The sequence below is a fragment of the Eublepharis macularius genome, chromosome 3 (genome assembly GCF_028583425.1).
Source record: "Eublepharis macularius isolate TG4126 chromosome 3, MPM_Emac_v1.0, whole genome shotgun sequence".
NCBI lineage: Eukaryota > Metazoa > Chordata > Lepidosauria > Squamata > Eublepharidae > Eublepharis > Eublepharis macularius.
The window spans coordinates 162,317,448-162,461,626 of record NC_072792.1 but is presented as its reverse complement, the minus strand read 5'-3'; positions in this window follow the sequence as shown (position 1 = coordinate 162,461,626).

Here is a 144,179-nt window from a genome sequence, read left to right as displayed (position 1 = left end):
GACCAAAATACACACACATAATAAAAAAGAGGCTTGTGTGTGATGAGTCATGTAAGGTTTTAATGGCATGGAGGTAAATAATGTCTTATTAAACCTATTAAGATATTTTTCTCCAGGCAGCTGGCAACTCTAGCCTAGTCTGGCCTGCTTAGCACTACTATACCACACACACACACACACACACACACACACACACACACACACACACACACACACACACACACACACACACCATTTAAAACACAAACATACAGGGATTTCTGGTTTTAAAATAGTTGCACAGCCAGTAGAATTTCAACAGACAAAGCTTTCAGTTTAAGTTTTCTTTATACTGCTGTTTTATAGCTTCTATAGCATATATAGAAATGGCTAGCATGCCAGGCAAAAGACGAAGCTGCAGCCCTTCTCCCTGATATCTAGTTTTCTATCTGCAGAAAGGTTTATTTGTTTTATTTATTTCATTCTATCCCACCTTTCTCTCCAATCGGGGCCCACAATGGCTTATTTCATTCTTCTGTCCTCCATTTTATCCTCACAACAACCCTGTCAGGTAGGTTAGGATAAGAGTGTGTGGCTGGCCCAAGGTAGCCCAGCAAACATTCATGGCAGAGTGCGGATTTGAACCTGGGTCTCTCAGATCCTAGTCCTACACTCTAACCACTACACCACACTGGCTCTCTCTATTTGTTGTTTCTTTTTGAATATGAGTGTTCCATTTTGAATCTGAAAGTGGTATAGTCCAGGCCCAGGTTTACCCTGTGAGAACTTGGCCAGAGAGTCCTGTGGCACCTTAAAGACAAACACATCTATTGTCGCTTTGTAGTTACATTTTTAAAATTTAAAATTTAAAATTTAAAAATGTAACATTTCTAAAATCATGATTATATTTAACATAATATACAGTGTAATTCTATGCAGTTACTGCAGTCTATTGAAATCAATGAAGTAATTAGAAAGGAATAAATCCCCATAGGATTACACAGTCTAGCAAATTATATTTTATACAGTATAAAAGGAGCACAATAAGAGATACAATCCATCCAAAGAGAAGGATTTTAAAAACCCTGTTGTCCTGAATGGAAAACAGCATATGCTTAACTCACCCACTGAAATCATTGGGAGAATTACCACAGGATCCTAACCATGTTTACTCGGAAAGAAACAAAGAGCATACGCATGGAGCTTTGCTGTGGCAGTTGCTGGTTTACTTAATTAGAAAATACTGGACATTTATATGTCTGATATTTTCTCAGTTTATTTACCGGACAGAAAAGGCAAATTCTGGACTGTTCAGTTCAAAACAGGACACCTGACAACTCTGATTGTACAGCGTCTATTTGATCTTGTTCCTACATACGTTGAGTAATTCTCATGTTACATTCAGCGCATGTACAGCTGAACAGGGGGGTTCGTTTGTAAAGTAAATGTTTGTAGACTGTAGTCTCTCTCTTGCAAACAGATGTACATGCATCCATGCAAGGGGAGAGCAGGATTAAAAGCCTAATAAAGTAATTAATAAAATAATAAATGTACACATCCATTCACTATGTGAAATGTGAACACAGCTACACAAGGCAAATGCATGTGTTCACAAGGAGCATGGGGAAGGAGAGAAACACTGTTTTATGTGCAAATAATCCCAGGCTCAAGACAAGCAAGAAGCACGAATGAGACACTGAGGGGTGGAGCGGCCTGATAAGGCCTCCTACTCCACCCCCTCCAGCATTTCCAGATGGCCGGGAAAGCGCCACTGACTCCTCCTCCTTCGGGGAGGCAAACTGCAGCCCCCAGTCGAAGCAGCTGTTGCTGCCGGCTGGGAGTGCCATATTGCATGCAGATAATCCTAGGTTCAAGGCCTGAAATCTCCAGTGAAAAGGATCAAATAGTAAGTGAAAGATCTCTGCCTTAGACTTGGGAGAGCTGCTGCCAGTCAGAGTACACAGTACTGACTTTGACTTTGTATAAGGCAGTTTCATATGCTCGTGTAGGTTCATATTGGAGGATGCTGCCATAGTCTTGCTTTTTTCACTCACCTTTTGCTTGTGGAAAGGAAAGAGATTTGACCCAATTCAGAGATGGAAAGTGTGGTGGACTTCAAAGCTGAAACTTCATACCATTTCCACGTGCAACTTGAATGGGGGTGGTTTTGAGGCAAACTAATGGTAAATGCTGGTGCATTTGCCATGTGGTTCTGAGAATTTTCACCATATCAAAGTTTCTGTTTTGCAGGTTGTAATGGAAGGAACCCATAGAATGTTCTTTCAGAAGTGGGGATCCTATTTTGATTTAGCCTACAATAGGGATGACTAGGGGTGGAAATACATGTTACTAAGTACCTAGGGATGCTCAAGGGAACCTTATTTCATGTGTCTCTCTTCCAACTTTCCATGCACTTGCTTGCACAGTCACACTTCAGTTTGCTCCACATGAGTACATTCATGTGTTCAATGTCAGTTCCTCCTCAACTGCTAAAAGTATCCCAGTTTCCCCCAACTCCCACATCCATTTATTGAAATGCAGATCTTGACACTTGCTCACACCTTAAAGAAATGCAAATTGATGAGTCAAAGGAGCCTACAGTACTTGTTCTTGCAGCAAAAACAGCTGAATTGGCACTCTGCCCTCTGGACTCACTCACAGATGCAATCATACAATCCTATGAAAGCAGCATGCATGAGCACCAAGCAAGAACAGCCTGCATGTGAATTGAAGACCGCACATAAAACCCTGTATTTGAGCATCCCCAGGTAAGCCACTTAGTTTCTAAGTTCTGATAAGATTAGGCTTGCCTGGGCTATCCAGGTCAGGGTAAGCTACTTTTACACTAGGATAAAAGCTGAACTGTGCTACATGCAGAGCCCAAGATGCCTCAGTAAATCTGGAAAAGAGGTATTTGTAAGTCCAGTAGAACTCAAAGTGAAACCCAAATGCTTAAGGTACTTCCAGGACATCTAAAAAGTTGATATTTGGCACACAGTGATTACTAAAAAAGACTTTAAAAATTCATTCATTCATTCATTCATTCATTCATTCATTCATTCATTCATGCCGTTTTCCCACAATATGCCCCCAAAGCAACTTACAATACAAAAATAAAAGCAAATAAAAAAGAGAAAAGTGGGGGGCGATTCAGTCTTCTTTTTTCCCAACAGGTCAAGGATGTGACCCTCAGGCTAAATATCTGTGAGCAGAAGAACAAACTCAGATAGATGTTACTGAGCTGCTGCTAAATAGTTAGCAGGCTCTTCCCCATGTCCTCCCATGCCAAGGCAGGCATCTTTTGCAATAAACATTTCCCAGTAGGGACAAGAAATAGGGTTGCCAGCTCCAAGTTGAGAAGTTCCTGGAGATGTTAGGGCTGGAGCCTAGAAAGACTGGAGTTTGGGAAGGAGGAGGACCTCAGCAGGGTATAATGCCATAGAGTCCACCCTCCAAAGCAGCCATTTTCTCCAAGAGAACTGATCCTTTTGCTCTTGAGATCAGTTTTAATTTCAGGAAATCTCCACCTACCACCTGGAGGTCAGCAACCCTAGACTAGCATTCCACAATACAGCAAAAGGGGATTGAATATCTGTGGGATTGAATATCTGTTTTCTTTTAGTGTTTGGGGAAGGAGGCACTATATGGAATAAAATCCATATAGATTAAGACCATTTATAGTGGGAATCTGGCATGCAGAGACAAATCTAGTGGAACAAGGTTGTAGGAAAAGGTTTAATTTGTGATACATCTTCTCCCACCACCAGCACCAGGGTTTCTGGCACCTGTGGCCACTCTTTCATGCATGTGTGTGCAGCGCATGCACGCACCCCCGGACTGCATGATGACATCATCACGTGATGACATCATTGCACAGCAAAGCCGGGCCCATTGGCCAGCGGGTGGCTGGGGTGGCGCGAGGAGGCCGCCTGCTGTTCCTGGCCCACGGCTGCTGTGCTCGGCTGGGGGCATGTGGCGGCGGTGGTGGTGCGGGGCTGGCTGGCTGCAGCAGCAGCTGCGGGCCTGCCATGCCAGCTCAGTGGTGTGCGCCTCTGCCCCCGGCACCCCCTCTGGTGCCCCCTCCAGTCCTGTGGCACCTGCGGCACCCGCCTCATCGCCTCAATGGTGGCGCTGGCCCTGTCTTCTCCACTGCCATCATATTTTCAGCAAAGAAAGTATTTGTCAGCTTGTCCTAAGAACAGAAACATTACAGGCCATATGCACAATCTCCCTTCATATCACCCAGTTCTGGGTAATGGAATAAGTAATCATGCCAGTGGAAAGGAAATGAATTTTGCAAGTTGCATGATACTTACCCACATCCATAATTTTAATAGAATGTTGAGGTCCTGCCCAATGTGGCAAATCTCAGTTTTCATCAGCTGAGGCCCATTCTGAAAAAATGTCAATATGTGAAAATGGTAGCCAATAATCAAACTCTGGAGTATTTAAATGAACATTAACATTTTAAAATGGATTAAAATCTTGAAATTAAAAGGAATGTGAGAATCTTTTAGCATTGTGCCTCTTAGCCTAGTAATGATAGTAATGATATATACAGAAATCAAGCTGAGAGAGAATCTAACTTCTCCTTCTGCTAACAAGCACAGAAATTGCCCCTGCTTACAGTAATAGGGGCCTAATATATGTTGTATTTCATCAAGCATAAACTGAGAGATTTTCCTCCCTCACTTTTCCAATGTTTACAATGTCCATGGAACTCACTAACCTGAGGCACCATGACTAGACTTGTCACATTATATTAAGGTAAACGCTGTTTACTAAACAGTGGCCTAAAATCCCGAGAAATGAAAATAGACAAAGCTTACACAGTTTTATTCTTTGTGTTCCATTGAGTCTGACAAGGTTTCTCTCCCTTTCATCCCTTCCCTCCAAATTGGATAGTTATGTCCATACAGCACACAAGATTTCTTGATGGGCACCTTTTTTCACCAGTTGTGTCCCATTCAAGCTCTAGTCCTCTCTTTCTGGTGGAACAAAGTTCTTCAGGATTCTCTCTTCCACAGCTGCTTATAGGAGAAATCTAGCAAAGAAAAGAAATCACCTGAGCATGCATTCCATGGCATTCCTAATATACACTATTTTAATCCTTTCTGCATGATATATTTGTGTACAAGGCCAATGTGTATAGAGGGAGAGAAATTCCAAAATACAGACAAGCAATAATGTTTGCGAGATGGGTAAGTGCACTGCCTTCTGCAGTCTCTGAAGGCTGCATTTTGGGTATACCTTTCTCAAATAGATACTGGTGTTTTCCGCATGGTCACTTTACAGCATTTCAGAATTTATTCTGCTTCCCATGTTCTCCTGAGTTCTCTACCTGCAAGGGAGTCATGGGAAGCAGAAACGGTTTCTGTCCATCTTCTCCCCATTTTTTCCCATGGGCACATTTTGCAATTTGTTAAAAAATTATTAATTTATTTTATTTATATTCGATTTATATTCCACCCTCCCCACATCAGCAGGCTCAGGGTGGATTACAATTAAAAATTTAAAATTACATTACACAGTTTATACGATTTAAAACCATAAAGCATTTAAATACCATAATTAAAATACATACATACAAATATATATATATGTTATGACCATGAAGAATCAAAAACTCCCATTCTGCTTCTCATGCCCCCCTCTTCCTTTCCCTCAGGAAATGATTGGTCTGTCGGCCAGTAACCACTCCCACCTTCCTCAGCTCTCTAAACTCCCTTCCCACCATTTTTATCAATAAAGTGAGGTAAGGATCATAAGACTGCTTCTCTGTTTGCTTCCTTCTGCCCGGGCATGCACACACACACTCTTTTTTTCCAAAATCAGAAACAAGTCCTAATATTGCTGCTTATTCCCTGCTGGCTTTAAAAGCCAGGAAAGGGTTAAAGGGCTGCTTTTCCCTCCCTCCGTTGATGGTATGAGCACACTCTTTTTATTCAAAGCTAGGAATGAGTTGTAACATTGCTGCTCATTCCTGCTGGCTTTAAAAGCCAGGAAAGGGTTGAAGGGCTGCTTTTCCCCCCCTCCCGACATGTTTCAGGTTTCATGTTTCTGCTAATGTCAAAAAGGAAAAAAACCCACAAGAGTTTTGCACTGTCATTTGTGAAAAAAGTGGCAGGAAGCTTCTGGAAGGGAATGAAGCAGCAGCATTTTAACTCTTCCCTGGCTTGGCTTTTTTTTTTTAAAAAAAGAGAGTGAAACAAGCATGAAAAGTACATATCTCCCCCCAGAACTCCGCCACCAATTGCCTCTCCAGTGGGCAAAGGACAGGCTGATCAGCAAATACAGGAAGGGATGAGTTCCAACATTGCTACGTTACCATGCATGCGATTTTTTTTTTAAAAAAATGACATCGGCTCCAGCCTCCACAAAATGTGGCTCCAAACAGACACAGCTCAACTTGTCAGCAGACACCAAATTGCCTTGAGGTTGTGCAGTGCAGAACACTACTTAAGACTTATGGGTTAGAAGAGTAGAAAGAAAGAAAGAAAGAAAGAAAGAAAGAAAGAAAGAAAGAAAGAAAGAAAGAAAGAAAGAAAGAAAGAAAGAAAGAAAGAAAGAAAGAAAGAAAGAAAGAAAGAAAAAGAAGGATGCTGGCCTTACTCCCCTGAGCATCAGTGCCTGTATGTTCATAGGGACAGTTTAAGTTTCTGTGCATAGGTATTTTATGTTGTTAATTATGCTTTGGGTTTTTTGTGTGCTGCTTTTATGATTTTGGTTTGTTTTGCTGTTTTATGCTTATGAGTTCTTAATTCATGGTTTTTACAATTTTGAATTTTAATTATTTATGTTTTATGATTTTTGTCCTGTTTTATTCTGTGAACCATGTCAAGCAGAACTTTGGAGGCAGCATATAAATGTTTGAAACAAACAAAGAAAGCACCTAGTTGAGGGGAAGGGCAAGTGTACGCATGCACTGACCCTAGACATGTGCACAGAACTTTCATTGCGCAGGGGACGAGCAACTATGAGCTGGAAGAGGGAGAAATCAAGATCCTCTGGAGTCAGCTTATACTTGCTTTCATTTGGTTGAATTGCTAAAATTTTGGACCTTGAACCCACAACGCTTTGAGGCAATGGACTCACTCCAGATATGCGCTCAGGTGTGGCCACCTATAGCCCTGACATGATTACATACGATCCATAATTGAGGACCGTGTGTAATCAACGTTCTCTTCAGCTGAAGTAGCCACACAAATGCTGTTCTGAATTAAAAATGATCATTTTATTTTGTCTATTGGGAAAATTAAGTGTTTCAGAAAATAAGGGAAATTCCCCTAATACATTAACTATTCCTTCTAATGATCTGTTTAAATAATCATTACATCATTTAGACATGCCTAATTTCCACACTTGTTTTTTGCATTGTCTAAGTGATAAATCTTTCAAGGTTACATTTCATTTATCAAGAAATGAAATTCCTTTTAATCTATGCTCACAAAAAGGATAATGGCAATTTGTATGCAAAGCACAATTAGTCGCATACCGCAAAGTTGCAAGGATGGCACTTTCATGTGATATTAATTTTTATTTAATCTGCTTCTATTTCATTTTCAGATTGACCACTTTTTTTTGTTTGCTTTCTTTTTTGCTTGCCACTGGAATGTGACTTTGATTCTTACTGTTTCTAAAGGGTTTTCAATTCTGTTCTGTGTTGGGACATGAATATGTCATTCATTCTTCTCTTGATAGCAAATCATTCAAGGGAGGATACGCTGCCAAAATTCTGAGCCATTGGAATGCAAATTTAATCAATGTGATAACTTGGAAGAATTCTGACCTTGGGGAGCTTACAAGTGGTCAGCTGTCCAGAAACACTTTATTAAATAAAACTGCTCTGACAATACTTCCTTTGAAAATTCTTGGGGAGGGGCTGTAGTTCCATGGTAGAACATCTACTTGGCATGCAGGTCCCAGGTTCCTCCAATTCCCAGAGAGCTGTGCCACTCTGAATAAATAATACTGACCTTGACAAATGAATGGTCAGATTCAGTTCGTCCTGTTCACAAGTCACAGTGCATGCATGTGCTATCCACGTACAGTGTACAACTGATTTTTTAACATATGTGCGTAGAGGAATTCTCATTTTAAATTTAATGCTCATACAGCTGAACATGCGCTACTGATCTCATGTTTATCCAGGTTCTGGTCCCTGGCTTTAATTCCAAAGAGAATACCTGTTGTCTCTTGACTACAAAAAGATATAAGCACGTGCATGCAGGAGGTGCATACATTCACTGCAATATGTGAACAGGACTATACATAAGGCAACTTCACCTGTTCATACGGTCTGCCTTCCTCACAGGGACTTAACGTGGATCAAGGCATTTTGCCTTCAGCTGGCTCTTCTCCCAGCCACTCTGCCTGTTGCTTCCTGTCCTGTCCCCAACTGGCTTCATGTCACTCTCCTGTTCCAGTGTGGAACTTGTCTCCACTTTGCACTGCTGCCCTCTCACTTGCTGCTTCTCTGCCTCTGCTGCCTGCTTTGCTATGTGAGATGAGAGCCACACAGCCCTCACTTCACAGAGAAAGGCAGGCAGCCACGCAGAGGCAGAGCAGCAGTGAGCAAGAGGGCAGTGGCACAAAGTGGAGCAAGCTCTGTGCCACAGCAGGAGAACGGCATGAGTCCAGTGGGCAACAGGAGGCAGCAGCCAGAGTAGATTCTCATCCTGCCCCTCCGCCCATGCCCAAGCTCCAAAAGAGTTCTTCAAGCTGCCACCAGCCAGCTTCTGAACTCCACACTTCTTGCAAGCCCCCCCCCCCTTCAGTTTGAGATTCTCTGGTTTGACATTGAGGTTCTTTAGTTTGATATTTGGGTTCTCTGGTTTGACATTGGTTCCCTAGCTGAAGTTCGGTTCTGTTTGGCTTTGCTGGTTCAGCTTGCATTGGGAATGGAACTAACATTGGGATTGGCTTTTCCAGGGGTTGCCTTTGCTTAAGATGAAATTGGCTGCCTAGGGATGTGGTGGGTTCCCCCTCATTGACAGGCTTCAAGGAGCAGCTGGACGAATACTTGTTGGGGATGCTTTAGGCTGTTCTGCATTGAGCAGGGGATTGGACTAGATTGTCTGTAACTCCACTTCCAATGCTATGATTCTATGATCTATTATTCTTTTTGCCTGGAAAGCCTTGGAAATATTTCCACCATAGGAAATAATGAAGAGTGGCTGGGGGCACCTTGTTCAGGGGCCCATAGAATTGGACCCCAGAGATCAATCTTCCTGAAACTTGGGAGGTCATTAGTGGGAGTACATTCCCAGCAAATTTGGCTGCATTTACTTGAAAAATGCCCCCCCCACACACACACACTACATGGAGCTTTTCCCCTATAGTGTAAAATGACTGGATAAATCTGGGATTCTCTAATCTTGCTGAAATATATTACAGAATCTTATCTGGATTTCACAGATAGCAAATTATTTTGGTATCCCTGAAACCCAGATCTTGGTCAACCAAAAAAAACCCTGTATCTCTCTTCTCCTCCTAAAATACTGCCTCCTACAACTTCCTTTAAGAATTTAGCAATGACGGGATAAGAAGTTGCTGGAACTCTGGAGGAAAGGACACGGCAACATTTAGAAGGAAATGCTTAAAAAAAAATTACACAGCACAATGCTGATTAAGTTTTACAACAATCATCACATGTGGAAAGTACTCACCCAAGCCTCATTTCAGAGGCAGATGTGATACATTCATTACATGTGCAACACCATTTCATTATGCAGCTGGGCTGCAGAAATCTGGCATGATAACTTTTCACACATAGTGGCTAAGATTCCAGTTTCAATGAGACACTGCACATGTGCAGTTTTGCCTAGGTAAGATCTTCTTGCCCATCGGTGCTGTGTTAAAGCTGGAGGTAGTAGAATAGACTGTAACTACAGTTTTGGGAGATAGGGGAGGCAGGGAATTATGTGTGTGTGTGAGGGGGTGCAATTAGTACGTTCTCAGTGTGGTGACACCACTTCTGAAGTGACCCGAAAGTGACATCATCATACCAGGGGTGGTGCTCCAGCATTTGCCCCAAACCCTGTAGTTTAACCATAGAGTTTGGAGGCAAATGCTAGAGTATTGACTGATGTGTTGATGTCATTTCCAGGTTGCTCTATCAACATGATGTTATCATGCTGGGGATGTCACTAGCACCCCCATCATTTCACTGGCCATTTTCCTCCTGCTGCCCAGCTGAATGGTGGTGGGCAGAGTCAGGGGGCAGGGGAGATCTGCTGTCACCAGCTGGTAAGTGGCAACTGGCAACCTTAACCATACCATTTTAGATTGCAGATGGAGGATCACATTTTGTCATGTCTCCTCCCTACACAAAAGACCTGTTACGACTATGAAAGTAGCACAATGGGGATTTTCTTCCTGATGAGCTTTTTTTTCTTGACTTGAAGCAGTTTTATTGTTTTAAATACAGTGGCATTCCAAAATAGTATAGTTAACAGGCAGCTATGGGTGCTGTTCACTCAGGAATTTCTCACCTAATTCTGCTGCACATGTAGTCTAAAGGCTTGCCATCAGAAAGAGCAAAGCAGCCAAGTGTGCTTCCATCATACCTAGATTCAGTGCAGAACCCCTCTTCCTCCAGCTACCACCTGCCACTGATGAGGCCAGACAGAAAAGAGACAGATGCCCAGCCACCACGTGGGAACCAGTGTGGTGTAATGATTAAAGTGTTGTACTAGGACTAGGAGACCCAGGTTTGAATCCTGGCTTTGCCACAGAAGATTGCTGGGTGATCTTGGGCCAGTCACAGTCTCTCAGCCTAACCTACCTCACAGGGTTGTTGTGAGGATAAAATGGAGGGAAGAAGAATGGCTGGCTACTGGGGAGAAAAGTGGGGTATAAATAAATACATCCCCTGCCAAGACATACAAAAATGATGTGATATTTGCATGTATATTTAATTATCAGAAGCTGCTTTGAAAGCCCGTTTCTTTTTCGTTCAAAAGTGAGACTATAAACATAAAAAAATTCACCTTTTAAAACCAAAGACCAAATGGAACATGGGCAGTGTGCCTAGGAGGTCACAAAGAAGCAAATAATAATAATATTTGATTTACATACCGCCCTGCAGGACAACTTAATGCCCACTCAGAATGGTTTACAAAGTATGTTATTATTATCCCCACAACAAACACCCTGTGAGGTGAGTGGGGCCGAGAGAGCTCTTTTTTATTTTTTTTTATTTTTATTTTACATATATAATAAATTTATTCCACATTAACTTAAAACATAACCATACAAAACCCAAAATATAACAATTCCTAAGGGGTTCCATACATCGAGAAATTCAATAGTTCTGAGAGCTCTGAGAGAGCTGTGACTAGCCCAAGGTCACCCAGCTGCCTTCAAGCAGAGGAGTGGGGAATCAAACTCAGTTCTCCAGATTAGAGTCCCGCCGCTCTTAAAAACTACCCCCAATTTCTACCTGGACTTTGACTACAAGACAGAAGTAACCAAGACAGTATGTTAATTGTATGTTTAGCCCACTCTTTCTCCAAGGAGCTCAAGGCAGCTCCACTTTATCTTCACTATCTTCAGTACATAATGAAGTAGGTTCATCAGAGATGAGTGATTGGCCTAAGATCACCCTGTGACTTCATCATGGGGTCTTTTCAATCTCAGACGAATATTCTAACCACTACACATCCCGGTCTCTTGCCTTTGTAGCCAAGCCTGGCCTTTCCCGGGTTTCTTTCATACATGGGTCATTAGCAGCGCCCCTGCAGGTGAGGGTTGAAAGGTTGTACACGAACCATGCTGGCATGTGGAAATTGTTCTCTGTGAGTCACTCAGGTTAGGGAAGATAATGCATGAATGGGCTGGTGGGCGGGGGGCAGACATTGCTTTTTCTAGATGACGTGGGCTCTGAATAAGACCAGAAAGCAGCATGGTAACCCAACCGAATGAAAGCAGCTCTAATGCCTCCTTTCCATGAACGTATGAATTGAGCCTAACTCTCCTTAGTTGAAAGACCAACTGGAAGGCAAAATTGCTATGATGATTCATAATTAATCGAGGCAGCCAACGTCACTTGTCAGATGAAGATTTTATGTGTTGAGATTCGATTTTGCCCCTGGAAACAATGTTTAAAATTTGATTCCAAACTATGCAACAACTGTTCCAATTAAGAAAACAGATATCTCATTGATTTATTTGTCTGCTTTCAGTTCAATTAATTATATTCTGCCACATAACAACAACCTTCAGTTAACCCTAGTGCATCCTCAGCTTCCAGTTTTGTACTGGGCTTCATTATTTAAAACAATCTGTCTGGCTGATACGTTACCTTTAGTCTGGGATAGTGACCACTGTGCCTAATGCTCCGCTCTGCTGTGGTTCTGTTGGTCAGAATGAATTTTATAGATATGCATAATACTGACTGCCTACATTCCAATGAGGGTAATTTCCACACAGGTGATTTGTCCCAGGTTCAATGCTGAAGTGTTTTTTCCTGCTACTTCCTCATATTATTGTGGTGCTTCTGTGCACTCCCTGGTTTTCCTTGACTTTTCTGGACTCTTTCCCGAACTTGCTTTGCTTTGATGTTTTGGGAAAGATCACAGAAAATCCATATTGGCAGCCACCTATGCAGGGAAATCTGGATTTTCCTGGTTTAATCCACCAGGCAGCCATTTTTACTGCCACTGTTCCCATGGAAAGCATCCCCACCCTCACATACTACCAGAAGGCTTGAAAAGTTATGTTTTTTAATCAGTAATTGACATATCGATATAATGCTAATGCTCATTGTTAGTTAAAAATAATTTTGGAAAAAGCCTCTCACTGGAGCATGGGGAAGGAAACAGATACAACAGGGATTAGGGCAGGCAAAATGCCACAAGAGCTGCCCCCGTGAAGCCCAATTGCCATGGCACTGCATTAGCAGTTGCAGTGACAGCCAGGCTTCCATAGGGAAATGTTGCCATGTGGAAAAGTCCAAGGTGGGAAACCCTAGCGTGGCAGGGCCAATTATCCAACCAAGCCACTCAAGCAACTGATGGAAGAGCTATGGTTCAGTAGTAGAGCATCTGCTTTGCACACAGAACTTCTCAAGTTCAATCCTCAGCATCTCCAGTTACGAGGATATAGTAGGTGATCTCTCCCCGAGACCTAGGAGAGCCCCTACCATTTAGAGGACACAATAATGACCTCAACAAGCCCATGGGCTACCTCAACTAACCAATTTGCTGACTCAGTATATGACTGCTTCATGAGTAAATATGTTGGAGTATTAAAATAAGGAGGTGGCTCAACACATGGCAGGGGTTCCCCTCCATCTTGACCATCTTGACATGAAGTAATAAGTATTGGGGGCATTAGTTAGTGGTTGCAGCAAAGTTATACAATTAAGAAAGTGTGGAATCATATCTGATGAAAAACTCTCCAAACCAGTATATTGCAACAGGTAAAATTTTTATTGAAGCTGATTCATATTCACTTGCATTCTTGTAGCAGCAGAAGAAAACGTATAAACCTAATCTAAATAACATGATTCCTTATCACAAGTGGCTAGCTAATCTAGCTGCCTGTGAGAGGGAGGATGGTTGTACCTCTTGACACACTTGCACAAAAGAGATTTGCAGAAAGTGTCTTGCTTCTTGCAAGACCAGGAGGAGAGAGAGAACAAAAAGAGAAGGGGGAGTCAGATAGAGGCTTCTAGCACAGAAAAGAAGAGGCATCACACAAATATATAATCTGTTTCAAATGTAAAGGGAAATATAGAACCCCCCAGTGTCCACGCATATTCAGTCGCTTCTATTCCACCAATGGGTATCCTGAATCTGACTAGCGGTGGCATAGGGGCACCTTGGTTAAGGTAGCAAAATACTGTCAACTGGCTCTGCAGCATAGTAAACAGTCTAACACATTGTCTGGAACAGCATAAGATCAGAAAACAGCAACACTGACAGTGCGGAAAGTACCACGTAAACCAGATGTACTACAGGTTCACAAAACCAAACATTACAGATAATTGAAAGTCAATTAATGGTGCCTCCCTGTAATCTCTATGAGAAATATGAGGCAAAGAATATGGGAAAATCAAAGCAACATCCCTCCTTTGCCAGGATGCTTGGAAGTCTATTGGAAATTATATTTTTGCAGTCATTTATGACCACTAAGCAACCTTGGGAATTCAAGTAGAAAATCAATTTCAGGCGTTTTGCAGATGAATGCGTAAAACTTTCCGCTGGCCACGTTGAATAGCCCCAGTATACTAAAAGAAAATAACTTCTGGAGAGGCCAGAGCCTTCAATTGTAGGGGAAATTATTCATGTGGTTAATGCAAGATTTCACCACTGACCTTTTAATGTGCAAGCCAGAAGTGCACTAAACACCTGATGGGAAAGAACAATGGGGTGCAATACACTCCCATCGCACCATATTTAAATGTCTGCATTATCTGCTTGTGGTAAATCAAGTGCACAGAAAACAACATGTAGTCCAAAAATGAAGCAATTCTTTTCAAGGTTGGTCCTTTATTCCTTTATACTTTTGCATGAGAACAGCATATCTGTTGAACTGGGGCAAAGCTAACATGTGTTCAGGAGAGAGTGAAATTGTGACTGTGAGCTCTGCTTCTCTGAACATATTAGACTCAAAATATGCATATAATTCTGCTTCTTGTAGGTTCCCAATTGGATAGACAGACCTACACATACACAGGTTGTACAACTGAATGCTCTGGGCAAATTTAGAAGGTCTCTTCATATATTACAACCACAAGTACAGGGATCACACCAACAGCAGCAAATGCTACCAACAATGCTCCTAACACACACAGTTGCCATCATGTGAATGGCAATGTGTGGACAAAGGGGAAATGCTGGTGGGTGCGAAAGGTATTTTAGATTGGTCTTTAATGTTTTTATGTCTGTTCTTTTAATGTACTTGTACATTAAAGTAAATTCAATTAAGTTGTTTTGATATTGCTTTTACATGCCCTTAGTTCTAAGGTGCTTCGAAGAAAGGTAGATATACCTACTATATAAAAGGCTAACTGTGTTCCAGACAACTCACTTCCTACCTTTCTGCGCCTCCAAACAGCACTGCTGTGGAGGGAAGCCCAGAAGAGGCAACCTGTTCCTCTGAGAGTGCGCCGCGGTGGGAAGCCCACTCCAGGATCGGGTGCAGAGTAGGTGGCAATGCCTTCCCCCCACCTTCACCCAGCTGGGATCAGGAGCGGAGCAGGTGGCAATGCCTGCCCCCTGCCTTCACCCAGCTGGGATTAAGAGTGGAGAAGGTGGCAATGCCTGCCCCCTGCCTTCACCCAGCTGGGATCAGGCACAGAGCAGGTGGCAATGTCCACCCCCTGCCTTCACTCAGCTGGGATCAGGAGCAGAGCAGGTGGCAATGCCTTCCCCCTGCCTTCACCCAGCTGGGATCAAGAGTGGAGAAGGTGGCAATGCGTGCCCCCTGCCTTCACTCAGCTGGGATCAGGAGCGGAGCAGGTGGCAATGCCTGCCCCCTGCCTTCACTCAGCTGGGATCAGGAACAGAGCAGGTGGCAATGTCTGCCCCCTGCCTTCACCCGGTCCAGATCAGTCATGGAAGAGGAGGTAATGCCTGCCTGCCCGCCCTCCCCTTTCTAGAGGCCATTGTATTTCCCCCCACAGTGGGCTTTGTTACTAGTTGTAAATAAATGCATATTTTTAATGCATGTACAGCTTCAGTACATGCTACAATGAACCTAGGGTATGCATGCATCAAAGGTGTTTGTGCACAGAATATCTATGTGTTGTCCTATTCATATGAAATGGTGGCAGTATACAGTAGAAGCATTGTTGGGTAATGCATGCTGCTGTTAGTGACTGGTAGGATTTCAGTATGCATGGTTATGATACCTGAAAGGGCAAGTGTCAAATATGCTGGGGGAGGGGGTTCCATATTTATTTATTTTATTTTACATAATTTATACCTTGCCTTTCTACTCTCATATGGGCCACCAAGGCAGCTATCAAGTTAAAAGTTACATAATAAAATCACACCTTAAAAACAATTAAAACCAACAAAACACACCATTATAAAAAAATCAGAGCAAATACATACAAAAACCATAAAAAGAACAATTAAAACATTGGGCTGTAAGGAGAATCACTGAGGGAATGCTAAACAGGAGAAGGCCCTCTTCTAGGTAGCCACCCACCTAATCTCAGAAGATGGTCCTTCAAGTATGTTGGTACCAAACCGTAAGGGTTTTAAGGTTAGTATGAACACCTTGAATTGTGCCTGAAAACAGATTGGGAGCCAGTGTAGACAGGCCCAGACTGGAGATTGTCCCTATGACCAACTCCAGTCAACATTCTGGATACAGTGTTCTGTATATGTATGTTGCCTGTACTCTGATATAATATGCACACTGTCATATGGATAGACAATACTGCAAATAAATCAATAGAAGAAGATACTAGCTTACCAAAAAGAGTAACTAAGCTGCTTCCCATGCAACATTGATGCTAGTCATTTATGTTATAGCATTTTTTTAAAAAAAAATATCTTCCAGATTTCCATAATTTATCTTCCTGTCCACTTGGAGGCAATTGTTACTTATATACTTACATATTTATCAATAGAAAAGTTATGTTCCAGAATTCCAAAAACTAACAAAGGAATCCAGTTTGGAACTATATTCTTGCTGCTATGAAGCAATCCATTATATTTTTGCATTTTGTCCATTAACATGTCCATTTCAACAAAATCCAAAATTTTAATCAACCAATCTGTGATTGTTGAAGTCATAGCCTTCTTCCAGTATCATGCCCTTATCATTTTGGCTATGACCAACAAATTCTGGAAAAACAATTTAACATTACCCAACAAGACACTGTCAAACATATTCAGCATGAATGTACCCATATCAAATAACTGAATTTGGGTAATTTGCCATCAATTTGAGTCCAATATATCTGAACATAATTGTTATTTAATATTTATGGTATTAAATACCAGTGCTACATGAACATAAATTACTATTAGGAGTAAATTCTTGTACAGACTTATAAATAATTCCCTGTTCCTGACTGAAATTTTATAATCTACATCTCTAGCCAATAAGAATTTACATGAGTCTTTCTGATTATTATGCCATTATTCTATACCAACAGGATAGAAGATTCTTACACTGACTTTAGATTCTTTATCAGTGGCTCACTTAGGGCTAACTTGAATATATTTGTTTATTTTTATAGATTGGTGTGTATGTGTGTGTAGAGTGCCCTCAAGTCAGAGTTAATTTATGCCTCCCCTGGTGGGGTTTTCATGGGAAGAGGCTAATAGAGGTGGTCTGCTACTGTCTGCCTCCACAATCCTTGCCGTCGTTGGAGTTCTCCCATCCAATTACTAACCAAGGCCAACCCTACTTAGCTTCTGAGATCTGATGAGATCAGGCTCACCTGGGCTATCCAGGTCAGAGCATCCATCTATCTATCTCTTGAGATATGTGTGTGTGTGTGCGCACGCACACACACACACGCACACACACACACACACAGAGAGAGATTAAGACATATCTGTTACAGTCTACTTTGAAGCATACCAGTGAGTCAGAAAGGTAGCATTTACTTTTTAAAAAGCAAACACAATTTCAAAACATTGATTATTTCTGCTTTTGATTTTTCTTGCAATATAGTTTTTCATAATAAAGCAGGAGGCCAACTATTTCTTCCTGCTCTGTTGGCATAAAGCATTACCAGTGTCTTTTGGTATTATTCCCCCTCCACCACGTCTCTCTCATCTGAGTAAAGGATTATGGGAGGGCAATAGAGCCAAACCAACACCCGCTATGTCAAAGCATCAACTAAAGAATTCTGATTTTTAGCACATTTCATCAGAATTTGATCTTGTCCGCAGTTATCAGAAATGAAGGGGCCTGATCTGGAGAAAGGGAGTCACGCTTATGCTTGAGCCTCACTGAAAGCCATTGGATGCATTAGTCGTGACTTAGCTGCCCCATTGATTTCAGGACATTATGGCAGGTCTCTAAGTCCATTGCATTTTCTTTGCGACACAACACCACCAGGAAATGAACTGGAAAGCCTTGGCTTTTGTCAGTAGATGTTTGTAAGTTTCTTTAGAAAGCACTTGCATTTATGAATGCGTACATTTAGTCTGTTTGACCTGATAAAGCTTTTAAGCTGACTTTGCATTCTTTTTTTTAATGCTCTCAGGTCCTGGGTACACAATGGCAAACAGACTTTTCTGAACTGGGGCTGGGGGCAGGTCGATGAATTGAAGAGCACATATACTATTTAGATAAGCATTTTTCATTATCCTGTAGATATTCTCACATGAATGATGCATAAGAATTTTTTTTAGTGAATTGGGACACTTTCAATATCCAATATTTATAACCCAAACTGTGAAATTTTCCTTTTGCTCATCTGCTAGCGGAGGGACCAAATTACACATTTTGGAGAACATTTATCAGGAGACATGGCAGGCTTCCCTTTAGCTTAGCCGATCGCTTAAGAGGACAGATATGCACAGAAAAAGATTCCATGAATTTGGCATCTGCAGTGAAGTTCTTGGTCTATTCATTTTCTCCACACCTACTTTACATAATTATATTACATGCTGAACGCAATTGCAGGTTCATATGCTGCCATGCGTCTTGCTCTATATTGCAATACATTGAGCCTAACTTCTATTTATGTACTGTGTAGTCATATTTTTTTTTTACACCAAGCATAATAACGTTATAACCTTATGATGTTATAACATTATAATGCTGTTATGCTTGGTTTAAAAAAAAATCCCCAATATACGACAGCCATGCTCTGAGAAGACAATCTTGTTTAGGATTTATGACCCCCCTGGTCCCAACCAGAAAGCCCGCCCAGGCTGACTCAGAGCTGGGAAACAGAGGCTGGCACCAGGAGGACAAAACGACACAATGCAATAATGACTTTACAATTTTATAATATCATTACATTTTATTTCAAAAAATAATGTGTCTTGGGAAAAGAGGGGCACAAGAGGAAGGAAAATGGAGGGGGGACTGAGAGGAGGATGGAGAGACCAATCAGCAAGATGTGCCCTACATGATGGGGGGGAACAGAGGGCAGAGGGGGAAATAAAGAAAGGACAACTGCGCAATTGAAAAAGCCAACTCAAAACTACATTGAGAAAAACATCAGGGAATCAGTGCATGCAGAAAATTCCAAGAGAAACCTTGGAAAAGCCACATTGAAATCTGACAAAGTGGTATGGGGTGAGAGCAAGGCTCATTTCGAAGGGGAACGCGCAAGAACGCAGATCTGGCAGTTCCCCAAAGAGGTCACATGTCAGGTGGCCCTGCCCACCTGACTCTTGGCCATTTTGGGCCCGTTTCAGCCTGGATTGGGGACGAAACAGCCTGAATCGGGCCTCTGATGGGTGGTGGATCACTCTCCCTCTCAGAAGCGGCCCGATCCTGGCCATTTTGGGCCCCTTTTCAGCCATTTTCAGCCCTTTTTTTGCTCTTTTGGGCCCAATTTCGGCCCTGAATGGCCAGGATTGGGTCCAAAACAGCCAGGACAGGTGATGACAGGGGGCATGGTATATGCTAATGAGTTATGCTAATGAGTTCTTCCAGCTTTTTTTTCCTACGAAATGACCCCTGGGTGAGAGTCAGTGAAAATCATCTGTGAGGAAAAGGCCTGAGTTTCTTGGAGGGAGGATGGGGTAAAAGGAAGACAGTAAGTAAATAAATAATTTCTTCTGATCTATGATGTTAGCCTTGTCAGAGTTTATTCCACTATTTACTCCTTGACGACTTTAGCGCCTCAGCCACCACCTCATCTGCATCCATCCAAGGACGACTGAAGGAAGGGCTGGAGAAAATTATTTTCAAGGTAATTAGCTTCTCTCTGCTCAGAGAACCTTATATGATTGTGTACTCTTTAGGATTATTAAAGATGTTTGCAGAATCTGTTGAGCAAATTACTTGGCTAATTCATTTGGGTCCCCCCCCCTTCATGCTCTATAAAGTGGAAAAAACAAATAATGGGGGAGAAAAATGATTATATTATTTATATGATAAATAATCATGAAATTGGATGAATAAATTATTCAGATATTATTATTCATAACCCTTCTGTTCTGGGTCAGTCAATAGCACACATGTGCAGAGGAATTCTCTGGGGGAGCTGGAGGCAAGTACATGTGAGACAGACATTTTCTCCCATTTATCAACTCGGAACAAAAGAACTTGTGATGAGGAAAGTACTACCTAAGGGGTCGTTTAAGGATTACCTCCAGATTGTTTATGTTTCTTTTCACGATTTTGCATGAGAACAGCAGTTCTCACGCAAAATCGTGCCAGGAAGATGCTGCCATTCCAGGAGCTTGGCGCAAAGTTCTGTGGCCGGTAAGCAGTGTGAAAACAACCAAGTTTATACATGGTAGATTGCATGTGCACATCGCAATATGTTAGGCCATTTATTTATTTATTTACACTCCACTTTTCTCCGCAATGGGCACCCAAAGCCCACTCACAACCTTCTCATCTCCTACATTTTACCTTCTCAACAACCCTGTGAGGTAGGTTAGGCAGAGAGAGAGTTACTGGCACAAGGAAACCTGCAGCAAAGTGCACAGCACTATATATAATTCAGAAATATGGAAGAGTACAATGGAGAGTGTGTAGTGCAGCTACTGTAGTTTGGAAACAAGGCCAAGTCATAGGGTTGCCAGCCAATTGCTAGTAACCAACCGGAGGAGAGGCAGGAATGGGGGGAAATGGAACCACACTGGCAGTGTGACATCATTTGCAGCAAACACCAAACATAATGTCATGTCACCAACGTGATATCAAGGCAACATTAGGATTCGGGCAAACCATAGAGATTTTGCCGAAATACCAAAATGGTTCTAGTGTGGTGATGTCACTCCTGGAAGTGACAGCATCACATTGGCCAGCACACATGCATGCTGCCATGTATACAAAGGAAAGACTTCCCTCACTGCTTGCTGTCTCCCCCACCCTCACCAGTTACCAGGGGCAACCCCACACCAAGCCTTTGTCTCTGCTGCCACTGAGTGATGTTCTCCACAAACAACAGCGTTTCCTTTCTGCTTCTTGGTTGCCAGTCGTGGCCAAATAAGGCTTTCATCATCCGCACTGCATCCAAGTTACAGCATTCCCACCTCCCTCTGCTTCTGCAAAAGATGCCCATATTCAGAATCGATGAATGCCACAGCAAAAAAAAACCCTCAAAACAAAAACCTGCTCAGATCCAATCTTCATTTTCTTGAACACATAGGCCGGCCAGCCTACAGGTGGGGCCCGGAGATCTTCTGGAATTACAACTGATCTTCAGACAATAGAGATCAGTTCCTCTGGAGAAAGTGGATGCTTTGGAGGGTAGACACTATATGCATTATACCCCACTGAGCTCCCTTCCTCCCCACAAAAGATCTTTTTGTGTTGGGCTGTGCTGCCCCCGCCCCCCCATTACACACCCAGAGACATTAGATAAGGGGAAACTCTTATCTTCAGTAAGATAGAACAATGAATGGAGACCATTCTTACAACTATAGGGTATCCCTGTTAATATTGCCTCCCATCTCCTTACCCAACAATTTGCTTGTTCTATCAAGGTTCAGATTTAGGACTGGTCTTCTTGATCAATGGCGATGCTTCTGGGATTCCTATGCAACCCTAAGCAGAGTTATGCTTTCTAAACCCACTGACTTCAAGGGATGTCAAAGGATACAACTCTGCTTAGGACTGCACTGCTGATCTATTTCTAGAATGTTTTACAAAGGATAGGAAGGAGGCCAATCTACCCATTCCTATAGGGAATATTAACGCTACTGGGAAAGGAAAAGCTGCAGGAAACCATGGCTGAGGGTGACCTTGATGGTGCAAGAGGATCGTGGCCATCTGCACAACTACACATTGGGTATGGCTGTGACTCAGTGATAAGAGTACATTGCTTAGCATGCATAAAATCCTAGGCTTGATCTCCAACATGAAAGAACCTTGAGTGACTAGTGCTGAGAATGTTAGAAGATCTCTTGCCAGTCAGAGTGGACTACACCAAACAAGATGGGCCAGTGGCCCATCTTATTCATCGAAGACGTCTACAGACAACTCCTTGTATAATGCTAGATGGATCGACTCTGTACATATTTGAAAAAACACCAGTTTGATTCAGTGTGCAGGGCTGCAATACAAAGAGATTAATGGGACTTCCAAGTAAACCTTTTTAAGATGAAGCTATAGGCCTTCCATTTTTTATTAAGAACCAATATATTTTCTATACCCATGGGGCAAAGACAAACTTTATTACCAGTGATCCTAGAAAGATGGTGAGAGGCAATGGCGTTATCTTTCGGATCGCAAAGGCCAAATGACCTTTCTGCCATTTTTATCCCAGTCTGCTGAAGCCAGTTACATCATTTGCACATTAACTGCTGCACGCCTGTTTTGCAAGTCAGTGCTTTCCGTGTAATTCAATTTCCCCTCATGCCGAGGACAGACATAAAAAATGGGAGTGCACTAAAGTAAAAAGAAAAGGATGTAAAACTTTAGCACAGTGTACTTTGGAGGAAGGATGGTCTCTACAATTCAAACTGAGAAGCCCAATAAACCAAGTGAGCATCTACTGGGGACTATATCCTGGTGGGCCAGAGATATAGGTTAGACTGTCCATCTGTCCCCTTCTTTCATTAACAACTGTACGCTTTTCACATTCAGTATGTGCTAAGCCATGTGAGTTTTATGTATGCATTTTATTGATGGGGTGCTGCCTTTGATATATCTGTATCACTGAGGAAGGCCTTTGGGCTGAAACACATCTAGAATTATTGGCTTTGTATCAAGATGGGTAGCTGTGTGAAAGCCGAACTACACAATACGAATGACATGCAAACGACACACGAGTGGACTTACACGTCTCCCCATTGCTTTCCTATACACTAGCCAGTGTGGTCAAACTGCGCTTGATCCCGTGTCTGTGCTAGCACAGGTTTCTTCTGCGCTCCTCCAAGACACAGGAATGGTATTGATATAAGTGAATTTATGCACTGCCAGTTTGCACATGCTTAAACCATCTCCTGTAATTGTCCCCCTGTAACTGTTCCCTGTAACCTTTCTGTGCGGGAAGAGGGAAGCGGAAGCAAAACAGAATCACCACTTTGCAATAGTGACTCGATGATTTGGTCTGTGGACACGCGCCAATGTAAACCGCTTTTTTGCTGACACATGCACAGAGCAGAGCCACGGACACGAGTTCATCAGGGCTAAAAGAGACACGGGAAGGTGAGGGAAAAAACAAATCCGACCACTCACATAGACTCATATAATTCATCTCATCTAGTTCGGCTCTTAGTCTGTCTGTAGCTGTAGAAAAGAGCAAGAGTCCAGTAGCACCTATAAGACTAACAAAAATTGTGGTAGGGTATGAGCTTTCGTGAGTCATAGCTCACTTCTTCAGACACCAGCTGAAGAAGTGAGCTGTGATTCACGAAAGCTCATACCCTACCACAAATTTTGTTAGTCTTATAGGTGCTACTGGCTCCTTTTTTTTTTTTTTTGGTTTTGTATGTATGGCTATTAGTTATACCAGAATATTAATTATTTTATTTTGTAGCTATACAAGGTTTTAATATGTATCATTACAGCCATATGATGCTTTTAATCTAAACTGTATATTCCTATTAAACTTTATACCTGTGTTTTTAATTTACATTTTTAGTTATTTTCAACTATTTGATATATATTTATTTCTGTTGTGCCAATCTTCTTGGTTAGCCTGGGTTTGCAGGGTTGTTGTTTTTCAATCTCCTTTTTTGCTGTCTTTATCATTCATCCCATCAGTTCCTTCTTATTATTCCCTCTCATAGGGAGACATGGATGATAGCAGCCCGCTCCAGCGCTTTGGAACATGGCCTCCAGTTGAATTACAACTCCTTCCACCCTAGCAGTCTTTTGCAAAGCTTGTCAGGCAGTTATATTCATACAGCTATGGCGAAATAAGTTTATACTGTCAGATTTAGAATTTCTGTCTTGAAGAAGGTATTTATATTTTTTGCAATATTGTGGATAGCTTTGGATATAGTTCTATCTGATTTTATCAGAGGAAATATTTATACCAGCTGTATGCATGTAAGATGCCTTGAGCTCATCTGGGGAAATGGGGCCTAGAAATTTTTAAATAAATACGTGAGCTGAGATATGAGAAGTCACCAATTCAGATTGACTGGCTGGCCCTGGGCATGCCCCATTCTCTCTGTCTTAGTTCCCCCGTCTGCAACTTGGAGGAAATAGCATTGACCTACATTTCAGGAATGGTGTAAAGATTACACGAGCCCTATCCAGCTGTTCAAAGTTCATCCATTTCTGCGCAGGTAGAAAGAAGGAGGATCATAATCTACTGGCCCTGCCTCCCAGCATCCATCCATTCAGACAAATGTCTTCAGGGCACGCACATGTGCAGGCTTCATTTGTACCACAAACTGTGCAATCCTATGAAAAGTTATTGCAGCCAAAGCCCATTGAAATCAAGGGGCTTAGAGTGGAGTAACTCTGTACAGGATTACATTGCAAGAATGCTGCTAAAACCAGGGTGCCAAACATATGTGCAAAGTCTATAGTTCTTTAGGGTTTCATACACGTTTTCATTTGCAAGCACGGATGTTTAGGATATGGACAGCAGATGTGATTCTGATCTCCTCAATACACGTGGAACGACTCAACAGGGATATTTATAACATGTTTGAAGTTCTCTGAACCCTGACAGGCTGCTGCTGCTGTTGGCATCGAACCATTTCAAATGGCATTTTTTAAAAAAAACTTGTAAGGATTTTATTATAGAAGGAATTATTTGGTTGCAATGGGCATATTTAACCAACTAAATCCAAGCTGCGGCATGACTCATTCTAAAGCTACAACATGCAGAGGGCCAAAGTATATCTACACATTATACAGTCGTTGTTCACAGAAAGCCAGAGCAGGAAGACAGCAGTAGGCGCCTGTACCGGATTCCTAATCCTTATAGCTTGGCAGAAACAGCCTCGGGTCTTTAATTCCTATGTCATCTTCTGATTAAAGGATATAGCTGATTCGCTGCCGTATGTATCTGATAAAAACAAGAAAAGTTGATTTCAAAAAGATCTGGGAATGCTTTTGATTCAATGGACTCTGATTCACAGTCTCTGAACAGATGACATCATTGAAGTATTCTCTTCTTTAGATGATTTCAAAGATTCTATGCATCACTGCTCTATCCATTAATATGAGGGTCCGGTGGGCAGATTTGTACCCAGAGCCCTGCAAACCTACAGCCAACTTGGTCCGTCTTTATGTTAGACATTTTGGTGTTTCTTGAGACCTGTGTCTTTTCATGAAAGTTCTTTGCCATGTGGTATCACTTTCCAGTTGTATGACATGTTCTGCAGCTCTGAGCATGCAATGCATCAGGCCACTGTTAGCATATATCTGATGAAGCAACAGAAAAAAGATCATCTGTTCCTGTGAACTGTACCAAAATTAGATTTGTAAAAAATGTCACGCTCCATCGTTCAACTCAATGAGAGTTCCCAAAGTGGCTTTCATGGTTCTCCTCTCCTTTGTTTTATCCTCACTACAATCCTTTGACATAGGGCCAAGCTACACATGACGAATGACACTTGAACAGCAAGTGTATTTCTCCCTGTTCACTTGCCCTCCACTCAATCCACTTGCCGTTCAAGTGTCATTCGTCATGTGTAGCTTGGCCCATAGATTAGGCTCAGAATGTGTGTGTGATCCAAGGTCACTCAGCAAGCTTCCATGGCAGACTGAGGATTTGAACCTGGGTCTATGAGCTCCTAGACAGGCCATTGTAATCCTACATGGTTTATTTGATGCCCTGTATGGTCCAAGTGAATTGTTTCTCTATTTATATTTTCTAATCTGCCTGGAGTCTCAGGGCCAAGCTACACATGATGAATGACACTTGAATGGCAAGTGTATTTCTCCCTGTTCACTTGCCCTCCACTCAATCCACTTGCCGTTCAAGTGTCATTCGTCATGTGTAGCTTGGCCCTCAGTGAGAAAGGCGGGTAAATAAATAACTGCACTTCTATGCTGTTTTTCAAGACAAATTAGTGCCCCACTCAAAGCAGTGAACAAAGTCAGTGTTATTATTATCCTCAGAAGAGGAACGGCTTACCCAAGGCTGCTTACTGAGCTCACAGCAGTAGTGGGATAATAGATATGCGGACTCTAGGCCGTAATGGGTTTTAAAGATAAAAACTATCACCTTGAACTCAAATACAAACTGGCAGCCAACCTAGTTGTTTTAAAATAGGCAAGATATATTCTCTCATCAGCTAACACCTGACAATAATAAGACCCATGCAATCTGAAGCAGCCGCTGTTTGCATGTGTTTGCTAGAGGATGGCAGATAGAATTAGGCCATTTTCACACTTATATGATATCACAGACTAAGGCCGTTTTCACACTGCTTACCTTCCCTCGCAACGACCCGGAACATCGCGCAAAAAATGCGGAAGATCGCGTTTTCTTGTGCGAGATTTGCACGATGTCGCGACAAACTCACATGAGAAAACACAATCTTCCATGTTTTTTGCGCGATGTTCTGGGTCGTTGCGAGGGAAGGTAAGCAGTGTGAAAACGGCCTTAGTCTGTGATATCATATAAATGCAGTATATGTCACTGGAGGCAACTTTACCACATGATGTTTTCACATGAAAACACCTTACTTCACTTCATGGTGCAATTTGCCGTATGTTAGAACAACGTTACAATGGTTTCACTGTTCGAGTTATATGAAGATTTAAATCCCCATTTTTTAATAAAAAAAATCTCATCTACTCTGCGCTATCCCTGAGTCTTTTAAGATGTTATAAAAGGAATCAGAGACAAGGTTGAAAGTTAACATTTCCCCCTAAATATAAGAGTGATCAAAATGATGCACAGGCCTATTTTGAAAAGTGAAGCGATAAAATAAAAATTGCATTCCTATTGCACACTTTCCCATTATGGCTGTAGAGGGAATTCATGGCAGCACGGAGTGATATAACATTATACGCCAGGAAATTTCACACTATTTCTCACTGTCATTTATTTGGCATATGTCATACATCTTGCAGAAAAGGACTTTTGAAACTGTGTCATATTACCAATACACAAGCACATTTTAACCACTTTCCATAAATCTAAGCACTGTTATTTGTACTTCAAAGAATTAAGAGGAAGGCAGAATGTCTGCTTCAAAGGATTAATTCCCATATTAGACTATTGAATACGGAAGTCCAAATTAGTATGAAAAAGAGTATGCAGGTGACCATTTAATGTGGTAACTTATCAGGATGGGCATGTAAGCTGTTTGTCTAGAAAAGATATAGATAACCCTCTTACAACACATCTGCAGCTGTTGTGAAATACAATTCTTATTAGTGGATGAGATGAGATAGATGACTAAAGTACGCTGTAGACCTTGGCCTGTGGCAGCTTGATTGTCTTTCTCAGATCCTACCAAGTGGTAAGGATCATTTAGTTTCTGATCAAGAGATTTCTCATCAGGAAAGAAAAATCTCTTGGCCGCTTAATGGTGTTACAGAAATTCCATTCTACCACACATCAGCAAATCCCCTCAAGCTTCATCTTGTCTCCAACGCAGAATTACCACAGAGCTCCATTGACTGGGGTGGGAGGGTCTGTGGTTGGCAGTTGAACCCAGATCAGCACCCAAAGGATCTGTCAGCTATTGAACAGAAAGCAAGCAGATCAGCAGCAGGGTGGTTCAGAGAAAGATACAGAGCAGGTATGAAGGAAAAGTCATAGCAAAACTCTGGCTCCAGCCAAGGAGTTTTTATTTGTTGGGTTCCGCTAGTCTTCCTGCTGACTTGAGAGGAGCCCTGATTCTGGCTTTGCTTATTTGCTTAACTAGGACTATGGAACAGGAAGGTCCATGATACCAGTGGCATATTTCATTTTCTGGTCTGGGCTTTTTCTCAAACACGCTTCCTTCTCTGTTCTTGTGATCCTCATGGGCTAGTAATGACTTGGTACTTGCACCTTTACCTTACCTACTAGACAATAAGAAATACTACAACTTGCAACCCCAGAAAGTTGATGCCAGTCAGAGCAGACAATAATAACTTTGATAGTCCACAGATGAGCACCAGTGTCCATGTCAGTGACAGGAAAAGGTATAAGTGGATCAGGAGAGGAGCAGGTGGCAATGCCCGCCCCCGCCTCAACCCAGCTGGTATTAGGAGCAGGGCAGATGGAAATGCCCACCCCTCGCCTTAACCCAGCTGGTATTAGGAGCAGAGCAGGTGGCAATGTCCTCCCTTGCCTTAACCCAGCTGGTATTAGGAGCAGAGCAGATGGAAATGCCCTCCCCCTGCCTTTACCCAGTTGGTATCAGGAGCAGAGCAGGTGGCAATGCACCCCCTTCACCCAGCTGGGATCAGGAGTGGAGCAGGTAGCAAAGCCCGCCTCCTGCTTTTGCCTGTCGTGATCAGGCAAGGAGCAGGAGGCTATGCCTGCTCCTCCCTTCACCCAGGGTGGAGCAGGTGGCAATGCCCACCCTCCTTCACCCAGCTGGGATCATGCTCAGAGCAGGCGGTAATGCTTTCCCCCCTTCACCCAGCCAGAATCAGGCATGGAGCAGGAGGCAATGCCCATTTCTCCTTTATCTGGCTGGGAGTGGAGCAGGTGGCAATGCTCACCCCCTTTTACCCAGCCTGTATCAAGCATGGAGCAGGTAGCAAAGCCCACCACCCTTCATGTGGCCTCCCCTTTCTAGAGCCCATCTACATCTGAGTGTGCATGGCCCTAAGGAGCCCCAAAGCATCTTCCCTAGCCGGGGGTGGGGGGAGTAAGGGCATGGGGTAATATGTCACATCACATGCTGACTTTATGGGTATGGTAGAATTAACAGCTGGCTAAGTGTATGATACAGTCCTTAGGTCTGTTCTTGAAAGCAAAAGCTCGCTCAGTCAATTCCCACTCCTTTCCTGAAAGTGATTTTAGGACATAAAGATCCAATGTCTTCTAGCTAAAGTATTTCCAAAGAGGGAGAAAAGTGATCCGACTGGTGGAAAGAGGTAAATCTGGACTGAGCATGGCACATGCTGAAATAGTTAAGTGACTGTTTCACAATACAGCCCATTACCCAGATTGCAATTTGGCCCACCCTGGGAAATCTACAAAAAGATGTAGGGGTAAATATGAATCGACCTGATTGCCTTGCCTGTCAAAAGTCAAAACAAAAACTTCAGCACAATTCATTGGATAATTTTGAACAATAAAATGCTAGGAAAAAGGAAAAAAACATCCCTCCAGGCTTGGTTTATATGAAAAGAAATTGCTACATGTTGGCTTTGAAGGATAAGAAACAGCTTGGAGGCAAATGGTTATTTTTTAAATAATGCAGCTGTTACCCTTCTCTCTTAGAAACACATGATTTAGACACTTTGCTGAAGCAAAAGTATATTTATCTATCATCTGTGTACCCAGAAAAATATACGTCTTAGAGACATTGAAATATGCTCCTGTGGCTGGGTCACCTTTTGGCAAGGGAGGGAGAAAGATATTGGGGAAAAAATAACAACTACAGAAAAGCTCTTGAAGTAACAGATAATATGTAAACATGGAGTTACTTCAGTCCCTTGGTCAAAATGGAAAACAGATGATACAACATTTGTGCTCTTTTAGACTAAAGGAACCATTCAGAGAGGATTGAAGAACTTAAGCTGCTGATCCCCACGGAAGCAAGAAACATCTGCCCGCGTCCTGCTAGTGAAATAGGATATAAAGTAATTAGTGATAATATATTCCCCCAGGACTGAGGGCCAAGCTAGAAGTGACAAGTTACACTTGAATGGCAAGTGAACAGGCTCACATGTATTCCTCCCTGTTTACTTGCGCTCCACTTGCACTCCACTCGAGTGCAAGTGGAGCGCAAGTGAACAGGGAGGAATACGTGTGAGTCTGTTCACTTGCCATTCAAGTGTAACTCGTCACTTCTAGCTTCGCCCTGAGGTAAATCTCTTGAGGCGATACTTCTGAGTTCCCAGACAGCTGATAAAAGAAAGGTACAGAGTGATCCAAGGACAAAGAGTGGACCTAATCATTACAGTGAGAGTGCAGCAACCACTGAAAATGTCAACCGACATTCCTTCCTTCCCCTTAACATCTAGTTCAGCTTAATTTGATGCCTGAAATCATTGCAATGTGTGTGTTTTTCATAAAGAGTCCAGTAGCACCTTTAAGACTAACCAATTTTATTGCAGCATAATCTTTCGAGAATCACAGCTCTCTTCATCAGATGCATGAAGGGCAAAAAGAAACTGGTCAGATATAGAGGAGGAGAGGGGAGGGCGGAGTAGATGCAAACAGTTCCTTCTGATATGGAGATGCAAACAGCTCCTTCTGATATGGAGATCAGTTTGCTTCTGTAGAGGAAATCAGTTACTTTTGATAATGTGATAACCATTCATAGTCCCTATTCAGTCCCAGCTTGACAGAGTCAAATTTACATATGAATTCCAATTCAGCAGCTTTCCTTTTGTTTTTGAAAGGTTTCTGTTGAACTACAGTGACCTTTAAGTCTTTGATGGAATGTCCTGGTAGATTGAAGTGTTCTCCCACTGGTTTCTGGACGTTGCCACTTCTAATGTCAGATTTGTGTCCATTTATTCTTTTGTGTAGAGGTTGGCTGGTTGGTCCAATGTACAGAGCAGATGGACATTGTTGGCACATGAGGGCATATATCACATTGGAGGATGAGCAGTTGTAAGAGCCAGAGACAGTGTAGTTGACGCCATTGGGTCCTGTAATTGTATTTCCTGGGTAGATATAAGGGCAGAGCTGGCATCTGGGTCTGTTGCAGGGCCTGGTACCTGTGCTGGTGACTCTGCTGGCCGATTCATGATTGTAAGTGAGAACTTGTTTAAGGCTGGGGAGCTGTCTGTAGGCAAGGAGAGGTCTTCCACCCAGGGCTTCTGAGAGAGAGGTATCATTTTCCAGGATGGGTTGTAGCTCACTGATGATACGTTGGATGGGTTTGAGCTGGGAACTATAGATGACAACCAGTGGTGTTCTGTTGTTAGTTCCTTTAGGTTTGTCCTGGAGCAGACTGTTTCTGGGTACTAGTCTGGCCCTGTTGATTTGTTTCCTCACTTCATTTGGTGGGTACTGTAGCTCCAAAAATGCTTGTTGTAAATCTCTTAAGTGGGAGTCCCGATCAAGAGCATTGGAGCAGATACGGTTGTAATGTAAGGCTTGGCTGTAGACAATTGACCGAGTGGTGTGTTTAGGGTGGTAGCTGGAGGCATGTATATATTAGTATCGGTCTGTGGGTTTCCAGTATAAGGTGGTATTTATCCGTCCATTATGTAGTTGTACAGTCGTGTCCAGGAAGTGTACCTGTTGTGTAGAGTGGTCCAGGCTCAGGTTGATAGTAGGGTGAAAGTTGTTGAAGTCCTGATGAAATCTCTCAAGGGCTTCCTTCCCATGGGTCCAAATGATGAAAATGTCATCCAAGAATCTTAAGTATAGTAGTGGTTCCAGTGGATGGGAGCTGAGGAAGCGTTGCTCCAAGTCCACCATGAATATGTTAGCATATTGTGGTGCCATGCGTGTGCCCATGGCTGTGCCATTAATCTGTAGATATAAGCTGTCACCAAATTTGAAGTAATTGTGAGTGAGTACGAAGTGACAAAGTTCAGTGGCGAGGTGTGCTGTGGTTTTGTCCGGGATAATATTCCTTATGGCTTGTAGTCCATCTGCATGTGGGATATTGGTGTCTAAAGCCTCCACATCCATGGTTGCTAGGATGGTGTCATCTGGTAGGTTGTCAATGGACTGTATTTTCCTGAGGAAGTCAGTGGTGTCCCGTAAATATCTTTTTGATTTTGCTACTACAGACTAACAAGGCTAACTCCTCTGGATCTGTGTTTTTCATGTGTCTCTCCTCATCACCGGCTACCAATGGATGTGGAGAAATAGACATCCAAATTGCATCAGGCCATGGAATAAGTTAAACTAGATGTTACAATGAGGAAGGAAGGAACACGGCACTTCCATTTTGGGCAGCAAACCATAGTGCAGGGGTAGTCGTGAGCAGCAGGATTTGAGTCCAGTGGCATTTTAGAGACCAAGGTTTTTAGAGAAGTAAGCTTTTGAGAGTCAGAGCTCCCTTCTTCAGACACGAGTAGGTATGGAGATGCCTGAACCTTTATATCCCAGCCAATGCTCACTACAGATATGAATTTCTTCTCTAATCAAGCAGCATTGTACCAATGTACCTTTACATCCAGACATCTTCCTTTGTGAAGCTCAGGGCCATAGCTAGACTTCCTTACTCACTCCCTTAGGATATTTATTGCCTGTTTTTCTCCCCATAGGAACCCAAAGTGGCTTACAACATTCAGGAAAGACAATAGAAAAAAACAATACAGTTTAAATGAGATTGAAAGCAGCCAACTAGGGCTGACCTTGAATGCAACTGATCAGCTCATTCAAGGGCATGAACCATGGGTCAAGAACCCTTTGCTGTCACCCTTCAGCTCTCACTTAAGAGCTTCTGCCTGGAGGCAGGAACAGCAGGGGAAAAAGCTCAGTTGTCAGCACTGATGCTCCTTCAATTCTGCCCTCCCTGCTTGCAGAGCCTCTGGCCCTCTTCTGACTCCAATAGCAAGGGCTTAAAACACTCAAAGGATTCCTCAGAAGCGAGGAGTTCACCTAGCAGATGGAGAACAGTTCCACTCTTCTGAAGAGCGCTGAAATCAGGGTAGCAGTCTGAGAGCTGCATCGGAGACAGCCGCCACATCGGTGAAGCTCCAGCCAAGGGATTTGCTGCTGCTGCTGCTGCTGCTGCTGCTCTGACATGCCCTGCTGGCTTCCTCTGGCTCTACAGCTCTTCAGCAAGCAAGGGGAGCCTCACAGAGAGGGGAAGGAGTCTCCTACACTTCCCAGGTAAACTTGCGCTGACCCACCACATGAAACTCATCTCTTGTGATTCGGCTCTAAGTAGCTGGGCTGAGCTCACAGGAAGCACACAAGCAAGCTAGCTGTATAAAATGCCTGAGCCAGTGACGTTCTCTGTTCCTGGGCTTCCTCTGGCCAGCACTTGATTGAGCCACAATCCTTCGAAGAATTATATGTGCTTAGGCATTAATCTGGCTCAGGAGCTGGAATGTGGGCTGCCAACCCAGCAGGGACCGCCTCCCTCCCTGTGCTCCACCATGGCAGCTTTGCTCTTCCAAACAAGGTCTCCTCCAGGTGTCACCCAGCGCATTGGTGAAATCAAAAGCAGCCTGTAGATGGGCTTTCTCTGTAGTGGCCCCCACCCTGTGGAATGGCCTGCCTGAGGAGGTCAGGAGAGCCCCCAGTCTCCTGGCTTTCTGCAAATAATGCAACACCGAATTATTCAAAAAGGTTTTTTACTCAGAGAAAAGGGCTGTGTTGCAGGGAGGGGGTCTCAGGGCCAAGCTACACATGACGAACGACACTTGAATGGCAAGTGGATTGAGTGGAGGGCAAGTGAACAGGGAGAAATACACTTGCTGTTCAAGTGTTATTCGTCATGTGTAGCTTGGCCCTCAGATGATCTGCTAATGAGTTAGGAACCAGAGACCTCACCACTATGTTGTATTGGATTCCTACTAATGCTGGCTGAATCTACACATCCTGGCATTGCACTAAACTTTCGCTAAACTTCCGGAAGTATAGCATCTTTCTAGCACAATTTCTGACTTGTGGCACGATAAGTCAGAAATCACACTAGAAAGATGCTATACTTCCGGAAGTTTAGAGCAAACTTCTGGAAGTTTAGCGCAACGCCGGGACGCGCTGGGATGTGTGGATTCAGCTGCTATGTCTTTGTGAACTTCTATCTATTTACCCTATGGCATTGTTTATGGAAATATTCCTGATCTTGACTGCATTAATCTCACACTGTGTAATCCACCTTGAGTCTCAGAGAGAAAGGCAGAGTATAAATAACGTAAATAAAATAAACTTCCATAGCAGAGTGGGGATTTGAATCTGGGTCTCGTAATCCAACACTAACCATTATGCAAGGTGGGGTCAGAATAATTAAAACTAGATAAAGTGCCTTCAAATTCTTTGGCAAGACATACCACCTTGCCCAAAGGGACTGATAGGCAATGTTTCCAGGATCTCACTTTGATTACTTTTTGCAACATGATGATAATTTTTTATCAAAATCACCCCCCTCTCCATGTCTCTAGTGAGTTCCTTTCTAAACTGATTGTTTAGATGGCTTTTGAGCAAATGCTAATGTCTGGTTGCTATTTCAGGAGCATGAGAAGGCTCAAGCTGTAAAGAATTATAGCTAGAAGCACACTCGTCCAAGGAGTTGCCACTAGCTACATTTCAACTTTGTCAAGACACAGAACAGCAGGGACATTGTCAAATGTCCTCATTTAACTCAGCTGGAAGTGAGATCCAAGCCCGACAGCTTCAAAGTATTCCACTGCGGAAAGAAAAAGAAGTTATCATGTTGTATAAGCAACCTTTTCCATTTTTAGGAGGTTATAATTTCCTTGTATAAGAGTGGAACTAAACATCCAACGGATTGTGGGACTGCCGTTGAAAATGGAAAACCTGAGTCCAGCTACCTCTTCTCTCCCTGTAATGTTTTGTAATTGAAGGGGATGAGGGTGTCCCATTTTCCTCTTACTTGATGTTATCTGGAGAGAAGTGAGAAATGAACATAATTTGCAGTTTGGGGCATCAGTTCCATGTTCAGCATCACATCTAATTCCTATAATGCTCAGTTCTGATGAAGATAGGCCCTTTTCACACTACTTACCTTCTCCTGTAATGTAGCAAAACATCGCGCAAAAACCATGGAAGATAGCGTCTTCTTGCGAGAGTTTTGTGTGACATTGCGCAAAACTCTCGTGAGAAGACGCTATCTTCTGTGTTTTTTACGTGATGTTTCGCTACATTCCGGGAGCAGGTAAGTAGTGTGAAAAGGGCTATATTGAAACCCTTGCTCCCTTTCAAAAGGAAGAAAAATCCACATATGCTGTCACATCATAAGCATTGCAGAAGTCAGTGTGGTGTAGTAGTCAGAGCTAGACATGGGCATGAACCAAAAAAAATTAATGAACCAGCAGTTTGCAGTTTGGTGCCGTCAACGATCCCGAGATCGCGAACCACAATGAACATTTTCTGTTGCCGAACCAGTTCGTGGTTCGTTGGGCGCAGAATGCCCCCTGTGGCACTTAGAGAGCCCATATTCCCGGGGAGTGTTTTGCAAGCTCTCCTACAGCCATCACCCAAGTTTGGACAAGATCGCAAAAGGGATCTTGGAGTTATACCCTCTCCAATCCTAGGCCCCCAGACAACTCCCACAAAAATCCAAGCTGAATTATACTCTCAGTCTCTCTCCCCAAAGGCTAGCAAGTGGCAAGCAAGAGCTCTGTCCCACTCCACTGCTCGCTGAAAGTGAAACCCAGCCTGGGAGCCCACAGCTGTTTATAAGCACAGGTCCCATTGAGCAACGCAGGAGGTCTGTGTTTGGCCGTCAGAGCTGCCTGTCAGGGTTTGCAGGGATGAGATTGGAGTGTCCATGGCTACAGAACACCCCCTTCCCCCTCCCTCCCCTGGGTGTCTTCTCCCCACTTGTAACCGCTTTGCAGCTCTGTGGTTGGAAAGAAGACCTGCCGATCAAGGTAAGCTGGGCTTCCATTCGGGTTTCCAGGGCGACAGAAGGAGCGCAGTCAGAGTTCAGGCATTCCCCTGGCTCCGTTGCCAGGGGAATTGATTGCTGGCACCTGACTGTCTGGCTTCCCGAACCATGGCCGAACACACCGAACCAGGCTTTTACCGACTGCTGGTTCATTTGCTGTGGACAATCACGAACCGCCGGATCGCGATTGCGCGATCGCCAATTTTGTGAGTTTTTGAAGTTTGTAATGTGGTCCGTGCCCATCTCTAGTCAGAGCACTGCACTGTGACCTGAGAGATTTGGTCGCAGATCCAATAATGGCATACATTGTAAACCACTCTGAGTGGGCATTAAGTTGTCCTGAAGGGCGGTATATAAATCAAACATTATTATTATTATCCCCACTCAGCCATAAAGCTCATTGCAGAACCTTGGGCCTTTTGCACTTCCCCAGGCTAACTTACCCATCAGGATGTAATATGATAAAAGTGGGGGGGTGTATGTGAAGGATAGGAAATCATGTTATAAAGTCTCAAATGCTCTAGTGCAGCTGCTACTTTGTACAACTGACTTTGCATGAAGTACACATTTCTGGTTTGATTTAGTGACAAATGCTTATAATTGTGAACCATCACGTATCTGACTGACCTATAGTGCAATCCTAACCATGGGCTGAGAAGGGTGTAAGGACTGCAATGAAAGGCTACCACATATTTGCCTAACTTAGCAAGAATCTAGCAAGAAAGGGGGTTCCTTTTTCATATACAGACAAAGCTACAATCTCACTGCCACAATGAAATAATACTTCTTATTTCTGAGCTTGGTACAATGTTATAAAATAGGGCCTTCCATGCACATAATCCCATTCTATGTGTACAATCTCACGCGGGTCATGAAAGAAAAAAATTACATATATTTCTGAAATAATATCTATAGACTGATAACACACTTGCAGCCCGAGACAGACCCCCCTGAACTACCATGCACTAGTAAAGTGGTCTTATGCCCTCCACCCATGTTTGGGTCCTTCCTACCCCAATTGCATCAAAACAATTCAAAGCAATGAGAAACTGTACAGCTGCAGATTAGGGAGACTGAGGAAAAGCAGATTGGGGAGCCTACTCAATTTCTATTATCCTAGAATATAAAAAACAATAAATGTATGTATTTATTTAAATAATTATACTCTTGTCCGACTCCAGGTAGCTTACAATCCCATACATTAAAAACATACAACATACAGTAAAACTCCATTTGACATTCAAGCTTACGCACCATGAAAAACCCGTACAAATTAAACTGGTTGACCGGCTCCTCCAAAAAACTTCTAAGGGCGGCGTCTAGTCCCCCCCCCCCATCTCTTCAGGAATCCTTTTCCACAGGGTGTGAGTCACTATAGAGAATGAATGGGATCTCTCTGATGCCAAGTTGGCCACATTAAGCAGGGGGACAACAAGCAACAACCAAAAGACAATAATTGGCATAGGGTAACATATTGGGAGAGACCTAATTGATTATCAGCACCTTCTTTAGTTGAGCTGAAGGTATTTGGTAAATTAATAGAAGAGATTAATCAACTAAGTATCGTAGCTATCTTTGAGAAATGGACTTAAATGCCTGTAACGCAGCCAGTGTGATTCCCTATCAGCACTGTGGAATGTCCATTCTTTATAAACAGCCCAGCCTCCACACTGAGACTACAGGCAATTTATTTGGAGCATAATCTCACTGCGTTAGTGGCAAAAAGAATGTCTCCAGGCAGAAAAATGAATATTAATTCCCAATGAATTAATGACACAGAAAGACAAATTGCTGAGCAATTAAAGATCAATGAATACGTTAATTACCAAACAGAGAGAAAGGGATATTTGTATCATTAGCTTAATAGCAAAGAGACTTTGGTAGAAGCCTTTCAAGTGCTACACTGCCAACATGTGATTAACCAGTTAAGGTCAGAGCTAGAAGATTAACAAATAGAATAATTAATTTCTTGATTCTGGTAGAGTTCTCTGGCAAGAAGATCAGTTTTCCTAAAGAATGGGACTAGAGCGGTGGTGATTAAGGGCCTGTTGGATACTTCTGGGCATGATAATTTGAATTAAGTCTAGGGAAGTTGCACATTTTGCCAAGAACATGTTCTGAAAGTTGAACTTACCATGCGCAAAGTTGTCAATCAGACATGAACTGATCACCCAGCCTCTTTGGTTCATGCCAAGGAGATATGAATGCCTGCTAAACAGGTTTGCATGGTATTTTTGGAAAGCTGAGGGGGCACAAAAATGCTGCTGATTCAAGCCAATCCAGATACAGCCTCTTGTGTCCTGTTTGCAATGCATGGTTGAGCCTTCTTCTTCTCCTTCTTCTTCTTTTTTAAAATCCCTTTCTTCCATTCTCAAGCATTCTCTGTGCTTTTCATTCACTGCAGTTTATGGCTTGAAATGTTGGTGGCACTTTTTCCAGTGCCTTTTCATTTTCCTGCCTATTTCTAGCACATTCTATTTTTTTTAACAGATAGTGATTATCACTATAGTGCTATAGCATTGTAATGATACGTATATCTGAATTCCCAGCTTTCATTTAAAAAATGTATATCTCTGGCCCTTCCCTTGTGGAGATATGCCTTTTCCTTATATCTCTGCAAGAGAAAGGGCTAGAGACTTACTCTTTTTTCAAAGAGAAGCTGGGAATTCAAAGAATCTGCTACACTTATCATTGTAACACCATAGTGCTATAGCAATAGTTTTGTGCCAATTCTTTTAAAAAAATTGTAAAAGCCTTGGTGGCTCATGGGAAGGAGGTAGCCTCTTCCAGTGCCCAAAAAGTGGTGCTGTTTCAAATGTCCTTGGTGATTTATATATGGTTCATAAACAGATGTAAATGCTATTTGAAACTGCCTGCCCCACTTCATTTTATGCAAAGTCAGGGCAGCAATGAATATAGAAATGTGAAACGTGAAATGGTCCTTAGACAAATTCAGACATGTAGGATTTGAGAGCTGCTGTAGCATAATGGTTAAGTGGTTCGGCTGCAAATCAGCACTCTACTGGTTCAAATTCCAGTAATACCATGAGCTCAGTAGGTGGCCATGGGTAAGCCACTCCTCTCAGCCCCAGCTCCCCAGCTATATTGTGGGGATAATAATAACACTAACTTGTTCACCGCTCTGGGTGAAGCACTATTCTGTTTAGAAGAGTGATATATAAGTGCAGTTGTTGTTGTTAATTATTATTATTATTATTATTATTATGGTTGATGTATATGATTTGTGACTGATAAAATGTATTTAATCGCTGAGTGGAGCAGTTATGCTGCAAGGACAGCTGGGACAGTAGAGCTCAATCATGCTGTGTGAGAATACACATGTGCAAAAAGCCAGTTGTGCTACACTGCACCATTATGAAGAAATTTGAAGTAACCTGCCAAACAGCCATGAATGGGATGATGAATGGTTGAACTAATCAACTCAAAAATCCACTCCCTGTTAGCAACTGGAAAACAGAATGTAAGCACTGGCAGGTGTTCAAGTATCCTGAATTAGGCTCTTTGTTTAATAAAGTTTTTTGGCTAAATTTGTGCTGTCCCCAAATGTGAGTGTGTGGGGGAGGGGTGAGATAAATTACTGACTGCATGGCTCTCAGAGTCATATGACTTGAATTGGATCTTCCAAAAATCTCAACACTGATCTGGAAAGCCATGGTCGACTTTAAATACAGACTGCAAAACTCCAAAGATCTTCCAGTCTTCACTAAATCAACAGCCCTAGAGTGCTGTTGGTTAAGGTGGAATGAAACTATGGACATGGAAATAAATTAAGTTCATTGGACCCAAGAGCTTTAACAGGGAAAAGACAAGAACTACTCATAGAGAAACTGCTTAAGCAGGACTGGGATTCCCTTCAAAAGGACACTGCATGAAAATGCTCACCACTCTATGTGGGAATTAAATATTCTACCCAATTTGACCCGCCTCATTACTTTAGTATGCTAGTAGTTCCAAAACTGAGGTGGTCATATATGATTGCATATTGCAATGTATTTCCAACAGCCCAGATGTACAGCCACTTCCTCAAGATGCCCACAGACCAGCGCTTCGGTGACTGCCCTTTGGCTGAAGTTGATGCACTGTCCCATACCTTCTTTCACTGTACAAAGCATGAACTGACCACAGAGATCCCTTAAAAAATAATTACTGAAGCATTCAAACATTCTTAACTCCTTAAAATTAAGACTACTACTGAGTAGCCTTTGCAAAAGCTGCATTGTGGACATGGCAACCTTTTCTTTAACTGTTATTTTTAATTCTTAAACTTTGTTATAGTGTATAGCCTATGGGCTGTTAAACTGAATAAACTAACCAACCAACCAACTATTTATTATTTATTTATTTGCCTCAACATATTCCGCCCTCCCCACACCAGGAGGCTCAGGGCAAATTACACTGCATAAACATTTCAATAAAACGTTACATTTCAAAAGATTTAAAACCACAAATAAATACAATATAAATATTTAAAAATTACAGAAAACTGACTGACTGCACGGCTCCATTGCTTCCAGGTTATTATTTCCCTCTAAGACCGTTGGTCCCCTGGTGGGGGCAGGGGATCCCCCATTCCCAGCCTCTGCCCCCCACAACTACTCACCTGGCCAGCAGGGGGGAAAGGTGGGGGAACAGGCCTCCTGGGATCACTCCTGGTATGCTACAGTCTGCTACAATGAAAATACCCGTAATGGAAACCACAGGAAAAATGTCTCAAACGGCAGCGGGAGACTGGATTAAAGAAAACAAACTTTATATCCCTGCCAGCCTCAGGAAAGAAGTGATACAACAATGTCATGATGCCCGCACCGCAGGCCATTTCGGTTATCTAAAGTCTTTACACTTAGTTCAAAGACAGTTTTGGTGGCCAGGAATGAGAAGGGATGTGTCGCAATATGTGTCTTCTTGTCCTACGTGCATTATGGCCAAACCCAGAAGGGGAAAGCCTCCTGGATTGTTACACTCCCCAAAAGTTCCCAATCGGCCTTGGGAGGTGATCTCTATGAACTTTATCACTGATCTACCCCCCTCTAAAGGTTGTCCATGCATTTTAGTGGTGGTGGATTTATTTTCTAAACAAGCTCATTTCATTCCGTGCACCACCGTGCCTACAGCCAGAAAACTAGCCAGTTTGTTCATGAAGCATATTGTAAAGTTACACTCTTTTCCTTCCAAGGTGATTTCGGATCGTGGTGGACAATTCGTTGCCAACTTCTGGCGGGAGCTTTTACAAATGACGGGCATTGAGCAAGGATTAAGCTCCGCCTACCATCCCGAGAGCGATGGGCAGTCTGAAAGACTAAATCAAGTATTAGAACAGTTCCTCAGGTGTTACATTAATTTTCAACAAGATAATTGGATTGAGCTGCTTCATTTGGCAGAATACGCTTATAACAATTCGATCCACAGTTATTGAGGGGTTTGCCCAGATCGCCCTCCCGTTAACAGATTTACTCAAGACAAAAGGGAGGGGATAACCACAAGCAAGCTTAGCTGGGGTCCTGGATGCCAGGCTTCATTTGAAAAATTGAAGGACCAATTTACTTCTGAACCGGTCCTCCAACATCCAGACGAAAACCAAACCTTCATAGTGCAAGTGGATGCGAATGATGCGGCCGTTGGGGGAGTCCTCTTGCAGAAAGGGGGGGGGATGGAAAAGTACGGCCCTGTGCATACTTGTCTAGAACATTCATTGAGGCTGAGCGTAATTGGAATGTCTGGGAGAAAGAAGCTTTCGCAGTTAAGGTAGCCCTTTCTACGTGGCGGCACTGGCTGGAGGGGGCACGTCACCAGTTTGAGGTGTGGACTGACCACAAAAACGTAGAAGCTTTACATTTGCTTTCTGGCTGTAGGGAAAGGAGGGAGGGGCACCGATACGCAGTGTCCAATCTGTGCCTTTTGTCACTTGTGGTTCTGCTCTGAGTTCAGGGAATACATCCCTGAAAAATTAAAAGCAGGCCTCTGAGGTATTTTGCATGTTTCTTTCTAAGACATGGCCGAAAAATAAACATAATTTCAGCAAAGGTGAGAGCACACCTCAAATGGAGGCGCTTCCTCTTAATAATACCAGATATGAAAATGAAATGGGAAAAGTCCCTTTGGGCTCACCTTTGATCTGGAACATGGCTCATTATTTTAAGAAAATACTTTATAGGGCCTCTCTTACATGTCTGAACAATGGGGCTTACTCCTAGGATTGCAGTATTATAGACATACTCTCTACAATGTGACTAAATAATTTCCTAAAGATTCCTTTAAGTGGAGTTTTGTCTTTTGTATGGAGATCAGCTGTGTTGTATTTCTAGCTCAAGTTAAAACAGAATTGCTTCTGGTGAATGGATGTTCTACTTCCAAGAACTTTCAATTATGTGCATTATTTTAATGAGATACATCTGAATATTAACCACTGTGAGGGCTATAGCTTATGTTTGATTACAGCACTAATATATGTGGGTGAAAATGCAAATGTGATTATTGCAAGGGAGCTGGAGGAATGTAAACATACATCGAGCAGCATCTGTCCTTCAATAACATGCACATTTGTTAACGCATTCAAGCTCCACGATAATGAGAGTGTTTTTAATGAAAAGAAAAGGAATTAAGTTATTATAAACAATAAAGGCTGAAATTATATTGCAAAAACTCCTCTCTTTAAATGAAGTCACATACAAAGCTCACCATACCTCTACATTTAAAATTTCATTGGCAGACTATAATGTGTACTGAAAGTAAAAAAAAAAAAAAACTTTATCTGTGGGGAAAAAGTGCGACAACCAAGCCCACTGAATACAACAGCATGATACATTTTAGAAATATGTAGTAGTAGGCATTCCAGCAGCTCTGCAAAGTAGTCACATGTTCAGGTGGCCCTGAACAGCTTTTGAGAGAAAGGAACTCTTTAACCGCTGCTCTTCAGCTGGTCAGGGGAAGTCCCCCCCACCAGCTGAAGAGCAGGGGTTAAAAGAGCTCCTTTCTGCTTGGCAAGTGTGGGAAAGGAGCTCTTTAATCCACACTCTTCAGCTGGTTGAGGGAAGCCCCAAATGGGCTTTAAATTTCAATGGAGAGGTGGGGGATTCCCCTTCTCCCAACTGAAGCTTTCCTTACTTCCTCTCTCCCTCCCTCCCTTTCTCTTTCCATGTCTGTCTGTCTTTTCATGTTTTTCCTTCTTTTCTTCTTTCCCTCCCTCCCTCCCTCCCCTCCTCTCTCTCTCTCTCTCTCTCTCTCTCTCTCTCTCTCTCTCTCTTTCTCTCCCTCTCTCCCCCTCCCTCTTTCCTTCCAGGTCTTTCCTTCTTTCTTTCCCTTCTTTTCTCTTTCTTTCTCCCACTGGGGGGGGGGGCGGCCACACCATGTACGATGACGTCACTTCCCAGTAGGAAGGTGACTACAGGCTAGAACAGATAACTGGCTGTTGAGGAGGATCATGCAGCAATTTGTCCCTAGAAGAGAAAATAAATGTTTCACTGTTAGCAACTGATGGGTATGCAAGTCTATCAGCATTCTCAAGAACCCTTACACAGGTATATACGTATTTTGAAAAAATATGAAGAACATTCTCATGAGGTATTTTGTTACAATTACTTCAATTTATGTATTTTTTAAAGCTGGTTTTCTTTACTCACAAAGGCTTATTCTGGAATAAAATTTCTTCAGTTTCTCAAGTGCCACTGGTCTTCTGTTTAATTTTGCTGTAACAGATAAGACGGGGCTGTCTTTCTGGGTCTAGACTAGAGGGAGAGCACTCTTTCCTCCAAAAATAATGCAGAGATCAAAAACAGGAGCCTTGTGGTACTTAAAGACTAACACAATTTTTTCCAACATAAGCTTTTGTGAATCAGAGTTCACTTCATCAGATGTATGGAGTTTACACCCACAGCAGATATATCTCTACTTAGTATCAAGCAACCAAAAGTCAGGGGTGGAGAGACATATGTTTCAAACTGACCTCTCTTTGTAACATCTCTATGTTCCCACATTTCTGCTGCTTGTAAATTTAGGTATAAATGTGTCTAGTATGGATGCATATTTGGTGTGTCTGATGACCACTGTGGAATAAATTTTATTAGTCTTTAACAGGCCACTGGACATCTTTTAATTTTACCATAACAAACTAATGCTCCATGGATTAACCGCCCTCAGTTCTGTGTTAAGCATTCTGGGCAAGGACCGTGGCATTATAACTGTCCTCTTTGTTTACCTTGGTCCCTTCCATGGTGACAAAAATATCTCTTAATGACATGAGTGGAAAGGTGGGTGGGTAGGCAAGGGAGAGGGACTGAGAACAAAATTAACTCAGGGAAAGAGCAGCAGGTGCTTCCTTTGCATGCTGTCCAAATGAGATGCAGCTGTTTAAATGTAAATATTAAACAGGGAAGAAGAGTTCTTTAATTAGCCTTCCAAAAAGAGATGGGGAAGCTCTAAGAACACACCTGACACTAAGCAGGGCAAGATAAACTCTTCCCAGCTGTCATCGAACTCCCCATTTGAAGGCAGAGCAGTGCTATTTTGTGCAAACAATGTGGGGAAAAATGCTTTGGGAAGCTGCAATTAGCATTAGCATGCATAGAGCAAATGAATGGCGCCTGATGGTGTTTACTTGGCTTGGGACTGCCGGAGTTCTGAGGTAAGAGGGGGAAGGAGAGGCACAGGGAATGGTTTAACCCAAACTGATAGTCAATTCAGCACAGAGGTAGTGCGCAAATTGTCAGTCGCAACACTGCCTTGGAATCAGTGCTGTTGAAAGGGACCTGATGAAGCCTCTAATCCAGGGTGGCCAGCAGCTAACACATTGGAAGAAGAAGGGAGGGACCATGGTTTAGTATTAGCGCATCTTTTTGGCATGCAGAAGGTCCCAGGTCCAATCCTCGGCATCTCTAATTGAAACGATGAGATAGTAGGAAATGTGAAAAGCTCAGAGACCATGGAGAGTGACTGCCAGTCAGAAAAAAAACAATACCAGCCCTGACAGACCAATGGTCTGACTCAGGCCATTTCCACACGTCCTTAAAGTGACGGCCCACTCACCGAACACCAGTGGCTTTTCTCCTTCACTCCGCACATCTTTCATTGCAAAGAGGTAGCAGGCTTCCATTTTTTCAGTGCCTTCTATGAGAACATTTCCTGCACTTTCCTGCGTCCCCAAAAAGGCACAGAAAAAACGGAAGCCAAACAGCCTGCTACTGCTTTTGAAATCAGAGATGTGTGGAGTGAAAGAGAAAAACCACCAGTGTTTGGTGAGTGGGCCAACCCTTTAAGGACGTGTGGAAATGGTCTTAGTATAAAGCAGCTTATTTGTTCATGTGGATCTTCACTGTGCTTTGAAACAACTTCACTGGGAAGCCCTGCATGGTACCAAATGTTAACTACGTAGTCAGGATATTATTTTTTACACATAATTATTTTCATAGTGATGTATGTGCTGTGACAGAGAGAGAGAGAGAGAGAGAGAGAGAGAGAGAGAGAGAGAGAGAGAGAGAGAGAGAGAAAGGATGTAAATGAGTTCAGTATTTAACCAGCAATAACAACAACAATATACAATTTCATATATAGCCCACATTTCTCACTGAGATGCAAGGCAGATTATAAAATAAGATAAAAACCATCCAGTTGGATAACAAGGCTCTTTAATATGCAGAACAATATAGTGGGGCTAAGACTGAAGAATTAGGAAACGATGCTAGGAGTGCCTTAAGCAGTGTTCTCTCTTTGATTAAGAGACCCTTTCTAAACTAGATACTTTTCTCATCATTTAAGACATTTGAAGACAAATGATCTGATGTGTATTTTTCCTGCATATCTGTAATCAAAAGACCAGAGGATCTTAGGGTGTCTCTGTTAGTGATGGCAGGCCACACAATATTAAAATACTCTTTTGTGTTTTTCAGAAAGAAGACTATATTCAGGCAATTCAGGAAGGAATGATATGTTTTATTCACCCTGTGAATTGTGCCCCTCCTATGGTGAGCATTCGTGGTAGTAAATTTTTGAAAAGAACCAAAATGTTTGCACCCCTCCCTGTTCATTCAGCGCGATGTCCCTCTTCATGTCAGTTTCCTTTATTTCCAAAAAGAAAAGCAGATTCTTCCCAACCTTCTAGGCAGAGAAGTTTGAATGGGGGCAGAACTCTTGAAAAAGGGGATTCTTTGCTGCCCTAATTGACGGTGTCCCACTGCTAGCATTTTTCCTTTTCAAACCATTGTTTTTGCAATTAGTGAAGCATTTGCATAGCTACTAAAAACTGATACCCCTGGGAATGAAGCAAGAGATTCCCTAAAGCCAACATGATTTGATTGTGTGTCAGGATCACTGGAGGACTAAGCAAACACTGAGTAGGGGAATCCCTTTCTTTGCATTAGCTCCACTCGCCATCTGTGACCTGGCAGGTAGCCACATCTTATGGGGTACGTGATCGCTTCACTTCTTTGTAAGAACTGAAAAGAACAAATGTTTGATAGGGAAAAAACTCATACTGCTGCAAGAATCTATTTTGAACAGACACAAAATAGATGTTTCCTCCAAAATATCCCCTTTTGCCAAAAAATATTCACTATGGAACATTCGGCTGAACTCTAGCAAAAGCCATTGTTAGTCTAAGCTCTGCAAGGAGAACAGTTTTCAAGATATCGATGTAAAGATCATCCCCATTCCATTTCTTTATTGTTGTAAAATTTCTATGAATCCAACTCTTATCATTTTGATTGATCTTGGAGAATTTCTAAAATAGATCTAGGAGAATTAGAGCATGCACAATGGAGAATTGGGTGAGTCTATAATAGTGCATTAGAATTTGGGAGTTAAGCAGGGTCGATTTCGATGGGAAACCACCAAAGAAGACTGGGGTTGCTATACAGAGGAAGTCAAGGACAAACTTATTTGTCCTCTGCTCCTATCTTGTCTTGAACACCCCATGGTTGGGATGGACGTAAGTTGGTTGCAATTCCATGGCACAGTCTCTCTTTCATGACTCAATAGTAAAGCATTTGCCTTCTATGCAGAACAGCCTAAGTCATCTCCAGTTAATAGCATCAGGTAGTTGGTAATGTGAAAGAGCTTCACCTAAGACTCCAGAGAGCCACTGCCAAGCAGAACAGACAATGCTGATCTTGACTCAATGTAAGACAGGTTCATGAATTCATAATGAAAATGAGCTTTTCTCAATGCCTTCTCTTCATTTATATCTTTTTTTCCCCTCTTCACATTACTGATGTTCATGTATGCACAGATAAACACTGCAAAAAAGCAAGCTTGTCCTTATTGTCTGGTGTGTCACTGTAGGCTTTTTATGTATGTTATTTTACCACAGAAGACCAGAAGGCACATCAGTAAATCACATCAAAGACTCTTGATGCACTTTATACATTGCTGGGAGGGTTCTTATTGATATGCATGTGGGAAAGACTTGTGAATCAAACATGCAATTAAAAAAAAATCTTCATCTCTATATATTAGACTTGTAATCTACCCACCTCAATGTCTTCATTTATGCATTACCCAGGGCAGTACTCTTCTTCTCATAATGAAAGAGTAGATGTGCCGCTCTTGTGATTGCATTATAACACAAGAAGAGCCATGCTGAATCAGACATGTGGTTCATTTAGTCCAGCAGGACTAAAGCTGCCTTGGAGTATTAACGAGTATTAATGAACAGGGCATAGAGGCCAAGTCCTTGCCTCCTGCAACTGGGATTCAGAGGTTTGCTTCCGTTGAATATGAAGGTTCCTTTTAGTCACATAGCTAACAGCCATTGATGGAGCTTTCCTCCATGAATCCATTCTCCTTTCAGAGGCATCTGTGCTTTGTGTGAATGGGGGGGGCACACATCATTGCATTATTTTAATAATTTCCCAAATGTGATTGGAATAGCGTGACACCCATGCACATATAGTGAAAATTGGGACCGACTAAGCCATTTATCGCCTGTAAGCAAGGCCTTCTGAGAGACATATTCCAAAAAGGCATTAAAAACACATTATAAAAAGGCACCAATTTAAAATATCCATTTGAAGATATATTAAAAAAATTACAATACTTTCCCAATAATCATTTTATGAGCACCAAGTACCACGTTTAGCCCAGTTTTGCTTCCCACCCCTAATTTAAGAACAATACACAAACTTAGATATTGCAAAGTGCAGAAAAGAAAGAAGACCGCTCCCCCACTGTTGTCTGCTAGATGAAGCAAACCACATCATAATGCCAGGAAATCATTGCTCTGTCTTTGCGGGCCGATTACCCCTCTTCATTCCCTGACAGTTCCCTCTGTTGCAGCACTAGTTAACAGTATCAGTATGTTTTATACACTTTGCAGAAGAGCGTTTAGTGTTTGACATTCCCCAACTGTCCCTCTTCTGAACACAGAACAAATATGTTTGTAAGGGGATGACACAAGACTTTTCAGGCAGCTGTTCATCCTTTCATAGAAATTATTCATTCTGGGAGCGGGGAGGTCCTCATTCTACTATATAAAAGGCTAACCATGTTCCAAACAACTCACTTCTTACCCTGGTGTGCATCCAGGGGATGCTGCCACGGAGGGAAGCCCAGAAGAGGCAGCCAATCCCTCCAAGAGCACGCTGTGGGGGAAAGCCCAGGCCAGGATCAGGCACGGAGCAGGCGGCAATATCTACCCCTATCTTCACCCAGCTGGAATCAGACACAGAGCAAGTGGCAATGCTCACCCCCACCTTAACCTAGCTGGTATTAGGCATGCAGCAGGTGGCAATGCCCACCCCCGTCTTCACCCATCTGGGATCAGGAGCAGAGCAGATGGCAATGCCCACCCCCAGCTATCACCCAGCTGGGATCAGGAGCAGAGCGGGAGGCAATGTCCACTCCCCTCTTCACCCAGCCAGATTCAGGCATGGATCAGGAGGCAATATCCAACCCCTCTTCACTCGGCCAGGATCAGGAACTGAGCAGGCAGAAATGGCTGTCCCACCTTCACCTCACCTGGATCAGACACAGAGCAGGCAGCAATGCCTGCCTCTCTTCACTTGGACAGAATCAGGTGCAGACCAGGAGGCAATGCCCACCCACCCTTCACCTAGCTGGATCAGGAGCAGAGCAGGTGACAATGCTCACCCACCTTCATGCGGCTGGGATCAGGAATGGAGCAGGTGTCAATGCCCACCCCCAACTTCACCCAGCTGGGGTCAGGAGCAGAGCAGGTGGCAATGCCCACTCCCCCTTCAACCTGCCAGAATCAAGTGCAGAGCAGGCGGTAATGCTTCCCCCTTTCACCCCATCGGGATGAGATGCAGAGCAGGCAGCAATTCCTGCCCCCCCTCACCCAGACAGAATCAGGCACAGAGCAGGAGAGAATGCCTGCCCCCCCCCCTTTACCCAGCCGGGATCAGGCATGGAGCAGGTGGCAATGCCCGCCCCCCCTCACACTGCCAGGATCAGGAGCGGAGCAGGTGGTAATGTCTGCCCCACACCTTCACCCAGCTGGGTTAAGTCACAGAGGAAGAGGCATTGCCCACCTACCTGCCCTCCCCTTTCTAGAGCCCATTGTATTTTTTTGCACAATGGGCTTTATTACTAATGGGGGAATAAATGCTTTATTCCTCTTTTTCCCCCTTGCTGGATATGTCTGTGGATCAGATAGCAGCAGCATTGCTGTAGTGGTTCATCATCATTGGGGGTGTGCATGCTGCCCGGCATTGCAATTGCCTCTGAAGACTGCTCCTGTGGTTCTAAATGAATGCTGCGGACGTCAGTTTCACCAAACATCAGTATTCCCACCATGTGTTTCCATCCAAGAGTGAAGCACCATTAAAGTGTGCTTTGCATGCCTTGACGGTTCTCATTTGAAATTGTTCAGAAGGGTGGTCCGTATCTAAAGGGGGGCATTCATATAACATTTACTGTAAGCCACAATAAAGATGGCCACTTAGCACTTGCTGTCAGTCAAATATCTGACACAGCAGTTCTGGGGATTGGCAGCACTGTTGAGTCATTCTGCTTGATCAATACCTTCCTACCTGACTACATGTTCTTTCACTTGCAAGGGCATTTTTGGACAAAAAAAAAATCCCCAACGTCAATCATAGCTAAGTATCTCCTTCTGCCTTTGGTGCAGTAGGAATAATCTAACTAATGGCCTCATTCTGCAACCTCTAATATGCATGTCAGTTTCTTCATCGCTAGAGCATGAGGTGGAACGGAATGTACCCTAAACAAATTAGCTGTATGCTGCAGTTTTTCTGCCCACTCAGATTTTTACTCAGCATTTATAAAGACACATTTCTGTGAAGCAAGACAGAGCACATAACATGGGTGGGAAATGATCCAGAACTAATCAGGATGCTCACGGCAGAACCGCTAATGGAAAAGCAAAGAGATAAAATACGGGGAGAAATCTTAACTCACCCCCTCTCCTGAATGCTGATTTGTTTAGTGCCACCTATGTTAATCAAGGTCCCTTAATAATGAATAATATTTATAATAAAACTTTGTTGTATAGTTATTTACTATCATTTTAGCTTACATTTCAGCTAAAAGACACCAGATCTCAAAGGGGAATACAGCAATGAGAATACAGCAATTAGAAACTTGACCCATCCTGCAGTCACTCCATTGGCTACCCATTAGTTTTCGTGCTCAGTTCAAGGTATTGGTTATCACTTACAAAGCTCTTCATGGCTTTGGTCCGGCATACCTACGGGACCACCTCCCTCCCTAGGCTCCTCCATGGCAGCTTCACTCTTCTGAAAAGGGTCTCCTGTGGGTGCTACCCTGAACATCGGCAAAATTGACACCAGCCCGTACATGGGCTTTCTCTGTGGTGGCCCCCACCCTGTGGAATGACCTGCCTGAGGAAGCCAGGACCCTCCTGGCTTTCTGCAAACAATGCAAAACCGAATTATTCAAAAAGGCTTTTTACTCAGATAGGAGGGCTGTATTGTAGGGAGGTCCGCCTGGCCTCTACCAGAGCCAGGGCCTTCTCAGTTCTGGCTCCGACCTGGTGGAACTCTCTGTCTGAGGAAACTAAAGCCCGGCAGGATTTGCAAGACGGAGATGTCCCACCGGGCATTTGGTGGGGGCTAGGCTGTCCTCTCGCTGGCCATACCACTGAAGACCTTCCACCACCCATGCAGGACAATGCTGCATTTTAATATTTAATATTCTACACCCGCCAATTTTAATGGTTTTTTATACGATGTTTTAATGTTTTTATAATGTTTTTACTGTTTTTAATTTGTTGTCAAACCGCCCTGAGCCCGTCTGACGGGGAGGGCGGTCTAAAAATGTAATTAAATAAATAAATATGTACCCTATGGCATTGTTTATGGACATGTTCCTGATATTGACTGTACTAAATCTCACACTGTGTAATTTGCCTTGAGTCTCAGTGAGAAAGGCAGACTATAAATGACACAAATAAATAAATAAATAAATAAATAAATAAATAAATAAATAAATAAATAAATAAATAAATATGTTAAAAATATAGGTTGAGAGAGGTCCTGGTACAGGGAAAGAAGGATATCTTCCTGGCTTATATATTCCTGGCTGCCAGGTAGTTGCTAGCTAGGGAAAGAGTAACTCTCAACTGGAGATGGTTCCAGGGCTGGCTCCCCCTTGCTTTACTGATAGGAGTTGTTAACTGGGGGGGGGGGGGGGGAGTCTCAGTTGGAACGAGATCCAAGCATGACAGTAAGGTATCAGTTTTATATAATGTTGACTCCTATTCAAAGTGCTGGTTAAGACCTTCAAAGGCCTAAAAGATTTGGTACCATGATCTCTTTGGAATGCCATCCCCCTTGAAGCTTGCCTGGCGCCCACCTTACTATTCTTCAAGTGCTTTTTTACCCAGGCTTTTAGTGAAGAGCTTTTTAAAATGGTCTGCTTTTGACCTGAGGGTAGTTGTCTCAATATAATTTTAGGTTGCTCATGCCACACAGAGACATTTCTGCCTGTGGAACTGTCCCACTTCTGTCTGAGGTGTTTCTAGTCAGTGTGCCAGAAGCAGCAGCCCCCAGAGTTACCTGGGCAGCTGGTTTGATGCCCATGAGGCAACGGAGGGGCATGAGGCAGGGTGGCCACCATGTTTGGGCCTCCTAGGATCCTGAGAGGGCCTGCAGCCCAATCAAATTTGAAATGCCCAGCCAATCGGAGCTGGCCAGGGGGCCAGCCAGCAGGGGTGGGGCTTGGCACCAGACCTGGGGAGCCCAGGTCCAGCAGGATGCAGTTTAAGGGAAGCTGGCCCCACCTCACCTCACTCGTGCTCAGCCAGTGAAATCCTGCCCAGCCCTCCCTACATTTCAGATGGTTTTGCTCAGGCTGTAGTTATTGACTGTTCTTATATGTTTCCACTTGTCACAACTTTGTGGGCAGTTTTGCATTGGGATCAGATACCTTTGCGGGGAGACAGGGCCTGTGTGCTCAGTATCCTCATTAATGGGATTCCCCTAAGGAATCTTGGAGGTGAGTCATGGTGATGCATGCCCTGCTCAGGGGCTGCTGGGGCATACTCACTCCCAGGTGTCAGGGGATCCACACAGGGATTTACACCCACGTGATATCCCGTTTGCTGCCACTTCATGGTTTCTCCCACTCTGCAGGGTCTGAGGGGGCTGGAAGTCATTGGCTGGCAGGCAGGTCAGCTGATGATTGGGATCCAACCCCTATGCATTGCCAATGCTCCTATTAGCTGTATTTAATAAAGTTGTGGCTTCTTTTTACTGCAGTTACTTGTGTTGGGTGTTTTTGTTGCTGTGTCCTCTTCTACTCTGTGCGCCCCCCCCTCAACACTGGGCAGCAACCCCCCCCCCACTTTCCAGTGATACAGCCCAGTGCCTTTGGAACTCCCTGCCTCCAGAAGTTCACTGCAGTCTTTCTCTGTGCACATCAGATGACAGGTAAACATCATTGCTTCATTATGAGTTTGAATAGAATGGTGGCTAAATTTCTGTTTGGCTCTAAATATGCTTTTTGTTACCTATTTGCTATTTTTTTAAATGTTACTGTTTTTGTTGTTAAAACTATTTCTTGTTTTTATTGCTTTGCTGTTGTATTAACAATGTGTTATTATTTTAATCATGGAAAGTCCCAGGTTCCGTCCCTGGCATCTCTAGTAAAAAGGATCAAGTAGTCACTTATTTGTGAAAGGCCTCGACCTGAGACCCTAGAGAGCTGCTGCCAGCCTGAATAGACAATACTGACCTTTACAGACCAATGAATGGCCTGACTCCATAGCACTGTTCAGAAGTTACATTGAACTCACAATCTGTGTACAGCATACACTTGGTTTTTCTTTATACGAGCACTGAGTAATTATTTTGTTAAATTCAGTACATCTACCCCTGAACATGTGGTGTAAACCCTACATTTATCTGGGTACTGGTCCCTGGTTTCGATTGCAAAATGAACACACACCAGCTTTTCCTTGCAAGTGGATGTTCTTGTGGGATGTATGTGCATTCACTGCAACACGGAAACGAGGCTTGTAGAAAAGACCTCTCTATGTTCATGAGCAATCATTACACTACACTGGTGGTCGATTTTCTTAGCCAATGCTTTAGGCAGAACCATAGTGGGAGACCAATTCAAAGTCAACCGGTCAACCCAAACTCCTAACAAAAACACAACTTCTAAAAGAATAAAGGAATCCAGGAAACTCACTAAGCCCCAGTTATGCGCAGCTTTGCTGCTCCTTATTGAACCAGTTAGGCCCTCTCCCTTCCTAGACATACATTGCCTATATACCTCATTTGGAGCTGGGGTCTGGGTTAGCTGCCGTGACTTTCCATCCCCCCTCCTAGGATACAATAGGCTAAACTTTGATGTTGTCTCTCTGTGAGCCTCATGTAGCCATTTGCTTATGTGGCTTGTGAAGTTCAAAAGCATTTAAATAGTGAGAAGAGGCATCAGAAGCTGAAGTCAGCAATCAGCTTATGTGGAAGGCATGAAAGGGGAAGATCTGTGTTAAGTTTGTGGATGGACAGAGGAAGCTTGTGGCGCAAGAGGGAGGACAGACAGAGGCTAAAAATTCAAGGGAATACTTGGGATTTCAGGAATGCAGGCTGGAGAGGCAGCAAAACCATATTGGGGAGGTTTTGATTGAAACTGGTGAGAAAAGATGAACACCAACTATCACACATTAGAAAGATGTACAAAGATGCTCTTTTCCATATAGTTTTCATTTCATTCATTTTTGTATGTCATTTTATGCCATATATAACATATTTTTGCCCTGACCTGGATAGCCCAGGGAAGCCTGATCTTGTCAGATTTTGGCTGCTAAGCAGGGTCAGCCTTGGATAGAAATTGGATGGGAGACCTCCAAAAAAGACTAGGATTACTAGGCAGAGGCAGGCAATGGCAAACCACCTCTGTTAGTCTCTTGCCTTGAAAACATCAGCAGGGGTTGATATAAGTCAGCTATGGCAGGATGGCACTTTCCACCACCAATACCATCCCCCATTTCTGCACCACTGTTCTATTGATGCCAGTCAGGCACAGCTATCACAATAATAACATATAAAGTGCATCAGCGTAACTGGAACAACTTAAGGGAACAAAAATGAGAACAAAATAAACACCCATGGGTTTGATTTGTACAAGGAAGATCAACACAGGGATTTTTTAGTTAAAAGCGGGCCTGGGAACCTGAACAAGCAAGTCAGTAGCATTCCTATTTGTTGAGTCAAAATGAGAAGATACTCCCTAGTTCCCATAACCTCAGACTGGAAGGGGTTTTCTCCAGTGCCTGGTTTCTCCTTAGCACTGCCAAGTGGCCTGGAGAAAAATGTTATGTCCATTTAATGGAAGTAAAGTGGGGTGTTATTTACCATTATGACATGAACAACTTCCATGGCCCCTTTCCACATAAGCTTATTTTCCCCATCTCCTCCACCGTGCTTCTCAACCGGAAGGCAGAGAACCACCTTCTTGTACTCTGTAAAGTGCTGCATGCATTGTTGATATAAAGAAATAATTATTCCACAGCCAGACAGGCTTCAGAAGAAAGTTTCCTTCGCAACAATAGACTAAGGGCCAAACTACTCGCATTTTAAAACCCATTTGCTTTCCCCGCAGTCACACAGCAGTGGCAGGGAAAGGCATTTTTGAAGACCCCAGGCTCGGGATGATAGTACAGTCGAGTAGGGGTGACATTTTCCTAAGTTAAACTGGAACTCATTAGCATATTTCATTAGCATATGCCACACCCCCTGACATCACCGGAAGTGTGTCAGAAGGCAACATCCACCCCTCAGGCCTCTTTCTCCAAAAGTTTCCAGGTATTTCCTTAAAGCAGAATTAACTCAAAGCAGCTTACCCTCCTCTGGAGAACCAGCCCTACTTGCATGCACACACACACGGACTCACTCTTTCTCACAAGTCACAAATGAAAATAAAGCAGCAGAGTGAATTCAAAGCAGCTTACCCTCCTTTGGAGTCCAGCCCCACCCGGCTTGCACTCACTCATTTTCTCTCTCTCACTCTCTCTCTCACAAGTCACAAATGAAAATAAAGCAGCAGAGCAGAATGAATTCAAAGCAGCTTACGTTCCTTTGGAGCCCAGTCCCACTCGGCTTGCACTCACACATTCTCTCTCTCCCTCTCACTCACAACAAGTCACAATTGAAAATAAAGCAGCAGAGCAGAATGAATTCAAAGCAGCTTACGTTCCTTCGGAGCCCAGTCCCACTCGGCTTGCACTCACACATTCTCTCTCTCCCTCTCACTCACAACAAGTCACAATTGAAAATAAAGCAGCAGAGCAGAATGAATTTAAAGCAGCTTACGTTCCTTTGGAGCCCAGCCCCAGTTGGCTTGCACGCACTCTGCTGCCTGCTGCTAAAGACAAGAACAGCCAGGAGGAAAAGGAATCACGTGGGTGGGGCCAAAACCTACATGACCTCTTTTCAGACCTACCAGAATGCTGTTCTGGTGCGTTCCACCTCCAAATGAGCCCTATATATAATATATATAATAATATAATCCTACTATATAAAAAGGCTAACCATGTTCCAGACAACTCACTTCCTGCCTTTCTGCGCCTACAGAGGGCACTGCCATGGAGGGAAACCCGGAAGAGGCAGCCCGTCCCTCAGAGAGAGTGGCGCGACGTAAGGTTCAGGATGGGATTAGGCGCAGAGCAGGCAGCAATGACCGCCTCTGCCTTCTTCCAGCTGGGATCAGGAGCAGAGCAGGTGGCAATGCTCACCTGCTACCTTCACCCAGCTGGGAACAGGAGGAAAGTAGGTGGCAAGGCCTGCCCCCTGCCTTCACCAGCTGGGATCAGGAGCAAAGCAGGGGGCAATGTCTCCCCCCACCTCGCCTTCACTCAGTTGAGATCAGGAGAGGAGCAGGTGGCAATGCCCACTCCCCTCCTTCACCCAGCTGGGATCAGGAGCAGAACAGGTGGCAATGTCTACTCCCAACTTCATCCAGCTGGGATCAGGAGCAGGTGAACTGACAGTGGATAACTACTCCTAAGGGACTGATACTACCCACAAAATGACTTATTCAAACTATGCATTTTTTATTTTATTTTTTTGAATTTTTAGAAATTTAAAGTTTCAAAGTGCAAGGTGCTAATAATACTGGAATAAATACATAAATAATCAATACAATTGTATACAATTATTCAATACAATACAAAACGCTGAATTCAAGAATAACATTTGAATGCCTATCAAGCAATGGCCATAGGTAGAGTTCATTCAAACAATTATTTTCAAATAGAATCCTCTTATACCCAGCAGCAAAGAGGATTCTATTTGAACAAGTCATTTTCTGGGTAGTTTTAGTCCCATAGGTGTGGTTATCCACTGTCAGTTCGCCTGATTATACTAAGGGAGCTTCTGTTTGTTATAATATGTGGGATCAGTCATGGAGGAGGAGGCAATGCCCACTGTCCACCCTCCTCTTTCTAGAGCCCATTGTACTTTTCCCCACAATGGGCTTTGTTACTAGTAGTATACAATGTGTATTACCTGTTGGAATCTAGAAACTCTACAAGAGTGTAAATAATATGACTCCATCAGCAGAATGCTTCTTCACTAAATGTTTTAATTTTAATTGGTTTTTAATGGCCCTGAGATCTGATACAGAATGGTGGCAACAAAAAACTAAATGGCTTCTTAGGCAGGAAACACACATGATCTGATTTTCTTTATTGCTGTTATTTGTATTCACTTTATCCACCTAATGGTATCTCACTGGTAGTGTTCAGCTATTCTAATTAAACTTCAAGGCTTTAAAAATAATCCAGTCATGCCGAGAACAAATCTCAAGGAGCAAGGCAGAAATAGATGTCTTCCTAATACTTTCACGGTATGCTTTTCAGGCATATCCTAGGTTTGTAAGGAATCTGTCAAATATGCTGAGGCTTGATAAAAATCTTTCCATTCAATTTTATGGACTCAAAGAACCACTGGACACGCTGTCTTTCTTCCTCACTGGCACTTCCAATTGTATTTATAGATTGTTTAGTTAAACTATTGCAGCCTTCTCTGTAGTTACAGTGTAATCTTAAGAACATTTTCCTGAGAGTAAGCTCATTGACCTGAGTAGACTCACTTAGGATTGCTACCTAGTAACACAGCTTTTGTTATGCATCATTAAAAAAAAAATTATTGGCTATACCTGTCACATGTGCTGAGGTGCTATTCTCTTTGCAGCCCAGAATTTTAAATTCTGGTGATGCAATACAAAAAGAGAAACTCTATATTATGGACATTTGTGTGATTTTTTTCCTTATAACTGCTTTGATTTAATAAAATGCAGCTGGTAAAGATTGCTCAGGGCCAAAGTGATATCATCTAGTCCCTAATATCATCTAGTTTGTAAAATGACTTCCCATGATATACAGGGCTTTTTTTCAATGGGAACACAGTGGAACGGAGTTCTGGCACCTCTTTAAAATGGTCACATGGCTGGTGGCCCCGCCCCCTGATCTCCAGACAGAGGGGAGTTTAGATTGCCCTCCATGCCGCCGAGTGGCACGGAGGGCAATCTAAACTCCCCTCTGTCTAGAGATCAGGGGCGGGGCCACCGGCCATGTGACCATTTTCACCAAGGGCAATTTAAACTTTAAAAACTCCCCCCTTGTTCCAGCTGACCCAAAGTGATGTCATTGTGCAGTCTTGAGTTCCACCACTGAGTTCCACCACCTCTTTTCCCAGAAAAAAAGCCCTAGTGATCTATAACCTGGATCTAATACAAAGACTTCTAGTCTGGCTCTCAGTATGTGGGAGAGAGTCTCTTCTCCCCACCCTCATTCCATAATTTTCCTGCTAAAAATTGCTAACCCCAATCTACCTTTACTTCATCGGCAGAAATTTAGGGAATATTTGCTCTTTTTGAAGACTGGAACAGAGAGAGAGGATTCATTTCACCCAGGATATGTTCATGACGGATGCTTCCTTTTCCTGAGGATTTCATAGCTTACGGACTGAATTTTCAGGTTGTCCATAATAAAAGTATTTGATATATATGTTTTCAGCAGTCCTTTCTCAATGTTTTAAGGTAGGTCAGGGTTATGAGTCCTATTTTTCAAAGGGGTTTGGGAGAGTGAAAATAAAAGGAACTACAGCTAAGATTAAGGGAGAACGACAATCACAAATGTTAGCAGAATATGGTAGGTGAGGGATATGAATAAGTCAAGAAAAATATAGAAGCAAAAAAAATCAGTGGAATGCGGTACTTTGATCTTTTCATAGGCTTTCTTATTCAGCACAATATGAATATTAAAACAAGATAGTATTTCTCAATTAATTCCTTCTTTAATACTTCACAGGCAGGATGTATCAAGTTTGCATGCATTGGACTATAAAGCAGCAAGATTCATGCGGCTGATAACCCCAATCCATGTGAATGAAATCTCCTTAATTTTTTCCCCACTGGGTACTAGTAACATCACAATCCCTGAACATATTTAAGGTAAAAGTTAGTTTGGGCCATCAGCTCATGATGCAGTATGTACACAGCCATCTCTGCCTGCACTGGGGCATCTTCTTTTGCTTGCCACAGGCTGAAACAGTTGTATGAACAGACAATGACGTGGCATGAGTTGCATCTGCTCTGTAAAATGGCTTCCCATGGTAAGTGATCTATAACTTGGATCTAATACAAAGAATTCTTTACATGTGGTCATTCCCATCTTGCTAAAATTTCCAGGGTCTCCCAGATCCTAGTCTGACACTATGACTAGTACTACATTGGTTCTCACGGGCCTTTGGCAAAGAAGAAATTGTTAAGAGAGAGGCCAGAACCAGGTTGATTCTGCAAAGGTAAATGCAACTCCGGCTGGATTTTGGAAATGTGTTGTTTTTTAATGTAACATTTGCCAAAGTGCTTTTATCATCTTTAAATCGGCTGCAGATACAATAGACAAATAAGTGCTCAGGTGTAGGGAGGAGTGGCAAACTGAATTTTACTAGTGTACCGGATGGATACTGTGTGATATTATTTGCAACAAAATGGCAGGTTATACAAGAGGTTTTGAGAAAAACAATGCCGCTAACTGAATTGTCATAGATTTCCATGTTCCCAAATAATTATTTCTTTTCGTAAATTGATTTATTCTGGTACTGGTTCACACTGGCAGCTAGCTCTTATTAAATCCTCGTGTATTTCAGCCAAATCCTTAGAGGCACAGAAATATCTTCCATTTTCTCCGACTAAATTCAGCAGTGTATTCCCAGAAAAGAAACAAGAGTGTTAACGTGCCAGGTGAGAAAGTGAGTTTCATCAGTCGAGAAGGAAACCTTGATGCAATTACCCTAAAAAAGATAAAAGCATTTTAATTCTGTACGATTTTCTCCTCAAAAGGAATTTAAATCATCTGAACAAATGCTCTCGAGTAACTTTGTTTCAAGTAAGTGTTTTTATTTCCTTTCTCTCTCTCTCTTTTTTTTTTAAAATCGCTGTCCGTGTTTTAAATCCTCAAGTTGTCATAATGGAATGAGACTATTCTGTTGTGGTGTTGGTAGAGTCTGTGATGTCACGGGAGCCATTTTATTTGCATTCTTATAGTTTTGTACAAAAACAAGATTTATGTTAAGTGTCTTCAGAGCTGATATCTCCAGGGGAAAGTGTAGTCTTCCAGGATGTACAAGAGAAAAGGGGAAGAGAGGGCATATCTGCAATGACCTCCTCCTCAATAGACTGTGAAGATCCACAGATGAGAGGCAGCTGAGAAGAGGGGAAGCGGTTCAGCTTCCACCCACTTCACAAGCACAACAGGAAGAAGATTCTGCAATGATGCAGCTGCATTCTTGATCTACCCACCCACTCTACAATGAAAACACATCTCACATAAAGGCATGAAGATTAATTTGGCAATTTTTGGAAGTTAGATATCTCACTTTATAGAAAACAAAGGGTTTCCATGCCATTATTCCTAAAGTGAACTGGGAACCCTCCTTTTATTTAAATGATCAAAGTTCATCACGCTTTGCTGCAACTACTTTTTCAAAAGGGTAATTAACTTCCTGGATCACACAGGTGAAAAAGACACTTCAGCCTTATGTACAACTCTTGTCTTTACGCATCAAACTAGATAGACAGGTACCAGTGGCAAACTCACTAGCATCACAAAAGAACACCAGTGTATCCATATGGTGTAAACCTAATCCTTCTTGTTTCCCATGCAAGTCATATCCTGACTTGCATTTAAAAGGCTGTTCTGAGCTACTGTAGCCTTTCAGCCCCTTAGTGCTATTAAGTAAGACCTTACAAACAAGGGATTTCAAAACACCTTTCCCCAGGTACACCGACTTCTGGTCTCCAAAAAGCAGTAGGCATCATAAATCAAAATCTCTGAACCTTCTCACTACATTTTAAACATGGCTACCTCCATTCTCAATCTGAATTAAGTAAAGGGGCCCAATTGGAACAGAGACATGGACAAAGCGTCCATATTAATCAGTCTAATTTACATGGTATGATAACTATAAAGGTATAAAGGTAACCCTAAAAAGAATTGTTCTTTGTCCTTTGTGGGCTGCAGCTCTGAGATCTGAGGGTCTTGCTCTGTCCTTTTTTCTTGGTTTTCTGTGCCCCTTCACTCGCCCTTTTTGTGCCTCTTTGTGCTCCTTTTGTACAATTGTCTTTGGTTCTTTCTGGGCCCATTTTTATTGTATTTGTGTGTATCTGACTTTTGGCTGCTTTTAGTGGCTCTGTATGTTTTGGACAGTATATGTGTGTGCATCTAAAAATCTAATAAATTAAATCAATCTTATCTCTTGCATCCTTTTTGAAGCATCACAAACAACATTGCCTAATAGTAGCCCAGGCTCATTTATTTGGTGTATGGTGGAAAGTACCTTCTCTGTCTTATAGAATGTATGCAGGTCAACATTTGCCTGAATGACTGTTGCACCCTTCCTGCCCCTGGACTGTCTGCCCTCTATTGTCCTACCATCCTCGCTGGCCTCAGAAGCAGGAGAGATGTCTGGTTGTATCACCTGGCCAACCCCCATGCCTGACAGGGAATGTTGCCCTTGAGCAGCTGGGCCAACTCCTTCCAATGTCTCCTCCCCAGCCTGGGTTGTGGAGCCTTCCCTCCCTATTTGTAGCCTCACCCCCAAGACCCTTCCACCAGGACTTACCCCAGAGTCCTGCCCAATGACAGCCACACCCGATCATGCTTGGCCCATCCCTCTCACTCCCAAGCCATTCCTAGGGCTTCACTGTCTCTGGCTACCCCTTTGGAGCCCTGCCCCTCCATCCTTCCAGGCCACAGCAGGCCTCTCCCCTGCCACTACCTGTTTTGAGTTCCAGGTGTGCTTAAGCTTGCTGAAACCCCTGCCGGCTCCTTGCCCAAGGCCCCTGAGCTGCTGTTGAACTGATGGCCTTTCTGGAGACCCGTTCTGCCAGGCCTCCTGGGGTGTCACTCACAGACATCACCTCCTGCTGCAGCAATGTTCCCAGTCGAGCCATGGTCAGTTGGGGGGTGTCCTGTACTTCCGGAATTGGGCCGGTGTCTTCTGCCTCTGTTTCTGGAGGCTTCTGGCTGTCCCTCCTCCTCCTTCTCTAAGGCTGGGTAAGCACAGCCCCACTGGGGGTCGTTGCTGGGAGCATTGTTAACATCGGGGGGAAGGGGGGCTTGGTGCTCTGTCCCACACTTTGTCCTGCCTATGGGCCCTCTTTGGCTCTGGACAGATAAATGCTGGTCTTGAAATAGGAAACTGCAGTCCAGATAGCTGGCGCCTGGAGTTGCCATAAACCTTCACCTGGGATTTCTAACATTGTGCATGAAAGCAGAAATTTTATCACTTGCTTAATGTTTCCATCACCACTTCTTTTTTTGTTCAGGCAAAGAAAGCCAACAGTCCTACCTCAGGACCAAACTAGACACAACAGTGTCCTTGAAGCCAGCTGGGTGGCCTTGAGTCAGAGTCTATATGATACTACTTATACTATGATGTTCAAGTGAAAGGAGACAAAATGGTAGCTGGGACTTGTAGCTTAACAAAACAGAACAGAAGACTCTTGTCAATTCCCCCTCTCCACAGGAGGGTAGTTTAAAAAGACAGCTGGCAGAGATGCTCCTCAGAGGGTTTGTTAATCAGATGCAATTAACAAACCCTTTGAGGAGCAATGGGGCCCTGTCTTTTCAAACCACTGTCCTGTGGAGAGGGGAAATTGACAGAGCCTTTGCCTTTTAAACTACAACTCTCGGCTATTACTGCATCTCCCTTTACTTGAGCGTCCTCGTGAAAGAAGTATCATATAGAAAGACTCTCAGTCACAGCTCTTTCAGAGCTCTCTCAGCCCCGCCCAACTGACAGGGTGATTGTTGTGAGGATAATAAGTAACACACTTCGTAAACCACTCTGAGTGGGTGTTAAGTTGTCCAGAAGGGCAGTATATAAATTGAATGTTACTGTGTTATTAGAAAGGGACAATGCATGGATGGGATGGATCTTTTCAACCCTGCTATCAGTTTCTCTAATCAAAACTTGGCTCCTCTTACTGTTTTTGGCATTTTCATGGAGAAAAAATAGATGTCCTTTAGACCACTCATCTCATTCTTTAAAACACTAAGGCAAGGACCCCAATTTTGAATAGCAAAACTGCACAGGTCTCGAAGGATCATATCTGCTCTCCTCTTCCTATGTGGCCCTGATCTCATTTTTCATCTTGAAAATGGATTAAACAAGACTCATATTGCATTTTTTTTTACTTTTTATTTATGTTATTTATAGTCCACCTATCTCCCTGAGCCTCAAAGCAGATTACATAATGTAAATCAATGCAATCAATAGGATGACACATTTAATAAACTCGTGTCTAAAGAAGGGAGCTCTGACTCTCGAAAGCTGACGCTCTGAAAATCTTGTCGGTCTCTAAGGTGCCACTGGATGAAAATCTTGCTGATTTAATAAAGCAATAGAACTAGGTATGGTAGAAATTTTAAGCAGAGCTGCCTAAGCGTTAGCCTGGAGATATCACACATTGGCTTCTAGGAGACAGTTGTGGCAGAGTGACTATATACTGTGTTTGCAGAACTTAATACAATGGTATTTTTATTTATTTATTGAAACATCTGTTTTTCTTGCTGTAGACAGTGACTCATTTCTATCAACGTGTCTGCTTAGACTACTTTGAAATATAAGTATTTCTCCAGCAGCCCAGTTCTCATGCCCCTTTTTTGATAGTGAAGTCACCACAATGGAAGTTCTACACATTGTTTCCACATGTTGGATTTTTCTTTTGCATGCATTCTCCTCTGATGTGATCTGGATTTACTATGTTCTAAAGAAGTTTTGCTTACAGCTGACTGGACCCAATCGATATCCAGGAGAGACATGTTCACAAGTTCATTATCTGAAAATGGCAAAGGCAAATCTCATCAGGATAGCCATACCATGAAATAGTTAATCTGAATATTAGGTGTCCACTACTATAAGTGATTCCACACACATTGGATAATGCACTTCCAATCCTCTTTATAGATCATTTGGAATGGATTTTTTTGTGTGCGGAACAAAAAATCCACCTCAAACGATTGATAAAGTGCATTGAAAGTGCATTATCCAATGTGTGCGGAATCAGCCTATGTTGGTGAGAATCTAAGAAGGGGAGGAAATATAGAAGACAGGTCTTTGTAGCACATTTTTGTTTGGTCAAGAAAAAAAAAATCCCGACAATAGCAAAAAAGCTGTCAATTCTATTCTGCTAACCTTCACCCATTCATTAAGATGTCAGTTTGTGATCTGAAGTTACGGAATACTGAAAACAAGTATGGGAAAGATGTTTGTGTTCTTGGAGCTGGCCCTTGTTGCCCTCCTTCTGCTTCAAAACCACAAGGCCTTTTCAGACAGGAAGAACTGCAGAGCTTGCAAATTACAGTCATGTTGAGCTAGCAGAAACCCATTCTCAACCGCAATTTGGTTCCAGGATGTCATGCTTTTGAATTTGTTACAATAGCTGAGTTTCCCAGCAATAATCTCATCCTTCACTTTCCAGATGTGATGTAGTCCAAAGAGACCAATCTCTATTTTCTTCTAGTCTGATTAATCTTTCCCCACAGTAACTCAAGGGTTTAACATCCCTGCATGGAGACTGTTGTTACCAATGCCTACACTACATGGAAACTCCCTACAGTGCCTTTTCTGTTGAATAGTATCATGGTTCCAGATGGAGAAATGTCCATCTCTGTAGTAATAACACTACCTGACCTGGATAGCCCAGGCAAGCATGATCTCATCTGATCTCAGAAGCTAAGCAGGGTCGGGAGTCGGTTTCGTTTTCTCAGCCATGCCGGACGCTCCTCTCGGCTGGTCCGGGAGGAAACGACCGGGCACCCTGACCGGGCGGCTGATCTGCAAGGATTAGCCCCCAGGACTCCCAGGGAGGGAGCCAGGGTCCGGGACGCGGCGGGAAGAACTCCCCGAAATCAATGCGGGGAGGGAATTGCCCGTTTGTCCCTATGGAGGCCGGCAGATGTGCGCGGCGCCTCGAGTGCCGCCGGGCAACGAGAAACGGCAAGTAAAAGAAACAGGCGGAAGCCTGTAAACAAGCGAATCCCTTCTGTTCTACAAGCGTTTGTGAAGGAGAGGTTGATCTGAAGAAGACTCGCTCTTCCCCTTCGTGGAGTTCCAGAATTTTGTTGGCGCCCCCCCCCCAAAATGGCAGCAAAGAAGCAAAGTCCCGCTCTCGGTAAGTCAATCTCGGCCACCTTGCAGAAAGGGGAGTCGCTCGAAGAATTGGTGCGCAGGGCGGTGGTGGAAGCTATAAAACCCTTTGTTGACAAGCTGAATGAAACTGATCAAAGGGTGGGCTTAATTGAAAGCGAGGTGAAAACCATTAAGGTAGCAGCGGGGGGGGGCAGAAAAGTCTGCTCTGGAAAGTGCGTCACTTGTGAAGGCTACAAAAAAGGAGTTGAAGTTGGTGGAGAACCAACTGATCGGGCTACAAGTGGAACGAACGCAGACAATTTTGCGTCTCCAAAACGTGAAAGAGGAGGAAAATGAGGATCTGTGGGATTTGGTCTCGGAACTACTGGCGACACCCGCGAGGACGACTAAAGAAGAGGTTAAAAGCGCCATTTTGGAGGTCCGTCGGGCTTCTTCAAAATATGCAACAAAGCGACAGTTGCCTCGTGAGATCATTATTGACTTTTCAACTAAAAAGATTCGGGACACCATCCTATATAACTCATACAATGCGGATTTGGACTTTATGGGTTTGAAAGTCAAGATTTTGAAGGACGTTCCATTTCTAGTCCGGAAACGGCGTTTTAAATATAAAAAGTTTGCAGCTCTTCTGAGGGACCATGGAATAAAGTACAAATGGTTATTCCCGGAAGGAATATGGTTCAGATATAAAGATCAGGCCTATAAGATATTATCAGAAGATCAACTAAAGGATTTTGAGAATAAAAACCCAGAATTCTGCTGCACCAAGAACGAAGAAAAGGAGGAGCCGGAGGGGGGGGGAAGAGGAGAGCATTGCAACAGCAGTTGCACAGAGAGAATTGCGTCCGGGACCCAGAAGGGGGAGGAAAGTTTAATCAGAATTTGAAATGTTTATTCTCTGTATGATTAACCACTCCATCATTATTCTATGGAGCTATTTTTGTATTATGACAGTATGAAGGGAAACATTGAAGTGTAGTGTTTAGTGTTTGTAGTTCATTCCCCCCCCCCCTTTTCTTTTTCCACTCCCCTTTGTCCCTTCCCTCTTCCCTTTCCTTGTGATAGTCTGGTGTAGTGTTTTGTAGTTATGAAAAATAAAAAAATTTATATAAAAAAAAAAAAGAAGCTAAGCAGGGTCGGCCTTGGTTAGTAATTGGATGAGAGACCTCCAAGGAAGACCAGGTTTGCTATGCAGAGGCAGGCAATGGCCTGTTAGTCTCTTGCCTGGAAAAGCCCGGCAGGGGTAGTTATATGTTGGCTATGACTTGATGGCACTTTTCACTAACAGTAACACAGTAATAAGTTTAGTAGCCAATGCTAACTCTATGCCACTGAGTCTGGGGACATGGAGCATGTCAGTGCCTTACCCCTGGTTCAACCAGACAGCTTCCCTCAAGATCTATGTAGGTCTCCTCTAAGTCTTTTGAACTTCCCTAACCACAGTCTTTCCCCTCACTACTGCATCCGTAAACCATTGCCATGTCTGCAAGCATCATTAACTCAGCCATACATGCCCTTCATTCATTCATTCATAGTCCATTCTCCCTGCAAGCAGGCTCAGGGTGGATTCACAACATATAAACACATAACATAAAACATATAATAAAACATTGGTAGCGATCATATAATACATTAAAATACTCCACTAAAACATTGAAGGTAGCTCTCATCACACCTCACATCTCAGGACATCCTCAACGTCCATGAGGAAAGGTGGCAAGGACTTAATAAATATCGGTCAGGCGTATCCCTCCCCTGCTGGTAAGGGCCAGTTGGGCGATTCATCTGCCTCAATCACCATAAGCCTGGCAGAACATCTCTGCCCAATGAAATGATAACAGATCTTGCTGAGATGGGGCCTCCACAGAGAGAGTTCCACCAAGTGGGTGCCAGGACCAAAAAAGCCCTGGCCCTGCTTGAGGCCAGGCGAACCTCCCTGGGGCCAGGGATCACCAGTAGTTGTTTGTCTCCTGATTGAAACAGCCTCTGGGGAATATACGGTGAGAGGCGGTCCCACAGATACATCAGTCCCAGTCCACTAAGGGCCTTGAAGGTAAAAAAAAACAATACCTTGAACCCAACCTGAAACTCCACCGAGAGCCAACGAAGCTGGCACAGAACAGGTGTAATATGTGACTGGAATGGAGTCCCGGTCAGAACACGAGCTGATAAATTTTGGACCAATTGTAACTTCCAGAGCAGGCACAAGGGCAGTTCAACACAGAGCGAGTTACAGTACTCCAGCCTGTGGCCATTCCAACCAAGAGATGGTGTCTGCGTGGTTATTCGCCGGAACTCAGACTGAACATAGCACACAACAGTCATGCTATTACTCAGTCATGCTCAGACTGAACATAGTGACAACAGTCATGCTATTACTCTCCTCCACTCAGCCCCAAGAACAACCAGGAACCCTGGATTTATGTGCCCTTAAGTCCACCCCTCTCAGAAGCATGTGCACACATGGTGGGGAATTATGTTGGAGCTTTTATCTGTGAATAAAATAATGAAGTTAAATGCTTCACATGCTAGATCTCAGTTTGGATTAAATATTTGCTGGATGAGGAAGCAATTTACTACAGCATTGCATAGGTACCTTCTTGAGTAAATATCCACTGTGTGTTGTTCCTTTGCTCAATTGACGTCTGTGTCATCAAACAGACAGCTCACTTCTTGCGAGGAGGGATAAGCAATGCAATTAATAAGAGCCTTTTCCATCCACAAAGACAAAGATTTTAGTGAAACTCGTTTCACAAGCAGTTGACGCTTAAATGTGTATTAATTTGTTTTTCTCACTTTCAATTTACTGTTGACTGGGGTTGTGTCCAGAGAATACAGTATAAAGGTGATAGGGTATATGTCTTCTAATCAGGGCTTTTTTTCTGGGAAAAGAGGTGGTGGAACTCAGTGGGTTGCCCTCGGAGAAAATGGTCACATGACTGGTGGCCCCCGCCCCCTGATCTCCAGACAGGAGATCAGGAGGTGGGGCCACCAGCCATGTGACCATTTTCAAGAGGTTCCAGAACTGTTCCACCACATTCCCACTGAAAAAAAGCCCTGCTTCTAATAAAGAACTACATTGGAACAAATAAAAGAAATTTTAGGCCAAATAACGTTAGTAGAAGTTTACTGGAGATTATAATGGAAGGAGGGTTCTCTTTTAATTTAGGTATCAAAAGAACGTAAGAAGAGTCCTGATGGAGCAGGCTAAATATCCATCTAATAGTCCAGTATCCTATTTCTTTGGAGTAGGACAATCAGATGCCTCCTAGAAGCTTGCAAGCAAGACAAGACAGCAACCTTCACCTGCTCAAAACATGGAAGCTGAACATGAACACACCTGTCCATCTTACTGGAGTCGCATCCTTGTTCTACCAAGCTCCACATTGTTTAGCATGACTGGCAGTAGCTGCACAGGTTCTCAGGTCTTTTACATCATCTACAGCTTGATCCTTTTAGCTGGAGATGCTGGAAATTGAACTCGGGACCTTCTGTATACAGATCAGATTCTCCGCTGCTGAACCACGGCCCCGCCTTTCCTCCACTGAGCAATCATGAATACTAGATAATGCCTGTTAGTCTATAATTTATGGATTTCTCTAAAACCCTTCCAAAGCCACAAAAACTAGTGGTTGTAGCCATATCTTGGGGCAATGAATTTCCATGCACAAAGTACACATTGTGTGTATATTTGTTACCATTCTACATCTATTACGATTCAGCTTCCTCAAGTGACTCCAAGTTGATTAATATGGGAGAGTGAGAACTGAGAAGTTCTCTCTCATCCACATGTAATTTTATTGTGTGTCTCTTTAGTCATTCTCTTTTCTAAACTAAAAAGCCCCAAACACTTGATTCTTTCCTTATAGGGACTGTGTGTCGGCCTCTTGATCATTGTGAACATGCCTTCAGATCTTAACTAATCAAAACCCCAATTTGAATGCCATGTTTTTTTTCATACAATTATTACAACTAATCCAAACTGATCAAAGAAACATTGCTCCTGCTGGTCCTAGTCTCTTGAAGAACCTACATGTTGTCATTATTTGAATTATTATCTTGCTGCTAGATTTGCGGTGTGCGCTAAAAAAAAAGTCGTATTATTCAGATTCGGGTATCCAGAATGCCATATATTTTCTGTATTCCCAATATTTGTGTCCAAAAATACCAGCATAGTATTCAGCTTCCGGTTTTGTTCAGAATTCTGAATATATTCAGCTCCGTTATTCCCTATTGGGAAATCTTTCTGTGGGGATTGGAGGGACCATTTTTCAAACAAACTACACCAAAATTGCAGGGAACCTAGTTCTGTCTGACCACTAAAGACTGCCCAAATTTTAAGTGAATTTTACATGACCCTGAACAAGCTACCCCCAGCCACTCTCTATTGTTTCTGAGGGGGGGAAAGCCCCAAGGCTTTTTACAGGATACAGGAAGCCTTAGCCAAACACACAACAGCAATCAATGACCAAAAGCCTCCCAAAGCCTAACAGAACCAATTTCAAACTTGAGAATCTCACCAGAACCAAAGTCCAACCAGACAACCCTGGCAGACTCAAACTGAAGCAAGAGACTCTGTTATAAGCCCAATAGTGTCACTCAAACATGCTAGGCAGAACCCAGCACTGCTGCATGCCCAACAGAACCAACATTAAACTGGAGAATCCCAGCATCCAATTTAGTATGCCAGTAATGCCAAGGCAGCAGCCAGACATGTCAATAGCATATGAAAAGCAAGCAACACTGACACAGACACACATGCAGTAATGCTGCCTCCCTCCCCACGCCACCTCTTGCCTGGACAGCCTGCAAATGTGTGTGGGGGGTGGGTGGGTGGGGGAGAGACAAGCTTCCTGGATATACTCAAATACATCCAGATTATTCAATAGGAATACCAGTGTCAGCTTCCGCCATGAGCACTACTATGCGGGGCACCAGCACGCCTGACCTTGATCCTGGGAAGCCGTCAGAGACAGTGCAGGTTCTTGCTCTGTGGAAGGAGGGGGGTATACATCACCCTCACTCCCTCTCAGTCCACTCGCAGGCCTGCTCAACCTGACAGAGTCCTGGCTGCCATCCCTTTCTCCTCACTTTTCAAAGCCTCTGCCCTCTTCACCTCCTCTGGGTTTGATCTTCCTCTTGTTATCTCTCTCATTCTTACTTCTTCCAGCTTCTCCCTCTCCAGACTCCTCCATATTCCTACACAACCCACCCCACCCTGTGGGTGGACTTCCCTATTATCTATTCATCTCTTCCCTGCTCCATCTGTCAGCCACGCCCCCCTCCTGCACTCTATCCACAGCCCTGGCCTACTCAGGCAGTTGCACCTGGGCTTGCTCTGCTGGCTGATTGGGGCAGGTACACCTGTGCCTCCTTGGCTGGCTGCCAAGCTTTTCCTGCAGATTGCCTCAGGTGGCTTCACCTGGGATTGTTTTGCTCCTGGCTTCTCCTGGACCAGGCTACTGCCTTCTAGCTGGCTTGCAGGCTGGGATGTGGCTCTGTGCTGCTTTGGCTGCCTCTTCTCCCTGTCTGGTAAGGCTGCTGGCTGACTGCCTTTGCTTCTTGCACCTCCTCCTTGGGGTCTACTCCCCTCCTGGGGGTCCTCACTTTCCCTGCCTGGCCCCCTGCCTTCCCACCAGAGGGTGGGGCAGCTGGCTTCCACCTGCCTCACCTGATTCTCTGAGGCTTGGGTGCTTCTTTGCCCTCCTGTGGTGGGGATGCCTCCTCCTTCTCTTCTGTTGTTGGTCTGCTCTGATCCTGGGTGCCTGTTGGGCTAGCTGTCCCCCAACTGCTTCCCATCCCCTTCTCTTGGTAAGTCTGGGGGCTGAGCCTCAGACCCCAGACAACTAGTTTAGCCAAATATACCCTAATACACTGGATATATCCAGATATACCTGAATAATACAAAATGGATATTTTGGGGGTATATGTTCAGCTTGAGAATACCAAATCGCATACCCCTATGCTAGATTTTACCTCTCCCATTCAAACTTTTGTTTAATAGTCTTCATTTCCGTATGCAAGGTTTAAAGATGAGTTCAAAATTCTATTTCCTATTTTTTTTAAAAAGCTAAATATTAAAAATGAGAAAAAAATGTACATTTTTGCCTTTCCATACTGTGTTTTATTAGTGTATGCCCACCCACCCCTGTTGCAAATTTGCATTCTAAGGAGAGTTACTTTCTTGGTTATAGAATATGAGGAGGAAGAAACTGTTCTGAATAATGCTACCCTTATACTTCAATGTTTTTAATTACCTTTGGCTCAGTGTTTTCTGTTATTGTGGTTATTACATTGCATCTGGACAATATCCTGGTCAATTATATTGACTGTCCCAAATGGCAGTGATCTGATAAGATTTACCTTTTCATATCTAGATGTGCAGCTGTTTGGGTAGCTCTCAGAAAAAAATGCCCCCAGGGACTTCCAGAGGGGTTGAGGGAGACGATGTTATCTTGTCAAAGAACATTGCTACCCTGGATGAGATGGATCAATGCGTGCTGAAAGCTGTGCTTTAGTTGTCAGATGTGCTCATTTGTTTGCAACAGACCTGTGCTTGTGCATACTATTAATGCAGGGTGTAGAACTTATAAATTAAAGCACTGTCACCTTGAAATTAATTAGAATTTATTAGTAAACATCTGATGTGCCAAGACCATTTTTCATTGACGAGCTGAATGGTCTCATTCTTTCTGTGTGTTCGTTTCACTTCTTTCCTGTTTATCTGTTCTCGCTTATCACTGACTAGAACGTCTTAAGATGCAAGAGTGCTCCTTCTGTCCATTGTGCCCAGCTCTCAAACTGGGATACTCGTCTGTCTGTCTGTCTGATTTTTTATTCCATCTCTTCTCCAAAAAATTCAGGGCACTATACATAAGGCTATCTCCCATGGTGATCCATGCTCTGTTCACATCCAGATACTCTTCGTGGGGCTTCCTTTGAAAACTGCTGGGAAACGTCAGCTGGTGGCCAGGCCACTGTTGGGGGCCGATACAAAAATTATATCATCCATGTGCTGAACTATTAGCATTGGCTGCCCATCTGTTTCAGGCACAATTCAAAGTGCAGCTTTATTTTTTAACCTTTAAACCCCTAAAGTGATCGGGTTAGTGATCTTGAATTACCGTGGTCTCTCATATTGTCCAGAGGACCAATTAAATCCTCCTTACATTCCTTGCTCTCTGTGCTTCCACCAGCAGAGGAGATGCAGGTAGAGATCAGGACCGGAGCCTGTTCAGTAGTGGCACCTCACCTATGAAATACCCTTCCCCTTGAGGCTCACATAGTACCTAGCCTACTATCTTTTAGGCGTCAGGCCAAAACATTTCTTTTGACCTAGGCTTTTAATTTAAGGGGTCTGATATTTTCAATTCAATTCACACAAAGGAGATATAAAACCAAATGATGAATTTGAGTCAAAACACTGAAGAGAAATTCAAGAACATGCCTAGTTCTTACCAATTTTCCTGCCCTTGCTTTAACCTCTGCAACACAAAGGTTTGGGAGGTGGGGGAGGCTAATGGTTTCTGCTTATTGGACTTCAGTTTGCTCTGCATCCTCTCAGTTTCAAGTTCTGAAATTAGGAAAATGAACTCCCTCCAGGCCTGACCCTCCCACACACTGATATATGCCACTTGGGCAATTCTCCCCTCCAAGGTTCAAGGACACCTCACTTTCTACAAATATCCTCCCCTTCCAGATTAAGCAGTGAGAGAATTTGCCGCTTGCTAAGTTTAGAGGGAACAGGACCTAGGAAACATGTAATCTCTAACATTTTCATGGATCCCCTATATTTATTTATTTCTGTTATACCCAGGGCTTTTTTTCAGGGGGAACGCAGTGGAACGGAGTTCTGGCACCTCTTGAAAATGGTCACATGGCTGGTGGCCCCGCCCCCTGATCTCCAGACAGAGGGGAGTTCAGATTGCCCTCCATGCTGCCAAGTGGCACAGAGGGCAATCTAAACTCCCCTCTGTCTGGAGATCAGGGGGCGGGGCCACCAGCCATGTGATCACTTCCTCCGAGGGCAACCCACTGAGTTCCACCACCTCTTTTCCCATTAAAAAAAGCCCTGGTTATACTCTATCTATATTTCATGGTAGTCATGGCAACATACATGGGGTTCCTGGGCAGTCTTTCATTGCCAAAATGATTGGGTTCAGACCTGCCTAGTTTCAGCATGGTTGCTGGGTCATGTGCCTTCTGATCAAGCTCCGGGACTTAATTCTAAGATATTGCTCTAAAGCTGCAGTTCAAGGTTACATCCTCATCATTTGTCTTTGTTGTTGAGTTAAAATATGGTAGCAGGAGCAATAGAAGCTTTAACTCCCCTTCCTTCAAAGGAACCATCCTTCTTATTCCAGGCACTTACTCTGGGGAAATGAATAGAAAATATTAGAGCAATAAAGCATCTCCCTTATCAGTGTTTACTTAGGGTATGTTTATACTACAGACCTAAATCTATCAACTGTCATTGGTCCGAAGGAACGCTGGGTATTGTAGTTCTGTGAAGAGTCTCAGTATTCCTTTTGTTATCATTACTTGGAATTGTTTTAAAACAAAACTCATCATAACAATTATTAGGGCTGGATTAGGATAACCCAGGCTTATCTGTTTTAAGTGGGCAATAATATCCCAAACTACATTCCCAGAAGGAAAGATTATTTGACAAATATGCCAATTTGGTCAGCCTGTCATGGGCTGTTGCCACACATCCTTAAAGAGATGGCCCACTCACTGAATGCTTCCCCTTCACTCCACACATCTCTGATTTCAAAACAGTAGCAGGCTCTTTGGTTTCTATATTTTTGGTGCCTTTTCTGAGAACGCAGTTTCCAATGGTCCCTGAAAAGGCACCAACAAAACAGAAGCCAAATAGTCTGCTACCATTTTGAAATCAGAGACATGTGAAGGGGGAAAGCTGGCAGCATTTGCTGAGTGGGCCATCCCTTTAAGGACATGTGGAAATGGCCGTGGTCTCTGCAAGAGTATTCCTGGTCCTCACCTCTCTGCATGCAGCAGTACTATTTCTACCATGGCATTAATTTTGGAGAGGAGTGCAAAAAATTTTCTGGATTTCTAAACTGGTTGGTTAAAGTCTTCTTAGAGGGAATTTTGAATCTGAATACTAAGTTCTGCTTGGCTTAGGAAGAAAACTCCCAAACCAAAGGGGAAACTCCAAAAATAGGGAAGCCTGGGTGATGTACTTTGTTCAAGGTACTTTATTCAAGGTTCATGGTTTATGGCCTTTTCCGGACATGTGTATTGTAGGTATATTCAAACAACAGAAGTCTCTGATAACTGCTTGGGCAAAGCTTCAGTAAGCTTTTTGACAAAGGGAGATGGATACTTAAGCACTGCAAGTAGATCTAGCTAGCAAGGGCATTTTCTTTCCCTTCATACATTTCTGACCCCCTAGATGGCTCAAGCTAGACTGATCATGTTGGATCTCAGAAGCTAAGAGGGGTTGATCCTGGTTAGTACTTGGATGAAAAACCACCAAGGAATTCTAGGATTGCCAGACAAAGGCAGGCAATAGCAAACCACCTCTGTGAAAATCCTCTGGGATTGTTAAGTGTAACTTGACTGCATTTTACAGACACACACATTCTGAGAGCCAGTTTGGTGTAGTGGTTAAGAACACGGGACTGGAGAGCCAGGTTTGATTCTCCACTCCTCCACTTGAAGTCAGCTGGGTGACCTTGGGCTTGTCACAGCTCTCTGGAGCTCTCTCAGCCCCACCCACCTCACTGGGTGTTTGTTGTGGGGATAATAACATACTTTGTAAACCACTCTGAGTGGGCATTGTTGTCCTGAAGGGAGGTATATAAATCAAATGTTATTACCTATCTATAGATAGTTTCCAAATAAGTATATTTTCTAGGATTCTATGTTTATTCAATAAAGCTTTAAAAACTTGATCTTTTTTTTTTTTGGAAGAGACCCACATGCCACCAGCTTGTTTATTGCAACTCTACCAAATGATAGCAAAAACAACAAAATAGTAAAATGATAGTAAAAACAAATGATAGTAAAAACAACAAAATAGTCCAATAGCACCTTTAAGACTAACCAACTTTATTGTAGCATAAGCTTTTGAGAGCCTCAGCTCTCTTTGTCAGATGCACGACAAACAGAGCCTCTGACAAAGAGAGCTGTGGCTCTCGAAAGCTTATGCTGCTATAAAGTTGGTTAGTCTTAAAGGTGCTACTGGGCTCTTTACTATTTTGCTACTACAGACTAACACAGCTAACTCCTCTGAATCAACAACAACAACAGTGTGCTTATCTGGACAGATTAGTGCCCAGAGAGGTAAACAAAGTCGGTGTTATCATTATCCCCCCATGGGGGGCTGAAGGAAGTGGCTTACCCAAGGCCACCTGCAGACTTCATGGCAGTAGTGGGAGGGAAACCAACAAGAGTGCTGATTTGTAGCCCAACCACTTAACCACTATGCTAAAGCAACTAGAGGTGCTGACAGAGAGAACAAAAGAGAGGAGACAGGGGAGAAAATTAAGTCACATTTTTTCTGACTCTTATGCAGTCTTCCACATTTCAATAAGGGAACAGAGGAACTGACCAAGGGCAGTCTGAATCAGTACTGAGAAAAGTCTAAAGGGTCAATTAGTCCAGAAATGAGGCTGCCCTCATATTGAACAAATCTGTTCAATGGTGCCTTGGTAGTGGTAGCTAGTAAGTTTTACTTGGGTTAGTAAACCAAAAGGAGTTAGGATTTCAGTCCAATGGCACCTTAGAGACCAACAAGATAGTGAGGGTATAACTTCACGAGTCAATGCTCCCTTCTTCAGTTTTTTTAAAGCTTTTAAAAAGCTAAAATACTATACTAAGATCTTTCCACTCATAAGGAAAAACAGCTATATGAGGGTACCTGGGATATATGAGGACTATTTCGCCTTTTAAATTTGTTCCTTATCTCCAAAATGGCTTTCACACAGAAATTCAATCAAATAATAAAATCTAAATGTGTAAGATTACTTCGTTATTTGCTTCTTCCAGTTCCTTTCCTTAATTGTTAATTCTTTAAATGTTCTTTAAAACGTGATGAAGTGATTGAGATAATATTGCTAGATTTCCCCCTGCAGTGGGAGATCTCCCAGCAACCTGGTATCTTGCCTGCCAGTGCCAGAGGGAGATAATGGGGTGTATGTGTGTGCACATCACTGCCAGTGAGAACCAGAAGTGATATCATGGGACACACTAGGATTTGCAAAAACTCTCCAGTTTTACCATAACCCTAGACATCCCTTCCAGTGAAAACTGGAAGAGATGTCAGCATGCTAGGGTTGCCAGGTCCCTCAAGTCTCCCAGCGGGAGACTGGGACACTGGTTCTTACCCTGTTGACGCTCTTGATCTTGTGGCTGCACACACACTCCTGGCGTACATGATGACATCGCTTCCGGGAGTGACATCATCACGCAGGGTCAAAGGGCATCCCGCGTGATGATGTCACATGCACCGGGAGGGGCAGCAAGAGTAGGCAGCTCTCTCTGTCTCGTCGCCGCCACCATCGTGCCCCTTGTCCCTGCTGGCGCGGGCTGCACAGGGGTAGTGGCGGCTGTGGTGAGAGAGAGAGAGCTGTGGTGGCTACGGCCTGCTCTCTCGCTGTGGCAACCCATGTGCAGCTGGCGGCAGAAGGGAGAAGAGGCACGGCGGCAGCAACAGTGGCAAGAGAGCAGGCTGTGGCCACCGCAGCTCACTCTCTCACCACCACCACCACCGCGCCCTTGTCCCTGCCGGCATCAGCTGCACAGGGGCAGCCGCGGCAAGAGAGTGGGCCACAGTGGCGGCGATGAGAGCGGCCTGCTCTTGCCACCACCACCTCATCTCTGCCACCACTGCCACCCGCTCTCACGGTGTGGGAGTGCACCCCACACCCAGGGGCGTGCCTGGGGAGGGGGCGCCCCAGGAAGTGTGCCCCCTGCCAGCCAGGTAAGTGGGTGCAGGGGGGAGGGGGGATTTGGGGATGGCTACCCTACAGCATGCTGACATGACACTAGCATGTTAAACCCCTCCCTTTACATTTTCGTAGGTGTTTTCCAGCTGTGGCCTGGCACCCTCCCCATCCGGGATCAAGAAAGAGTCGGCATATTTATCCAGGAGCCTATAGTTGCAGCTCAGGCAATATCTGCATATCTTAAAATTGAATAAATTGATTAATCTCAGACATCTCTTATTTTGTTCTAAAGGCTATTGAAAATGGGTTCATTAAATACAGCAAACAACAAATCTGCTAAGGATAGTCCTTACAAAGTGATGCCTGTGGGAAAAGCAAAAACTAGTGTAAGTTCACTGTGTAGGTATGGCAGTGTTATGTTAGTAGTCATGGTTTCAGGGAAACAGAGTTAATAAAGAGGACTTAGTTCCAAATACCTCTTTCACCTGTATTGAAGAAAAAGAATTCTCTGTGATCTATGGTAATTTCTATACGATGTTTACAGAATAAAACCTTCTGGGGCATTCATTTGCAGATGATAGGCAAGCCGAGTAGTTCCCAGGAGCATCGTATACGCTTTCTTATCTGAGAAGTAAAACAGTCTTCTTCGATGGTTCTCTAGGAATCTCTTTTCTGAAGAATGACTGGCATACTTCATGCTTGTGCGCTCTTGCTACCAATACAAGTTAGGGACATTGCTTTCAGAGCACCCGGTGGAGCAATAAGCATTCCCTCATGCTACCGATATGTGATGGAATTCAGTCAGCCTTTTTCTGTAGATGCCTTAAAATAACCATTGCTGCAAACGGGGGTGGGGTGTGTGTGCCAAGGCTCAGGCAGGGAGTAGAAGCTTACACACCAGGGCCACTGAATGGCTGAAGCAAAGCAGGGATTTCCTGTCATTGTCTAAGCAATGTCTGAACTTGAAGCTTTTGTCTAGTATATGTGGTTCTTCCTCTTATGGAAGAGCCACTTTGTTTACAGGAAGGATCCTGAAACTGTAGAAATGTCCTCCAGCCTCAGCCTTAAATTTTATTTATTTAATGTATTGTCGAAGGCTTTCACGGCCGGAGAACGATGGTTGTTGTGGGTTTTCCGGGCTGTATTGCCGTGGTCTTGGCATTGTAGTTCCTGAGGAACTACAATGCCAAGACCACGGCAATACAGCCCGGAAAACCCACAACAACCATTTATTTATTTACTTTATTTATACTCTGCCTTTCTCAATGGGGACTCAAAACAGTTTATAGTATTTTCCTTTTCTCCATTTTATCTTCACAACAACCTGTGAGGTAGGTTAGGCTGAGGGTGTGTGACAGCCCATGGTCACCCAGCAAGCTTCCATGGCAGAGCGGGGATATGAACTTGGGCCTCCCAGATCCCAACTCTCTAAGCATTATTCCACACTGTCTCTGTTGACAGAAATCATCAGTCAAATTTGGGATTTTTAAAAAGACAAAACAGGCAAAAACAATTTGCAATCCTCAGACATAAGTGAAAGCCTAAAAATACTTTTAAAATGACAGGTTTGTGCCTCTCTACTAGATACTCAGTCTGACCTTGTTAATCTGTTTCATCACTTCATTCGGCGGGTCTTTCATGTGCCACTGGCTGAAAATTCCCTCTTGGTTTTTTTCGTAACAAACTAACAATGCCACTCCCTCAGCAACTTTTCTTGGTAATATTGCTGTTGTGCAGTTATTATGAAGTACAAAAAATAACAACAGATGTTCTTCAAACATTCTGCTCTTCAACAGTTTTACCTCTGAGTATGTTCAAGTGAGCTTTAAGCCTTGCAGAGAATCTTCTTATGCCCCTTCTAAAATGATACTTCCACCTACTACCTCATCACTTTCATGGCATTTGATGAGCAGGTGGGATATGCCTTCGAAGCAGAGATAATTCACACCATCATGAGTCAGAGTGCACGGTATGTTATGAAGCAGCTCTCCAAATGCTTTACCACACACCTAGGTCTCTGGACAGATTTTGATTAGGATAGAGCTTGCTTTCAAACTTAATGCAACTCAAACAATCTGTTGCTTTGTATTCACTCCCATGCAGAAAGGAGTCTATTAACAACCTAGCATATGCAAGAATTCCTGTGAATTGGCTCTCAGGTATCTCCTTAAATCACAAAGAGTGTTTCCTGCCCTTATTGTCACAGTATCCGAGAGCACTCCCACTCTTTACAGAGGGTTGATTTGGGCTCCAAATAGGCCTGATTGGGCCCATTTGAGGCCAAAATCAGCCTGCTATGAAATGCATGCGTGTTTCTGCATCTTCGTGATGACGTCGCCCGGAAGTGACATCACCAGAAGTGATGTCATCATCACAGCTCATCTTGCTTTCTGTCAAGACACACAAGGTGATTTACAATTTAAAATTTGAAAACACAAAACAATAAACCATAGAAATTGCTCAGGAGTTGATGGCATTCGCTCCCGGGCCCAAGCTTCCCGTCTCCTGGTGTCAGGTCTTCTCAGAGGCTCTTCCAGCTTTTGAGGCCCCTAGCTATAATTTTTTTTTATAAGTGATGTACATAAAAAGTTGGGAACCTTATCAAATGTCAAAATATTAACAAGTGTATACATTCAAAAGCCCCTTTGTGCTCCCAGACCTATTGGGAGCCATCGTGCTACCCATGTTGTCCCTGCCTGGCATCCTTTCAGGCCTCACAGATAGGCTTCCCAATTGCACAGACCCAGTGGAGAATTCCCAGGCCCATCTCCTGCCCTTGCGAAATTTAGGAACAAGAAAAAAAATGGCCTCCATAGTGATGCTTCAGAAACTTCCACTAGTTTCTATGGTCCTTTCCATAGAGATAGAGGATATTCCTAGACCTTGGAAATTACATCATACCCTCCTTAACTCTACTCTCCACAATCTTTCCCCCCACAATCTCCTGGCATTTGCCTAGGCGGTGTTGGGAACCCATCTTGCAGATCTGGAAGCAATGCCAGCAAAGACAGGATCAACTGCCCCAGCTGGTGTTTTTTCAGGTTCTTAGCATTCCCTTCTGGAGATTATAGCAAGAGCTTCCTGGCCTGGAGTTCTCCTCCCTCGCCTTCCCCTTAGGACTCATTAGCCTTAGGCCACCCAGAAGCATGCTATCACTTTCCTATCTAGACATACCAGGCTGCCCACCTCCTTCCCCCACTCCTCCAGCCCCCAACCTTCCTCAAAGGAGCAGCAGGAGCTCCCACTCCCCAAATGTTCCCTGCTGGCAACAGTACTTTTACTCTATTATGAACTTTCCTTCACCCTTCTCAGTTTAAGAGTGCTCTTTCTCTGTTAAAATTTAGAAGCCCTATTTTGCAACATCAGCAGCTGCGAAGCCCTGATTAGCCCAACATTCCATTATATCTTTCAAAATTACAAGGAGATTAACACAGTTTGCCACAAACCTCAGAACAACGATAGCGGCTCGCAAGCATTTCATCTTGCACACAAGCACATTCTTGAGGAAGACTCCGTAAGGCTGGTTTTACAAGCAGTCTCCTTCTGCTTTTCTTCCTCCTCCTAGTAAATGATGTGATAACATAGTTGTGGCCAGGCTTTCAAAGAATTCATCTCCCCCTAATAAAACCCTGCTGAACTATCTTGGCTGCCAGGGTATGAGAGATATGAGGGAGTTTTTAGCCAAAATTAAAGACATAACTAAAACGAAAGAATAAAGCTATTTTAAAAACAAAGAAAAATCTTATAATTTACAAAGAGTAACTTAGAGTATTTGGAGCCACCTAGGTTCTTACTAAGCTTACCAACTCCAGGTGGGACCTGGCGATCTTCCAGAATTATGATGATCACACTGCAGAGATCAGTCCTCTGGAGAAAACAGTGGCTTTGGAGGGTGGATTCTATCGCATGCCTATACCCTGCTGGGGCAAGTATTGTCCCATTCTTAGGAAGACTGGGTCTTTTTTTGTGTCAAACCACTTTTCTTCAGGTTTTGTTGTATGATTGCGTTTCTGATTTGCGGGAGATGTTTTCTGAACTCTTTATAGCGGTTTGTACTGAACAGCTTTATTTTTCCTGTCGTTTTATATTTTTTAAAAAACCGAAACAGTTTTTTTTAAATATTGTGATTTAATGATATATCAATATAGTGCAGTCTCCTTGCAGTGAAAACTGCAATGAAGACATCAGAAGAAGATGGAGACTCAGAAGAGCAGCTGTGAGGGAGCTAGAAAAGATCCTTAAAGATAAAGATGTCTCTCTGGGAACCACGATCAAGATAAGCCAAAGTAAGGTATTCCCCATTACTATGTATGGATGTGAAAGTTGGATAGTGAAGAAAGCTGACGGAAGAAAATGGATTCATTTGAAATTTGGTGCTGGAGGAGAGTTTTGCAGATATCATGAATGGTCAAAAAGACAAATGACAAAACTGAGGCTATCGTACTTTGGTCACATCATGAGAAGATTCTCTGGGAAAGTCAATAATACTAGGAAAAGTGGAAGGTAGTAGGAAAAGAGGAAGACCCAAAACGAGATCTCTTGACTCAATAAAAGAAGCCATGCCCTCCAGTTTGCAGGATCTGAGCAAGTCCGTTAATGATAGAACATTTTGGAGGTCTTTCATTCATAGGGTCGCCATAGGTCAGAGATGAGTTGGCAGCACATCACACACACAATATAGTACAAAATTGAGGGAGAAGAACAAAAAAATAGTGGGAGCACAGTGGAGTGGGAAAATGTGGCACCATCTGACAGTCGTCATCTGATCCAAATGTGCTGTGCATATAAAGGAGCCCCTCTGAAAGTGCCCCTTTGAAATGATCCTGTCTTGCTTTTACAATATTCAGAACTGAATCTGATTCAAAATGGGATGTTTTAGTGTGGAAGTACCCTAAGAGAAAATAAGAATGCTTACCATGAACTTTTTCATCACTTCAGTCATGCTTTGAGACAGCTAAGTAAATGCTAAGTGGATGGTAACCAAGGAATGCCTCATTGGCTGACCGCAAAACAAAAACTGCTGACTGGGTTTTTTTTTTTTTTAAAGCTAAGTGCTTCTTGGGCATTTGATCATTTAATGTTTTCACATTTGTGGTGAGAAAGGCTACAATCTAATAATCCCCTCCCTTTCATGCAATGCTTTTAATTTTTTCTCTGCATCTTTGATGAATAGATTTTACAGTTGCACCATTTCCAGGTTCAGCCTTTTACAGAAAACAAGGAAATGTTTTGCCTTCCAAAATGAGGTACATTTCTTTTTGGTGCGCTTGTAGAGCAGAACAGATTTTTGAATTAATTATTTACCAGTCATTTATGAGTAGGGATTTGCAAACCACAAAGCATTGGCTCAGAAAATAGCACAGAAAACCCTCTTTTTAAAAGAGCTGTTTCCTGGTGAGTTTTTCATTGGATGGATATGGTTACTATGGTTCACAATGGAAATTTATTGTTGAAAAGACAACTTCAACTTTGTTGCCTCTGGCATAGACAAAGTTGAGAAAAATGGATGGGATTCCTGTAAATAAAACTTCTAACCCATTAACTCATATCATCTAGATGTATAAAACAGCACTGCAAAACTGATCTTTAAATTATACAAAGTGATTTAATGATTTAATGTAGCCTTGTCTGGGACAAGCCATCAGTCTGGTCATTGTATCAAAAGTCCAGAACAGAGGAAAACAGACTTCTATTGAATCAGACCATTTGGTTCATCTAGCTCTACTCTACTCTAGAGATGGGCACGAACCAGAAAAACACCAAACCATGTGGTTCGTGGTTTGTCAAATTTCACAAACCACGAACTTTCACAAACCTGCCCCTAATTCATGAACTGGTTCATTTGGTTTGTGAAAATGTCACATCTGGGTCACAAAACCATCACTTCCGGCCAGCAGAAGTTCACTTCCAGGTCAGCAGAACGTCTGCAGGAAGTCCATCCCCTGTTGCCTAGGAAACTGATTGATTGGCACCAGGCTGTCTGCAGTGACGAACTAAAAAACGAACGAAATGAACCAGCCTAAAAGTTCATGACGGTTCATCAGAAATGGGATCTGACGAACTCTGGTTCATGAACCACGAACCGGCCTGGTTTGTGCTTAGTATTTCGGTTCGTGCCTATCTCTACTCTACTCTAATTGGCGGCAGATTAGGACTCAGGCCAACAAAAATCATTCCCAATACTTGCAACCAAAGATCCTTTAATTAGAAATCCTAAAGATGAACCCAGAACCTTCTGCATGTCACTGAGCTGCACCCTTCTGTCGTTATATTAGATGAAAGAGCTCCATACCTTTTGCAACACAAACAGAACTGCCGGTGTACACCAGTGTTACAAAATGATTTCTTGCTGAAAACATACAAAGATGTATTTCCCATATGCACTTTGAAACAACATCCTTGGTCCAATTGGGTTCCAGAATATTATGTACGGAAACAGAAATAGAACTCTTTATTGTGTCCACATTGCATACATATGCTGTGGGAAACAAGTACAATGGAGGGATAACTTGGTAAGGGACAATGAGGGACTATACTATGCTATTGAGTTGTGTCTGCTGACGTACATATGCTCCTACTGGATAGTTCTACGTTACTAAAGATGTTACTTACTTACACTTTAATTCAGAAGGGTTTCATTCATGCATTTGGCTTTCTGCTCATTTTTCAAACCTGCAGCTACCATATCCTATTGTATCTGTTTTCATTGAATGTCCTAACTGTTGATCATGTTGTAGTTATGCTCTGTGAATGTCCTAGTTATTCATCATATTTTATTCACCTGTGGTATGTAATCTTCCTTGGATCCCAGTGAGAAAAGTGGACTACAATCAAACAAAAACAATAATAAATGCAGCAATGGCTCTTGTCCTGTAAGTGCAGAACTGCCTTAACCTTCCTTATCTTGCCTTAGTAGGGAAAAATGTCGGTGTATTTTGCCAGATTTTGTATTTATATCAACTTTTATATTCCTTGGCTCAATCATCAACCAACTTTTATATTCCTTATATTAACTTTTATATTCCTTGGCTCAATCATCAACCAACAGGGAGACTGCAATGAAGAAATCAGAAGAAGATTGAGACTTGGAAGAGCAGCTTTGAGGGAGCTAGATAAGATCCTTAAAGATAAAGATGTCCCTCTGGGAACCAAGATCAAGATAATCCAAACTACGGTATTCCCTGTTGCCACGTACGGATGTGAAAATTGGACGGTAAAGAAAGCTGACAGGAAAAAAATTGATTCATTTGAAATGTGGTGCTGGAGGAGAGTTTTGCAGATACCATGGACAGCCAAAAAGACAAATAAGAGGGTACTAGATCAAATGAAGCCGGAATTCTCCTTAGAAGCTGACAAGACTAACGCTATCGTACTTTGGTCACATCATGAGAAGACAAGATTCTCTAGAAAAGTCAATAATGCTAGGAAAATTGGAAGGCAGAAGGAAAAGAGGAAGACCTAAAACGAGGTGGCTTGACTCAATAAAAGAAGCCACATCCTCCAGTTTGCAGGATCTGAGTAGGTCTGTTAGAGAGAGAACGTTTTGGAGGCCTTTCATTCATAGGGTCGCCATAGGTCAGAAATGACTTGACAGCACAATAACACACACACACAACTTTTATACCCCACTTTTCTCCTCAATGGAAAGTCAAAGAAACTTGTAACATGTTATCTCCCCCTCCCCTTTATCCTCACAACAACCTTGCAAATTAGGTTAGACTGAGAAAGAATGCCTGGCCCAAGGTTACCCAATAAGTTTAACAGCAGGTGGAGATTTGAACCTGGATCTCTCCAGTTGTAGGCCAATATTCTCACCACTATACCACTTCTCAGGAGATGGAGGGAAGCATCAAGAATACTGCTCTTGTTTTGGGAGGATGGATGCCACTTTAGTGAGCATTACCTCTTTATCTGCCTATGTCTCCTCTGCTCTCCTTAACAAATCCAGTATCACAAAAATGTTCCAAGTCTTCCACACTTCCCTTCACACTGAAACTGGCTGCAGAAAGGAGCAATTATATGCAGTTTCTTCAATCTAAGATCATTGACTAGACTAACTCTGCATGGGATTGCACTGTAACATCCCACAGCTTACAAATGGGGCCACGGCTCAGTGGTACAGTATCTGGCTTGCATGCACAATGTCCCAGGTTCAGTCCCTAGCATCTCCAGCTGAAAGATCCCATGTTGGAAAACATTTTTTTGTCTGAAACCAAGAAATGCTGCTGCCAGCCAGAGTACCGAGCAAGCTGGACCAGTGTTCCGATTTGGTATAAAGCAGTTTCATACATTCGTGCATATATCCAGTAGCACTTATTGTGAAAGACCTGAGGCCTGAATCCCCACATCCTGGCGTTGCACTAAAAAACAGCTGCTGACTCACCAGCGAGCGGAGTTGGCACCCGGGGCCGGACGGAGTGGAGGCGGGGAGAAGAGTAGAGGCGGAGCATCCATCCCGCGAAGGTCCAGCCGCGTGGTCATCACCATTGTTGTCCAAGCATCTGCAGCAGCAAGATTCACCCTCCCACCCTCTGCATTTTCAGAGCTATTGAGGGGGCTCTGTCACAACTTTATGGGTTGGCGGTATTTTAGGGCATTGGGCTGGATCCCAACAGGGTGAGCGGGCCTGCGAGCTGCTCACCCCGACGGATTTGGAGGCAAGGGTCGCCAGGCGGAGCCGGTGACGGAACAGCTCATGCCAAGGCGCCAGCGGGAGGCTGGCGGGTGATGCATCGGTTCGGCAGCGAGGCCTACGATGCCAACGGGGATCCAGCCCAGATGCTAGGCCAATGCTCCATATAGCTGTAATCAATAAAGTTGTGGCCATTTTATAACCCACGCAAGTGTCTGGTGTGTTTATTGAGCCGCAACGCAGTTCGACGTAGCCCCTGGGTGACAAACTTTTGCTAAACTTCCGGAAGTATAGCATCTTTCTAGCGCAATTTCTGACTTGTGGCGTGATGAGTCAGAAATCGCGCTAGAAATACGCTATACTTCCAGAAGTTTAGCACAAACTTCCGGAAGTTTAGTGCAACGTGGGGAAGTGCGCAGAACATGTGGATTCACCCCTGGGACCAGCCAGAAAAGATGATACTGACCTTGATAGACCAAGGCTGTGACTCAGTATAAGGCAGCTTCATGGGTTCATTGACAAAATGGGGATCATGAAATGGTAAGTTAGGGAGTTCGCTAACTTGTTCTGAAGTCCTTTTTTGGTAGCTTAGCCCTGAACACTAATGGCCTGTACAGATAGTTTTTAATGCTTCCAGAAAATGCCTGGGCTTTAGCAGATCTCCAAGGGAAGAGACTCACTGCAGCAGCTTGCGTCTAACAATACCTTGCTTCATGCTTTGCTTGTATAATTTGGTGCATGAGTGGTTAACCTCCGAAGGGCAATTCCCGGAAGCTCCTACTGTTGAATCAGTACTACCCTCTGGATGATGGAAAGTGTGTAATCAACCCTCCCCAGATTTTAATACAGAGCTCAACTCTTCTGCAAACATTTTCAACACAAGAAGGGTCCAGAACGTTTCCTTCAAACTGTATCTTCTTACAGCTGGTCACCGGTATTCACAAGCCTGATCAACTGCAGATCAAGAATATAAGAATGTAAGAAGAGCTCTGTTGGATCAGAGCAGTAGTCCATCTAGTCCAGTATCCTGTTTCACACATGCCCTATCAGACACCTGGAGGGCCAACAAACGGCGCAGAGGCCAAGCCTTCCCCTGATGTTTCCTCCTAGCCCTGGATTTCAGAGGTTTATTATGGTCTCCATATGGAAGTTCCCCTTACTCATCATGGCTATTTTCCATGAATCTGTTTCACCCTCTTTTAAAGGCTTTACTAGTGGGCAGATTTGTATTTTGTAACAAGTCACTAAGATTTTCCCTGCTCCTTTTGCAGCCCAGTATGTTCACTTGCCGGTACACAAGTGGAGCAGATAGATCTCTAATGATCACATAAACAGGCACTGAGAAGTTTGCCAGAACCCCTTACTCATGACAACTATCTGTTTTGGGTCACAAATGTGCAAGAAGTTCGTTGTGCTCCTGATTCTCTCTCCAGAGGCTGCTGATGTCTCTTGAATGGCTAGGTTGACATGGATGCATGAAGCTGCCTTATACTGAATCATCAAGGTCAGAATTGACTGGCAGTGGCTCTCCCGGGTCTTTGGCAGAGTACTTTCACAACATGTACTGCCTGTTTCTTTTACCTGGAGATGCCGGGAATTGAACCTGGGACTTTATGCATCCAAAGCAGATGCTCTACTGCTGATCATAGCCCTATCCTTCTTTTCTGTCCTTCAGAAAAGATCAGCTCCCAGAAAGAACAAGGAATGCAAAAGGGCAAGCCAAGAATGCCAGTTTGCAGATGGGCAGTTGTAATGGTCTGCACATTTTAAAGAAAGCTTGGAAGGGCTGTACACACACATTTGCAGGACTGTTAAGAGTTAATCTATCACAGAATCAGAAAGCTTTGATTGGCAGGCAACTCCAAGGCATCTGATTGGGTAGCCTGAGCTGAGAGGAGGGTCCTAGTTCAGTCCTGGCACAAAGATCCACAGAGAGAGAGAGAGAGAGAGAGAGAGAGAGATCCAGTGGGGAGAATTGAGGAGAGTTCTCATGGAGAGTAGTTTTCTAGAGACAGGAGAACTAGGAAGAGTTGGCAAGGAGGTTTGGGTGCAGACTCCCAAATGGGCCAAAGAAAAGGGTAGATCTTCTAAGAAGAAGAGATTTTCCCTACCCACTCAAACAGGGACTTATATCTGCAGAGTGAAGAGATCTCTGGTTAGGTGTGATTGGAAACTGCCTGTGGAGATTCAGTTAATGACTGAAGGAAAGCACTGGTGTGTGGAGAGAGGGGTTTGGGGGTACTAGAAAGTGGGTCCCAGCCTCCCTAACCACAGAACAGAAAAAGAATACTGAAAGAAAGTAGAATGGGGGGGGGGGAAACAAGGGAACCAAAGCCTGCAAACATAAGCCTTAAGTAACAGTGAAAACCATAAGAACTGAAGTCTGTGCATTTTCTGAATTTTACCTCGCAATTTTTCTGCCCCGGACTTCACCTAACCTTTCCCCTCTAATGCAAATAAATTTATGAGTTATTTTTTAGAACTTTAAAAATGCCTCTAGTGCAATTTCTGTGGTTTAAGGACAAGGGAACATCATAGCAGTTTACCCTTTTTATTTCATTGCAGTGTCTGTCGTTAGCAAGGCAGGATTAAGTCTGCCCTTTTGCCCTGCAGAAGTGAGGGGCAAACTGAGCAGCAATGCAAAACTTTTCCTTTGGCTATAACAGCAGCCTGCACCTCCAAACAGAAAGTGGACCCATGCACAGGAATCAGGGACAAAGGTTATATCCAGCACAATTTTAATAGTCAATGTTATTGTTTCCACACGAGGGTGAATACAATTGTTTTTAGAATTAGCGTAACTACCCAACCTGCCAGTAACCTTGTTTTCTTATTCTAATGAAATTCCAATTACTTGACCTTGGTTTGATCAGTCAACGGACCCCTTCATTTTTCACTGGTCAAATGTCAAACCCTGCTTGCCTACTAATAATAAATTGGGAGCTAGATAGTCAAAAGGAACTAAAAGGAACAAAAGGAACTGAAGAGTTCTCGTTGAGGTATAAGAGTCAGGGCTTTTTTTCTGGGGAAAGAGGTGGTGGAACTCAGTGGGTTGCCCTCAGAGAAAATGGTCATGTGGCCGATGGCCCCGCCCCCTGATCTCCAGACAGATGGGAGTTAAGATTGCCCTCAATGCCGCTTGGTGGCGCAGAGGGCAATCTAAACTCCCCTCTGGCTGGAGATCAGGGGGTGGGGCCACCAGACACGTGACCATTTTCAAGAGGTTCCGGAACTCTGTTCCCCCACATTCCCCCTGAAAAAAAGCCCTGGTTAGAGTGCTAGACTGGGAACTGGGAGACCCAGGTTCAAATCCATACTTTGCCATGGAAGCTCACTGGGTGACCCTGGGCTAGGCATTCTCTTCACTTGCCCTGTCTCACAGTGCTGTTATTGTGAATATAAAATAAAGAGAACGGGTTTTAAGCTGCTTTCGGAAGAAAAGCAGAGTATGAATAAATAACTGCTGGAAAAAGACATTGTATATTTTGCTCCTCCCTTTTATACTTCTCCCTTTTCATTATAAGTTAAATGCAACAGTATTTTGATTTTAATGCTAAGTGTGGACCTCTCTCAGAAGGCTTACAAGAACTAGGGTTGCCAGCTCCAAGTTGGGAAATTCCTGGAGATCTGGGGGGTGAAACCTGGAGAAAGTGGGGTTTGGGGAGGGAAAGGACCTTAGCATGGCATAATTCCATAGAATTGACCACCCAAAGTAGCCATTTTCTCCAGGTGAACTGATCTCTGTGGCCTGGAGACTGGTTTTAATTCCAGGAGATCTCCAGCCACTACCTGGAGGCTGGCAACCCTAACAAGAACCCCAGCTCTTCCTTCCTTCCACCATCCCATTGTACTCCTACCCGTACTTCCTTACCCATATCCAGTAAAGCCTATTGATTTTAACAAGGAAGTGAAATGTGTGCTAAAATCTTTGTCTCTGAAAACCAATAAGATTCTTACCATTATTTATTAGCCACTGGTCACTTTGTAAGCCAACCCTGTGGCTTGCCATGGTCACAATATGAGACACTCATTTGAATTCTCAATGAGCAGTTCTGCCTCCTAACAAAATAAGGCAGAAAACACCAGATGAAGCAACAGCAAAAGAGATCATTATCCATTCTTGCGAACAGTACTCAAAATTAGGTTGATAACAAATGCCATACCCCACCGTTCTCCCCAGTAGGAACCCACAGTGGCTTACATCATTCTCCTCTTCTCCACTTTATCCTCACAAAAACCACCCTGTGAAGTAGGTTAGGGCAAGAAGGTGTGGATGGCCCAAGGTCTCTCAGTAAGCTGAAGTGGCAGAGGTGGGATTCAAACCTAGCCAGACACTAACCACAACCTGCACTGGCTGTGATAGCTCAGGTTGGTCCTTAAGCCCCTTTGTTTTCTAAAGGAGGGGCTATGTTCCATCCTCTCTGTCTGTGCTGCCTTTCTCTCCACTGGGGACCCCAAGTGACTGATCCTAGTCAGATATTAACTGCTATACCACATGGACTCCAATAGGTTAGGGAAGTTGTTAAACCCATTAGTTGTGTCACAGACGGTCAATTTTCCACCCTCCTATCTGTGCTGCCTGCACTTTCCCATCTTGTCATGAATAAACCTTGGCTTCCATTGCAAATAGCAGAGGGATGTTGTAGAGCTTCTCTCTGCCAGAACGGTGCAATTTGCTTCATTTTTGGCACTGCAGCTCCCACCATCATCCTGGAGTCAGTGGCCAATTTTGAGACATGTCGCTTTGTTTCCTGAGGAGTTATGCCTGCCACAGACAGACAGATGAACAAATCCTTTTATTATTATAGATTCCTCAAGCATTGTTTATTGACCAAATTGTTTTACGGTTTTTTATTTGCTTCTTGACATTGCTCAAGTGGCACAAGGAGCAGGTGAATAGCCCCAGCCATAAAGGTAACCTTGGAAGGAAGCCAGAGTCCATGCCACAACCCCAGCCCTCTAACATGCAGTTTGCAAGTCCTGTTGCCACGACCACCTTCCCAACACGACCCCTTCGGGCTTTAAATTGACAACTGAGGGGAAAGAGATTCCAACATTTCATTTCAATGTTTCTGGAACCTGAGCAGAGCAAGGCATGGAGGTTTGCTAGCCACACAGCTATCAGAAAAGTTCACGTGCAACATGGTGCCTTTGGTCTCTCACATGACAGCATATGAAATGGTCCCCTCAATGGCCCAGCTCATTCGTATGCCTGTCTTGGTGCACTGTTCAAGTATATGTACTAAGTAGGAAAAATGCCGCTAACATTTACCTTCAGAAATGTCTGGTAGCTATAAACTATAAGTAGTTTGTAGTTTAAATAAAGAAATTTTAATTCAAGAAATATCTGGTAACAAGGTCTAAATTCTGGCTGTTATATGAGAAAACTGGCCAAGAGTTAAAAGAAATAAGGTTCTGAGTGCTTTTTTTCTGGTCAATTGGCAAACATTTGGGGAGTAGGTTTGCTAGCCCTGTAGCTGGAAGTGATAGCACCACATCCGCAACACTCTAGGCCTTTCTTTAATCTCTGTTGTCACGAATCCAGTGACATCATAGCATTCACAACATTGCTCCTTCCATTTTTCTCCTGAAGCTTGACATATTGAGTATGAGCGATGAGGGACAAGAGCAGGAGATTGTCCACAACAGGTGGGCAACTGGCGTTCCTAACTGGGAGAGGCGTTTCAAGAGGACCTGTCTGACTCAAAGCCCTGCACTGACTAATATTTAATAACTGGCACATTTCAGAAACTAGGAGTTGTTACAGAAGAATTCTCTTGGTTCAGATCTCCTCAAACTGATACAAGTTGAATCATGCTACCTCTGAACTGTAGCTCATAATGGCCCTTCATAGGCCTTCTCATGTTCCAGTATCCCCCTCCCACACACCATTATTTTTCCCAATCTGTGAATGGCTGATGGAAAATAGCAGTTCTGGAGAAAGTTGACAACTCTTTCTATCTCCACCCCCTCCAACACCAAATCTTCAGTAAAGGCTCATTGCTGATAACAAGCCTAAAAACAATAATTCTGCATTCCTCCTCCACTGTCCAGGTAAGGATACTAATAACAGTTCAAGAAATTTCCATTGAGAATGTAGGAACTGCTTTCCCCAGCCCTTTCTCCTGCACGCTCATTTGATAGTTTGTAGAAGTGGGGAGGGGGGGGGCCTCCAGGTGCATCATTTGTAAAAACCAGGTTAGCAGATAAAGCCCTCCGATAACATGACTAGCAAAGCAGAGTTATGCCTTTCTACATCTGTTGAAATAAAGGAGCTTAGAAGGGTGTAACTCTGCTTAGGACTGCCATGTAAATGCACTGGGTCTTCGAAGAACTCTCAGAAGATCCTAGATACTTCCTGAGAGTTTCTCCACAGAGACGTGGATAGGCCAGCCCATTCCAGGTTGAGTCAGGCAGATTTTGCCTGGTACAGGTTATACAGATTGCACTTCAGGCTATCATGGCTTCTAATAGATGCATTCAACACATAACCATGTGGGGTTTTTTTTGAAAGTTCTCTATTCCTGTGGCCATGGCAACAACCTGGTGCAGTGAGGTGTATAGATTAATGGTGTATAATGGGAAGAAGAACTTAATTTTGTGTCTTCAGCCATCCGCATTTTTAATTTTAGTATCTGACCGTAACTGCTTGTAATGAAAGAGGATGAATAATGTCTTCCTATTCATGCTCCCGACATCATATATGATTTTATAACCCTCTAGCATGACCTTCTTTTCATCATCTTTGTTGTAAGCTAAAAAGGGGCTAGCTGTTTGGGGAGCTTCATTACTCTTTCACTATTCCAACTGTACAAAGTATGCTGATAACACAGACCTCTCTTCCATGACCCCCAAAAGAAAAAAATTAACTTCAATGAAGTCAAAAGTGCAATTGATTTCCACCCCCCACTCCCAAACAGGCATATGTGTTTGATAAGGAGTGATATCTCCTTAGGCACGGTTTGGAAATTTGCTAGCCTTCATGACAAAAACTCTAGTTTCTGGAAATAATAATTATAGTTCATCTAGCTTCATTAATAAATGATGATGGCAGGTTTTACAGCAATACATCTAACTTGCCTTTATATGTTAGCAAGATGGTTGGAGACAAAACAATCAAAAATTTTCATTTTTATTAAGCAGTTCCTTAATTCAATTGTTACATGTTTTTGTTTGTGCCTCTGGGGCTTGTGGAAAAACAAATAAATGAAGGCAGATTATTAATAAATCTAGAGAACGGGGGGGGGCAGTAAAGAAAATGGGGGTACACCAATATAAGGCAGAAAGGGAAAGGGTGGGTCCACTTACAAACTGCAAAGCAATTACTGTAACAAAGTATTACGTTTCAGTGGGGTGTTATTTTCTTGCAGCAAAATAAAACAGAAATCCAGTTGCACCTTAAAGACTGGTAAAAATTATTTTAGCATAAGCTTTCATGAATAAGAGCTCACTGATCAGAGGCAAGAATCATAGAATTGGGAGGGGGCATCTTGTCCAACCTCTTCCTCGATACAGGACGTCCAAAGTTAGAGAAGCCCTTACAGATGGCTGTCCATCACCTGCCTCTAGTAAGAGAGAGTCCACCCTTAGGTGCCAAAAATTGAACTTATCATTAGTAAGTTTTTCCTAATGTTCAGCTGAAATCTACCTTCCCGTAGATTCCCTGTAGATTTCGTATAGACTGCCTTGATGCCCATCAGATCTAGCCTTGCCCTGTGGAGCTGCAGAGATAACATCATTGCCCTCTTCCATATGGCAACCCTTCAAATATTTGAAGAATGTGATCCATCTCCAACTCCACTACTTCTTCAGGCAAAACAAACCTTCAACCATACACACTCCCAATCATCTTTGTCCTCCTCTGAATCCTTTCCAATTTGTTTACACCTTTCTTAAAGCGTGGTGCCCAAAACTGGACCCAGTACTCCAGATAAGTTCTGTATTTGATTTTTTTTAACCTAAATAATTCCTGCTGTTTTCACTTCCTCAACCAAGTTTCCCTGTTGGTTAAGACACCTTCCTCCACCTTCACCTTCCTCCACCTTCTGAAAATTGTTAACAAAGTGTGTCGAGAATGTAATGGACGTTCCAATGGTTAGCCGAGTTTTCCTCCCAGCAGATACCAGCGTTGTTGAAAGTCCTCTATTTTTATTAAAGTTTGATTCCTTAACGTATCTGTCAGTTGTTAAAGGAAAATACCATCTGCATCCTTGGTTAAGTGGTCTGTAGAATGCTCCATGTAATCTATTACATTTTTATCCTTCATCCAATATTTTAGGGCAGCATATGCCTTCTGCCCATTTTAACCCATGCACATTTTAATCCCTTTGTAAACTCTTGGAAGTAAGATATAAATGGCCTATAGGTACCCAGTGACAGAAACCAGATTTGAATCCAGGCCTCCCTGATCCTTGTCTGTCATTCTAACTATTATACTACACTGGATCGGAGGAATCACATGCAAATAGCCAGTTTGGTGTAGTGGTTAAGAGTGCGGGCGGGACTCTAATCTGGAGAACCGGGTTTGATTCCCCACTCTTCCAGTTGAAGCCACCTGGGTGACCTTGGGTCAGTCACCGCTTCTGGGAGCTCTCTCAGCCCCACCCACCTCACAGGGTGTTTGTTGTTGTGGGGATAATAATAATATACTTCGTAAACTGCTCTGAGTGGGTGTTAAGTCATCCTGAAGGGCAGTATATAAACCAAATGTAATTATAATAATGTTATTAAATAGGTGCTACAGCCTGATATCTAGAAATAGCTGAACGCCTCCCAGATATCTGATCATGGGGGAGTGGTAAATGGGGTTAACCCCCCCCCCCACATGATTCTGGCTTTAAAGCGCTACACACATACAGTGCCAGTTTCTTTGTTTGTGCTTCATTAGATATGGGTTATTTGATATTGCTATGCATTCCCCATGTCCCCAAGCAGGGAAGAGTCCAGAAACACTGGTTTAAGCCTTGTTTCCCTTTGGATGAGAGGAAGAGCACACTGGAAACCCCCAATGTCTTTGCAAGATCTGTTTTCTTTACATGCATAATAGAAGCAAATAGACTCTTGCAGCCCCCACAGCTGTTTATCCCCCATCAGATAATTTAGCCATCACTGCTTAAAAAGATTGCTCTTTAGTCGCTGTCCACAAGGAAACTGCAAACCACAGTTTCTTTTCCTACTTTCATTCACACACACACACTCATATCTGTCTTTCCACAAGTTCTACCCTGCAGGTAAATTAACCATTGAGGGGGAGCGGTGGGGAAAGCCTTAGTCATTCGCTACCATTCAGCGGGGGTGGGGGTGGGGTGGAAACCCCAAGCCAATCATTCATATTAGCAAGCAAAACTGCTTAACAAAGCATGGTCAATCAGCAGCTGTTACAGCATAATTATACAAATATTGTATAATTATATATAAACACATATCAGATACAGAGAGTGTAAAGATATCCAAAGTGTGTCCTATGCCACAGTTTATTAACCCCACTCCGACTTCATAATGAAGATATATGCTGATGCAAATAAAATATGAGAATCCTGCAGAAGTCAGGGGTGTAGAAGCATGGAATGCAAGAAGAAGATTTGGTATCCACCTCCTTAATTACCTGATATGGTTCTTGAGGATCAACAAATTATGGGAGAAATATATGCCTTGCCCACAAATCTGGAGTCCAGATTGTTAACAGCCTCATATCGTCTTTGAGGGATTAAGGACAACAGGCCACGGGCAGGATCCACTGGTAACTTCTGCAGATGGAAGAGATTTCTGTTTCATAGAGTGCAGCTTCCCCACCTTTCTTCTCTCACTGCAGCCTAGGGCTACCCATCTCCTTCGCTCCCCACCATCATTCACCTGGCCGGTGGGGAGCATGGGGAATGGGCCTAGGAGCTCCAGATTATGCAGGAGCATGCTCCGGAGCTCCTTCTTGTTGCTCTAGGAATTGTATTTATCATATGGTATTTATTGTATAAATTGTATTTATTGTAAAGGAGTCCATCCACTTGCCATCTTTTCTCCTGATCTTTCCATCAGATGCCCCATCCTTCATCAAATCAGCCCTCCCCCCGCCCATGGGAGCCTTCTCTTCCTTGTTGCACCAGGAATGACATCATTTCCGCCACAACAAAGAAGAGCTCTGGAGTCTGCGTGAGGTAAGTTACCCCCATGCCCTCCCATGCCCCCCCCATCCCCTGGGTTGGGCTGTAGGGGACCTGGCCCCCCTACTGCAGCCCAAGATCCCCCTTAAATGCTGTTCCTGAGGGAAAGGCAGGATCAGATTAAAACATGATGACTGACGAGGTGTAAACTGAAATGGTAACTTAGAAATATTTGGGAGTGGGGGTGTATTTAGAGGCCCTTAGAATCAGGGGCCCTAAACTGTAGCTTACTTAACTTGTGTATAAATTCAGCTCTGGGGACAAGGAACATAACCTGGGAACAGAAGTGGGTCTGTAGCAATGGGAGGAATCAGTGAAACCAACCCCCTTTCTGTCAGTGGAAATCCTCAACTGGGCCTAAGCCCATTATTCTTTATCATGCAATAAAGATTCCTTAGTTCCATTAATTAGTCTGCTGTTTACTATAAAAGCATTCATCCTCTCACCATGTTTTCTCTTGATTTATCCATCCATTGATTTATCCATTTATACCCTCTGTGGGGAATGCAGGGTATAAATTGAATAAAATAAATAAATAATATGTACCATACATATCTGTATGCTTCTAAAGGAGTAAAGAAATACATATTAAAATAAATAAATTTCCAGAAATGGTAAAAAAATTGAAATGTTTAGTCAACAAGCATGAAATGAAAAGTTTCAGATTAAAAGTTACTGTTCCAGGGAAAGTTTAGTTCAAAGCTCAAGCAGCTTTTAAGGACTTGGACTGACCTCATCTTCTTAAAATATTGTTTAATTAATAATGACTTGCCCAGATTTACTTTCTGAGAGCCAGTTTGGTGCAGTGGTTAAAAGCGGCAGGACTCTAATCTGGAGAACCGGGTTTGATTCCCCACTCCTCCACTTGAAGTCACCTGGATGACCTGGGGTCAGTCACAGCTTCTATGAGCTCTCTCAGCCCCCCCCCCACCTCACAGGGTGTTTGTTGTTGTGGGGATAATAATAATATACTTTGTAAACTGCTCTGAGTGGGTGTTAAGTCATCCTGAAGGGCAGTATATAAACCGAATGTTATTATAGTATATAAATTGAACATTATTGTTGTTTTGTGTATAAAAATATTCATATTGTGTGCCTCCCTGTGGCTCAAGGTGGCTTACAAATTTAAATTAAAAACATAAAAATGCAATAAATCTCACAATCCCCTCCCTCCTTAAAAATGTCCCATAGCCTATACTCTCTTAAAGTGTGTCATGACAAAAATGGTCTTGCAGCACCTCCTAAACTAGGATTACAAATGTTGGGTTGGGGAATCCCTGAAGATTTGGTGGGCAGAGCATAGGAAAGGCAGAGTTTCGAGAGGGGAGGGAGTTGAGTGAGGTATAGTTCCATAGAGTCCCCCCTCAAAGCAGCCATTTTATCTAGGGGAACGTGGTCTGGAGATCAGTTGTAATTTCTGTAGATCTCTAGGCCCCAACTGTAGGGCACCAAGCACACGACACAACAAATTGTCTAGTATTTGCCCAAAAGAGCTTGAGACAAACAAGAGCTTGAGGTAAAACCATCAAGTTTCTGGTGATTCCTAGAGCTACCCTATGTCACTTCTGGTAAGAACTTCTGATAAGTACGCAAAGCTGCATTTTAAATAATAATAATAACAATTCTGCATTCAGCAGCTCTGCACCATGGATGGCAATTAGACCTGGAAGTTTGGCAGCCCTGTCTGGAAATCAGTGATAATTCCAGGAGATATCCAGGCCTCACTTGGATGTTGGCAACCTTATCCTAAACACTTCTGGAGACAGTGCCCTTTCACCTCCTCAGGCAACCTGTTCCATAGTGTGGGAGCTATAAGGCAAAAAACATAGCTCTTTTTGCCATGTAGCCCCAAACTTCAACAAGGAAGTGGAAAGAACCCCAGACTCTGCTAGTGCCAGGATTGCTGCAGCAGTCTGTATCTCCCTGGCAACCAGAGATGCCTCAGAGATGGTAAGGCTGTGTTGGTTGCCTCCACTTTTATTGGCCGCAGTCATCATAGTAACCAGGGGATGTGGTGGGCTGATTTAGAAGAAAGGAAGAGTGGGGTCAGTGACAGCCCATTTGCCTGTCTCATAAGTCATGAAGAGGAGATTGGGAAGAGAGGAACCAGATAGGAAGCTGTTAAATTCTAGCTCTCCTTGGCTAAAGAGGGCTGTTTCAGGGCTCTACTTCGGGCAGCAGTAGTCAGATATGGTTGCCAACCTCCAGGTGGAGGACAGAGACCAATTCCCTTGGAGAAAATGGCAGTATTGGAGGGTGGACTCTATGGCATTATACCGAATTGCAGTCCCTCCCCTTGCCCAAACTCCAGCCTGCCCAGGCTTCACCCCCAAATTTCCAGGAATTTCCCAACCCAAAGTTGGCAAGCCTAGTCTGACCAAGAAGGAAGCAGAAATGTTGGGTTCACTTAACCCTTTCTTTAAGGAGGTAGATGGAGCCAGAATGGGTTCTCAGCAAAGAAGAAGGTGGGTTCATAGCTACCCATCTCCTATCAGTAGCACTCACTAGTGAACAAAGCTGCTTACAATTACTTTTAAAAGGTTTGGTAAACTATTATTTTATGGGAAAGCTGTTCTGTGGCAGGCTAGAAGTCCCCCAAATCTCTAATGGGTGACCAGCAAGCCTAGTTGCAACACCTCGCTGCCTCACCCTACTGGGATGATAGCTGGAAAATAGCTGCGGCCAGAGCTTTTTTTCAGCAGGAACATGGTAGAATGGAGTTCCAGCACCTCTTGAAAATGGTCACATGGCCGGTGGCCCCACCTCCTGATCTCCCGATGGAGGGGAGTTTAGATTGCCCTACGTGCTGTGGAGGGCAATCTAAACTCCCCTATGTCTGGAGATCAGGGGGCGGGGAGACTGGCCATGTGACCGTTTCTGCCGAGGGCGATTTAAACTTTAAAAAACGCTGCTGATCCTGTGTGTGTTTGTGTGTGTCTCTCTCTGTGTGTAATTTGGTCCCCTAGAAATTAGCTAATATGGGGGAGGGAGATAATTTAGCCCTTGGGCCTCAAATTGTTGATCCCTAATTTAAGGTTCATCTTCCAACTGTACTACTGGAAAATATCTGCTTAAGAGAGATATGGTGAAATGGAGGCGTAATGCTAGGATTTCTGATCAAGATTCTTCCCCCGATTAACCCTGAAACAGGTAAGTAAAAGAAAATGTTCATCATCTTTGGTTTTGTATTTCAAATCTCATTTGCCCTTCATCTTGATCATTTCTGTCACCTTTGTCTAAGTTCCCTTCGGCTAGTCTATAACTTTTTGGGCATTTGGAACCCAAGACAGAGGTCGTATTGAGCGGCACAATGAGATTTCAAAGATCACTTCAGGCACATGTGATATATAGACAAGAGAGTGCTTTGTAACTGTAGCATCTTCCTTGATTTGGTGCCACTGCCGTAAGCGATGTATGCACAATCAATAGGAAAGGTATTCTTTGGTTTACAAAAGGTCTGCTTTTTCTTGATGGCAGTTGTGTGTGGGGAAAATATATACACCATTTTTATTTTTCATTGCCAAATAACGTGTGTGAACAGTTTTTGACAGACTATTTGTCATGACGATTAGTTTCACCTATAAAGCAGTGGGGGGAAAACATTAACGCTTAACTTTTATTAAGAAAATAAATTACTCTGGAAGATAACTCAGAATACTTCTGAAAGAAAACATCAATCATCACTTCATTCAGAGGAGGATGGGGCTAATGAAAGTGGAAAGGAGAGAAATATTTTAGGTGGGACAGAATTCTCTGGTCAAAGCCTATGATCTACCAAACAATGTCATTTTTAATAGAATGAACAGAGTCTCAGGCAAGGATCCTTTACATAAAATAAAGCTTAACTGAAAACATGAATGCATCTCAAGCTAACTTCATTCATACTGCACTTACCCAAAGCATAGATTGGCCAGACCTGTTGGTGTACACATATTTGTCAAGCAGACTGCTCAAGAACAAGTGCTCCATTAATGATGGAAAGTAGAACGCTGCCCAGGCCAATATTTGCTCCATTGTTTGAAGGGCTGATGATGTAATGGTATGTCTGGTCCTTCTTGGCTCCTTCTTTGCCTCTTCTGCCCTTCCTTCTTATTCTCCAAAAGTGGGTCCACTCAGTTCTTGCTTGGTACCAGATGTTCCTTATTGACATCTTTGCTACCCTTTTGCCAGGTGCATCATCTCTATCTGTCTCTGGCTGTTTCAGGGTTGTTTCTTCTTATGTTGCTCTGCTGGCTGAAAGAGGAAAGGAGAAGCTGACTACACAGAGAAGTTCAAGCACATCATATGAGTCTTTCTGGAGTACAGCAAGCTGTTTTAGGCCCAGAGGGTGGGATCTGACCTCTGGTGTACAGCAGCTTTTCACACTCACTTCCCACATGTGTTTAAGAACATTCTTCATCTCTAAACCAGATGACCCCAACCCATCCCTGGTAGGAGCAGAGGATTTCCTGCCCCCAGATGGCATTACTTGCCACCACTCTGAGTGGCAGCGGGAGAAAAATTACATAAAATGGCTGTCAGCTGACAACATGACAGTTTTCCCGGAAGTGACATAACACCTCTGTAAGAATAGGCAAGAACAGTTTTCCCTAGAATGGACATCAGTCTTGTCTAAGAATCTCCAAAAACTCTGGTGAGTTTTGGCCAATTCCTAAAGAGACATGATGTCACTTTTGCTTTTAGCCGGAAGTGACATCATGCCAATGGCCACCCCCCCCCCCTCCCTAATGTCTTGGCCCTCCTGGTCTCCCACTGGTTGACAGACTGGTCCAGGCAACCATACTAAACAAGCTTAATGTTAAAGCTGTTGAATACACAAAATAGTTCAGGGACAGTTGCAGTAAGTCAGCTGTTTTTCTTCACCTTGAAGACTTAAAAACAGACATATAAGCATTTAAAGAAGCACAATCTATTAGCAACTAGTGTTACGTGTGGAATAAGACTTTAAAAAATTACCAGTAAGATTTTCTTAAATTACCAGTTTATTTTGTTGACACAGCACTATTTTTCTCCCAGCCTTACTGAATCCCAAAACTGAGGCCAGAAAAAAAAAACAGAGTTTATGAACCATGCAGCTAAAAGGTGGGGAAAGGAAATGTTTGGTGTACCTTTTTGATGAAAAAAAAAATCAGATGCACCCCCCCCCCACACACACACACTTTATAAGTAGACAACTGAACAACCAGTGTGGTTGCTGCTGTCATATCTGCTTGGAGCCTACAGTTTTATCAAGAAATTGGAAGGTCCTGAGACATCATCTTTTCCAATGTTTAGTTTACTAGTATGGAGTTTCTCCTCTGACAAAATAGGGAGGAGGAATACTTGCTGATAAAGTTCCAGAGTAGCTTGGGCTATCAGAGCATTTGAAGGAAAAAGATTGTAAATGAAACATTTGATATGAGGAGGGGGAAATCATCCTTCAAAAGGCTCCTTTCCTTTGTGTGTAACTTTGTCTTGTCAGCATTTGATGATGAAAAAAGCCTTTTGGAGGAAGTATCAAGAAAAAATAAGAGCAATAAAGAGGAGCTGGGTGAAGATTTCCTCATTCATGTATTATTCTTTTGAACAGAAGCCAACTATTCTTTCAAGTTACAGAAGGCAAGATTCTGCATTTAACTGATACATCTGTCGACCAGTGGGCCTTCTATCTTTGAGATAACTGGAGACATTCTCAGCCAGTGATCCCCAACATGTCACCTGCAAGTACCATGAAGCCCACCAACATGCTGCCAGGTACTTGTTTGCTTCTTTAGTATTGGGGATAAAGCCCATAGGATCTGGAACGGAGCAGGAAAAAAAACAGGGAGCTTTGTATCACTCCCTTCCAGCTGACTGATAAGCAAACTTCTGGGCTCATCCCAGGAATGTGCGGAACAACACTGTGCCCTTTGACCAGGCTACAGACACAGACTTCCTTATGTTTCTGAATTTGATAGCCTTTCCCTGTATTTGCACAGGAAGTAAACTCTCCCCTTTTTTGGAGAAATTATTTTAAAATATTTATTAGCCACCTTTCCACCAAAGAAGGGAAATCAAGGCAGATTATAGTATAAAATATAAACAAAACAATAGGAAAAAATAATTAAAATATAAACAACCCAAACAACTAAAAACAGAGGTTAAAAACAGAATATAAAATACAACTAAAAATCTATCCTAAATAAAGTGGTCTTCAGCTGCCTCCTGAAGCTAGAGAGGGAGGGGGTCAGATGCACCTCCCTAAGGAGATCGTGCTACAATAGTGTGGCAGTCACCAAAAAGGCCCTTTCCCGTGTATCCACCAACCAAAGGACAATAAGGAGGGCCTTCCCAGTGATCTTTAATTGAAACAGTACATCTTCTCTTCCTCAAAGCAATCAGCTGATCATGCCTCCCATGGCAGCCATTTTGTGACTGGCTCCACCTTATTTCAGCCATTTTGTGACCAGCCTCACTCCCCCACTAGAACCATTTTGTGGTAGTACACACTACCCTTTTTCAAACTTCCAAAAGTACCTGCAGGCTCAAAAGATTGGGGACCTCTTCTTCTAAACAATAACAGATGTAGATATTACTGATTCACAGAAAGGAAATCATCACTGGAGTATAACAACTTTCAAAATGATCACGTACCCCATTTTTAAGCATTCTGATGTGTTAACTGTCATAATACTTGAAAATGTATGTAACCAAAAATTTCCCAGTGCCTAGAGCAAGTTCTCATTTTTTTAACTGGAGGATGTCTTGTTCCAAATGAAAAACGCTCTTTCTGAAAGGATTATCTGGTAGAACTTATCTATGCTTGTGTGCAATAGTGCACAAGTGGTGCTATCCTGTTTAAGGCTCTGGGTGGGCCTTTCTGCCTTTTGTCCTGTTCCTCTACCTGTCCTGCTAGTATCTGTATACGTGAGTGAAGTCAGAGAACAAAGAGACTCCCTCCCTGTTCAACCCTATTCACAAACATTGTGTGGGAAGTTATTTTATTTTTATAACAGCTTTCTTCTCAATGGGGATTTGAAGCAGCTTATAAAAAATGGAAATGTCAATGAAATACAATATAAAAACAAATAAAGCAAAAAGTATACATCCTGGACTAATGTCCACCCTGTTAGTCAATAAAGGCTACAATTGTCATCGGGCAGGAGACTGGGGGTGGGGAATATGTGGGGAACTATCACACCAATGGTAACATCATTTCTGGGGGAAATTAGCCTGATGCTCTAGGATTTACCGGATACTTTATGGTTTCACCACAGAGTTGCTGGTGAATCCTAGAGTATCATGTCAATTTATGGGTTTGTCCTAGAAATTATATCACATTGTCAATGTGACTCCAATTTTCAGCATTCTTCTTCCACCACACTAACGATTAACAGCAGAGGTCAAGGTCTGCTGCTGGAAAGTCTAGCACAATAGCAGTAGACCGGATAGCCCTAAATTAAATTCAAAGCCCAGTCAGGCTGCAAGCCACAGGCAAAGAGTCAAAGCCAACAGCTTTTCAGCTCAGAGTCAAGGGTTTGTTCCTCTATCTATAATAATGATAAATATTGCAGTAGGAGAGAAATATTCAGTGTGGATGTCACAAACCTGCAGCCATCATCCCACAATTCCTCTTCCTACATTGGGTGTAAGCATGTATATGTCTGCACATTAGATAGAGTGCGTATGGGAGACCACTGTGTCTGTTATCATGGTGGGTAGAAGATATAGTAGACTCCTGTTTCCCCCTCCAATTATCACACATCTCCATGGATACCAACTATCTCAGATTTAGAGACGGGCATGAACAGGAAAAAATGAAAACGATTTTCGTTGTTCGTTGCCATCCACGAACAGGGATTCACAAACATCGACGGACATGACATGTTTACGAACATGTTCGTAGTTGGAGGTTTGTGGGAGCCAGAATGGCCCCCCTGGGACTTAGCTGAACTTGAGCCAGGGAAAGGAGAGTCCATGGGTCTCCCCCTTCATGTCATTTTCTCTTTACAGTGGCAAACACTGGACTGTCTGCTGGAAGCAAATTGAGAAGTTACAAACTGACCTTCCCAATGTCCAATACCCACCAAATTTGCAGGGGAAATAGTCCTCACTGTCCTCTGAAGACTCCCCAAGTTTCAGAGAGACTGCCCCCTGAGAAAGGCATGATCCATGGGTCTCCCCCTTTCATGTCATTTTCTCTTCACAGTGGTAAAAACTGGACTGTCTGCTGGAAGCTACTGTGAGGGGTTACAAACTGACCTTCCCAATGTCCAATACCCAACAAATTTGTAGGGGACATAGTCCTCACTGTCCTCTGAAGACCTCCCAAGTTTCAAACAGCTTAGACCCTGAGAAAGCCATGATCCATGGGTCCCTCCCTTTTCTGCCATTTTCTTTTCACAGTGGCAAAAACTGGACTGACTGTCTGCTGGAAGCTACTTTGAGGGGTTACAAGCCAGAAGGAAAGCCAGAAGGATTTCAGACAGAGTTCAGACAGTCTATGCCTATGTTGCTAGGGGAATTGATTGAAAGGTGCCAGACTGTCTGGCTGTACGAATGGCTGATGAACGCCACGAAGAGGGCTTGCGATGACCACCTGTTCATTTAGAATGAGTCCTCATGAACAGCTTGCTCTCGGACAGCAGATTCGGATGTTCATGGCTTTTTTTTGTTTGCATTGCTGTTCGTGCCCACCTCTGTCTCAGATAACAGTAATAAGGTTTCTTTAGAATCCTAATACCATTATCTAATTGATGAACAGCTGCTAGAGGCTTGCATGATTGTTACTGAATTGACAACTTTAATGAATAAAGGAAAAATCTGAATTCTTCATTTTCAGTCTGTTACAATATGCCTGTAACATCTTCCATGCTGTTCTAGTATTTTCAGCAAAGCTCTCTCCTGTGATTAAGCAAGTCACTGAAAGTTAGATTGAGCTGCAGCTCTGAAAATTATTGCACTGCTGAAGCAGCTACCTCCTTTGCCAGAATATATTGATTTTAAATTAATTCTCATTGAATCAAAACCCATTTGCTTTTAATGTAGAGTAGAGGATGTAGAGTAGAGGATGGTGGTATACTTCAACTTAAAATGACTCTGAATTTGAAATATCTAGTCTTTCAAAATTAACATGTTTGCAGCTATAGCTGGACTTTGAAATCTTGACAGCATTAGCACTTTCAAATCTCTGAAACTCTACTGCACCAAACAATATTGGATGGGGACTTTTGCATCTCTTTAAGAATAACAGATATTATTATTAAACAGTCTTGCAAAGGTTTGTAGTGATGTTTATCTCATAGCAAGTTTCCTTGGTTGCGGGTGTACTTTGTCCAAAAACATGGGTAGATCCAGCCAGTTTTTAAGTAAATCTTTCCCATTTCCCCTCTTTATTCTTATCCCTGTTACTTGGCTTTTGTTTATGCTGATCTCATTATCCACATCATAGACTTTTTTGTGACCAAGTGGAACTCCTTTTGCACCTGGAGAAAAGCTGCCTGGATCCAACTTAATGAGTTGAATCTGATGGCTCTGTTCCTCTAAGTTTGATCCAATGATCCACTAAGCCAATGCCTTCTTCCAGTGGAAAAAGACTTCATCTGATGGAGGAAGTCTTTCTCAATCAGAAAACAACTTAGTGGAAGAGAAGTCCCTGGATCTAACTTAGAGAAAGGGAGTCACTGGGACCAACTCCTGGTTTTCTTCTCTAAAATAGTGTGTGTGTGTCATGAAGGTAAAAATATTCAGTGGATCATAAATGGGAAAAGGAGGAATCACTAAATTCTACCACACACCAAACATTTTGTAATCTACATTTTGGGGTCTAGAGGGATGGGCAGAACCTAGGGCTGCCCACTTCAGACTGGGGAATTCCTGTAGATTTTAGAGGTGGAGACCAAGAATAGCGTCAGTTGGGGAGGGATCACAGTGATATATATAATGCCATAGAGTCCTTCTTCAAAGCAGCCATTTTCTTCAGGAGAACTGATCTCTGTTGTATGGAGATCAGTTGTAATTCCAGGAAATCTCCAGCCCCCACCTCAAGGTTGGAAACCCTAGCAGAATCCTTGAGACCTTGGGTAATTTTGCTGATTTGTGGGCAAATATGAGCCATTTTATCTAGGAAAACAGGGAAAAGGGTTAAGCCACTTCTCCACAGTGATTTCGAATCTGACCTGTGAACACCTTGGAATTAGGTTTCTAACATGGAACCAGGGCTTTTTTTTTCAGCGGATGGAATGGAGTTCTGGCACCTCTTAAAAATGGTCACATAGCCGGTGGCCCCGCCCCCTGATCTCCAGACAGAGGGGAGTTTAGACTGCCCTCCGCACCACTGAGGAATCTAAACTCCCCTCTGTCTGGAGATCAGGGGGTGAGGCCACCGGCCATGAGACCATTTTCGCCAAGGGCAATTTAAATTTAAAAAAAAAACAAAAAACCCTTGTTCCAGCTGACCCAAAGTGACATCATTGTGCAGTCTTGAGTTCCACCACTGAGTTCCACCACTCTTTTCCCAGAAAAAAAGCCCTGCATGGAACTCTCATACAAATGCACAAATAATGGCCCACAGGAGTCATAACAGCCACTTGGAAGACAGAACTTTGTAACATGTGAATCAATATCATCTGTGCTAACTAGCAGGATCTTAGGCAAAGAAAGATCTTTCCAAACACAGGTCACTTGAGATAATTTGATTGGAAAAGATAGGGATTAAACCAGTAATGTTCCTCATACATAGACTGTTTGGTTTTGCCATAGTTTCCTGGTGAGATGTGCTGCACATTCTGTCTTTGAGCACTCTGACAGAGATATTTCAAAAAGATTGGACACAAGAATGACCGTCACAGTAAGTCACTAGAGCAGTCTGAGCAATGCATTGAGATTCATCAATATTCATTAATGTTTGTTTACTACTTTCAGTCAATGTTCAGGATCCGTGGCACACTCCCCTTTGATGGCAATTTGAATTAATGTTGCAAGCAGCACTTCAGGAGACACTTTAAGTAATGCACAAATAATGGCCCAGTAAATTATATTTACCAACTTCCTTTCTACTAATTTGGTAGATGTATTAAAAGAAAATAATCAGTTTTGATGGGCAGGACAAGTTCTTTATTTGTCCTTCATAGATTTAATAACTAAGCTGTTACAAAAATATCAGGAATGTTCAAGGGGAAAATAACCCATTTGTTCACAAAAGGGGGAAAATAATTTATTTTGTGGTTTCTCTCCTCACTGATGTGGTTTTAACTCTTCACCCCCTGCCAACTCCCCATGTATGAAAAGTGGGCCTTCTAAGATCTCCTTTTCCCAGTTTAATTCTCTCTTAGTGATTTCCACACTTCCACACTTCCCTTCCTCTCATGAAGATAGTTTCAGGTGGGTAGAGATTTCAGTCTGCAGTACAACTGCAAAATTCAAGTCCAGTAAGAAAATTTCCAGGGTATAAACTTTCAAATTCAAAGCCCTCTTCATCAGATACGTCTTCTACGGGAGCATGATCACAAGCTCATGATCACCAGCTCATGGGCATAATGTGATTGCCACTCTTGAGCACAGCACCTAGCATAGAGGAAGTGTACCTGGCTCTCTGTTACCAGCTCAGGGCTGGGAAGCTGAGGAGCCAATGCGCTGGGTCCTGGCTGTGGAACTCTGAGTCAAACCACACAATACAAATTACATGAGACTGAGCGAATGTCTTACCCCAAATGCCCATGTCCAGCATTCTATCAATGAGCACGTGTCCCGGTCCAGGAACGCATTCAAAATTTTCTGCTCCAGTGTAGTCGCGACGGCACGTGTATGCGGTCATGATCAGTAAGTCGGCAATGCAGAGCGTCCTTATTTCCTATATCTTCCGCTTCCTATCTGTGAAAAGTGGAGATGCATGATGGGATATCTTGGAGGTACATGGAGAAAACCCGTGCCACTGCAAACATGGGTTCGATGGAGGTCCTGCAGTCCTGGTGTGTGTAGTTGAAAACAACGTTGGAACACGTGTAAGTAAGTTTTCATGTCATTCGTGTGTAATTCGTATCGTGTGGTTCAGCTCTCAGAGACTGCCTCTTCCTGCACTGCCTTTGCCACTGGCTATGGGTTTGGGTCAGGTTCACTGGCTACCTCTTCCTCAGAAGAGTCCTCTGTGTCTCTTTGCTCTCCTGGGTTTGGCTGGCCCACAACACCCAGGCTGGCCATTACCAGAGGTCTTTTTGGTACTACACACTAATCAACTTAGAGCATTACACAAGCTAAAATTGAAAGCATAGGTTCTATTAAAGCTGTATTTCCCATAGTGCCAAAGCCAAATGGGGGCTAAAAGGATTAAAGATTCATTTAATAGTACTTTGATAATCTTTAATTTTCTGAAATAAATGAATGGTTGGAAACCTTGGAATAAGAGCACTTGACAGGGTTTTAAAAAGCCAAAATGTTAGTTTGACCAGGGTTGCTGAATGGGAGACCTTGTTGTTTAATAGAAAAGCATTAAGCTCTCAAGATGCAGTGCCTTACCAATAATGTTTTTCAGTTCTATATAGAAATAGAAGAAATAAATAAGAAAAATATATACATGTACCATTAGTATTTTTTTTGGAAATTTTTATTAAAACTGTAAAACCCACAAAAATACAGTAAGATAACAGTGTAAAACAACAAACAATACAACATAGCTTTCTAAAGTACAAGAAGATACAGCTGGTTGTATAAGTACATGTTCAGAGAGAATATTAGCAGTATCCAACTTGGTAGCACAAAGCATATGTCATGTATGACTATACCCATTCATCCATGCCAATGTTAATTCTGATGCTTATGTTCTAATGCCAGTCATTGTAAACGTAACCCTGCTGTAACTCAATTTCCTGTTGCTAGTATTCTAACAGTTTCTCAGACTTTCACAGGTGGCTATCTGTTGAGCTCAACTATTTACGACCTTGGACTTTCCCTCGGACTATGATATGTCTTTCTTCTTAGTGGCGCAGCATGATAGCACAAATATGCAAAATGTTCTCACACCGAAAAAGTGACAAGGGAGTGTTTGGGAATTGGGAGGGGGAAGAAAAGCAGGGTATAAAAGAGATGTAATTTTCCCATGTTGCCATTCTTATCAAACTTCTACTCGAGCTACTTAGATGCTTACCTTACTCCTAAGTAGACCTTGACTTGAATATGGAAAAGATCTGATTTCTGAATAAAACCAAGGACCTGTGTCTTGAGATAATGATCCAGCGATCTGTCTGCCATATCCTGTCATCCAGAGCCTGACAGTATAAGCATACATACATACATACATACATACATACATACATACATACATATACAATCCAGGTAAGGAACTATTATTTTCTATATGATCAAAGAACAGAATCCATTTCTTAATAAAGTTCGTGGGTGTTTGGAAAATGCTCTATATGGTATATTTTGTCGTATAGTTTTTTGGAAATTTAATGATCCCAGGTTTTAGAATACCAATTATCAATTGAGGGGATAGATTTTGTTTTCCATAATGTAGCTATTGCACTTTTCGCAGCTACTAGCAAAGTACCTATAAGATCTTTTCTTATCTTGGGAATCGGGGTCTGGATTTTGTCCCATTAGTCCAGGAAAAGAATCTCTGGTGCAAGAGGAATCTCATACCCTGTTATATGCTTGATTTCTATTAGGACATTCTTCCAAAAATTTTCAATAAAAGGGCACCCCCACCAGCAATGTGAGAAGTCTCCTTCCTCCCCACAATTCTTCCAACAATCTGGGGAGCATGAAGATGAGATTTGGGATAGCTTTTTTGGTGTTATGTACCATCTATTAATTATTTTATATGATTGCAACTTAGTAACAATTGCTTTTGAGTTGTAGATATTGGACGACCACCATTAGTATTTTTTTAAAAGATAATATAGGCTTGTTGATAATGCTCTGAAGATTTAATCCTTTCCTAGCTTCATTAATTTTAGTCTCTTCCCCTCTCCCATCTAAGCAGGTCTGTACCATTTTAAAGTCACACATTTTAACAAAAACTCCTGGAATGTAAAGGATACACAATTTTTAAAAGTCCACTGGGATCCAAATTGCAGATAAGTGACTATTTAAACCACAGTTTGAAAACATCACATATTGGAAAACATTTACAAAAACACCCAAGCCATGTGAAAGAGAGTAGCTCTATAGATTAAGCTAAACAGGTAAAGTGGCTCTGATGGGTCTAAATCAGCTCTGTAGCAGCGCCATGCTTTTCAAAATCCATGGGAATCAGTGGACTTACCTCTGCAAAGAATGGCTTTGTAAGATGCTTTATTTTTGCTGAAATGGGAAAGACCTTATCAATTACAGGAAGAACACTTTTTGTTCTATATGCCTTGGTAAGTCAAAAGAGAGAGGACACCTAATTCCTCAATAAACATTTAAACACATGAAACTGTCTTATACCCAATATTGGTCCATCTAGTTCAGTGGTGATGAGCCCCGTGGCGCAGAGTGGTAAGCTGCAGTATTGCAACCCAAGCTCTGCTCACGACCTGAGTGTGATCCTGGTGGAAGCCGGGTTCGGATAGCTGGCTCAAGGTTGACTCAGCCTTCCATCCTTCCAAGGTTGGTAAAATAAGTACCCAGTTTCCTGGGGGTAAAGTGTAGATGACTGGGGAAGGCAATGGCAAACCACCCCATAACAAGAAGTCTGCCAAGAAAACATCATGATGCGACATCCCTCCATGGGTCAGTAATGACTTGGTGCAGGCATAGGGGACTACCTTTACCTCTAGTACAGTGGTAGGCAGCCTCCAGCACATGCTTTGATAGAGGCACGCCAAATCATTTTGCTTGGCATCCAGAGATGGATCTCCGCCCTAGCAACCAAAATGCTGGCAGCAGTTAGTGCAGAAGAAGTCAACAGGCACAGCTGGTGCCGGTCATCATCTCCCAGAGCTGTGCAGCCACCAACTGAGTCCAAGATGAGTCCCTGAGATGTCGGTGTGCCACTGTGATATGGTTGGCTCTAAGTGTGCCTGCAAGTACAACCCTCCCCCCTCCATTTTGTTTGCTGACACATCAACATCTTCATGGGCAGATGTTGCATTTCCCCCTACACTTGGGTCAAAAAAGAGGCTAGGTTCAATATTGTTTCCTTTCACTGGCAGTGGCTCTTGTTCGAGGTAAACAGGGCCTTTCCCTTCACCTGCTCACTAAGAACCTTTTAGCTGGAGTTGCCAAGGTTTGCTGATAACAGGCAGTTCTAATTCTCATTTTGAGCAGACCATAGATGTTCCGAACAGGGCTCTGGAGGCAGTACTAGTCCAGATGAGAGCCAATAAACTGATGCTCAGTCTAGACAAGACCTGTTATGTTGCTGATTGATAATTTAGCCATCCAGGAAACGAAGAGTCAACTAGTTCTAGGTAAGTTTGCAGCTCCATCAAATGCCCAGGTTTTCACTTCAAGATTGCTATTTTATTTGGAACTTTAGATAGAGGCTGAGGTCTTACCTGAGGCCCAATAAGTGGGTGCACTGGGGATCTTCCTCAATGGCCTAATCTGTGTAGTTACTTTTTAGAGGGTGAGTGGCTACCAGGAATGTTTTTTTGGCTTCTCGCTGCCTCATTTTTGGAATCCTCTGCCCGTAGTAATTTATTTTTATTCATGCCATGCATTTCTCCCCCGTGGATTTCTCCTCTCTTCTATTTTATCCTCACAACAATGACCCTGAGAGGTAGGTATGCTGAGGGACCATGACTGGGCCAAGATCACCCAGTGAGATTCCATGGCAGAGTGGGGATTTGGGCCTGGGCCTTTCTGATCCTAGTCTGACACTCTATCCTCTACACCACGTTGGCTGTCTAGCCTGGTGACAAACTTGTTGAGTTTTAGGTGCCAAGAGGAACAGAATATTTTATTTTCCCAGATATTTATTGGTGGTTATCTCTGCACTTTTAAAAACCTGGCTATCATACCTGCTTCTGCTTTGACTCTGCTTTTTGTTTCTCATCTACTTCTTTGATCTTTATGGGTTTTTTGTTCTGCTAGTAAGGTTTCATTGCTTTGGTTGCTTTGCAGCATAATTGTTGTTTTTATATTGTAGCTTTAAATTTGTGATGTTGCTTTTGTGCTGCAAGTTTTCTTTTTCTTTATACATGCTTTCTATGTGTCTCTTCCTTCTCTTAGTGTAAGACCATTTCTCCCAGTGGTTAAAGGGGGAGAGCAATGCTTTGTATAGTCTCAAATGACCAAATTTCCTCTTTATGGCACTGGTACTGGTATGTTATAAGGCTGCCAACAAGCCAGGAAAAATGCTCTGTCCCTTTAATAGAACCTTAATGGGATGTTATTTACTAGATGATATTGTTTACCTCCATGACATGAAAAGATTCAACTGCAGTTTCAATCACATATGAATCCTGTATGAGACAGGATATTTTTCTCCAGATGAGTTGGCAATAGGGGTGTGCAAGGAAAAAACTTTCGGCTTTCTTGTTTCGGGATTACCCGAAACAAGATTCTCTACCGTCATTAGCCGAAAGCCGAAACAAGAATCTCTTTCGGGATTCGGGATTCGGCATTATTTCGGCATTCTTTCGGGATTCTTTCGGGTTTTTTTGCTGGGAAAATGCCTCCGTCTTTCAGGACGCCTGGAGGAGGCATTTTCCCACCAAATAAGCCCAAAATTGGTGGGGACCTTCCTCTAACCCTTCTCTAACAACTACCCAAGTTTCAGACAGATTGGACTTTGGGGGGCCATGTTATGGCCCCCCAAAGCAGGTCCCCCCATCCTCCCCATAAGAAAGCAAAGGAGCAGCATATTGTTAGCATGCTGCTGCTGATCTCTCTTCATTATTTCCTATGGGGAAAAAATGAAGAGGCAGGCTTCCTTTGCCAGGGGTGGCATTTTGCATGCAAAATGCCCCCCAGCCCTCAGGGGCCCTTCTACCACCCCTCCTCCCACCCCCCACCAAGGCTCAGCCTGCTCCCACTTGGGGGGGCCATTTCATGGCCTCCCCAAGTAGGTGCTCTAATCTCTACCACTGACAGCTGGGGGAGGCTTGTGTTGCCAGGGGTGGCATTTTGCATGCAAAATGCCCCCCAACCCTCTGGGGCCCTTCTCCCACCCCTCCTCCCACCCCCCACCAAGGCTCAGCCTGCTCCCACTTGGGGGGGCCATTTCATGGCCTCCCCAAGTAGGTGCTCTCAGCCCCTAAAGTCCACCCCTCACAGCCCCACACAAACCCAGTTCCCCCACCCCAGCTGCCACACACAGACCCAAATCCCCCCAGTAGCCCCTCACAGACCCAAATCCACCCCCACCTGCCCCACACCCACCATAACCCCAGGAACAGGCTGGCCTGCCCTCCCCTTTTGGGAACCCCTAAACTCTCTTTCCCAGGGCAGTTCTGCACAGACAAGGGGTGCCACAATGGTGGCAGTGCCAAATCGTCCCTGGGAAAGAGCACCTGCCCTGGCACACAGACAACCACCCCCCTGACCCCCCCACCACCCGCAGAGAAGGCTGGCCAGCCTGCCCCATTGTTCCCTATGCTGGGAACCAACCTCCCATCAAAGAAGGGAACACAGACACACAATCATTAAGTTTAAAAAACCTTTATTTTCTCATTTTCAAATTACAAGTGGTCAACAAATCACAACATATTACACTTATTGTCCCTCATAGCACAACACAACACAATTAACTACACATCAGAGAATCTTAAACACAATTTTTTTTTTGAAATGGACAAACAGTAAAGTTTTGAACATTACAACAGGTCACATAGTGAGCGGGCACAACAGGGCATGGAAACAGAAGATGATCATAATAACTACCAGCCTAATACAACTCTCCCTCCATAACATGACTTAATGGGGGGGAACCACAGCAACAAAATCCCCCCCCAACCCTCTGGGGCCCTTCTCCCACCCTTCCTCCCATCCCCCCACCAAGGCTCAGCCTGCTCCCACTTGGGGGGGCCATTTCATGGCCTCCCCAAGTGGGTGCTCTGCTCTCATCTCTACCACCGACAGCTGGGAGAGGCTTGTCTTGCCAGGGGTGGCATTTTGCATGCCAAATGCCACCCTCACCCTCAGGTGCCCTTCTCCCACCCTTCCCCCCTACCCCCCACCACATGCATTCCTTGACAATCAAGAAATCTGGAGTTAAATATAATGTGCATGTAAGTCCCTCAAAGACAGAAGCAATATGGAGGTAATGACCCATTTGATTTCCACAACCTCAGACACAATTAGGGATCCGTTTCCCCTTGGTGGGGGATCCCCCACTCTCACCTATCACCCCGAAGGGGGAAAGTCAGTGAATGAGCCTTCAAGGTACGCTCCAGGGGCTGCTGCCGTGATGTCACTGATGTCATCTGGCTGCCCTGAGAGTATGCCTGTGCTTTGCAGTGGGCTGATTTGGGCCCTACAGGCCAAAGCAGGATCCCTTGTGGCCCAAATCTGCCTGCTGTGAATTGTGCGTGCTCCCCAGCCTTGTGTGATGATCACATCACCTCCTAGAACAAACATCATCATGCCAGAGCATTGCCATTAAATGATCATGCGTGTGTGAACAGACCCTAAGTATCCTGTAGGCTTCAGTGATGGTATAGTAATGTTTTCACTCACATTATAGAGAGAGAGAGAGACAGAGAAGGGGGGGAGGCACTGAAGCTAGATTATTTCTTCTATTTTACTGTCCCCTTCCAAAGCCAGGGTGGCATTGGCACAATGCCCCCCTCCCCCCGGCCAGAGCCTTAGTACCAGTATGCATTGACAGGCCCATGCATCATAGTCCTTTTTGAGACCCAGCCAAGTTGTGCCTTTTGGAGAAAAATGTTCAAGTTGCTGGTGGGGGTATGAACAGTTTTTAGATATCCACTGTAGTGCAATGGCTAGAGAGTTGGTCTAGAATCTGGCAGACTCTGATTCTGTGCCTTGTAGGCTTGATGGATGTTCTTGGCTCAGCCTAAGTAAACAATTGTGTTGTGTTTTCCAGAGGCAGTCTACGTGATTTTGGGGCCCTGGACAAATGTTCTGGACGGGGCCCCAGAACCAGTGCCGCCCCACCACTGGCTCCTTGCCAAGGCCAAGCAATTTGGTCACCTAGGCCCCAGATAGAGTGGGCAGGAGTGCGTTGTTTCCTTCCTCCCCCCCCCTCCACCCCCTCCAACAACTAAGAAGGCCATCGGTGGAGTCACTCCAATGTGAGGCATGGAGCAGCTGTCTATTGTTAGCCTGGTTGTGATGAGGGTGAAACAAATCAAGGGAGAACAGCAATGTGTAAACCACTCTAGGTTCCCATGGGGGAGAAAACCGGGGCATAAGATAAACCTTTAATTTGGTGGGGAGGGGGTATATACATTTTATGTGTATGTGTCTGTATGTTTTATGCATTCAAATCACTTGTGGTGTACTTTAGAATTATATTGAGCTCCACAGTATCCCAAAAACCTTGTCCATGTATTGCAAACCGAAGTCAATCTACCACATCTAGGGTATTCTTCTTTTCCCTACTGCCTTCAATTTTTCTTAGCATTATTGTCTTTTCTAGTGAACCTTGTCTTCTCATGATGTGACATAAGCACTATCATCAATTGATATCTTCAAGGGAGAAAGCAGGCCTGATTTGGTCTGGATCCCACTTACATGTCTTTTTCGGAGTCCATGGTACATGTAAATTGAAACTTTCTTCCCACTTCACAGTGTGAATGCTTTTTCCTCCTATGAGCTTAGTCTAAATTTTACTGTACTGATACTGCTCATTTGGCCAAAAGGCCTGCCCTTGATCAATGCCACATTAAATACTTCATAATAAAAAAATGTTTTTAGAACCATTTAAAAGTGTCCTTAAGTGCCATACGCTGATTTAAAAAAACATAAGCTAAATGTTTGGGAACACAACCAGATATGTGAATGACTGAAATGCAGCCCAATCCCACTGCTACTTAAAATCCATTTTTGATGGAGGTCTGGATTGTCTTACATTGGTGTCATTGGGCTTGGAATCAGGAACCTGGAAGCGTTCCATGGGGGCTACAACTTTCATGCCAAGGCTAAGAGGGTGGGAACGGGATCTCTCTGGGGTGGCAAACTCTGGCCTTGGAAGTTACTGGCAATTTGGGGGTGGGACTTGTGGAAAGGAAAATCTGAGTAGGGATCTCCCCCAGAATCCATGGTCCGCATTTGCCCTCTAAAGAGATTGCCCTTGGAAGCAGCCAGTTTCTCTGTAGGGAACTACTCTCTCTAACCTGAACTCAAGCCCAACCAGGAGTTTGGCAGCCCTAGGAAAATTTCAGAAAAAGATGGCAAAGGAGGGCCAGCAACTGATGGAGGCATGGAAGCCCACACCAGGACAGTAGCAGGGGCCTACTTGGGCACAAGGGACAACCAGTGCTCTCATCCCCCATAGTCCACTCCTTACAGCCCCACACAAACCCAGTTCCCCCACCCCAGCTGCCACACACAGACCCAAATCCTCCACTCAGCCCGTCTCAGAACCAAAACCACCCTCAGCTGCCCCACACCCAGTACCCCAGGAACAGGCTGGCCAGCCTGCCCCATTGTTCCCTATGCTGGGAACCAACCTCCCATCAAAGAAGGGAACACAGACACACAATCATTAAGTTTAAAAAACCTTTATTTTCTCATTTTCAAATTACAAGTGGTCAGCAAATCACAACATATTACACTTATTGTCCCTCATAGCACAACACAACACAATTAACTACACATCAGAGAATCTTAAACACAATTTTTCTTTTGAAATGGACAAACAGTAAAGTTTTGAACATTACAGCAGGTTACATAGTGAGCGGGCACAACAGGGCATGGAAACAGAAGATGATCATAACTACCAGCCTAATACAACTCTCCCTCCATAACATGACTAAATGGGGGGGGAACCACTGCAACAGGGTCCAGCAGAACCTATGTCATTTCCTGTGGCTGTGCTTTCAGTTCAGACACACAAAGCTGAACTGGGCACTTCCAAGGCACTGGACAATGGTATTTCTGGAGCGGTTCTGCAGAGGTCTCCCCCCACCCCCACACCAGCCTCAGAATTTACCTGGGAACATCTGTGAGAGATCATCATTGGCCGGTGCCCATCCACCACTCTACCCGCATCCCCCAACCATGCAAACCCAACATTAACATCAATTTTTTTTTTTTTTAAACATGAACATTCAATCAACTTTTAAAAAACATAATCACAACATTTTTTTTTGGTTTTTTTTTCCTTTTTTTTACATGAACGGAACATCAACTTTTAAAAAACATAATCACAACATTTTTTTGGGGTTTTTTTTTTTTATGAACATTCAATCAACTTTTAAAAAACATAATCACAACATTTTTTTTTGGTTTTTTTTCCTTTTTTTTACATGAACGGAACATCAACTTGCAAAAAACAGTACAACAATTCTTCTACAATTTTTTTTTACAAGGAGTTCATCTGATAAAAACACCTAAGCAATCCCTATCTAACCTGTTTCTCCCTCCAGTAGCAATGTGAACCCGGACTCGCTCACAGTAACACCAGTCCTGCAGTCCAGCGATGTTCAGGCGGTCTTGCAGCTGGTCCTCCTCTCCTCCACGATGCTGTCAAGAAAATTGGAAATGTTAGCAGAGTCAACACCACACGCCGCACACGCAACCCCAAAATTCAAGGCCCCGTTGCACAAGCCAAGTCAGCCCCCCCCCCTTAAAGGCTAGGGCCAACCAGCAGCAAAACAAAACACATCCACCCAGCAGAGCTTCTGGCCTGTGCAGGCCAGAAGCTGGCACACTCATTTTTTAGTCCTGTGAAACAGCAGTTCATGCCCACCCCACACTCAAACTTGAAAAATGAAACATGAAAGAAAGCAGGCACTGCGATCAATGCTGGCCCCCCTAACCCCCAAACAATATCCTCTTGCCCAACCAGAAAATGCCCCCCCCCCCGGCCCAAGCCATAAAGACAGAGCCAAAGCATATGCTCGCAGGTAGGCACAGCAGCAGACATAAGCTCAAAAACCAAATTTAACAACAACCCTACCAGTCCACCAGTGCAGATGTCCAGCAATGTTGATCCTCCACGCAGAGATCTGCAGGCCGATGTCAACCAAGTGCAGTCCAGTCCAGAAGAGGTCCACCAACGATAAACAACCTGAATGTGAAGCAAAACAGTGAGTGCCAGGCCAGCAAACGGGAAGGGTTACCAAAGCCGGAGCAGCAGGCCTGTGTGTGGGCCGAAGGCTGGCACAGTTGATCAGGACGGAGCCTGTTGGGAATCCTTGCAAGCAGGGGACCAGACACAGAAACGCAAGCCACACCATTCCAGATTGTGGAGCACAACTGTGAGTGCCAGGCCAGCAACCAAAAAGGGTTACCTTGGCCAAAGCAGCATACCTGTGTGTGGCCCACAGGCTGGCACAGTTGATCAGGACGGAGCCTGTTGGGAATCCTTGCTAGCAGGGGACCAGACACAGAAAAGCAAGCCACACCATTCCAGATTGTGAAGCACAACTGTGAGAGCCAGCCAGAAGAAAGGCTTCTGGCCTGTGTAGGCCCGAAGCTGGCACACTCTGGTTTTAATCTTAAAACAGTGGATCAAGCTTAAAGAAGGCAAGCACAACAACCAATGCTGAAACCCCCCCCCCCCACCATCAAACATTGTCTGCCCAACCTGTCCCCCAGGCCATACCTGTGTGTGGCCCACAGGCTGGCACAGTTGATCAGGACGGAGCCTGTTGGGAATCCTTGCAAGCAGGGGACCAGACACAGAAACGCAAGCCACACCATTCCAGATTGTGGAGCACAACTGTGAGTGCCAGGCCAGCAACCAAAAAGGGTTACCTTGGCCAAAGCAGCATACCTGTGTGTGGCCCACAGGCTGGCACAGTTGATCAGGACGGAGCCTGTTGGGAATCCTTGCAAGCAGGGGACCAGACACAGAAACGCAAGCCACACCATTCCAGATTGTGGAGCACAACTGTGAGTGCCAGGCCAGCAACCAAAAAGGGTTACCTTGGCCAAAGCAGCATACCTGTGTGTGGCCCACAGGCTGGCACAGTTGATCAGGACGGAGCCTGTTGGGAATCCTTGCTAGCAGGGGACCAGACACAGAAAAGCAAGCCACACCATTCCAGATTGTGAAGCACAACTGTGAGAGCCAGCCAGAAGAAAGGCTTCTGGCCTGTGTAGGCCCGAAGCTGGCACACTCTTGTTTTAATCTTAAAACAGTGGATCAAGCTTAAAGAAGGCAAGCACAACAACCAATGCTGAAACCCCCCCCCCCCCACCATCAAACATTGTCTGCCCAACCTGTCCCCCAGGCCATACCTGTGTGTGGCCCACAGGCTGGCACAGTTGATCAGGACGGAGCCTGTTGGGAATCCTTGCAAGCAGGGGACCAGACACAGAAAGGCAAGCCACACCATTCCAGATTGTGAAGCACAACTGTGAGAGCCAGCCAGAAGAAAGGCTTCTGGCCTGTGTAGGCCCGAAGCTGGCACACTCTTGTTTTAATCTTAAAACAGTGGATCAAGCTTAAAGAAGGCAAGCACAACAACCAATGCTGAACCCCCCCCCCCCCCCACCATCAAAGATTGTCTGCCCAACCTGTCCCCCAGGCCATACCTGTGTGTGGCCCACAGGCTTGCACAGTTGATCAGGACGGAGCCTGTTGGGAATCCTTGCAAGCAGGGGACCAGACACAGAAAAGCAAGCCACACCATTCCAGATTGTGAAGCACAACTGTGAGAGCCAGCCAGAAGAAAGGCTTCTGGCCTGTGTAGGCCCGAAGCTGGCACACTCTGGTTTTAATCTTAAAACAGTGGATCAAGCTTAAAGAAGGCAAGCACAACAACCAATGCTGAACCCCCCCCCCCCACCATCAAACATTGTCTGCCCAACCTGTCCCCCAGGCCATACCTGTGTGTGGCCCACAGGCTGGCACAGTTGATCAGGACGGAGCCTGTTGGGAATCCTTGCAAGCAGGGGACCAGACACAGAAAAGCAAGCCACACCATTCCAGATTGTGAAGCACAACTGTGAGAGCCAGCCAGAAGAAAGGCTTCTGGCCTGTGTAGGCCCGAAGCTGGCACACTCTTGTTTTAATCTTAAAACAGTGGATCAAGCTTAAAGAAGGCAAGCACAACAACCAATGCTGAACCCCCCCCCCCCCACCATCAAACATTGTCTGCCCAACCTGTCCCCCAGGCCATACCTGTGTGTGGCCCACAGGCTGGCACAGTTGATCAGGACGGAGCCTGTTGGGAATCCTTGCAAGCAGGGGACCAGACACAGAAAAGCAAGCCACACCATTCCAGATTGTGAAGCACAACTGTGAGAGCCAGCCAGAAGAAAGGCTTCTGGCCTGTGTAGGCCCAAAGCTGGCACACTCTTGTTTTAATCTTAAAACAGTGGATCAAGCTTTAAGAAGGCAAGCACAACAACCAATGCTGAAACCCCCACCCCACCATCAAACATTGTCTGCCCAACCTGTCCCCCAGGCCATGCCAAGAATAAACTGCAACACCTTTTTGCAGAGGCAGGCCACAGCAGCACATTGCCCAGCATCAAAAAAATTTACAAAAATTTTAAAAAGGCCTACCAGGTGTCCTCTCAGGATGTCCAGCACAGTTGATCCTCCAGGCAGATGTCCTCCAGGCTCCAGGTGCAGTCTCTCTTCTTCTCCTCTCTCGGTCACAGCTCAGCAGCAGCAGCAACAGAAGTGTTCCAGACAGTCTTGCTCCAAATTTAAATCCCCTGCTGCAGCCTCAGCCAAAGATTTAAATCTATTGGCTGGCATGAGAATGCAGCAGTGGGATTGGTGACTCCTAAAGTCCCCAGTCCCCTGCCTTTCCCCACCCACACTCCAAGAGCCACCCTCCTCCTGCTCCCCCTCCCCTACCTGTTAGTTTTGGCGGGAATCTCTGCTGCTTTGCAAATGCAAAGTGCAATGCAATGCTTGCACCTTGCATTTGCAAGGCAAAGCAGGATTCCCTATCCTCCTTTGCAAGAGGGGTGGGGGGTGACAGAAGGAGTGAGTGATTCACTCCTTCTCCCCCCCTCCCCTCTTCTAAGAGCCTGCAGGAAGCCTTTGCTTCCAGCAGGATTTTGCTAGCCGCTTGCTAAGGCAAACGGCTAGCAAAATCAAAATGGCGATTCTCGAATGCCGAAAGAATGCCGAAAGAATCCCGAAACGTTTCGGGTTTTTCTTTCGGCAATCCCGAAACGTTTCGGCATTCCCCGAAACGTTTCGGGATTCTTGAAGAATGCCGAAACACTTTTGTTTCGGCATTCTTTCGGCATTCTGAATGCCGAAACGCACATCCCTAGTTGGCAACCCTATAGGCTTACCTCTACCTGTTATTCTCTTTTGACTTGTTTTGAAAAGAGATATGGGGGCGGGGAAGGCTGCTAGCCTCTCGGAGTGTTCCTCCTCGTTCTTTGGGAGGCTTGTCTTAAGAACAGAATATCAAGTTTCATCCTCCTTTTTGCTATTGATCGTTTTGCTCAAACTGAATGTTAATTAACCTGGGGTGTTTTATTTTGTCAAAATTTGAGGACCCCTGAGGTAAAACTTCCCATGCACCATGAAATCCAGATGTTTCCTTTTGGTTTTAAAATGAACAACTCAGTGGTTTTGTGACACACACTGCGTTGGAGGGCTTCTGCTTACTTTTAACATGATAAATGGTGCCATTCTGGAAAGGAAGAAGGATGGATTCCAGTTTATGAACATTTTCTCAAAATTATTTCCCTCAGAGAATTGCAGTAAACAGGCAGCTCGTTCAATCTTACTTCCTGATAACATTTTATCAATGAGCCTGCCACAGTATTCAGTGGAGGTAGCTCTTGGGAACAAATGTCACCCATCTGTGAGCCTTGCAAAGTCAGCAGAAAAAAACAGCTTGCATCTCCTAGAAGATGTCCAGGATGGATTGTCTTATTTAAATTTGAGCTGCATCAATGAAATGGCCATGTTATCTCCAAGTGGCATTGACATAGTATTCATTTATTCCATGCCTTGAAAAACCCTGAGAGGTTTGTGTTTGTTTTTGTCTGTTCCCTTCACACCAGAGAGAGAGAGAGAGAGAGAGAGAGAGAGAGAGAGAGAGAGAGAGAGAGAGAGAGAGAGAGATGCAAACAAACTAATTGATAAACCAGTTGATTAAATTAAAATAGCTTTGTGTATTGCCAAAACCTGAAGGAGGAAGTTTACAACTAGAGAAAGAAAGGCTTTATTAATCAATCAATCAATCAATTAATTGAAGATTTTAATACCACCTTTCCTCCCAAACAGAGTCCCCAACATGGCAAACATTAAAACATTAACAAACAATTTTAAACATTTTAAACTATTTAAATTTAAAATAACATTTAAAATAGTATTAAACCAATTGAATAAATACAGCCACACAAACACAAAGCACAAAGAACAGGGAGGAGGCCAATAACAGTTATTTTGTGCGTGAAAATGTACAATTTTTAAAAAACACAGCATGATCCCATGTAGGATTTCTCACAAGTAACATTCTTTGTGTTCTTTAGCATAGAGATTGGGGAAATTCCTACAGCATTGCTCAACCGAATTTACGCCTCAAAAGGTCCTTGAAGTTCCTGGCACAGAACTGGCAACCCTATATAACAGGATGATACTTGGTGCTACACCTCTGAAGATGCCAGCCACAGCTGCTGGCGAAACGTCAGGAACTACAATACCAAGACCACAGCAATACAGCCCGGAAAACCCACAACAACCATCGTTCTCCGGCCGTGAAAGCCTTCGACAATACATAGGATGATACTTAGCTTGGAACCTCCCAATATTTTATGACTTGTCCCTGTTTCCATGGCAGCCATACTAGAACAGGATTTTCCAACCTTGTAGAGCCTTTTGGAATTTTGAGAAAGTGTAGTGAGCGTTACCACAAAATGGCTGCCATGAAAGCAGAGACTAATAGAATGTTGGGAGGTTCCAAGCTAAGCATCATGCTGTTATGAATAGGGTTACTAGGCCAATCTAAAGCCGTCCTAGCTAGTTAGATCGGTACTAGTTCTTTCTCTTCACTAAACTTATGTAAATATATTTCTTTAGGTAAATAAACAGTTATTGGTTCTCTAACTTGGATGAGAGCTTTCTGCGTGCAGTTTTTTTAGTTAACGTGCCTTAACTAAAACCCAATAATGGTTATGGGCCCAGCCTCACCAAGTTAATTATCAGAACATACTATTTGAGTTCAGATTAACCAAGTAGAACCTCAAAACTGTGGAGAGAGAAGAAGAAAGTATATGTCATATACCCATTCATCCATGCCAATTTTAATTCTGATTCTGAGGCTTAATCCAGTTATTATAAACATGATCCTAGTGTAATTCAATTTCCTTTGACTAGTGTTCTAACTGTTTCTCAGGCTTTCACAGGTGTTTGTCTGCTGGACTGCAACGGCTTCCCATGGTTTCAATCTTTATGACCTTGCAATTCTTCCCAGACCATGCTGTGTCTCACATCTTAGCAACTCATCCTGATATCACAAATATGTAAAGTGTTCTCACACAAAATGAACGCCAAAGTATTGTTTATAGTTAGAAGGAGGGGGGAACGGAGTAAACGAGATGGGTAAAAGGATGACATCTTTTACATGACATCTTTTACATGATGTCATTCCAGTGAATTTCTACTCATGCTGCTTGGTGCTCTGTCTTGCTATTAAGTAGACCTACGGAACTTGCTATTAAGTAGACCTATGGAACTGTATATTGAAATGAACTGATTTCTGAATAAAATCCATTTGACTAAGTACTGGTGTCTTACTGCAAATGGGCCAGAGATCTGTCTGCAGTATCCTGTCATCCATAGTCAGTATAAGGCATAATGGATATAACAGCAAAGACCACAGAACGTGCCTACTAACAATCACAATGATGTATTTAATCATAAAATTACATAAACCACATTACACAGTAAAACACATATACAATAAAACATCTATTCATGCAATAAATTCCACACATCACATATGGAAAACCATTAATACAGTTGCTAAAATACAGGTACCACAGGACAATAAAGTGCTGGTGCTACAAATTGCTACATGAAATCATTGCACATATAATTATTAAAGTGCAAGTATATAGTAACAACTCAGCATATTCTATTTCACAAGTCCTGGATAGCAACAGTCCAATTAATGAGTGAGAATATCCAGTGAAATAAAGTCAATTCTTGTTGTATATTATTTCATTTCTTGTTGTATATTATTTCATAATAGCTGTGTGAAGTCCAAAGGTTGGTCTCACTCACCAATTGGACTCACTCACTAATATGCAAATCTGTGAACAACATAACCCGGAGAGACATTTTGATAAAGAGAACATTGTATTTGCAAAGAATGAAAAGGTGTATCTCTCAAGCAGTACCAAAAGTGGACTTTATATACTGGACAAAATATCAGAGACTGTCCAAAATAATTTTTACATGAACAAATATCAAGAAGAATCAGACATAGAGGAAGATGATGAAGAGAAAGACTTTACTGATACGTTGCAGCAAGAGTCATCTGATTGTAAAAATAGAGAAGAGCAAGTAAATTTCACTACAACCTGTGACCATAAAGAATGTACCACCCTGTGGCACCTAAGATTTTGTTACAGGAACTTAGAAACTATAAAGGAAATGAATGCAAAGGGGCTTGTCAGAAATATGTGTATCAATGATTGCAAAATTAACCAAAGCTGTGTTTCTTGTTTAGAATGCAAGGCAGTGCAGCAGCCTTTCCTAAAGGGAAGCCAGGAGAAGACAAATGCCCCAATCCATCTGGTTCACACAGACTTATGTGGACCACTCCCAACCACAGTGGGAGGAAACAGATACATTCTGAATTTTATAGATAATTTTAGCAGGTATAATGTTTGCTATCTCTTAAAGGAAAAGTCTCAAGTGTTTTGCAGGCTCAAAGAATACATAGCGATGGTGTCCAACAGATTTGGAAGAAAACTAGAGGTCCGATGCTCAGACAACGGAGGCGAATACATGTCAAATGAGCTCCAACAGTTCCTGAGAAACCAAGGCATCGCTCACAAAAGGACCATCCCCAGATGTCCAGAACAAAATGGCATAGCTGAAAGGAAGAATCCACATCCAGCTATCTACTGGATGTGGTGAGATGCATGATTAAATGTTCACACCTACCACACACTTTTTGGGGCGAGGCTGCCCTTACAGCTAATTACACACAAAATAGACTACTCACTAAAGCCACAGGTGTAACAACTTTGAAATTTTTTTTATTAGGTGAGAATATTAACACATACAACTTTCAAATAACATCTCAGTATCATTTTCCCCCACCCTTTCCCTCCCCCCTTTTTCAGGACTTCCAACAGCTTTCCAACCCTATATCTTAATCTATTCCTAATCTATCCCCTTTTTCTATAACTCATTATATTGTGTTTACATTCTGCTTTGTTAAGCTAAGCTCTATCTGTGTAACAACTTTGGTTTGGCCGCAAGCCATCAGTTGAGCACTTAAGAGTCTTTGGGTGCAGAGCTTATGCACATGTTCCAAAAGAAAATAGGCACAAGCTAGATGATAGAGCAGTGACTGGCATATTCATAGGTTACGCTGCCAGCTGCTAGGGTTACAAAACCCTTCAGACCAAGGAAGTGATAGTAAGCAGATCAGTTCATTTCGAAGAGAACGCAGAACCTCCCAGTTCAGAGGGGGTAACTCCCAACAAAGGAAAGACGCAGCTCCAATATCCTGCCATTCCCGATGTCCAAGACACAAGATAAGAGAGGGAATCAGGTAATCCAGATGTAATCCTGACAGATTAAGCTGCCCCACAAGCAATGCCTGAACCAGAAGGGGAAAGTAAAAATGTTCTACCAAATGTACAAACAGTACCTGAAGAGCAGAGGGAACCCGAAAAGGCCACACAGAAGATGCTGAGAAGGTCAGAATGCTCCAACAAAGGTATCCCAGCTCCAAAGTTAAACCTGATTATTAGGGATGAGGAAGAAGTGGAGCCCAGATCCTGGACAGACATCTGAAGCTTGCCACCTGCTCAAGCACAAAAATGGAAGCAAGCTGCAAGAACAGAGTTAAATGCCATGTACAAGAACAACACATGGGCACTCACTGAACTTCTTAGAAATAAGAAAGCTGTGGGGAGCAAGTGGATTTTAAAACTGAAATGAGACAATGAAGGTAAAATCCAACATTACAAAGCCAGACTTATAAAGCTACACACAAAGATTTGGTGAGGATTACGATGAGACATCTGCACTTGTTGCGAAACACACTATGATAAGAACACTCCTTAATGTTGCAGCATGCAAGAGGATGCAAGTAGAGCACCTAGATGTCGAGACTGCTTTCTTACACGGTGACCTAACAGAAGGAGTCTACATGAAGCAACCACCAGCTTTCATTTAAAAAAGGCATGGAAGATCTCGTATGCAAGCTTCAGAAACCAATCTACGGCCTAAAACAAAGTGCAAAATGCTGGAACGACAAGCTAAATGACATCCTTCTAAAGGCAGGCTTCCAAAGAAGTGAGTCTGACCCATGCCTATATGCACAATGTAAAAATGAACAATGGATGTACATTCTAGTTTATGTTGATGATCTAATGTTGGCCTATGAGAATTTAAATGATGGCAAAGAAGTTGTAGATCATCCGAGTAAGGAAGTCATCATCAAACAGCTTGGGAACATGACTAACTATTTAGGCATTCAAATACAGAGAGAAGCTAATAGAAGTTTCCTTCTCAGCCAAGAACAAAAGATTAGAGATTTATTGAAAGATCTGAAATTGGAAGACAGTGCTCCCAAATACATTCCAATGGAGCCTAACTATAACAAACACAATGAAGCGTCTGAAGAACTACCCAAAGAGAACAGATATCATGAAATCTTGGGTAAGATCTTATACATTTCAACCCTGACACAACCAGACATTAGTTCAGCAGTAGGACTATTGTGCAGAAAGTTTACCAAACCCACAAAGAAAGACTGGAAAGCCCTAATGACTTCAGTAAGATATTTAAAGCAAACTGCAAGCCTTAGGCTACCAGCAGACAACATGCCTAAATTGACACTTTACGTGGTTGCAGATCATGCCGGGGACAAATCTGACAGGAAGTCCACAAGTGGCAACATAATCTTCTATGGTGGTGGAGCCATAAGCTGAGCAAGTAAGAAACAGACCATCACTGCTGGATCTACTGCAGAAGCTGAATATGTTTCAGCATTAGGATGCAGAAAAATTCAGTGGCTACTCAAAGAAACTGAAGATCTAGGCCTAAATATACCTACACCTGTTATCATATATGAGAATAATGAAACTTGCATTCGCACTGAAGACATCAGTAAATCTTCGAAGCAGATTGACCTGAAGTACCACATAGTTAAGCATCTGTACAAAGATGGGACTATTAAATTAGTCTACTGTCCTACTAACAAAATGATTGCTGATGTTTTAACTAAACCTCTCCAGAGAGAATGTTTTGAAGCTCTCTGAAAGAAGATGGGCCTGGTACAGATCCATCGAGAGGGGGTGTTAGAAAAAGGGACTGAGGTGATGTCTCTTGCTCAGGCCTTTTAGGACTGCCAGCAGAGAAGAAGGAAGGCAACAACCATAGAGTCATTTAGATAAATAGGCCGCTATCAGTCTCCTTCCTGCCAGGGAAATTTCCTTCCTTCCCTTCTCTCCCCTCCTCCCTCTCTTCTTCCCTATATGTACCAGGAGAGGCAGCATGGTGTCTCCTCCTAGAGAGCTGGCCTACTTTCAATCTAAAGCCATCCTAGCTAGTTAGATCAGTACTAGTTCTTTCTGTCCACTAAACTTATGTAAATATATTTCTTTAGATAAACAAACAGTTATTGGTTCTCTAACTTGGATGAGAGCTTTCTGCGTGCAGTTTGTTAAGTTAACGTGCCTTAACTAAAACCCAATAGGTTCTTCGAGTTTATGTTGGAAATGTGAACAACATCAACAAACATTTTACCATATGTGGTGGACATGTAAGAAAGCAAAGATTTTAAAGATTAATATAGAATGGAAACCAGTCTTTTCTTTTGGAATTAATGGGTACTTAGCTGGAAAGAAGTCGACTTTGTTTTTATATATGACAACAGCAGTGAGATTGTTATATGCATGAAAGTGGAGGAGTCTAATACTGCCTACAATAGAGGAATGGTTGGTGAATGTGCTAGAACTTGCAGCAATGGCTAAATTTACTTCACTGCTTAGAGAAAAGACAGTAAGTTCTCTTATTGTTGGTTAGAAACCCCTTACAGACTTTTTGCATGAAACAGGTAACGATTTGATGATTTGTGGGTTTGATGAATAAGGAATTTGGACACTGGAAAACACAGAGCTTTTTTTTGTAAACACAAAGTAAGAGAAAAGTTTGTAATTATACCTATATTCGTCGCAGAGAAAATCAGAAGCCTTCTTTTAGTTCATGTAGATTTTCTTTTTCTAGATTTTAGTATTTTTCTGTTAGTTGTTATTCTTTTTTCTTTTATGTGTGTGAGCTGAAGTTTATAAGCTTTAATTTTTAAAAAAACTTTAATTTTTTAAAAAGAAAGAGTTGAGGGGAAGGAGGTTGCCCACTATGGGAGGGAAACTAGCAGCCCTAATTAGGGAGGTAGCGATTTCTGAATGAATGCTCCATGCTAACACAAAAGTGGGGTACTTCTTGGATTCTTCTGAAGCACCTTCTGTAACAATGAGGTGGCGGAACACCAGAATTGGCTCTTTGCTTTGAGGAAAAGATACTTAAATGAAGGACATGGGCACTAGAAAGCACATTGGTGGGTGCTATGGCACCTATGGGCACCATCCTGGGTATTATTGTACTAAACTGTGCAATCTTTGAATGATAAATTGACAGTTAGCTGACCTAACAGGTAAACTATTATTACTATTCTCAGTTCACAAAGGAAGACCTGCAACTGGTAGTTAATAGAAGGGTGGTGAGCCTGAATTAGTGGCTTGATGAATAAGTGTTTCTCTAGCTCTAGCAGTATCTCATTATTTAAGAGATTAATTAGCCTTGCAGCATACCTCTATACAGTGACATTCACACTCTGCTTTCCATATTCAAATACAAAAAAAATTGTCAAAATTGCTTTTGCAAAACTAAATAGCATAATTTTTAAAAAAGCTACGAAGTGCCTTATTTCCCTTTCTAGATGGATGATAAACTATCCCCTCTGGAGTTTGCTACCCATCCCCCCATCCTAAAATGAACCATAATGTAATGTATGCACATTTCATAATTTCAGGCGCTCCTTTCATTTGTTATGTCACTTTAAAGTTCCTTTTGGGAATTAAATGTAAATTGCTGCTGTTGAGCTCTCAAAAGCCGAGAAGTGCATATTATTTTGTGAGTATGACATGTGTTCGGGGCTACAAAGTGCACCTGATCTGGCTTAAAGAAAGAAATCAACTCCTTTCCACCCTCTAACTACACACACACACACAAAAGAAAACCATAAGAATATTAAAAAGATCCCTGCTGGATTAGACCAGTGATCTATCTAGTCCTGCATCCTGTTTCACACAGTTGCCCAGGAGGGTAACAAGCTGGGCACAGAGGCCAAGACCTGGCTGCCAACCCCCTGGAGAGGATTGGGGATCTTCTGAAATTACAACTGATCTCCAAACTACAATATCCCTTGAAAAAGTGGCTGTTTTGGAGGGTGGACTATGTGGCATTATACCCTGCTGAGGTCCCTCCCCCAAGCCACACCCCTCCCCAGGTTCCACCTCCAAATGTCCAGGAATTTCCCAGCCCAGAGTTGACAACTCTGTGCCTCCTAGAAGTTTATTGTTTCTAGTGGCTAGTAGCAGGTAGTGGCTGGAGATCTCTCAGAATTACAACAGGTCTCCGGGCCGCAGAAATCAATTCCGCTGGAGAAAATGGCTGCCTTGGAAAATGGACTTTACGGTGTTATACCCTTCTGAGGTCCCTCCCCCTCCCAAAACCTGCACTCTTTAGGCTCCTCCCCCAGAATCTCCAGGAATTTCTGACAACCCTGCAGCCCTGGGTGGATCTCTCCTCTGTGATTTTGTCTAATCTCCTTTTAAAGCCATTTGTCATGGGCCAGGCTTGCCCAAACTGGTAGTCCCAAGTCTAAGCCCTCACTCACACAAAAGCCCAGGGGGTGTCCAAGGTACAAAAGCCAAGTCCAGTCCATGGTCAGAGCACAAGGTAACCACCAGGAGTGAGTCCAGAGTCCAAGAGCCAGTCCAGTCCAGTCCAGTCCAGTCCAGTCCAGTCCAGTCCAGTCCAGTCCAGTCCAGTCCAGTCCAGTCCAGTCCAGTCCAAGGTCAGTTACCAATAGCATCAGGCACAAGCACGGTGGCCAGCACAAAGAGTGGTTGCAGGTAGTTTAACACTTTGCTTCCATGCCTGGCAGTTCCCTCAGCTCAGCTTTTATAGCAAGGCGTGGATTGCAGTCAGCTGCTGGGGCTCCATCCTACTGCTACTCATCATCGCTCTCCAGCAGCTGGCATTGGTTCTGGAGACGAGCACTGCGCTGCCTCTCCTGCAGCTCCAGCCTCTGTCTTTGTATGTGGTGTTCTTTAGGTGTGGGCGAACCTGGGGGGGTGGAAGCCCCTAGCTGGGCTTCCCCTGTGGTGTTGGCAGTCCCTGGCAGAGCTTCCCCTGTGGAAGTCCCTGGCTGAGCTTTCTCTGGGGTGCTGGGGCTGGAGAGTACTGGTGGCTCTGCCTCAGCTGCTGGCTGTAGGCTCCGATTAGCCAGCAGCTGTGGCTCCTGATTACCAGCCTCTACCGAGTCAGGGCTGGCTACATGGAGCTCCTCTTTTCCTGAGGAGTCCTGGCTGGCTACACGAAGCTCCTCTCCTCCTGAGGAGTCCTAACTCTCACTGAGCCCAGACTGGGCCATGACACCATTAGCGCTCATGGCATCCTATGGCAGTGAATTCCACAATTTAGTTAGTCACTACATAGAGAAGTACTTTCTTATTTCTATCATGAATAGACTGCCCATCAGCTTCATCAGGTGCCTGCAAGTTTTTTTAATATATATTCTTTATATATATATATATATAAAGAATTTTAATTAAAAGAAAAGAAAGTATAGTGCCTGCAAGTTGTAGTATTATGGGAGCCACACAGTGGCACATGTCACAACAACACCAGAATTTAGAGGTTCCCCCTGGTAAATAGGGATAGTTGGAACATATGCTGTAATGCCGGTCAGAATTATTGACTGTTTATTGAAGATTGGAGATTGAGGCCAGATAGTATCTTGCTTAACACTCAAGGGTATGCCAAAATATGAAATGGGAGTTTTTATGGTTCACAGACCAGTCACTTTAATACTATGTAGCTAAAAGTCTCTCTGTACTAATGGCAGCTCACTGGAAAGGGGCTGGGGAATATCCCAACCCCACCGCCAGCATTGACAGAAGACAGCACCCGTATTGGTTGGTGTCAGGATGCAGTTGTGGAACTGTTGAAGCCATGGCTGCAACAGGGTAATGACATCACTTCCTGGTACTGAGTTCTACAAGCACTGCAGAGCTATGCACAGCAGCTCAGTTGGCATCTCCTGATTTCTTCCAGTAATGGTGCATCTTCCCCTCCCCTGTTAGCAGCACTCACGGTCTTTCAAAATGATACATTTCTTCAATGGCATGCACTGGTTTAAACTGTTCTTTGCAGCCACACATTAGCTGCTTATTTTTTTTTTAAAAGAGTGCTTGAACAAGCTCAGAACAGCACCCCAAGAGGAGGGAGAGCTCCCGCCTCCCCCCCCCCCGCCAGTGATTTTCCTTGGCAAAAATAAAACCTGTGGCAAGGGAGTTATTTTGTCACCTTTGCTGTGCACAGATTCTTCATGTGGAGCTGCAAAATCAGTGAAATAACTCCCCTCACATAAGAACATAAGAACATAAGCAAAGCCATGTTGGATCAGGCCAGTGGCCCATCCAGTCCAACATTCTGTCACACACAGTGGCTAGAAATCCAGTGCCATCTAAAGGACTGTCAGTGAGGCCAGGACACCAGAAGCCCTCCCACTGCCTTCCTTCCAGCACCAAGACAACAGAGCACCACCTCCCCACAAAGAGAATACCATCTATCTCCTGTGGCTAATAGCCACTGATGGACCTCTGCTCCATATATTTGTCCAGGCCCCTCTTGAAGCTGGCAATGCTTGTAGCTGCCACCACCTCCTGTGGCAACGAATTCCATGTGTTTATCACCCGTTGTGTAAAGTAGTATTTTCTTCTATCTGTTCTAACCCGACTGCTCAATAATTTCATAGGGTGCCCACGAGTTCTTGTATTGTGAGAAAGGGAGAAAAACACATCTTTCTCTACCTTCTCTAACCCGTGCATTATCTTGTAAACCTCTATCATGTCTCCCCTCAGTCGTCTTTTCTCCAGGCTAAAGAGCCCCAAGCGCCTCAATCTTTCCTCATAGGGAAAGTGTTCCAACCCTTTAATCATTTTAGTTGCCCTTCTCTGTACTTTTTCCAGTGCTATGATATCTTTTTTAAGGTGTGGCGACCAGAACTGTACACAGTACTCCAAATGAGGCCTCACCATCGATTTATACAGAGGCATTATGATACCGGCTGATTTGTTTTCAATCCCTTTCCTAATAACCCCTAGCATAGCATTAGCTTTTTTTATGGCAGTCGCACACTGTGCTGACGTTTTTAGTGAGTTATCTATCATGACTCCAAGATCTCTCTCTTGGTCAGTCTCCGCCAGTTCAGACCCCATCAACTTGTATTTATATTTTGGATTTTTGGTTCCAATGTGCATTACTTTGCACTTGGCTACATTGAACCTCATTTGCCACATGGATGCCCACTCTTCTAGCCTCGACAGATCCCTTTGGAGTGCCTCACAATCCTCTCTGGCTTTCACCACCCTGAACAATTTCGTGTCATCTGCAAATTTAGCCACTTCACTGCTTAATCCCAATTCCAAATCATTAATAAACAAGTTAAAAAGCATTGGACCCAATACCGACCCCTGTGGCACCCCACTGCTCACCACCCTCCTCTGTGAGAAGTGCCCGTTTATACTCACTCTCTATTTCCTATTAATTAGCCAGTTTTCGATCCACAAGAGGACTTGGCCCTTTATCCCATAGCTACTGAGCTTACTTAGGAGCCTTTGATGAGGAACTTTGTCAAAAGCTTTCTGGAAGTCAAGATAAACAATATCTATCGGGTCTCCCTTGTCCACTTGTTTGTTCACTCCCTCAAAGAACTCTAACAGATTGGTGAGACAAGATCTTCCCTTACAGAACCCATGCTGAGTTTTCCTCATCAGCTTTTGGTCATCAATGTGCCCACTAATTTTATTTTTGATAATAGTTTCCACCAACTTACCCGGTATTGATGTCAGGCTGACTGGCCTGTAATTTCCCGGATCTCCCCTGGAACCTTTTTTAACGATGGGGACAACATTAGCTACCTTCCAGTTCTCAGGAACAGATGCAGAGTTTAATGACAGATTACATATTTTTGTGAGGAGATCTACAAGTTCACACTTGAGTTCTTTCAGAACTCTTGGATGTATGCCATCTGGGCCCGGTGATTTATCAGTTTTTAAATTATCTAGCAGTCGCATAACCTCCTCTCTCGTCACCTCAATGTGACTCAGGTCTTTCAAAACCCCTCCCAAAGTCAGTGCTTCCGGAGTGGGCATGCACTTCTTATCTTCCACAGTGAAGACAGAAGCAAAGAACGCATTCAGCTTCTCGGCCATTTCCCTATCACCCTTTAGTAATCCTTTTACGCCTTGGTCATCCAAGGGCCCCACTGCCTCCCTAGCTGGTTTCCTACTTCTAATATATTTAAAGAATTGTTTATTGTTTTTCTTTATGTTCTTTGCAATATGCTCCTCATATTCCCTTTTTGCCTGTCTGATCACAGACTTGCACTTTTTTTGCCACAGCTTATGCTCCTTTTTATCAACCTCACTCCGACTAGTTTTCCACTGCCTAAAAGAATCCTTTTTACCTTTTACAGCTTCTATTACATTGCTTGTTAACCATGCTGGCCTTTTCCTAAACCTATTTGTGCCTTTCCTAACCAGCGGTATATATTTAATTTGAGCTTCCAGGATTGTAGTTTTAAATAGTCTCCAAGATTCCCCAAGTGTTTTGACCTTTTTTACTTTCCCTTTCAGTTTCTTCTTCACGTACCCCCTCATCTCAGAAAAGTTGCCCCTTTTGAAGTTAAACATGGCTGTGTTGGTCTTATTTGGCAATTTCCTATTTATACATATGTTGTACTCAATAACATTATGGTCACTGTTCCCAAGTGGTGCAATCACATTTACATCTCTCACCAGGTCTTCAGCATTACTGAGGACCAAATCCAGGATCACCTCTCCCCTAGTAGGTTCTGTAACCATCTGTTCCATAGCACAGTCATTGAGACAGTCTAGAAACTCACTTTCTCTCCCCCGATTCGAACACCCATTGGCCCAGTCAATGTGTGGGTAGTTAAAATCACCCATTATAACACAGTTTTTTTTTGTTTAGCAGCCATCTTTAATCCTGTCATCATTTTATAATCCTCCTCTATTTTCTGATCTGGAGGGCGATAACAAACTCCCACAGTTAAGTTTCCATTTGGGCCCGTAATTTCAACCCATAGCATTTCCAGAAGCGAATCTAATTCAGTTACCTTCTCAATCTTACTGGAATGTATACCTTCTCTGACATATAGAGCCACCCCACCACCAACCCTTCCCTCCCTATCCTTCCGATATAATTTATATCCAGGAATCACCGTGTCCCACTGATTTTCCTCATCCCACCAAGTTTCTGATATGCCCACAATGTCTATGGATTTGCCCAACACTAAACATTCCAGCTCCCCAATTTTACCTCGGACACTTCTAGCATTTGTATATAAACACCTGTAACTTCCCCGGCACACTTTGCCTCGAGACGTAGTTAGGTCATCTGCACTGTTTGTCTCCATCTCAGTTGACAACTCTAATCTATCTCCCTGTAGAAGTGTTATACCTAGCCCTTCATCTCTCTGAGATGAACCATCCTGAACCAGAGACACTTTATCTCTTGTCGGCTTTCCCCTAGCATTTAGTTTAAAAACTGCTCTGCCACCTTTTTGATTTTAAGTGCCAGCAGCCGGGTTCCTTCTCGGGACAAGTGGAGACCGTCTCTCTTGTACAGCTCCCGCTTGTCCCAAAAAGAATCCCAGTGCCTAACAAACTTGAACCCTTCCTCCCTACACCATCGTCTCATCCACGCATTGAGACTCCTGATCTGCGTTTGTCTCTCTGGCCCTGCGCGTGGAACAGGTAGCACTTCTGAGAAGGCTACCTTGGAGGTCCTGGCCTTGAGTCTCCTACCTAACAGCCTAAATTTTTGTCCCAAGACCTCACGACTGCATTTCCCAACATCGTTGGTTCCTATATGGACCACGACCGCTGACTCCTCCCCAGCACTATCTACCAGCCTATCTATAACACGCGTAATGTCCGCTACCTTCGCACCAGGCAGGCAAGTCACCATACGGTCAGAACGCGGTTGTGCCACCCAGCTATCTACTTGTCTAAGGATCGAATCACCAACTACCAAGAGCCTCCCTCCCGCCCCACCCAGGGATGGTTCCTTGATGCGAAAGGAAACCTGCTCACCAACTGAAGAAGAGGTCCCTTCTGAGGGCATGTTCCCCTTATCCTCAGTACGGTGCCCTGATTCCACAAGATCCTCATTCTCCTTGACAACAAGAACGCTGCCATTTTTAGAGTGGGACACATCTATCCTGTCCCTGAGAATCTTGTCCTCGTGCCTATCTAACTGTCTCCGCTTCTCCAGGTCAGCCACCTTGGCCTCAAGGGTACGAACTCGTTCCCTGAGAACCAGGAGCTCCTTGCAGCGAGCACACATCCAGGACTTCTGACCAGAAGGCAGATAGTCATACATGTGACACTCAGTGCAATACACTGGAAAGCCCCCAACCCCCTGCTGGCATTCTGACTTCATTATTCTGTTTTAGGAATAACACACTAAGAGGAAAGAAAACGGCTATGATCCTCCGGCTAAGAGCCACAGGCCAAGAGCCCTTTAGCTCTCGCCCTTCGGCTCGCGCCAAAGGCTCGCGCCCCTGCCCAGCAGTTGCCTTTTCTTTTTTTTTTTTTAATAAATTTTTTATTTTTCATAGCTACAAAACACTACACAAAACTATCACAAGGAAAGGGGAGAGGGAAGGGACAAAGGGGGGGGGTGGAAAAAGAAAAGGGGGGGAATGAACTACAAACACTAAACACTACACTTCAATGTTTCCCTTCATACTGTCAATACAAAAATAGCTCCATAAAATAATGATGGAGTGGTTAATCATACAGAGAATAAACATTTCAAATTCTGGTTAAACTTTCCTCCCCCTTCTAGGTCCCGGACGCAATTCTCTCTGTGCAACTGCTGTTGCGATGCTCTCCTCCCCCCCCCCCCTCCGGCTCCTCCTTTTCTTCGTTCTTGGTGCAGCAGAGTTCTGGGTTTTTATTCTCAAAATCCTTTAGTTGATCTTCTGATAATATCTTATAGGCCTGATCTTTATATCTGAACCATATTCCTTCCGGGAATAACCATTTGTACTTTATTCCATGGTCCCTCAGAAGTGCTACAAACTTTTTATATTTAAAACGCCGTTTCCGGACTAGAAATGGAACGTCCTTCAAAATCTTGACTTTCAAACCCATAAAGTCCAAATCCGCATTGTATGAGTTATATAGGATGGTGTCCCGAATCTTTTTAGATGAAAAGTCAATAATGATCTCACGAGGCAACTGTCGCTTTGTTGCATATTTTGAAGAAGCCCGACGGACCTCCAAAATGGCGCTTTTAACCTCTTCTTTAGTCGTCCTCGTGGGTGTCGCCAGTAATTCCGAGACCAAATCCCACAGATCCTCATTTTCCTCCTCTTTCACGTTTTGGAGACGCAAAATTGTCTGCGTTCGTTCCACCTGTAGCCCGATCAGCTGGTTCTCCACCAACTTCAGGTCCTTTTTTGTAGCCTTCACAAGTGACGCACTTTCCAGAGCAGACTTTTCTGCCCCCCCCCCCGCTGCTGCCTTAATGGTTTTCACCTCGCTTTCAATTAAGCCCACCCTTTGATCAGTTTCGTTCAGCTTGTCAACAAAGGGTTTTATAGCTTCCACCACCGCCCTGCGTACCAACTCTTCGAGCGACTCCCCCTTCTGCAAGGTAGCCGAGATTGACTTACCGAGAGCGGGACTTTGCCTCTTTGCTGCCATTTGGGGGGGGGGGGGCGCCAACAAAATTCTGGAACTCAACGAAGGGGAAGAGCGAGTCTTCTTCAGATCAACCTCTCCTTCACAAACGCTTGTAGAACAGAAGGGATTCGCTTGTTTACAGGCTTCCGCCTGTTTCTTTTACTTGCCGTTTCTCGTTGCCCGGCGGCACTCGAGGCGCCGCGCACATCTGCCGGCCTCCATAGGGACAAACGGGCAATTCCCCCCCCGCATTGATTTCGGGGAGTTCTTCCCGCCGCGTCCCGGACCCTGGCTCCCTCCCTGGGAGTCCTGGGGGCTAATCCTTGCGGGTCAGCCGCCCGGTCAGGGTGCCCGGTCGTTTCCTCCCAGACCAGCCGAGAGGAGCGTCCGGCATGGCTGAGAAAACGAAACCGAATCTCCCAGCAGTTGCCTTTTCAATGCAAAAGGTCACTTCCTGCTAAGCACAGGAGGTGAGCACAAAGGGGGGGTGTGGCTTGTACTCCAGCAACCCCCAGCAGCCTTACAAACACACTCACCCTCAAACACAATCAAGCCCAAACACACTCAGCCTCAAAACTACACTCAAATCAACACAAAACTACACACAAAAGCCCCAAAGCTAGAGAGGACCACCCTTAGCTTCTCAGCTTAACCCACCACAGCCAAGAAAGGCAAAAAGCCCATTACCTCCTCTAGCAGCTGCAGACCATGTGCTCCTGAGCCCAGGTGACTCTGCTTTCATGAAAACATGCAGTTTTCATGAAAGAAAATAGCATCAGGGGTAGGATAGGCTCCATTCTGAGCTTGTTTGAGCCCTTCATTTTTAAAAAGAAGCAGTTCCCCTCAGCTGATGAGTGGCCGCGAGGAGCATGCTAAAACCAGTGGATGCTTGTGCAGAAATGTATTGTCCAGAGAGACCCTCAGTGGTGGGAGCTGAACATTCTCTGTGCCCCTCCCATGGTAGTCAGTACATACTTTCAGGAAGATAAACAATTATGTAATCACCAAATATGAGCCTTTATGCTGGCTCCTTTTAATTCAATCCCAATGGCAGAACTATATGGCTGTTTTGGAAGGATTCCATTAGCAGACAGATGCTGTAACTACAATACAGGGAGCCTTGGCACCTTGCTCCATTGTCTGATGGACTGTCCAAAATTCCAAAGGTATAGAATCATGTTTGTTTCTTCCTTTTTAAAGGATCTGATTTGTGTCCCAGCTCACTATAAGTGACATAATTTATTGGCCAGAAGTGATTACAGTATTGCTTTGGCAGTAGCCAATTTTTTTCATATGTAATCAAATCTAACATATAATCAAATCTGGACAATCCAGTGTTTTAGCTGTAATGGCTATATTTTCATTATTATGATTATTTGTAATAACCAAATAAAAGGAAATTCTGGAAGAAATGGAAGTCTCGTTGTGTCTCTCATAAGACACACACACTGAATTCATTGATCAGCAAGGTGAAAACCAGAGGTAATATTCACGCATGGCACAAAGTTGCCAACAGCAAGATTAAGAAGTTAATTAAATCAAAAATAGAAGCAATTTAGTCTGAATTGTGGTCTAATCAGCTTTAAGGTTTTAGCAAGGAACACAAGATGAAGATAAGATGAAGATGAATGATGTACCTTTTCAGTTCATTTTGCAACTCCTGCCTTAGGATTTTTTTGCACGTATCTATTTTTAAGGAGATAGTTGTGCTGCCTCTCCAGAGACCTTAACATATTTTCAGAGGTTATTATGGGGTTGAAGAACTGGAAGGCTCCCTCATACTGTTTTTCTGTCTGACACCTGGAACCTTGAGGTATGAGATAATGGAATGAATATGAGATCTGGGGTATGATACCCAAACATACTACGTTTTATTACCCTGTGTTAAGTCCCTGACAAATGTTAGGCTGCTCCTTGGACCTCAGAGACCCTGCCCACTCTATCACCCAAATAGGACAACTATATAGATCTGCTCCCTATGCTACTTGGTGAGAACAGAGTTTACCACCATCAAATGATGCTATAGACAGGCCGGCTTTGCACAGCCTCCATTAATGGGCTAGCGTGAAAGCCCTTGTGACCTCTTCAGGGATGCTGTTTCAGAGGGTTGGTACCACAGCCTAGCATGACTCATTTCAGGCTGTGGTGGATCTAAGAGTTTTAAGACAAGGAGAGAGCTCTGCAAAGATGGTGTACAGGTTCATACCAGAAGATATTAATTTGTAATATTTTCAGTCATTGTGGACTTATGACTAAAACTCAAAAATATCTTCATTAGCTGTGTAGTTTGGATGTTTCTGCTTTGTTTTTAAAAATATGAAACTTTCCTGGACACATGGGCCAACAGCTAGTGTATTCTTGACTAAATCCCAAGTTGTGTCCCTCATCAAGGCTTCATTTCGAGGTTCTGCCGCAGAAGTTAGTACCATGTGGTGATGAACTTTCTCTCTTTCCCCATGTTTCAAATGCTAGCAGGTACTTGACAGTAGACATCTAGCTGAACTTCCATAGCAGTACATTTATTCCATAGTATATTGCCTTATTGAACTGACAGTGCCAATCTAAGCAGAGGTACATCTTCTTAAGCCCACTGATTTCAAGGGACTTAGAAGGGTATCTTCTAAGTCCCTTCTAAGTCCCTAAAGATGGGCATGAAAAAACCATGGACAGCCCAATCTGCTGTTCGCGAACAAGCTGTTCACGAGGCCCCATTCTAAATAAACAGGTGGTCGCTGCAAGCCTTGTTTGTTGCTGTTCGTTGCTATTTGTCAAGCCAGACAGTCTGGCACCTGCAATCAATTCCCATGGCAACTCAGGCAGGGATGGTCTGAACTCTGAACTCCTGCTGCTGCCCTGGAAACCCTAATCTAAGCCCAATTTAGCTTGATAGGCAGGTCTTCCTTCCAAGTGTGGACTGGAGCTGCAAATTTGTTTCAAGAGGAAAAGACCTGGAGGGAGGGGGCTCCCAGCTCTGGCTTTCAGGGAGAGACAGCTGCTGTTAGAGAGACAGGGTGAGTGCATTGGAGCTTGAATTTTCTTTGTGTGTGGTGGGATAGGGATCTACCCCTTCAAGTTCCAGGGTTGCTGCTAGGCTCTGGGGCCAAGCTATTATTTATTATTGGTACCTTTCCTGCTGCCTGCTCAGGTAGGGTTTCTGGGAGTGGTGCAGTAGGGATCTACCCCTTCAAGTTCCAGGGTTGCTGCTAGGCTCTGGGGCCAAGCTATTATTTATTATTGGTACATTTCCTGCTGCCTGCTCAGGTAGTGTTTCTGGGAGTGGTGCAGTAGGGATCTTGATGGCTGGAGGAGAGCCTGCTGGACCCCACGAACAATGAACAATGAACATGTTCATGACAGGATCATGTTCGTCAGTGTTCGTTGTTTGTGGATAGCAAAGAACAACGAACACCATGTTCGTTTTTTTCCTGTTCATGCCCATGTCTAGGTATAACTCTGCTTAGGATTGCATGGTGAGTAAATTCACTCAAGAGGTGTTACATGCTGCTCAGATCTCAAAGGGGAGTGATCTTTCACAGCTTGTTCACCATTTCCAATCTTTTTCGAAAATTCACTTTTTACAGAAGGTGGGTTACATTCATTTATTTATATTCGATTTATATTTGATACATGTTCCAGGATGAGATCACATCACTGTGAGGCAGAATGTGAGACCAAACATGCCTCTTCAGGTACTCTATAAGTCAGAATTTAGCAGTATTTCTATCCCCAGCGCATTCAGAATCAAGCTGTAAGAGTCTCGCTAAGGGATTTTTACCGCCAGATTTCAGAAATACCAATGCTGCTTAAAAAAAAAACCCAGAAGAACCCAGAGAATTCATCAGTTAGAGATTTGGAAGAAAGCATGCCAAATTAGCAAACTTGAACTAGAAGTCACAGGAGTATAGAATAAGATGACCCAGGATATAAATCTAAAGCAAAATGGCATTTTTTCAGAGTTGACTTATCTAATTGGAGCCACATTTCATGTTGAGTGATTAGCCACTTACTCAGCAGAAATTGCCTGAGGTCTCGCTGACCTTGGCAGCATCACTGGGGTCACATTTGCATACTTATTTATATGCATGTCTGTAGTTGAAATTTTACAGCACATTAAACACAAAAGTGGTCTCTCTTCCTTGTTTTCATGCATGGGTGTCTTCGTTCCATCTTTTTCTTTAAAGCAATAACAGCAAGTTGCATCAACATTTCAGTTCTTAAGTCCCTCCTCCAGGAGAAGCAGAATAGGATAAACATGACTGCATTCCCCTCGGATTCATTCAGTACTAAGCTTGGCCAGTATGAGCAATCACCCCATAAAAGGCAACAACCAAACTTACAAAATAATTTATTTCTTTAAGCCAGTTTCAAAATGTAAATGCCCTATAATTCTTTCGATAGCAATATTGGAAATATAGTAGGGCCAGAATACTTCACCATTCCTAGAGCTCTCTCTAAAGTGACCACCTACAAACCCTGCCATACTCTTCCTTTTGCCCAGATCTTACCTGGCACTGGTATCCGGCAGAGACCCCTCTGCAAGACCACCATTCCATTGTGGTCCCAGGAATGCTGAAAAGGTAAGACCCTAGGAGCTAGGAACCCTGGTTCATGTACAGTGCAATCCAAAACAGAGTTGATCCAGTCTAAACCCACTGATTTCAAGTGGGCTTAGGCTACAGTACCTCTTCTTAGGATTGCACTGGCAGTGTTCTAAGGCACCTGACAACTCAGTAGGAATGTCTGGCAACCTAGAAATGGCACAGCTCCGTTCACCTGAGATGTGTGACAATACGTACTTACAATAGCATCTAAGTAGGATTGCCAACTCCAGTTTGGGAAATTCCTGGAGATTTGGAGGAGAAGCCTAGGGAGGACGAGGTTTGGGGAAGGGAGGGACCTTAGCAGGGTATAATGCCATAGAGTCCACCTTTCAAAGCAGCCATTTTCTCCAAAGGAAATAATCTCTTTTGTCTTGCAATTCCAGGGGATCTCCAGGCCCCTTCTGGAGGCTGGCAATTCTGGAGACTGGCAATATCTAAAGTATAAAGAGACTTGGGACATGTTTGTTCAGAAGAAACTTGCAAACTGAACCAAGTAAATACCGACTTTGGTGACATTGGTAAACTACTGGCGGATTCCTCTGTTCTTTGACACTGGTGAGGCCAAAGAACTTACCTGTGCAGTGTCACTCCCATGCAAAATGACTCAAGTGATTTTGCACATACTCAGTATCTCATTTCAACTGGGCCGTTACCTGTACAAAGCTACTGTATGTCCAACTTTAGCAGGCCAGTACAAGCCCATTCACTGAGACTGCAGATCTCTGATGCACTAATGTTGCAGGCATATAGCTGCTTTTCACAGGATAGCAACCTAGTTTTAATGAGTTGCTGAGCCAGTGCAAAGTCTCTCTAGCATGTTCTTTTGTTTCTCCAGTGTCAGATTTAAATTGCACCCAAGATTCTTAGTTTTGGTAACAGGTCAAGCTCCATTGCCATAATAAATTTTTGTGATCCGTTGAAAGAAGAGGTGAACCTAGATCCACTTCCAAGTGTCATTTTTACTACTGACTCATATAGCGTTTACTTCATGTGGGCTAATGTTAGCCTTAGTGGTTGGACTATACCATGGGAATAATATTGATTCACTTTTGTAGGGTTTTAAAAGGGGAAACGATAGTTATATCACTTAAAATCTCTACCCATTTGCTCTTCTTCTTCTGTAAAAATATGACATGGTATGGATTACATTTGATCATTTATGTGTAGCTTTGTATGTGATAGTCAATACTTTGAATTGAACTCAGTAACTGATGGACAGCCAATGGAGTGACTGCAGAATAGGTGTGAGGTGCATAATATGCATAACTTCTAATAGTAAACAAGCTGAGGCATTCTGTACCAACTGGGACTTCTGAGCTGACATCAGGGCAGGCCAAGGAAAGTGGATTACGATTGTCTAGCATTGATGCTACTTTGCTATGGATCCAGGTGACCTGATCAGCCAAGTCAAGTAAGGGGCCATCTCCCAGGCTAAACTAAACTGGAAGAAAGCATTGTTTGCAGCTGCATTAACTTGCTTACCTAGTATTGGTCCTGGTTATTTATGGCCTGAGTCTTCTTCTTAACATTTTATTTGATCCTGTACCAATTATTTGCCTTGACCTGGATAGCCCAGGCAAGCCCGATCTTGTTAGATCTCAGAAGCTAAGCAGGGTCGGCCTTTGTGAGTAATTGTATGAGAGATCTCCAAGGAAGACTAGGATCACTATGCAGAGGCAGGCAATGGCAGACCACCCTTGTTAGACTCTTGCCTTGAAAACTTCAGCAGAGGTTGCCATAAGTCAGCTAGGACTTGAGAGAACCTCCCACCACCACTGAGTACTTAATTCATGGCAGCAGAAATGTAGGAGAGGGAGGGCAACATGGATCAGTGTTAGAGCACATTCTTTGCATGTAGAAAATCCCAAGTTCAGCCTGAGGAATCTCCAATTAAAATAAAGGAAAGACCTTTTCTCAGCCTGAGGTCCTGGAGAGCAGCTGCCTGTCAAAAAGCACATTATTGATGACAGGGACACCAGCTCTCTCTCTACAGCAGGAGACTTCCCACCTTTCACCTGCTCTGCCCACTACTGCTTGGTGTAGCTGCAGCATGAGGCGGGGGAATGGGTGTGAAACTTGGAGTTATGACATCACTTCCTGCAAATAACCAGGATATCCATTCCAGTATGACATTCTTTGATTCCCCCCAAACTCTATGGTTAAAAAGTACAAAACTGTTTTCAGAGTAGTAGACTTACTGTGAATTTTCAAATCCCATCTGAACTATAACAACCAAAGACAAGACAATGATCTCCTAAGCTTACCCTAAACACAAAATCAGTAACCACTCAGGAGTTGGACAGATGTCCAACTCCTGAGTGGTTACTGATTTTGTGTTTAGGGTAAGCTTAGGAGATCATTGTCTTGTCTTTGGTTGTTATAGTTCAGATGGGATTTGAAAATTCACAGTAAGTCTACTACTCTGAAAACAGTTTTGTACTTTTTAACCATAGAGTTTGGGGGGAATCATAGAATGTCACACTGGAATGGATATCCTGGTTATGTTCAAATTGCCTTTTCCTCCTGTCTCTTATGCTTCCTTACATTCTAGTTAAACAGAAAGACCTTGTAGCATTCTGCAGATGAAAGGTTATTTCAGATCAAGTAGCTTGGAGGAATCTGCTATCCTGAGGAACATGGTGCTGACATTTCTTCCTTTATTAAGTATGAATGCTCCTGCTGTGACTGCATTACAAAGAAAGACATTGTCACACAGGCCTTCAAGGAGGCAGGTACAGCAGAAGCTACTTAAAGCTGCTGTCCAAAATAGGAAAACATTTTCTACCAGCTTTGGCAGCCGAGCAACACAGCTATTTTGATTCATCACTGGAAAGAAACCAAGGAAATAGGACTTTGGCTTTTAAAAATAACCATTTAACTGTGGGCATTTCAGCTCCATATTAGGTC